This window comes from Cyrtonyx montezumae, unplaced genomic scaffold (assembly GCF_038088225.1).
Source record: "Cyrtonyx montezumae isolate F1298 unplaced genomic scaffold, pur_monq_1.0 scaffold_70, whole genome shotgun sequence".
NCBI classification, from domain to species: Eukaryota; Metazoa; Chordata; class Aves; order Galliformes; family Odontophoridae; genus Cyrtonyx; species Cyrtonyx montezumae.
In genome coordinates, this window is record NW_027072079.1 from 1 (window position 1) to 103,173 (window position 103,173).

Consider the following 103,173-nt stretch of genomic DNA (forward strand, 5'->3'; position numbering starts at 1 on the left):
CTAATTTACGCCTTCGTTACTCCGAGCAATCTCACTCCATCACTTCGTTATGATTATTATTATCCTGATGCAGTTTCCTGAGTGCTTTGCTGCAACGCGCGGCGTTAAATAACGTTCGGATTTCTCCGGCTTGATCTGTGATGTAATAAGCAGTCCCACTCCCGCATTTCACTTCCTAATTGGTGCAGAACGGAGCGCTCCCCGGGAATTAACACCAGCTATGCCTTATTTGCTGGGAGGAAGCAGATATCTCTTCCTCATAGCCCTTTGCTCACGGTCACAGAGCCTTCCTGCTGCTTTGGGCTCACTTTCCTTTGGGAAGGAGGATCCCAAAGGCGATTGGCGCTCCTTCACTGCTGCTCGGGGAGCGTGACGGGTCTTGCTCAGCATTTCCATATCCAGTTTGCTTCTCCTGATTCTTCCTGAAATGTGATGCCCAGATTGGTGTCTCCGTAGGCATGCAAACGTGTGGATCCCAAGCCAGCCACGGCTTCTTATCACCCGCCAGGAAACAATGCCTCTTGCCTCCCTTCCCAGGTGAAATAACCCGGATCCCCAGCGAGCACTGTCACGGATGGATGAGAGCGGGGACATTTCACTTGGAAAAAGCAAATGAAATTACAGAAAGACGTGGCTTCCACGAGGGCTGCGGGCCGTGGGGACGATCTGACAAGAAGGGTTGTGGGCTCATTAGCCCCGTAACATGTGTCACAGACCCCAAATCGCTCAGATATTGGGGTGGATTGGGGAGGAGTGAGTCCCCAGCACCAGGCTCTGCCACGGGCTTTGTGGGAGGAGAAAGGGAAAACAATGGTTTTCCCAACGGGCTGCTTTAAGGAAGCCTCAGGAACCCCTCCCTCCACCAGGAAGGGCCGGGACCTCCTCATTCCCTTCACTTTTCCTTCTTCCGTGTTTGTGCTTCGGTGTCTTCAATATTCATGGGGTTGAAGTCATTTTTTCCTCGTTATCCACGCCGCTGAAGCTTTTACGTACCTCGACGAAGGTTAAAAATAAAAACAAACCCTCAAGGACAACTTCTCAAGAGATGAGTGGGACAGCATCCAGCTCTCTGCAGGCCAGCAGGGCTGCCCGCATCCTGATGGATTTTCCTCCCTTTGCTCCTGGGTTCAACCCCCATGCAGCTTTCCCTGCCTGGCATATGTGGAGGAGGAGGAAGGCAACGCTGCCAAGCTCCAGCTGTTGCAGTGACTTCAGCCCTGCTCCCTGCAACCTGGTGGAGGGAAAAGGGCCAAGGTCCAAAGCTCAGCAAAAAGCAGAGCTCCGTGCTCAGATGGGTGGAAAAATAATCCCTAACAGGCTAACAGTTCCTATGGGGATTACCAGTGAGTGGGGGAACCCATTTTGGGGCAACAGGTAGAAAAACATCATTGTTTTGGGTTGCATTGAGAAGTTGGAATCGTTGGGATGAGAGCTGGGGTTTTGGGGGGGTAAGTTGGGGTTTTGGGGTTGAGAAGTTGGGTACACTGTGCTGAGAAGCTGGGTTTGTTGGATTGAGAAGTTTGAGTTCGTTGGGTTGAGGAGTTGGGTTGGTTGGGTTCGTTGGGTTGGTTGGGTTGAGGAGTTGGGTTCGTTGGGTTGAGGAGTTGGGTTGGTTGGGTTGGTTGGGTTCGTTGGGTTGAGGAGTTGGGTTCGTTGGGTTCGTTGGGTTGAGGAGTTGGGTTGGTTGGGTTCGTTGGGTTGGTTGGGTTGAGGAGTTGGGTTGGTTGGGTTGAGGAGTTGGGTTGGTTGGGTTGAGTACACCCAATGCCAAACACGAGGAATATCTGTGTTGGCATCACAGGTTGCTCTCTTCGCTCAAATGAAAAGTCCTGCCCTAAATTGGATGCTAAAGCACTGGCTGCTCCCATCCGTTGTCTGTATGATGATCCCACAGGACTCAGCTCCTATCACACCCCGTGAGAGCAGAGATCTCTTATGTGTGGGATGTTTCATGCCCTGAAACATGACCCAAGGCGGCCACGGGGAAATGCTGAGCACGGGGCGGCTGCTCAGGCTCGGTCTCGTTGTGTCTGCTCAGTGAATCTTTAATTAAGCTATGCAAATCCCAGCAGCTTCTAATTGTCCTAATCCCGAGGTTACTCTCGCTTCCAGTGTTTTGGTGGCTGCTTTCTCCTCTGCTGAGCTGAGGATGCTCCAAACTCACCTCACATCCTGAGGTGGAAAAGGTCATTCCTTCCCACACACCTCTCTCCTCCATTTTCTGGGTTGGTGTCCCAAAAGGGCCCAGAAAAGCCAAGCTCACCTGCAAACCACACGGTCCTCTTGTCCGAGGAAGGACAGATCTGCGGATCTAAGTGATGCTGAATGGGAATATCAGGAACCTCATCTCTCACTCAACATCCCAATGGATCACTCGTACAGTGATTGCATCGATCTCGATACATTTGGGCAAGAAAGGGGGACCGCGGGGTGCACACTCAGCTTCTATTAACTGGAGATTTGGGGTTCGTTACTCTGCAGATGGTCCTTGGATGCTCAGAGGTGCAATTTGCAGCAACGCTGCCTTTCCATGAGGATCAGCTCATTTCTGCTCTCTCACCCCGACCTGCTCACAGAGCTGACCCAAAGCAGACTCCTCCAGCATCCAGGTGCACCCCCGTGCCAGCACCCAGCCCCACCTTCGTGGTTCTGCCAGGGAATCAGGCTGAGATCTCTCCTTGGGTGCAGTTCCCCTGAGCTGGTGGAGATCTTTGCCTGGGGATGAGGTGACTCACGGCCCCGCAGTGCCCGCTGCATCCTTGCTGCTGCCCAGACACGCACGGCCGCACGCAGCAGTGATGTCAGCCCCCACGGGATGAGGATTGCAGACAGCATCATCTCATCCCCATCAGAGGAACGCACAGTAGTCCCTCCTTCCCTGGGCATAGAGCTATTTCTGTGCAGTGGTTCTGCTCCCCTGCATCAGACGTCAGACCCACACCTTTGAGCCGTGCACCCATCCCGGTGGATGCCTTTGAAGCCTTCAGCTTTGGCAGCGAGCTCCTTGCTTTCCCCAGCTCGTGCTGGAGGCAGCTGGATGAACACCCGGCCCAGCTCCCGTCATCATGCAAAGCTTCCTTATCTTTGTTTTGGATCTGCTCCTGTCTCAGGCACCAAACCACATTTTCCTGCCACGCTGCTGAGCTTTCCCATATCAGGAGCCCCATGAAACCCCACTGCTCAGAAGCCAACCCTCTCCCTTTGAGCTCTCCTTCACTTGTAGGGTGAAGGCCGACACCCTGCATGCGCACTTCTGCCTCCTGATGCCCTTCTGGGGGGGGGGGTGGGTTAACACAGGGCAATCCTTTCCTTCCCAGCAGCAAAATGGATTTCTGCAGAAACCAATGCGCGCTACATCCTCAAGGCCACGTTACCCACGTGTCCCCTTTCGAGGCATTTATGTGAGTCCTCATCCTACTGATCTCTAGGCAAACAACCCAAGGTCTCCCAGCCCCATAGACACGACGACCCACTTCAGCCTCGCTCATCCACCGAGAGCAAACTCTCTTTGGTCCCTGCCCCCCAGCGCAGTGGAAGTTGTCTGTGAATTTCTGCTGGTTCATCTGCACGCCGTGCGTGTGAGGACAGCCACAGAGGACGGCGGCGGAGCTGATTTGATCTGTTTTGACACGGGAGGGCTGCCTGGCATTTGCTGACACCACTTATTGCACTTTCAGGTGCGTGCACGCAGCACCTGAATTCCTGTGACTGCTGGAGAAGGTGCCAGAAAAGGTGGTTGGGTTTTTTTTTTTGACCCTTTCGGGGCTCCCTCAGTAAAAACGACCCCCCCCCCCCAAAGCCATCGGGGCACCCCAGGGTCAGGCAGAGCTCTGCAGCTCATTCCCAAGGGTGTGCAGAGTTTTATTGACATATCCTCCCAGGGCTGCACCTCTTCAGCTCAGAATTCATTAAGGCTTCACGTGTCGGCCACACTTTGTTGGTGTCTTTGCTCCCTGGTGCCCCAATGGAGCCAAAACCTCAGCCACCTCTATAGGTGGACCTCTATAGGGTGGACATGGAGGTCTGGGTGGAGAAGAGGGACAGTGGTGTCCCTCAGGGGTCTGTACGGGGACTGATGCCCTTTAATGTCTTCATCAGTGGCACAGGCTGCGAAACAGTCCCCCACAGCACTTCATCCTTATCTCTAAATTGGAAAGATACGGATCTGAGGGTTGGGACGTTCGATGGTTGTGATGTCATACCCAGAGAGTGGTGGTCCACGGGTCAGCAGATGGAGATCGGTGACAAAGAGAGGGGATGGGACGAGGAGAAGCTGAGGAAATGGGATTTGTTCAACCCCAAGAGAAGAACAGCTTCGGAGACACCTCTGGGGACACCTTTGGGGACAGTTCTGGGGACACTTTGGGGCCACCTTGCAGCAGCCACGCGGGGAGGACAGAGGCAGGAGGATGAGAGGGTCTGGAGGGGATTCCCATTGCATCTCCACGGAGAAACCTCACCCCGGGTAGTGCTCCTCGGAGGGATGCAGGGAAGGGGAAATGGAGTTCGGGCGTCTCAGCACAGAAGGGAAAGGGGCTGCTGCCACCTAGAGCAGGGACTGCTCTACACCCTCCGTCTCCCCACGCTCCCTAAGTCCCCCGTGACCCCCACGTCCCCTTCGTGTCCCTCTACTTCCCCACATCCTCTTCGTCTCCCTGTACACCCCCACGTCCCCTTCGTGTCCCCTTACATCCCCACATCCCCTTCGTGTCCCCCTACATCCCCACATCCCCTTCGTGTCCCCCTACTTCCTCACATTCCCTTCGAGTCCCCTTACATCCCCACGCCCCCTCCGTGTCCCCCTACACCCCACATCCCCTTCGTGTCCCCCTACATCCCCACATCTCCTTCATGTCCCCCTACATCCCCACGTCTCTTTCGTGTCCCCCTACATCTCCACACCCCCTTCGTATTCCCCTACACCCCTACGTCCCCTTCGAGTCCCCCTACTTCCCCACATCCCCTTCGTGTCCCCCTACACCCCACGTCCCCCTACACCCCCACATTCCCAACCCGCTCCCTTAGTCCTCCGCGCCGCAAGGGGGCGCTCAGCAGAGGGGCGGTACCGCAATGGGCGGGTCGGTGGGCGGGGCGTCGGGTCGGTGGGCGGGTCGGTGGGCGGGGCGTCGGGCGGTGGCGGCGTTCCGATGGCGGTGAGCCGGGCGCTGGCGGTGCGCTTGGCCTACGCGGCCGCCGGAGCCCTCATGGGTTTCTCGGCCTTCTTCGCCTGGAGCCTGGCGCCGGCGTTCCGCCAGCCCGCCACGGCCGCAGCCGGGGGACTCTCGGGTACGATGGGGAGGCGGCCGGGTGGGGGCGGCCGGGGTGGAGTGTGTGAGGTGAACTCCCTTTGGGGTGACCCCCCCCCCCCCCCTCCCCAACCCTCCTCACTCCCCCTCCCGCTCCTGAAATGATCCCCCCCATGAGGTGATCCCCCCCCGCCCCCCACTTGAGGTGACCCCCCCCATCCTGAGATGAACCCCCCCCCCCCTTCTCCGAGGTGATCAGCCCTTGAGATGATCCCCCCTCCCACCCCGAGTTGACCCCTCCCCCCCGAGGTCGTGTCACCCACCCCAGGTGACCCCCCGCCCCCCCCACCCACCGAGGTGACTCCCACCCCAGGTGAAGCCCCCCCCACCCAGAGGTGATCTCCCCCCTAGGTGACCCTTCCCCCTGCGATGACCCCTCCCGAAGTGACCCCTCCCCCTGAGATGACCCCTCCCCCCCCCCCGAGGTCACCCCAGGCCTGGCTTTGTGCCCCAGCCCTACAGAGTCCCCAAAACACTTCGGGTGTGCTCCTGCCCTACACACCTCTGCTTCCCTCAGTGTCAAGGGACACATGCTGGGGGGGGGGGGAGAAGGTTGGGGGGGGGTTGCCTTAAATCTGAATGGGAATGGGGGGCACTGCTGGGGCTGGTGGCACAGGGCAGGGCAGGGCTGCAGGGGAGAGCTTCAGGAGGGGATGGAGGTGGTTTTTCGGGCACACTGTGGAGTTTTTGGGGGGGCAGCGCACTGCTTCTTGAGTTCTGGAGGCTGGGAAGCTGTCGGGGCTGCGTCGGCGTTCACACGTGCTCTGTATGTTCAGGAAAACAAAAAAGGAAAGGGCCATCCTCCCCAGGTTTGTACCCATGGGGGATGTGTGGGCAGGTGCTCCGTGCCATACAGGGCACAGGCTGTGAAGTCAGGGACATGTGGCTCTTCTTCAGTGGTTGGGTTGGAGCGGATCAGAGTCCTCTCAGCTTCTTCCCCCTCTTCTTCCTCCAAGAAAACAACAACAAAAAAAAAAAGCTTTGATTTCTGGAGTCTGCTTTCTGGAAGGGAAGGAAGCAAAGAGAGAGACAAAGCATCCCGTGCTGGCAGTGCTGGAGTCACTGGGGTTATTATCTGCTGGGAGGGGGTTTGTGTGCTGACTGGTTAGTGGGTAATTTAAGCTCGTTGGGGGGGGGGGGGTCAAGGTAAGCAAAAAATGAGGTCAGAAGGAAGTGGTTGTTGGCTGATTTGCACCGGGTGCACTCTGATGTCTGTGAGACATCCACAGGGAGAGCCTCGGTGGGATCTCAGGGCCTGAGAAACACAGTAAGGAGAGTGAGGAAAGCTTTCAGCTGCGTCAGAGCTGTTTGAAGAGGTCCCTCTTACATTCTCATCTGCTTCTCCCTGCCCTTCCTGATGCTGTGAGCTGCTGTTTCAGGAGGTGGACTTCCCCCCAGGTGCTCACGGTGAGATTTCCACTTCACACTCCTGCTCCTGAGCTCTTCCTGCGTCTCAGCAGCAAGGCAGGGGTCAGGAATGGGTCGGAGCATCCACTCGTGTCACACAAAGGACCTTGGAAACCTGTTCTGTGCCCTGTGCTCACCATCACAGCACTTCCTGGGCTGCACACACTTGAACAAGAGGAGCACCTTTATTTATTAACGAGGGTTATTTTCTCGTTGGAAGCTGAAGTGGAAATGGTTCTGAGGGAGAAACAGCAGCGTGGAGTTGTGGTTAGGGCGGGCACTGCAGTTTTCAGGTGAGCAGGGAGTTCACTCGGGTCGTTTCTGGCCTACTTTGTTAATTAATCTTTTTCCTCCTTGGGCAGGCTGATAGGGCAGCAGGGATGGCTGCTTCCCCCCCATGTGTGGGGCGCAGCTCACCCACACATCCCCCTGTGCACGTGGGGGGGAGGTGGTGGTGTAGGCTGCTGTGTTCAGCAGCCCTGCACAGGGTCCTAATTGCTGCACAGGGTCCTAATTGCTGCACAGGGTCCTAATTGCTGCACAGGGTCCTAATTGCTGTACTGCTGATGAAGCTGAGGCTCTGCCTGCCAACCTTTCCCATCTCTCTGCTTCTCTGGCCTTCCCCACTCTCCCCTCGTCTCCTGTGTGTGTTTGCTCTCTCCCCCTGCGTGTCTGCAGGCTGCAGTCCATCCTGCTGAATCCTGATGTGCAGTTGGGCTGTGCTTTTTTTTATTTGGGGGGGGGGGGGGGCTGTCTGTGTGCTTCCCTTCTTCCTCCCTGTCCTCTCTGCTTTCATCTTTCCTTCTGCAACCGATGCATTTCTGTCTCTGTGATCTCTTGGAGAGCTTTTCCTGACCTGTTTTGCGTTGCAGTCCGCCTTCCAGCGCTGGTGCTGCTTGCTTCCACTCCCTTGGATACACTCTTTGTCGTTTGAAGTCATCTCTTTCCCATTTATTTCGGTTCTAATGTTGAAGTGCTACAGAGGGGCAGCACGCGGACCGGGCCGTGAGCACAGCCTTCAATTACCTCTGATTATGAAACCAGCAGTGCCCAATTTAAGGTGCTGAGCAGCTGCCTTTCCAGTCTTTCCACTTGCCTTTCCTAATAACAACAACCCAACCCCCTCCACACGCAGCAGGGGAAGGCATCAGCCCCACAGCGTGATCGCAGGGCAGGGAAAGTCTTTCCTCTCTGCCTCAGTGCTCTGCTGTTTTGTTCTGAGTTGGTCACAGTGGCTTTTCTCATTTACAGCTCTGATGTTTTCCATCAGCCAGAGGCAGCTTGAAAGGGAGGAAAGCAGCTAAGTGTTTTCAGGATGTATCCTGCCCTTTCCTGAGTGGCTTTAGATGTTCTTGTGCGTCTTCCCTCTCGATTTAATTGGAAAAGGGGGGGGTGATTTTCCACTCTGAGGAGATGTCACTGGCAGTTTCCAAGCTGCTCTCTTATTTCTGGCCAGATAGAGAGCTTGTGCTCAGAAAACTCTTCCCTTCCTTTGTCTTAAAGCCAAGGAGTGAAGGATGGTGCCGAGGGGAGAGCCGAATCCCTCCTATGTGCTGCAGGTGGACTGCAAAACGTGATGCTGCTTTCATCTGCGCAGTGAGTGGTGGAGGCACGGGGGGCTGAGAGGTGTGCACTGCCTTTCCCAGTCCTCTCAGCCCACAGCTCGGAGCCAAAAAAGTGCCACGAGGCCCTTTTTTTTCCACCCATGCAGTGTGGGCTGCCTTCCTCCAAATGGGAACGCCCTGTGTGGGGTCATAAAGCACGTGCCCACGGGGAGGTTTTGCCCAGGGAAAGCCAGCTGTCACCCCAATGCTCCACAGACTCTGCTCCTTGGAGAGCTGCTTTCCTAAAATATTTCACTGTTGATCCTCAGCTATTTTGGCAGAAGAGCCAGGCAGGGAAAACCCATTTTTAACCTCTTCCAAAAACAGCTGAGGCTGCTCTCGCTTGGCTGGGACCCCGGGAAGGAACGTTTTACCCTTTCTGGGAACCAACTGGAGAAAGCAAAGCTTTCACAACACAGAAAGGACAGAAGGAAAGTGTGTGGTGGTGAAGCACGGGCTCCTTTAGGGTGGGAACTATGGTGCAGGTAAGTGACCAAGGGCTCAGTGAGGGCTGCAGGAGTTCCCGTCGGTCACCGTAGGGTTCATGTGAGGGGAATGGGGTGAGGATCAACGTGGCCAAGGCCTGGGTCCTGCACTGCCACCACAAGCACAGAAGAGCCCTCAGAATCCCATAGAGAACAACAGGAGGACAGGTCAACCCATAGGGACCAGAGAGAGCCCCATAGAGGCACGTAGTGACCCCAGTGAGCCCCTTAGGGACCCCTCTGGGCTCCATAGGGACCCACAGGGGAGCAGGCCAACCTTTGGACCCCATAACCTCCACAGAAGAGCTCAGAGAGCCCCATAGAACGTGATGGGAAAACAGGTCAACCCGTAGGGACCAGAGAGCCCTCGAGAGCCCCATAGAGATGCGTAGTGACCCCAGTGAACCCCTTAGTGACCCAAATGAACCCCTTAGTGATCCCATTGGGCTCCATAGGGACCCACAGGGGAGCAGGCCAACCTTTGGACCCCATAACCTCCACAGAAGAGCTCAGAGAGCCCCATAGGGTGCGATGGGAGGACAGGTCAACCCACAGGGACCAGAGAGCCCTATAGAGACCCACAGAAAGAGCAGATCAACCTTTGGATCCCGTAACATCCACAGAAGGGACAGGGCAACCTATAGGGGCCAGAGAGAGCCCCATAGTGACCCCGTAGTGACCCGTAGACCCCACAGAGGACCCATTGAGACCAGGTGGAGTCCCTGGCAATATTCAGGAGGCATCTGGATGAGGAGCTGGGGTACGGTTCAGCAGCTGGGGGTAGCAGTGGGAGCGGGCATGCAGTCGGGCTGGGTGATCTTGTAGCTCCTTTCCAACCTCCTGATTCCACAATTCACTGTTTCCCAGGACGGTTTCGGGCGCTCCTGAACATGTGCTCTGTTGGTTTTGCTTGCTTTGGTTTGTTGTTTCTCTCCTCCTTTTTGCTGTCAGCTGCCACCATGTTTCCAGCCCCAGGAAGAGGAAGAGAGAGCAGCTCTCTCCAGGCCCAGAGCAGCTCCCCTGTGCGTGCACGTGCTTCTCCTTGGCCTCTCTCTGGTTGTTGTTTTGTCCCTGGGATCCACACCACCCATTCGTGCTGTACACGGTGTCCTGGCAGGCTGCAGGAGTGCTCTGAGCTCTGCAGTGCTGCCAGGAGCACGGCTTGCTGTGCAGGGAGTGGTGAGGATAGCTCTTGTTTGCAGTGAGACGGAGTGGGGATGGGTTTTTTTTTTGTTGCTGCAGGTGCTGCTTTTCCCTCTGCGTGAATTCAGAGTGTGATTACAGCCGAGAATGGAGGTGCAGATCCAGAGGGGGAGGAGATTTCAGGGAGTCTGAGCTGAGAGGTTTGGGTTAAACCCACAGACTTTTTGCTCCAGGGTTTTTCCAAAGGAGAGCCCTGCTCAGGTTGGAAAAGACCTCCGACATCATTGAGTCCAAAGGGACTTTGAGCACATCCAGGGGTGGTGACTCAGACATCTCCTTTCTGCTGCTCACAACCCTTTCTGTACAGAAGTTTCTCCTGATATCCGTCCTAAACTTCCCCCTGGTGCTGCTTGAGGCCACGTCCCCTCGTGCTGTCACTGTCAGCCGTGAGCAGAGCCCGACCCCTTTCTCACTGCCATCACCTTTCAGGTATTTGAAGAGAGCAGTGAGGTTTTGTCATGGGGTTGGTTTTTTTTTTGTCATGAACAGCCACAGCTCCTTCAGTCTCTCTTTGTAGGGCACGCTCTCCAGGCCCTTCTCCATCATTGCTGCCCTCCTTTGGACCTGCTCCATCACCACTGAGCACAGCACTCGAGGTGAGGCCTCGCCAGTGCTCAGCACAGGGGCAGGATGACTTCCCACCCCATTCCTGACCCAGGTCAGGATGCCATCGGCCTTCTTGGCCACCTGGGCTCATATTCAGCCCTCTGTCCCTCAGCACACCGAGCTCCCTTCCCATCAGGCAGCTTTCCAGCCTCTCTCGGGGTTGTTGTGCCCCAAAATGCAGGACCTGATGCTCGTCCCTAATGAAAACCCACACGTTTTGCCTCATCTTACAGATGCAGTCCATCCAGGTCCCCGTGTAGTGCCTTTCTGCCCTCCGTCCCAGTTTGGTTTCCCTTTCCTCCTGCCCTCGTGATGCTGGCTCTGTGCTCTCCTTTAACTCCTTGCAGTGCATTTCTGCCACTTGAGAGAAGAAGAAAAAAAAACAGGGAAAAGAAAGACACCTCGTGCTCTGCCGGATTCAGATCATCCCTGAAGGATCTGAGCATCCCCAGAGCACAGGGGACATCTGGATGAGCATCCTTCCCCTCTGCTTCACGAGCTGTGGGTGGAAGGATTCCCTGCGCTCACAGGGACCCAGCTCTGTGTGCCATGGTGCTGTCTGCAGGCTTTTCTTCTTTAGGAGCTGCGTGGTCTGGAGCTTGGGGTTGGCTGCACTCCCATCCTGGCTGGGTCAGACCTGGGCTTGGGCTCAGGGCTGCTGACAGCTCACGTGCTGCCCCAGTTCCTGCTGCTGTGCTTTCGGAGCACTGACTCAGCACTTCAGCTCGATCCTGCTGACTCATGTGGGGAAGCAGCTCTGCAGAGCTCTCCTCCCTCCCTATCTCAAGGCATTACGAGGCCGAGGAGCTGAAGCCCTTCACACGTGGAGTCTCAGTGTACCCTGAGTGCTTTTGCTCTCGCCAGGGATGGCTTTTATCTTCTGCAGGTTGGCTCTTATCTCCCCGAGCCACCACCTGCTTTCACTTCTGGCTTTTTTTTATGTCTGCACAGGGTGTTTTAACCCTCTCCACCCCATCCAAGACCCCGAGAAGACAAAACCTGCCACGTTTCCCAGCTCAGAGCTGCCTCTGTGTGCATTCAGCTTCCCTTGCCCAATGCTGAGATCAGAGCCAGTCCAGCAAGTGCTGCTGGCAGCAGTGCTCAGCTGTCATCTTCCCCACTGTTGTTTTGCTCTGTGCTACAATGCACTCTTTTAAGCCTTGGAGATGCTCTCGTGGGTCACAACTGTACCCAGAGTCAGCTGAGCTCTGTGCTCCCTCTTACCATGTTTATCTTGGTGGGCAGTGCTGCTTTCCCCTTCCTTTCGAAGTGGCTGCAGTGGGAGCTGTGTTCCTGCAGGGTGGGACAGTGGCGGAGCTGTTGTCCTTTTGCTTTGGCTGTCATTTTTCCCCCTGCTGCTCCTTAAAGCAGGACGTGGTTCCCAGAGCTCCGCATGTCCCCAGTGCCCCAGCAGAGCTCTGTGTTGGTGCTGAGGCAGTGATGGAGCAGCAGCAGCAGCCCGGCCCTGAGAGCTGCAGGGGCTCCAAGTTGTTTTCTTCCTCTTTTTCTTTCACACTGGGTGAAAAGATGGCAGCTTTTAAAATCAGGGGAGGGGAAGAGTGCGTTGTTTCCATCAGAAGCTGCTGGCAGCTGTGACACGGATGTTTGAGTCCCTATTTTTGTCCCATTTCCTCCCTTCTGACAAGGGAAATGTGGCAAGGAAAGGGCACCCGGGCCTGGGCAGTGCCTTTTGCTGCCCCCATAAAGCCACGCAGGGTTTGGCTGATCTCCTCACCCGTGCATGAATCAGAACTGACTCTGCGTGCTCGGATCTTCGTCCAGTTGTGTGATCCGGACCCAGAAGTGCTGAGCTGCACTGGGTCCACTTGAAACCCGCACGCACTGGGAGCTGCACTTCTGCACCCCTTCGCTCCCAGAAACACCATCACCATGTCATCATCTGCAAACAGGACCAGGACCAGCTGTGGGTTTGGGTTTATTTTTCCAGATGCTCCTTTGCTCCTACGTTCAGGATTTGGGTCGTGCCTTTAAAGCAGGGCTGGAGCACTTCAGGATCACTGGAAAAAGCAGAGATTTCTGCTCAGAAAGCACCGAGGGGAATGGTGACAGCAGCGAGGCTTGGGGGGGCTGGGGTGCCCCCCGGGCTCAGGATGCTTTCCTGCACATCTGTGCAGTTGTGATCCTCACCTCGTGGGGCATCACTTTGCCTTCAAACAGAGGGCTGTGCAGCAAATGGGGCGAGCTGGCATCAGCTCAGTGAGCAGACTGGTGGCTCTGGGGTTAACTGGGGCCAGGAGGAGGGCTGGCAGCTGGGGCTGGGGGGCAGAAAAAAGCCACGTGGGGGCAGCCCCCACCTGAAAAGTCCCCTTCCCGTGTTGCAGAGCGCGGTAAAGATGGGAGCTGTTGTCTGTGGGTCACTGGAGGTGAGGGTGAGGTCGACGTGGTGCTGCTGTCTTGGTTCATCACCTTGGTGCTGTACTGACTGCCCTTGCTGTCTGATCAAGCAGGTGTTCTGGCGCTCTGGGCCCTAATCACGCATGTGATGTATGTGCAGGATTACTGGAGGACCTGGTTAAAAGGGCTGAGGTTCTTCCTCTTCATCGGGATCCTCTTCTCAGCTCTCTCCGTGGTGGGATTCTGCACCTTCCTCGTCCTGGCCATCACCAAGCACCAGGGTGAGTCCTCGGCTGCCAGCAGAGTTTGGGTCTGGAGGAGCAGAGCTGGGGCAGGAGCCTGGGAGGGGCTGGGGGCTTCTGGGGAGGGGCTGCCACTGCGTTTCAGTTGCCTGTCGTGCTCTGCTGATGTCAGGAGTTGTGCTCCACCACGGGTCCCACTCCCCCGGGGCAGTGCCCATCGTTCTGTGTTCAGTATCTGCCTGGCAGAGCTCAGTGCCACGGGCACTCCACATCTTCCCGTTTTGCCTCCTCTGTCAAATCAGGGGCAGTGCTCTCTCACACTGCACTCGCAGAGCAGGAGGGTGAGGAGACCTCAGCAGGGCGAAAATGCCTCCTGAGCTCAGCCAGCTTCCTGCTGTGAGCGTGATGCTGTCGAAAGAGAGCTGGTGGAATTACTGCTGGGTGGACGATCCAAGTGTGGCTGGGGTTTTTTGGGGGGATGGGGTGGGGGGGCTGTGTTTTTGGGTGTATTTTTCTATGGGGTTGGGGGTGGATTCTCCCTATCCGGACTGTGCGATGGATAAATAGGATTTCCAAATAGATTCACCCCCCCCCCCTTTTCTTTCTTAGCCCTGACTGATCCCAGGAGCTATTACCTGTCGTCTGTGTGGAGCTTCATCTCCTTGAAGTGGGCCTTCCTGCTCAGCTTGTACTCCTACCGGTACAGGAACGAGTTTGCAGACATCAGTATCCTCAGTGACTTCTGACACTCGGACTTTCTGCTCCTGTCTGAAGGTGCTGGATGTCCAAACTGCCCCCCACCCCCCCCAGAGGCGTGGTACATGCAAGAGGTGTACAGGAGGCAGAGGAGGAAGCCACCCAGTGCTGCTTGGCTTGTCTGTCTGCAGTAGGGGTTGTTTTGTTTTGGGTTTTTTTTTTTCCTAATTGCTTTTACTCAACCATGTCAAGTTTGGCTAATGCTCGTGTAGAGCACGTGTGTGGGACACACTTTAGGGGCTCAGCGTGGGGTTTTTAACTCCCCAACTCCCCCTTCCTGCTGGCGTGGGGCTGCCAGGATCTGGCAGGATCTGGCCCCTCCGTGGCAGGAGGAGGGGCAGCAGCAATCCCTTCCCAGGGCCGTGCTGCCCGCTGTGGATCTCCACGTGCTTTCAGCCTACGTTGTCCCACTTCACTCTCATTTTTCCCCACCACAACACTGCCCACCCACCCCTCCCCCATCCCCGAGCGCAGTGGGGGCCACGTGTCCAAAAATCCCATCAAGGTTTTTCCCCCCCCCGGGGCAAGCTCACTGCACCTAACTAACCCTGGCATCTTTTAGCTCTGGACTTCGTACTCTCATCTCAGCTTTTTACAAAGGTGGTGGATGTAAATATATATAATATATTTTTACATTGTGCTTCGTTTGCACGCTTGGTGTTGAGAGCTGGATGCTGTGAGTGGCAGCAGAGCTCCTTTATGCATACCCCAGCATCTCTTTGTACTAAAGCACGCCCTAACCTGTATGTGACACCACCACAAGGGTGCAAATACACTCTCTTTCTCACCAAACCAACGTCTGTAGTGACTGTTCTGTGAAGTTCTTCCTAAATCCTGCCTCCCTCCCCCAGTGCCAGGCTGGAAGGAGCATCGCTGCGGGGGTAAGGAGAGGGGTCAGTGCTTTTGGGGTCATGTGGGGCCACAGTGGGTGCCTCTGGGGGAGGGGGGGCCTGCTGGGAGAGCTCCATGCCCGTTTGGGGTGGGGGGTGGGGGGGCAGGAGGGCTGGGTAGGCTTTGAACCCCCTCCCCCCAACATCCAGATCAGTGAGGAGTGGGAATTCCTGCACCCGCAGAGCTGATCCCCAAACCTCTGTCTGTCTCTGGGTGCACCACACGTGGTGTGAGTTTGGTGGGCTCAGCTGTGTCCCTGTCCATCCCCAGAGGGATCCGGGGTGGATTTGCTGGGGGGGTCTGGGGTGAGGGGTCTGCATGGGGGAAGGAAGGGAAAAGGGGGAAAGGGGAAGAGGAAGGGGGAGGGGAAAGAGGAAGGGGAAGGGAAAAGGGGGAGGGGGAAGGGAAAAGGGGGAGGGGGAAGGGAAAAGGGGGAGGGGGAAGGGAAAAGGGGGAGGGGGAAGGGAAAAGGGGGAGGGGGAAGAGGAAAGGGGAAAGGAAAAGAGGGAGGGGGAAGGGAAAAGAGGGAGGGGGAAGGGAAAAGGGGGAGGGGGAAGGGAAAAGAGGGAGGAGGAAGAGGAAAGGGAAGGGGTAAGGGTAAGGGAAGGGGAAGGGAAGGGGAGGGGAGGGGAGGGGAAGGGCTGGAAGGGGAAAAGGGAAAGGGAAGTAGAAGGGGAAAAGGGAAAGGGAAGTAGAAGGGGAAAAAAGAGAAGGGGAGGGGAAAGGGAAAAGGAGAGAGGTTGCATTCTCCCAACCTGATGGAGCAGGGGGCCGGCACCCATGGGTGCAGGGTGAGCAGCAGCCGGCGGAGGGCAGCAGCGAGCTGCTATGGGGTGCAGCGTTGGCCCTGCAGGGAGGGGGCGAGCTGGGTGCCCCCAGCAGCACCAGCACATCCCACCCAAGCCCACCCTGGGGGCTGCAGTGAGCCATCCCATTACGAGATGAGGGCTGCAGAAGCCCTCGTTTTGCAGCCAGGGGTTTGAGGGAGCAGTGGGATGCACCGGGTGGGGGGGGGAGATAGAGGGGGGGAGGGGGGGATCTTTTAGGGCCGGTTTTGCCTTGCTGGGGTGCTGTGAGTGGATCTGGGAGCTGCTGTGCTCTGGGAGGTCCCTCCTGGCACCGCTCCCAGCTCGCTCACACCGAAATCCCAGCTGGTTTTGTTCTGCTGCGGAGCCACCCAGTCTCCCCAGCGACGATGGGGATGACAGATGGTGACAGTGCTTGAAGACCCCCACTGGGGGGGTGGGGGGGGGGTCTCCCATCCAGCAGGAGGGATGCTCGGGGACAGCGGTGCCCATTGGGGTCGTTGTACCCCCCAGGCAGTGCCAGTGCTGCTCCAGCCATGGGCACAGCATCGTCCTGTCTGGCCCCAGTGGCTGCACTCTGTGGGTATGGGGCTAAGTTTGGGGGGGGGGGGGGTGACGTCCCCCTCCTCCATTTGGTTTGAAGAGGAGATCGGGGTTCCCTGGGCCGTGCTCCCCCTGGGGCTGTAGGATTTGCAGCTCGGTGGATCCAAACGTCACCCAAACGAGGGCAGAGCAGCCCTTGGTTGACCCCTCTCACGATGGGAAAAAGCCCCCTCGGTGGGGCAGGGACCCACCCCCCCCCCCCCCCCCCCCCCTCCCTTAAACCAAACAGAGCAGCACCTGAAGGCTGAACTCAGCCCTCGGGGGCTGGGATTTGTGGGGTGCTTGGTGTTGAGAGCCCGTCCCCCCGCCCTGAGCGGCGTTTGAAGAAATTCAAAGCAACGTTTGCGAAAACAACAGATTTTTTGCATTTTAGCAATCTGCTTTCAAGATGTGGGGAGGCCTGGAAGCGGCGTTTCAAAGGCTCTGAGCACCCCCCCCCATCCAAGCTGGAGCTGCAGGATCCGGCCCTCAGAGGGGTGCTCCAGGAGGAGGAGGAGGAGGAAGAGGATGCTCGGCTCTTCCTACCTGGGGCTGATGCCACCCATTGTGTGCTGTGCCCATCCGTCCTTGGGGTTGTCCGTGCTCCAGGCCGTGGGGTGCAGTGCAGTTGGGTTGGGGGGGCCGTGCAGGGGTGTTGTGTTGTGCCAATTGCTCCCCAATTTCACGTCAGGGCTTCCCCCCCCCGCCCCCCGAGAGCAGGGAGCCAGCTCAGCACGTGTTTGCTCTCGGTTTACAGGCTGCTGCTTGTGAAAAGTAACGAGAACATCGTCATCATCGTTATTATTATTAAAAGAAAATCCCTCAAATAGGGTTTTAAGAATGGCACACCTCGCACGCAGCATCGCTGTGGGGTCAGGGGGGGCTGGACGCCATCGTGGGCTGCAATGGGGCAGAGATGGGGCAGTGCTGGTGCTGGGATAGGGCAGGATGAGGCCATTGCAGCCCCTGTGCTGGGGCTGTGGTTTGGGGGGGGCGGATGGGGGTGATGGTGGATGGGATAATGGGGTTGGATGGGGATGGGGTGATGGTGGATGGGGTTGGATGGGGATGGGGTGATGGTGGATGGGGATAATGGGGTTGGATGGGGATGGGGTGATGGTGGATGGGGTTGGATGGGGATGGGGTGATGGTGGATGGGGTTGGATGGGGTTGGATGGGGGTGGGGTGATGGTGGATGGGGATAATGGGGTTGGATGGGGATGGGGTGATGGTGGATGGGGTTGGATGGGGATGGGGTGATGGTGGATGGGGTTGGATGGGGATGGGGTGATGGTGGATGGGGTTGGATGGGGGTGGGGTGATGGTGGATGGGGATAATGGGGTTGGATGGGGTTGGATGGGGTTGGATGGGGATGGGGTGATGGTGGATGGGGTTGGATGGGGGTGGGGTGATGGTGGATGGGGTTGGATGGGGATGGGGTGATGGTGGATGGGGTTGGATGGGGATGGGGTGATGGTGGATGGGGTTGGATGGGGGTGGGGTGATGGTGGATGGGGATAATGGGGTTGGATGGGGGTGGGGTGATGGTGGATGGGGTTGGATGGGGGTGGGGTGATGGTGGATGGGGATAATGGGGTTGGATGGGGTTGGATGGGGGTGGGGTGATGGTGGATGGGGTTGGATGGGGGTGGGGTGATGGTGGATGGGGTTGGATGGGGTTGGATGGGGGTGGGGTGATGGTGGATGGGGTTGGATGGGGGTGGGGTGATGGTGGATGGGGATAATGGGGTTGGATGGGGGTGGGGTGGGGTGATGGTGGATGGGGTTGGATGGGGGTGGGGTGATGGTGGATGGGGTTGGATGGGGGTGGGGTGATGGTGGATGGGGTTGGATGGGGTTGGATGGGGGTGGGGTGATGGTGGATGGGGTTGGATGGGGATGGGGTGATGGTGGATGGGGTTGGATGGGGGTGGGGTGATGGTGGATAGGGATAATGGGGTTGGATGGGGTTGGATGGGGATGGGGTGATGGTGGATGGGGTTGGATGGGGGTGGGGTGATGGTGGATGGGGTTGGATGGGGGTGGGGTGATGGTGGATGGGGATAATGGGGTTGGATGGGGGTGGGGTGATGGTGGATGGGGTTGGATGGGGGTGGGGTGACGGTGGATGGGGATAATGGGGTTGGATGGGGTTGGATGGGGATGGGGTGGGGTGATGGTGGATGGGGTTGGATGGGGTTGGATGGGGGTGGGGTGATGGTGGATGGGGTTTCAGGGCTGGTTGAAGGTGTGGACGCTGTTTGTTGGGGTGGATGGGGATTGGGATTTGGTTTCATGGGGTGGATGGTGATGGGGATGCTGTTGGATGGGGTTGGATGGGGATTGGGATGTGTTTGGATGGGGACTGAGGTTCTGGACCCCAGGACTCGGACCCTGGCCACGTTCTTCAGCTCATCACCTCCATCGCTCACCGGTGATGAATCTCCATGGGCTGTTCTTCCCCTCTGTGCACTGGGCCACACCATCTACCCTCTCCCTTGGCCTTGTACTGAGGAAAGGATTCAGATGAGGTCTGAGCTGAGCTGTGGCACTGTGAGTTCACTGCCAAAAGGGATCCGTGCAGCCAAAAGGCAGAGGTGGGTGGTGGTGCAAATCAGCAGCAGCATTTCAAGTCCCCAACGGAGCACGTTTATAGTGCTGGGATAAGAAAAGTGCAGACGGAGCTGGGAGGCAGCCACGGTCCTCAGGGGGAGGGGGACTGAGCATCACACGCAGAACTGGGAATGGTTATTTTTAGGACATCTTTCAGTTTGGAGAGGAACCAAGTGAGTAAAACGGTTCAATGTGGTTCCAATATTAAAGAAAAAAAAAAAAATAAGGAGAGAAGGGGCTGAAAATTGCCATTGTGTTGAAGTGTGGTATCTGGGAAAGGCCTTTGAGAGGAGAGGAGATTGATGGGGAGTGGGGATGTGAGAGCAGAGCTTTGTGGAGGGGTTTCGGACCGATTCTGGCACTGCTGGAGTTGGGGGGGGGGGGGGTCCCCGCTGTTGGCATTGGGGTTTTTGGGTCTTCTGCCACAGCTCAGTGCTTTGAAGGCTGTGTGGGGAGGGCTTCTTCTGGGAATCATTAGAGCAAAAATGACACGGGTTGGGAGCTGGGTCCCGAAGCTGAAAACCAGCCCTCAAAAAAAGATCTATTTGTCCCCAGGCTGGAAGATGGAGCCGGGCTGGGGGGGGTGGGAGGGGGGTGGGGGGTGTGGGGGGTTGTGGGCTCTGGGTCCGAATCCCATGGGGTTGCTGCACGCTCTTCCTCCTTTCCAAATCTCCAAAATCTGTTTGGTTGTCATGGTTGCTTTGTCAGTACTTTTGAATGCTTTTCCACCCTGGGGAGGGTTTGCACAACGGGATGGGATCCTCTTGGGTGGGGGTAGGGGTCAGGAAAGGCGGGGGGGGGGGGGGGGGGAAGATTTGTCCAGGGAGGAGGGGGCTGGGGAAATACAAGTGGAGGGGACACTCGGTCCGGATCCGGATCCATTTTTACATGGCCAGGTCCTACAGTCAGGGGATGCAGATCCTCCTCTTTCCCAGCCCTGAATTTTGGGCAGCACAAGGGCAGTCCCCACCCCACGGTGGCAGTCCTTGTCCCCCTTCCCCCATCCCACCCCCCCCCACCCCACAGCCCCTCATCCCTCCACCCCCCACCCGGACGCCCTTTCCCCCCCCCTCTCTTTAACGACTCCTTTCCCTCGGAGCCATTTATCAGTCGTGTTAATCAGGTCCAGGCAGAGGAGATGTGGCCTCCGTTTGGAAAATGCTTTTTGATCAAAGACAATTATCGAGTGCGCCCAAGGTGCGCCGTTTTTATCCAATTATCCCCCCTCCCCCCCCCCCCATCTTTGATAGCTTTTCCCTTCCAGATTTCCTCCCGGCCCTGAGGTCGCTCTCGTTGCCTTCCTCACCCTCCTGGCAATAAAAGCTCTGCATTTACTGCCAATCCTCCATTGGTTGTGTTTCCCACCCACTCCTGGGATTTACTGCCAATGGGGGATGTTGGGATGGGATCCGGTGCTTCACCTTCAGCCCCATGAGCTCCTCCTCCTCCTCCTCACCCAATGAAGTCCTTTGGGGCGATGTCCAAATTCTCCCTCAGCTCACGGAGGTGATTTTTGCCCTTTTCCCCCCCCCTCTTTTTATATCCTGGACATCCTCTGCTCCCGCGTGGGGCAGTTCTGCCTTCATCCCTACACCTCTCCAAAAAAACCCCATAGGATTTCTGCAATTCTTCCCCTTTCTACCCATACACTGAATGCTCCCTTTCGTTTAAAACAAAAAATAGGAGTTGTTTCCCAGCAAAACCTTCACCCTTCAGCCACCCATCCATCGTACCCCATATGGGGGAGCAAACCGCCACTTCAGGCCACACTTTATGGCACTCTCCTTTGGGAGAAGGTCCATGGACCTCAGTTCCCAAACCCTCAGGAAGTGTAGGAACCCCCCCCGGGAGGCCCGAAACCCCAACGTGCTGTGGGACACCTTCCCCTCTGCACAAAGGTGATGGAGGAGAAGGGAAGGATGGAGGACAGCTCCTCTCTGGAGGACTCATCCCTTGGGAAGAGCATCTTTGGGACTTTGGGGTTGGTCTGGAGAAAGCATTCGGAGGAGACCACCGTTTTTAGGGTCAGATTGAAGGGGGAGGGGAGAAATCTACTGTTCCTCTCTGGGACAGATGGGAGAAAGAAGGGTTTCAATCGCAGCAAAGATGTTGGTCAGGGCTGGGGGGGGGTGGGGGGGGCTGGGTGAGGCTGAGCATCCCTGGGATCTGCTCGGCTCAGGTTTGCTGTAGGGTGATCCCTTCTCCCCCCTCTACGCATTTCAGTCTGGCTTGGAAGCTTTTAGCTGATGCTTTAGCCAATAAAACCCAACTACTGGGAAGAAACCCTACCCCCCACCCCACCCCCCCCCCCCCCCAGCCGCCCCCCCCCCCCTCCTTCGAGATCAAACGGGGGTTTCAATCGGAATAGAATTTCCTCTGACAAAATGAGGAAAGTCTGTCTCTCACATCGACCCCACCGTCCACCCCCCAGCACTGGGGGGGGGACCCGACATCTCCCCTCTGTGTCCTGGGGGTGGCTTTGCCATCTGCCCCAAGGGTTGGAGTCACCCTAGAGAGAGGGGGGTGGGGGGGGGGGGGGGAGGGATGACAAAGGGTTTTGTCACTCCCAGCCTGGGCGTATTGGGGGGTACGGGGAGGGTGTGAGCATCCTTACATCTGCGTCCCTGTGTTTGGGGACGGGGACACGCTGACATCTGCTCCCGTGTCAGCAAAGTCCCCCGTGCAAAACGAGAGCTCCTCGCCACGGAGCTCAGGAAATGGGCCTCAGCCCCAGCTCCAAAGCACCAGAACTCATTCCAGGCGTCGAGGGGAACGTTTCCTTTCATCTCGGGCCAGGAGTGGAAACGGACCCACACCCCACACCCCCCCCCCCCCCACACCCCCCCAGACGGAGCTTTGAAGGCTCACGGGGCCCTCCCATATGTGCTGCTGGGGCTGAGAGCGGTGTCTGCTGCGGGATGGGAGGGAGCAGAGGGTGGGGAGCAGCCCCGTGGAGTTCTGCCCTCGGAGGTGCCCAAATGGGGCCGTGATCCCAAAGCCCACCCCCTCCCCCCGGGGCCATCCCAGGAGTGGGGACGTCCGTGGGTTGGAGCAGTGTGGGATCACTGCAGGCATCTCCTGTCTGCTTGGAGCTTCTGTGGTCTCTTCTTCCCCATGAGGAAGGTGGTTTGGGGTGGAGGTGGAGCAGCCGCCCTTCACCGTGTGATGCCTTCAGGGTTTGGGGGTTTGGAGGAGTTTTTCAGCCTTTCTACTACTGTCTGTGGGGAGAGCAAAGGTGTTACAGGGATGGAGTTACGCTCTCAAGGGCAGAGATGTGTCATAAATCCACCCCCCAAGCTGGAAGGGACCCATAAGGATCATCGAGTCCAACTCCTGTCTCCTGGTGTTCATGGGGCAGGGAGGGATCCTCACCCTGCAGCCCTCTGCCCCACTGCTCACCCCAAATTCTTCCTCTTCTTTCCATCCCATTTATTGGTGACAAAGCAATGGAGGGCTGTGCCCACGGGGCAGTGGGGTGAAGTCCATCCCATCCCAACCCAAGCTCTGATACTGCCCCAAATGGGCCACCAAGACCACTCGGGACCCTCTCTCCATCTCTGAGACCCTTTCTCCATCTCTGGGACCCTTTCTCCATCTCTGGGACCCTTTCTCCACCTCTGGGGCTGGCGCAGCTCCAGTTTGGCCCAGAGCTCAAAGGGAGGAGGGTGACGAGCACTGAGTCAGCTGTGAGTGCCTGCAAAGTTGCTCATATAAAAATAACTCGACGTTCTTTGTGCCGTGCATCATCGGCATCACCCGACTGTCTGTCTGCTCTGAGCTTTGAGGCCTTATCCCTCTGCCACGCTTCGAGATAGCAGCCTGAGGAAAGCTGTAGCACACCGTGCTGGTGCTTCCCTGGATGGGTCCTATCCAGCTCTGCTTTCTCTTGGGATGGGGGAAACCAAATTTCCCTTCATTTTTCTCACTCCCAGTTCCAACCCCCAAAGGGAACATCCCCAGGGCATTCTCCCTCCTTGCCCTTCCAGTGCCTTATTTATTGCTCAGCTCTTTCCAGAAGCAGATGAAGCAAATCCTCCCATAAATGCCTGCCTGGTTGCAAACTGCTTTGCTTTCCCACAGAGCGGATGAAGGAGGACCTGGTGGATTCCTGCGTGGGGATGGGAGGAGGTCGGGGTGGTTTGGAGCTGCAGGCAGAGGTAACTGCACACACACGCACACAGGGACACATCTGCACCTCCACTCTATTCCTTTGGAAGTAGGAGACCTGGGGGTGTGCCCTTATTGGCTTTGTTGGGATTTTAGGACCGTGGGGGGGGGGGATAACATAGTGACAAAGGGCTTGGGACAATAGGGAAAAGGTGCAGAAGGACGGGGGAGCAGAGAGCTGTGGGGTGGGGAGAGGGGTGCAGGGAGTGGATGCTGTGAGAGCGTGGAGATGTGCTGCTGTGGTGGCTGGAAGGAAATGGAGAGGAGGAAATGGAAGAAGGAAGAAAAAGGGGAAGAGAAAATGGAAAAGAAGGGGAAATATGTGAAGAAAAGAAGAGGTAAAAGAGGAAAGAAAAATGGAAGGGAATGAAAGAAAGAAGAGAAAGAAGAAAGGAGGAAAAATAGGAAAAAATTAAGAAAAAAAATAAGGAGAAAAAGGAAGAAGGGGAAAAGGGAGGAAAAAAGGGGGAAAGAGGGAGGAAAAAAGGGGGAAAGAAGGAGGAAAAAAGGGGGAAAGAAGGAGGAAAAAAGGGGGAAAGAGGGAGGAAAAAAGGGGGAAAGAGGGAGGAAAAAGGGGGGGAAAGAGGGAGGACAAAAGGGGGGAAAAGAGGGAGGACAAAAGAGGGGGGGAAAGAGGGAGGAAAAAGGGGGAAAGAGGGAGGAAAAAGGGGGGAAAGAGGGAGGAAAAAAGGGGGAAAGAGGGAGGAAAAAGGGGGGAAAAGAGGGAGGAAAAAGGGGGGAAAAGAGGGGGGAAAAAGAGGGGGGGAAAGAGGGAGGAAAAAGAGGGAGGACAAACAGGAAAAGGAGGGAGGAAAAAAGGGGGAAAAGAGGAAAAGAGGGAGAAAAAAGGAGGGAAAAGAGGGAGGAAAAAAGGGGGGAAAAGAGGGAGGAAAAAAGGGGGAAAGAGGGAGGAAAAAAGGGGGAAAGAGGGAGGAAAAAAGGGGGAAAGAGGGAGGAAAAAAAGGGGGAAAGAGGGAGGAAAAAAGGGGGAAAGAGGGAGGAAAAAGGGGGGGGAGAAAGAGGGGGGAAAAAGAGGGAGGACAAACAGGAAAAGGAGGGAGGAAAAAAAGGGGGGAAAAGAGGGAGGAAAAAAGGGGGGAAAAGAGGAGGAAAAAGAGGGAGACAAACGGAAAAGGAGGGAGGAAAAAAAGGGAAGAAGGTAAAAAGAGGAAAAAAAGGAAAGAAAGAAGAGAAGACGGCAGTGCCGTCATCCACACGTGAGGTTCCTGCAGTGCGGTGCCCCCCCCCGGGCTGAGTGCTGCCCTCCCACTGCCCCCCACCCGGGGTCCCCCATCCTTTCATCACTCCTCCACCCCCTTCCTCCCCCCCCCACCGAGGGGCGGGGCCGCGTTTAGCTGCGGGGGCGGTAAGAAGGAAAGGGGGGTTGGTAAGAAGTCGGGGGGGGTGGGGGGGGGGGACACGACATCTTTTAGTTCTTAAAAAGCTCGCGGGCTGCAGGGACGCGATGTCACCGCGAGAAGGAAATGAGCGCGCGGACGTCCATCAGCGCTGCGGGGCGCGGATCAAAGCATCCCGCAGCCCCGCACCGTCCATCCATCCATCCTCAGCCCCGCACCGCACCCCACTCCCCCCCCCCCCCCGTGTCCCCCCACCCCCCACGGCCCCTCCGTCACCCGCGGTAACATCACGCGGCGGCGGATGCTTCGCATTTCTATTCGCCCACACATGTTCCACTCTCGGGAAGCGATAACGAGAAAAAGCTGCGAAACCGAAGCTGCTCTGCCGCCCTCCGGGGGCAGCGGCTGTTCCCGACCCCCTTTCATGTCGCCGATTTATTAGCCCCATCCTCCCCCCCCCCCCCTCTTTATTTCGTTATTATTATTATTATTATTATTATTTAATGTTATCTCTTAATTTGTTTCGCGCTGGGGTGAAAACGGAGGTTGGTGTCAGGTTCTCTGATGAGGGAAAAGGAGCCAGCAAAATAAAAAATACGACTTAATAATGATAATAAATAATATTAAAACTCAACACCAAAAGAACCTCGGCATCGGGTTCAGCCCCTGGTTTTGTGCCCGGAATTGTTTGCAGGCATCATCAAAGAGGAGCTGTTGGTTCACACATGGACTGTGTTATCCCGGCAGCGCGTGAGCCACACGGAGAGGGGAGGGGGACACTTTTGAACCCCAAATGGATTTGCACACGGTCGCACGTGGCCTGTCCCGACCCCACTCTGTGGGGTGTTTGGGTTGAGCCATCTCCACTCTGTGCCGTGGGGTCAGGCTGCTGCTCTGGGTTAGGAGGGAGGAATTGGGGGATCAGGTGAGACTCCAGGAGGTGGAACCGGAGGTCTGGTGGTGTCACTCTGTTAGGACAGTGCCATCCCTTCCAACCCAACCCAACCATCCCATGGTTCTATGATCTTCAAGGACCTTTCCAACCCAACCATCCCATGGTTCAATCATCTTTAGGTCCTTTCCAACCCAACCATCCCATGGTTCTACGATCTTCAAGGACCTGTCCAACCCCAACATCCCACGGTTACATGATCTTCAAGGACCTTTACAACCCACCATCCCATGGTTCAATCATCTTTAAGGTCCTTTCCAACCCAACCATCCCATGGTTCTATGATCTTCAAGGACCTGTCCAACCCAACCATCCCACGGTAACATGATCTTCAAGGACCTTTCCAACCCAACCATCCCATGGTTCTATGATCTTCAAGGACCTTTCCAACCCAACCATCCCATGGTTCAATCATCTTTAAGGTCCCTTCCAACCCAACCATCCCATGGTTCTATGATCTTGAAGGACCCTTCCAACCCAACCATCCTATCATTCAGTGATCTTCAAGGACCTTTCAACCCCAACCATCCTATCATTCAATGGTCTTTAAGGTCCCTTCCAACCCAACCTATTCTGTCATTCTATGTCTCTATGATATTCAGGCACCCAGAGGCAGGAATGCTCAGGCTGATGAAGATGTTGCCTCGTTTGGTGGCATTTCTGTGTCCTCTTTTAATTTCTCTCTTCCCAAAGTCACGAGCAGTTCCCACAACCCCAGCAATCCAACTCTAAGACATCCACATCCCCAAAGCCCCTGAGTGGGATGGATGGGAGCAGGGGGAGGTGGGCAGGGGCAGAGTGTTGGGACACGGTGAGGAACCCAACCCCTTTCCCATCTGGTGGCATCTCGCTGAACCAAATGAGCCAGGCTTCTTTTTCTTTCCTTCTTTTTTTCCCCTTTCTCTCTGCGTTTTTAAGGCCTGAATTTTTTTACTGATCCATCAAAACGAGCTCTACAAAACCCCCAGCGAGCTGGAAAGAAAACCAAAGTTCTCGAAACCCATTTGGCAACGCGTGGGCCTTCCCATGAGCAATTTCTACCAATGCTCTTCCAGCTTTGCTCGAAGGAACAAATCAAAACCTTTCAGGGGAAAAACACTGTCGCCACAAAACATCCAATTGTGGGCCCCCAAAAAAACCCCACTGAGCAGTTCAGGGCGCAACACCGGTCGTCCCCACCCCATCAAAGCACCTCGACATCCACTTGCCCAAGGATATCAGCAACGACCCCGAGCTCAAAACGGAATTAGACTTCTTTTCAGAAAGAATACAACAACAACCGATCATTAATTGAAAAATAAATTAATGAACAAAAGGCACAGGCACAAACCCGTGCCCCAGCTGGTGTCAATTGGCTGCCATCCCATTCCTGCGGAGCTCAGCCAACCCCATCAAGGGTGGGATCAGAGGAGCCGGGATCTGCCTAAATTCTCCCCTCCCCGGGGGATTTTTCTCTCGCCCTTTTGTTTTCTCTCTGCTTTCCCAGGCCCCTGTGATCTATTGTCTTCCCACATTAGGAACAGCTGATATTGGCTGCTGTCCTCGACGACGACGCTCGCGTGTGAGCAGCGCGTTGAGCCGTGGCTCTGCCGAGCAAAGCTGTCGGGATCCATCCCATCGGTTCCTCCTCACGGGCCACTCCTCTCCCAGCATCTTCCCCTTTTATTTTTATTAAATCTATGATCTGCTGGCTCCCATCCAAAGGTTTATTTTTTGTTGTCTTTTTTTTTTTTGGGGGGGGGTGGGATGTGAAAATACGGCATCGAGGGTGAGAAAGCAGAATTCTAATGGGGGTCATTGGGAAGCTGAGGGGTTTTGCTGCTGGGTTCGGGCACGTCTTCGTGGGCAGACTGAACTGAGGTTTCCCTGAGCAAACACGTTGGGGGTGTTCAAGAAGTGGGGAGATGTGGCACTCGGGGACGTGGTTAGTGGGCGCGGTGGGGGTGGGTTGAGGTTGGATTGTTGGTCTTGGAGGTCTTTGCCAACCTGAATGACTCCATGACTCTATGAACAGGCATGGTGGGGATGCCCACTCCTGCTCCCAAGAGAATGTGATTTCCCCTGGAAATCAGGAGCTGAAGTGGATGTGGATCCAGCCAGGAGCAGGGTCTGAACCTATCGCGCTGTGGGGCTGTTTCCTAAGAGCAGCATCACGTCCAACACTGGGTGAAGAGCGCATCCATCATCGCTCATTGGGGCGTCCACTGCTCCACGCTTCCACTTGAACATCTCATGGGCGAAAGTCTTCTCTTCCACGCTGGACAGACGAAAATTGCTGGCTGGTTTTTGTGGGGTCTTAAAACGAAGACCAAAACCAAATCCCTCGACGTCCACGGCCGGTGTTCATGTCGACATGGGCAAAAAACCCTTGACATCCAGGCAGCAGGCGGAGGGAGCATCTGTGCTGGAGGGCTTGGGGGTGTCGGTGAAGGGAGGAAGGGAGGAAATCTGGAACCCATAAGCTCCACTGCTGTTTGCGTTACCTTGCACTGCTGCATTGGTCTGCGCCTGGTCCGCCCCCACTCCTCCTCGCCCTATCAGCAAAAGCCTTTCCCCAAAGTTATCCGAACTCCCTCCTCTCCTTCACCCAAAGGAAAAACCAACGGAGCTCCTTGGAGGGCTCCGTGGGGCTCTGGAGAAATTCGGTGCGGCCAAAGGACGGATGCTCAGCGCTGCCTCCGCCGTGAGAGCGCGTCGGGAGGGGCTCCTGGCTCACGACAGCGGGCGGCTGCCGAGAAGATGAAGGAGGAAAACATGTGCCCGGACTCTCCCGAAGGCAGCCTGGCCACCAGCGAGGAGGAAGGCGATCGGCTGCACAAGAAATGCCTCCGCAAGCGAGGCCAAGCGGGCAAAGCGTCGGAGGACGGCGGAGCCGCTTCGCCGCAGGGCAAGCGCAGCAAACGCAGCCCCGTGCCGCAGTCCTTCGAGGACGTGCACACTCAGAGGGTGATCGCCAACGTCCGGGAGCGTCAGAGGACCCAATCCCTCAACGACGCCTTCGCGGAGCTGAGGAAGATCATCCCCACGCTGCCCTCGGACAAGCTGAGCAAGATCCAGACCCTCAAGCTGGCGGCGCGCTACATTGACTTCTTGTACCAGGTGCTGCAGAGCGATGAGCTGGACCACAAGATCACCAGCTGCAACTACCTGGCCCACGAGAGGCTCAGCTACGCCTTCTCCGTGTGGAGGATGGAAGGGGCTTGGGCCATGTCCACATCCCACTGAGTCGGGGTACGTATGGTGAGGGTGCGGCGTGCACGTCCTCTGCTCCCACATCCCACATCTCAAAACCCGCATCCCTCACCTCGGAACCCGCGTCCCACATCTGCGTCTCCCAGCTCACCCCTCCTCGTGCTCTGCGTGCTGCAGCAAAACCAGCTGGTCCCGCTGGGGCTCAGCATACAGATGTCTGGTTTCCCTAAAGCAGGATTGGATCCCAGCTCTGGTTTTGGGGTCAGAGCCCGCCCGGTGCTTTGGGGAAGCCAACTGCGAGAGGAGCAGGGACTCCATCATCTTCCACCCCAATGAGGGCTGCCCATTGGGAAAAGAATTTCTTCTCTTGGTCACCCCCGTGTTCCCTCCTTGGGTGCCACTTCTCCTCCTGGGTGGTCTCATTGGAGCCACAGTCCAAATTGGCAGAGCTGTACCCGAAACTACGGCCATAAAGGGCCAGAAAAGGGGATAGAAATGATGCACAGCTCCATCCCCATTCCCGCAGTGCGGTGTCCATGGGGTCCTCATCTGTGGGCGGTGGGATGGGATGTGCTCAGCCCCTCCTGAGTGCCATCAGTTCCCATTGCCTTTGTCTTTAGGGCGCGTCTGTGGGAAGCTGGAGGGCAAAGTTCTCCTCTTCGCCCCATCCTGAAAGAGCCGAGGGAGAAGGAAAGGGGGAGAACTGTCCCCCCTGAGACATTGCCAGGCTGGGAAGCAGCCCTGGTGCCACCCATGCAGGGACCCTGGGTGAGTCCCACTGAGGAACGGTCCCAAATCCAGAGCAGCTCCGGGGACGGAGGTGCACACGGCGGCTGAAGATGGAGAGCGCTCCCATTGGGATTTCATTTCACGATTAAACTCTTACTTCCCATCCTGGGGGGATCTCCAGCACGTGGTCCCGAAGGTGGGGCTCCGTGATGCCACCCCCAAGGACCGGAGGATGCAGCTGAACCGTGGCCGGAGCGTGGAGAGCTGCGGGAGGAGCCCATGCAGAGGAGCACTTTGCTAACACCCCCAGCCCTTCCCTTGAGGGCTTTGGGGCTTTTTGGTGAGGGTCCCCTCCCGTTGCTCGCACCGCTGGGCAGCGCAGGGTACGGCTGCCGACTTCCAGACCTCTTTATTTGAGCTGAGAGCTCAGCAGGAGCTCTGCTCCCGTGAGGAACGAAGGACCTTTAGCGATCCTAAAGACCTTTCTAAAGCAAAAAGAAAAAGCCCCTCCCCGTGAAATCTTGGTGCTCGAGGTGTGCTCATCTCTGAACGTTCGCATCCGTCCCCGGCGGCTCCGCCTGCAGGCAGAGCATCCTCGTGCTGCGTGGATAACAACCTGCTTTGTGCCAATCTGGGCTGGGCGATGGGAGGAGGCTCTGCTGAGCAAACAGCAAAAAGAGGGGAGCGGTGCTGGAGATGGGGGGGGCTTCGTTCGCCCTCCCCTGTAGGGGAATTAAGCCGGCAAATGGAAGTCGGCCTATTAAATATCAAAGGGCTCTGGAGGAGCTGGATGGGGATGTGCCCTCGTTAAGCGGGAGCCATCACCCCGGGAAAGAGGGATGGAGCCCTCGGGCGAGAAAAACCACGTTTGAAGTCCCCTAAGCTCGCGGCTCTCCGCGCATTAAAATGGTTTCTTTTCTGCTGGAGGAGAAAACGAGGCTGGAAGCAGGGGGGTGGGGGAGGGGGAAGGCTGATGCTCTGTGCCCTTCGTTTGTCTCCCCGGATTTATCGCCTTTCTGGCGTCGCCCTCGCTTAATTGCCGATCTTGAAGGACCTTGGATAAATCTTCCCTTTGGGGAACGTTGCTCCCGCTCGGAGTCTGCTCTGCCGGGAGGATGTTTCATTTCCTTTTATTTATAAATACGTCTCATTGAGCGGTGTTAAGGCGTCGGGGCATGAAAGGAGCTTGGGGAGAGCTCCGTTCCCCGTTCAGCACTGCTCAGAAAATGAATTGAAAGCGGTGTCTGCCCCAGGAAGGCACCGCGGGGATCATCTGTGCCCTTCTCGTTGGGCTGCAGCATCCACCCCGGTCTGCTTCTGCTCTAGGGATGAGGAATTGCTGTGAGATTTGTGCCTGGGGGGGGGGGGGGGTCGTATTTCCCATTGGGTCCCATTGCTGGGGTGGGTAAGCACTGTGATCCCAGTGAAGGATCACGGGGTCGTGCTGCAAACACATCACTGTGGGGTGAGCTGGTTGTGATGGGGAAGGAAAAATCTGCTCCCCAAAGCCCCGAAGCTCCGACGTGGGTCAGTCCACGGACGCCACCGGCTCAGGATGGGTTCATTTTGAGCCCCAAACTGTGCAGCTCTGTGGCCAAAGCCGTGGCTGTGGGAACTGCAGTGGGGCAGCAGCCCATGCCACAGCTGCGTCCCATAGCACACAGCATCTGCCTGGTGCTAACCAAAGCAAATCTGAGGGGTGGGATGGGATGTGTGCAGCCAGGAGCTGAGCTGGAGGGCCCGTGGCTGTGCTTTGGGATGTGCCTTTGCTCCAGAAGGGTTTGGTTTGAGCTGGAATGTGCTCCTTGCTCCATCAGGCAGCGCCCGGTGGGCTCAGAGGATGATTTCTCCCTCCAAGAGCTGTAGTTCTCTCCTCCAAAGGCTCGAGGAGCCGGGGGGACCACAGCCAGGAGCATCCCATCAACTGAGCCCTGCCCACGTCCCAAGCTAATGATAACCTACAGCTCAGAGCAATGGGACTGCTCACTGCTCATGCTTTGGGGCTCTTGCTCCCTCTGCATCCTCTCTGGCAGCCTGGAATGCAGCCCTGAGCCCAGTGCCACACTGCAGCCATCCCATTGCCATCCCACTGCCATCCCATTGCGATCCCACTGCCATCCCATTGCCATTTCTTCAGCCATCCCTCTCCCAGCCCTGCAGCATCAGCTCAGCCAGCACCAGGGCGCATCACACTGCAATGTGGGGTTGGAGAGGGGAAGGGCAGCTCTGCCTTCCCCATGGGGACGCCTGTAGCTGCTTTCCTTCTCGCTGCTGTCCCACAGAGGCGTTTTGGGGTTGAAGCTGCGATTTGCAGCCCCGCTCTCCCATCCGCGGGGTCAGGATGCGAGAAATGGGGAGAGACAGCAACAGGAGCCGGCTCCCACGTGGGGCTGACCCCATATCTCCCCGCAGGTCCCCGGGAGCCGACGACCTCCCCCATCAGCAGCTCCCGGGCAGCCCCCTCCCCATCCCAGCGCGTGGGGCTGGGACCGGAGCCCGGAGCCGGGCGGGTTTGCTCGGAACCAAAGCGTCCGAGGGGGTAAACCATCGTGCGATGATGAGATGGGAGCAGAAAGCAGAGGGGGTGGGAACGCTTCGGGACCGCGCAGCCCCCGGGCTCCATCCCCCGGAGCGAGCAGCCGTCCCCGCAAAGCGATTCCCCGACGTGAGACGCTTCTCCGGGCTTTGAGCTTTTTGTTTCCTAAGGAAATGCTGCAGCCGTGGGCGCAGCCGCGCTCCCGACCCACTCCCACCCGCACCCGCGTGGGGGCTCGGCCGCCTCTGTCACCTGGAGCAGTGAGGATGAGTGGGGTGCAACCCCGACGGGTGGGAGAGGAGGAGGACCCACTGGTGGCTGACTTGGGGGGTGGGCTCACGTCCCCCCCCTGTTATTTTTTCCCAATGTATAACGCGAGTGGGTCCCCCGACCCGGGGAGCTGAGCACAGCTGATGATCTTCGTGAAAAATCGTTGCATGAAAAGTGAACTTTGGCGTTGTCCTGGGATGGAGGAACAGCATCCACCCCAACGGGTCCCAGAGAATTCGAGGGGAGCATTGGGGGGGGGGGGGAGGGAGGGGGGGGGCTTTGCCACCCGGTGCCATTCCTCTGTCCCCCTCCTGTGCCCACAGAGGACACCCATCGTGTGTAAGATCACAGCAGCACAGTGACACCTCCTCCCCCACCCCATCACTGACCCAGAACCATCTCACACCCTCCCCCCAAATCTCAGGGCAATTTGAGACACATAAATGTTTATTCTTCCAAGATCTGTTTGGTTTTTCTTCTGTTTTTTTTTTTTTCCTTTTTTTTTCTTTTTTTTTTTTATACAAAATTTCCTCCCTGGGCCTGCAGATGGAGCCTGGCCCCCCCTCTCCCCCCCCATCCATCCCCTCTTCCCCAGTCTGTCTCCAAGCCCCACTGTGACACCCAGAGCCCAAGGTGGGGGGAGGGGGCACCGGGAAGGATGAGGCTCTCGGGGTGAGGATGCTGTTGCTGTAGGAGAGGGGAAGAAGGCAAATCCAGATGGACGCAGCACTTGGGGAGGGCTGAGCCCCCCTCTTGTCATCCCAGTACAACCCAGATGGGGACAGGAACTTTGGGGGTCCCTGGGGAGCTGAGCTCCAAGGGTGAGCAGGACTCGATGTGATCTGAGCTGGAGAAGAGGGGGTGCAGCCAGCGGAGGGGGGGGGCACCGGGTGCCACTGACTCCGAGGGGACACTGGAAGACATCCAGGGTCTGCAGGGACACTGGAAAGGGCTCGAGGCACCACGGCAACGTCCACACACACGCACACAGAGGTGTTTGTTCCCAAAATTCCCATGGAAAGAAGAGTACGTAAAGGTTCACATTAGCACATCTCATTATGTATATAGTGCAAATCAGAGCCCCAGCACCAGAGGGTGGTTCACTCTCTGGTTAGTGGTTAGGATGTCCCACGGGTGCAATCCTGGGCACTGCAGGCACTCTGGCCCTTGCTCTTCCCCAGCTGAAAGGCAATGGGTGCATCATCCAAAGCTTTCCAAACCCTTCTCGTGCAGAATGAGGTCACAGCCCACGGCACTGTCACGCTTGCTCCCTCCTCGTGCCCTATCAGAGAGGAAGAGGAGCACTGGGGAGGCCTTTGGGAGCCTGTCCCTCTCGAGCAAGGCAGAGAGAGCTGCTTCTCCATGGGACAACTGCAGAGGAGCTCCGGGTGCAGTTCTGACGGTGTGGCCACAACATCCATCCCAACACCCACCCCCCCCTGCCCCGAGGAAGACTCCCCGAGGAGAAGGGCAGGTCTGCACCAGACGGGTGGTGGTGGCCCCTTGTGCATCCCCAAAGAAGGATTTTGGGTTCTGAAGGTTGAGGACTGACTGCAGGCACAGTCTAAGGGTGGTGGCACCGCGCCGTGCAGAGGGAGGTGGTTTTCCATCTGTCCCGAGCAGGAGGCCGAATCCTGGGTGCATCCTTTTCTTGGATGCCCCACAGAGGTGGCAGCCAAAGGTCCAGCCCCTTTCAGGACCTTGACTCGGGGAGTGAGTGGCAAATGGGAAGCCAGGAGTGAAGAGCGAGCACTGGGCTCGGGAAGAGTCCAACCACGTCCTGGAAGCAGGGGAGCAGTGAACATCACTGCTCATCATTGGTTCATGGGCTCCTCCTCCTCCATAGGCTCATCCTGAGGCCTGGAGAAACACAACACGTGAGGTGAGACCTGCTCTTCCCAACACAAGGCATTTTTTGCAGCACTGAGGGATCACTTGGCACACCCAGTTTCTAGTCCCACTGCCTGGGATGAGAGGGTTACAGGACCAGAGCTCCCCAGCAAAAAGAATGGTCACAACATCCACCTCCCAGCACTGTGAGACCAGTTTAAAACCAGCCCTGCCCAGCAGCTCACTGGGCTGTGGGACACTGACCCCCTGTGATGCCAAGCAGCCCCAAAGCTCAGAGCTCGGCACGTGGAACGAGGGCCACCCTCACGTGTCCCAGGAGTGACAGAGAGCATCACCTCTTCTCCACCATCACAGCCACCGAGAGGGAGGCCAAGGCTGTGACTGTCTCCACCTCTTCTGCCTCGTGGTGCTGAGCCTCCAGGAAGGAGCAGCCCAGCTTGGAAGCAAAGCGCTGCACGGCCACCCAATATTTACCTGCAGGGGAAGCAAAGGTCAGGATAGGTGCTGGGGAAGGTGCAAAGATAAGTGGTTTCTCATGTGAGTGCATGCACGGGGCATCACCATCCTCCAAGAGAGGAGGAGGATGGTGGAGGGCTCCACTAGGATGCTTCACATGGCACTCCCTGGGTGGTTTTCCCTGGACAGAGGAGGGAACAGCAACACTTGTGCCATCCTCCCAGCTCTGGGACACTCACTCTGCACCTGGATCACCGCTTCCAAGGAGCGCACGGCGTTGGCATTGGGCTTCTGCCTCATGCTTTCCTCTGGCAGAGGGTCCAGCTGCCAAGGGGAGAGAGATGGGGAGGTCAAAGAGAGCTGTGCCCAGAGCTGGGCTCCCAACCCACGCTTCCACCCTGCTCCCAGTGCTCCCAGTGCACCCAACGGGTCCCAGCATCCAGATGGGGAGCACATAATTCTCCACAGGGGTCCCAGCTCTCACCTCATTGCCCAGCAAGGCTGACACGCAGGCTTCAGATGCATCACAGATGGCTGTGAGGTCGTGGCCGCCTTCCAGCGCGAGGACGATGGCTCCCCCAGCCAGGCTCATCAGCTGCTTCGTCATGTAGCCAAAACCTGCCAGAAAAAAACCCAAGGGGTCAGCTTCCCTGCCCAGTGAAAAACCAACCCCCCACCCCGTGCTGTGCCACTCAGAGCTGTGTCTGTGCTCCGTGGGGAGCTGGCAGCTGCAGAGCTCAGCTGGGCGATGGGAAGAGCTCAGGGTGCTGCTGGAACTTCCTTACATTTAGCAGAGACTTTATAGCCACCCAGGGGTGCTGGGTGGCCCTCGGCTGCATCGAAGCCAGCTGACACCAGCACCACGTCGGGGGAGAACTCGTGTGCAATTGGCATCACCACCGTCCTGTCGGGGTGGAAAAAAAAGCAAGCAGGAAGAGGTGCTGAGGGCTGGCTTGGCCTGAAGCTGGGGGGAAAGGCAGAGGAATGCAGAGAGCAGTACCTGAAAGCTGCCAGGTACTCAGGGTCGCCCATGGGGGGGTCGAGCCCTCCAGTCCAGGCTACGTTGACATTAAATCCCTCACCGGGGCCAGCACCAACCTGTGGGAGAGCAAAGATGATGATGGTAAAGGGCTTGAGGTGGTCAGATCCCCTTTTCTCCATCCCCCTAACCATCAGCAGGGGGGAGGCAGCCCCACGCTTCACCACAACCTACGCTCTGTGAACAGGAGACCCCCCAACCCTGCATTAAATCAAAGCAATGGAGACCAGCTCCCACGGAGACCCCTCTCTGCTCGGTGCTGGACACCTCAGGGTCTCTCACTTGCAGGACCACTGAAGCAAGGAGCTGTCCCAGAGCAGAGCTGCACGGATCTTGGGGTCTGTCTGTGTTTTTCACCTCGTCAGCAGCCCCGCTGCCAGGGAAGAAGTTTCCATCATCGTGACGGTGCAAAGAGATGTAGAGAACATCGGGGTCCCTGTAGAAGATCTGCTGGGTCCCATTGCCGTGGTGAACATCCTACAGGGCCAGAGAGACACGGTGTGAGTGCTCCTGTTTATAGCCTCAAAGATGCCCAGAGGCCTAATGGAGCTAAAAGCACCTGGATCCCTGCCCTGCTTCAGGCTCCTCTGTCCCCAGATCTGATCCCATTCCCCCACCCTGACATGCCAGGGGGGTCCCAGCCACGTTCCTGCAGCCAGACCCCAAGGAGGATTCTCTGCTCTCAGGTCTAGCCCCAAATCGGAGCTGGAATGTCCTGGAGAGGCACAGGAACCTGCTGGGGGACAGCAGTGACTTACCCAGTCCACAATGAGGATCTTGCTGAGTTTCCCTTTCTGCTGCAGCTGCCTGGCAGCAATGGCCACCGAGTTGAAGAAGCAGAACCCCCTGCAAAGAGAGAAGTGGAGCTGCTCGGCACCCCAACCCCCTGAGCACCCTTCCCACACCAGAGGATGGGCTTTGCCTCCCCTCGCCCCCTTGGTCTGGGTACAGAAGGGTCCTGGGGGGTGCTGATATGGAACGATCAGTGTTATCACAGCATGGGGGGCCCTGGACCCTGGGGCTTCCCCTACACCACCCCTTTGGGAAGGGGTCCTTACATGGCAGTGGATGGATCCGCGTGATGTCCGGGCGGTCGCACCACAGCAAAACCATTCTGGGGACAAAACAAGAAAAAATCCACGAGGAGATCATCGCCACTGCCCCAAAAATCACAGCTCAGCAAGCCACTCCTGTTGCAGGGCCCCCCCCAAAGGCTCCTCACCCTACCTTCAGCTCCCTGCTGGCCACCTTGAAGGCCAGCTCAGTGACACTGCCTGCAGCCCAGCGAGCTGCATTGGAGGAGTGCAGCTCATTCCAGATGGTATCACTGTCCACCTGCAAGCAAGGGAACAGTCAGACAGGGATGGGGACAGGGCACCTCAGCTGGGGGACCCACGCTCTCTGCCAGTCACCCTGCTCAGAGGATGAAGTCTGGGCCACCTTGCACACCGTGGGGCAAAGCTCCTCAGCTCCACGGTGGCTGCGTGGGGATAGCAGTCAGGGTAACAGCTCCTCACACCCCATTCCCCAGGAAAGCTCTGCACATGGAGCATCTCACCCTGCACCCAGGGGCTAGAAGGAGTGACTGAGAAAACGCTCGTTACCTTCTTGATCTTATTTTATTGTTTAACCAAACATCTTGGTTTGATCAGGATCACGTCAAGGGCCGAGCCAGAGCCGGAAAACTCAAGTCTCTTCTGATCAACTCCATGTGTGCAACTCAAATGCTCCCCTCTGCCCCTGGAGGGGGCAGCTCCAGGCCCCTGCTTTTGGGCAGGGCAGAGGAGGGCAGGGGGGGAGGCAGAGCAGGGAAAGTGGATGTAAACGAGGCTGAGAAGAGCTGGTGCCCAGCAGTGGGGGCAAGGAGAGGAGAAGAACCAGAAGAGGCAGCAGGAAGGCATGGAGTGAGACCCTTCCTGAAAGAGAGAGAGAAAAGGACAGAGACAGGGAGAGAGGAAGAGAGGAGAATGCAATGAATGGAGAGAAACCAGGGCAGCAAAGCTCTGAGAGGAGAGGCCACAGAAGTGTCTGGAGAGAAGTGGAAAGCTGCTGTCCCCACACCACTGTCCGTGCCCCTGCACAATGGCCATCCCACCTGTCCCACAAATCTGCTCCCTCCTGAAGCCCTTGGCTCTCAGATGTGGCTGTAGGGGTTTGTGGTAGCTGGCTTCCCTGGGGGGAGGGTTTGCAAAGGGTCTGATTCATGGGTAGGATGCTCCCAAGGGTAGTGGGAAGCTCTGATACAGTGACATGCTGCTCCCATTTGAGGGAGGCTGGGGCACTTTCCTGTGTCCACACGCAAGCTGCTGCTGCTTGGGCTGAGTCCATTCTCCCCTCAGGGAGGCCAGAGACCTCTGCCCTGGTCATCTCAAGGCTCCAAGCTCCCTTGGGACGCCCCACGGACATACAGGGGGGGAGCTTTGGGAGTTCCCTCCCCACTCAAGCCCTCAGTAATGAAGAACCCCATCCAAAAACACCCTGAGCGAGGAACACTTACCCCCACCCCTCCACACGGCAGCATCACAAACATCCGCTGCGACAGAATCCCTGCAAGGAGGGGACGAGGACGATTCAGAGCCAGGGAACAGTGCAGGACAAAGGTGCACAGCACAGGGACAGCAGTGGGGGCTCACCTGCCAGCTTCCCATTGTCCAGTTTCAGACGGTTGAGGGGATTGGTACCGTAGAGGAAGACGTGGCGTTCGCTGTGGACACACTGCAGCTCCTCCAGGGTGGCCTTGCGTCCCCGCAGACACTGCAGGGCACAGGGGCTGTGACTGAGCCACTCCAGGATGGGACACATGTTCCCTTCCCAGGCACGCAGGAAATACCAGCACTGTTTTCCTACAGTTTAGGACCCCTCCGTGGCCCAAAGTCAGTCCTGCTAGATCAGGGTAATTCTTCTAGCAGATGAGAGCTGATGCTGGTGTCCCCCAAGCTGGCAAAACACCTCATTCCTATCTCAGCAGAGATTGCACCCATCTTCCAGCACAGCAAGCTCACGGGCACGGTCACACCAGCACCAACAGCTAAATGCAAGCCCCCTCCCAAGACCTTTAGTTGTTTGGACAGTGGTGGTCAACAGGCTGTGAAGATTTGGGAACGAAAGGAATGGAAGTGGGAGCAGGACGCCCTATCGCCCTTTTGTAGGGCAAGATCTGCTCGTAGCAGCACCCCCTCCCCTGCTCCTCACCTCACACTGGCTGCGCAGACCCCTCTCCTGCAGCCGGGACCAGATGCTCTGGATCCTCCCTGCGTGCTCTGGGTGGTTGCTGTTGTCACCACAGGAGCACTGGTGCTTGAGCATCACCGAGTCATAAACCAGCCCTGCAACAACATCAGAGCAGAGCTGCTGTCCTGAGCCTGGACTGGATGCCCAGCTCTCAGTGCTGCCAACCCTAATGCTGCCCCTTTCCAGGCCTGGGACCCAAAATACCCTTAATTATTTAGTTTTGCCGAGAACACCTTTATCAAAACCACATGAGCCTCTGCCCCGTGATTTTTTGATGCACAAGCTGTCTTGGATGCCTAAGGAAGCGAAACCAACCCCTTGTAATGAGCAGGATGGCAGCTGTGGGGTCAGGAAGGCAAATTCTGCTTGGAAAAAGCACCTTCAATAAGGAGAGGGGAGCTCTCATGCCTTCCTCTGCTCCCTCTGCAGTCATTCAGGTCGCTCCCAGGAATTTAGGAGTCCAGGAGAGATCGGGAGTGACGCTCAACTGAGCACTCCCACCAGGGGCTGTGTCCTACCTGTTGTGAAGTGGGGCTTGGTGGTCTGCTCCTGCACCGGCAGGGAGAGTGCCTTGGAGGTCGTGTCCTGGGTAGGGAGGGAGATGGTGGCAGTGGCAGGAGATGACTGGGCCCTGGAGAGAGGTCTGTGCCCCGTGAGGATGGTTGGGACCACGGGGGAGTCAGCCAGGGGCTGCCGTTTGAGGAGCTGGTGCTGTACACGCTGGTAGGGGTCCCAGAGATAGGCCTGATGGAGAGAGCTTGCAGTAAGCACATCACCCAGCATCGGGTGACAGGCACCCCACTAGGAAGGAGATTGTCTCTAGAGTGTCTGGATGTGGCAGCTCCCTCCACGCTGGAGGACTTGGAGCCGCTCTGCAGGAGCTGGTATGTGTCAGGCAGCATCTGCTGCTCTCTGCTGGTTCAGTATTGCAGTGCTGGGCAGCCCCGATGTAAGGTGCAACAGTATGGGGATGATGCCCAGCCTTGCTGGCACCAGAAGTGGCTGCTGATCACGTCCCTGTCCTGGCAAACTCCCCCTGGATTGAGGAAAGGAAAGATGTGGTGCCTGCATCCCTACCCGCCCAGCAGCCCTTTAGAGAGCAATGTGGGTCTGAGCTGAACTTTCCCATGACCAGGACACTGCTGGGTTTGTGCAAAGCCTCACGTGGCACCAAGAATCATAGAATCACAGGGGTTGGAAGGGACCTCAAGAGATCACTGAGTCCAACCCCCCTGCCAAAGCAGGTTCCCTACACCAGGTAAGAAACGTAGTGGCTCTGAAACGCACTGATGGGGGCTGGGAATTCCACTTCTTACAGCCCCGTCCCAGCCAGTCCTCTCCTACCTGCTGGAGCACGAGCTCCTCCTGAGGCTGCAGCATCTTCTGAGGCCTCTCGGGCTCCTTCCCACTGCTCCCTGGCCGCGTGGGCTCCACACGTGCCCTCGCCTGCTCGCTGCTCTCAGCCCCAGCCTCTGTCCCCTCTGCCTCCATGTCCTCTGAGGAGGGGATCTGCCGCAGCCGGGGCTTCTCGCTGGTTTTAGCCATGCGCTGCAAGCACGGGGGTGACAAGTGAGCACAGAAAAGGGACAGGGCAGGCTGAGGAGGAACCCCAGAAGCCAAGAATGGGAGCCAACGAAGCTAAGCACAGCTCCTCAGCTCACTGCAGGGCCCTGGCTATCAGGTGCTCGCTGCCCTGCAGAAAGGGCTGTGTGATCCTGCATCCTGCCAGCACCCTCCTCCCAGTGCCTCCTGCAGCCCGTGCTGCAGCTCCGTGCTCACCTTGCCCAGGTGTGTCTGCTGCTTGAGCCTCTCTAGGAACTGGGCGTGATGCTGCTGGTACACCAGCTGCTGCTGGATGGCCTTGGGGTTCTGGGGCAGGGGCTCCGAGCGGGTCCTGCCCAGTGGTTTGTGGTGGCCTGGGAGCGACAGGCGCTCTGCAGAGATGAGTGATGGGGCAAAGGAGAAGGGGACTGTCCCCAGACCTGGCACTGCAGGGGAGAGGAAGGAGAGGTGAGGCGTTGCTTTGTCCGTTGGGCAGATGCTAAGCTCGACACCTCCCATCTCCTCAGCTGCAGCTCGAGGATGAGAAATGGGAAAGCAAAAGACTGCCTGCCCCAAGGGAAGCTCGGTGCTACGCCTTGAGTGCTGCTGGCCCCAGGGCCTTCCCCAGGTTCAATGCTTACCTGCCACAAGTGGAGTATGGGTGACGGAGGGCTCGAGGATGATGACGGGCTGGAGCCGAGGGGACAAGGGGCTCCCAGCCTCGTGCTGCTCCAATCCAGCTGGGATGAACATGGGTGAGTGTGTGCCTGTGAGGACAGGCCCGTTCAGCACAGGCACCCGGTGTGCCAGGCCAGAGAGAGGGCGACGATCTGCATCTCCCTGCAGAGAAGAGGACAGGATTACCAATGGGACACAGTACAGAGAAGGAATAGCATGCCCTCCCCATGGGCAGCCTCAGACTACTCAGAGCCAGCATATGGCAGGCAACCACCCAACGACCTCAAGACCCCCCCCCCCAAAAAAAAAGGGGCTTCTTCTGCCCTGCAGGAACCCTCTGCCCAGGTCTGGGGGATTCCTACAACCTGGTCACCTACCCTGGCACTAGTGGTGGCCGGCAATCCCAGCGTGATGGCCGGAAGGGAGGCTGCACTCTGCAGGGCAAACTGGGCCAGGGAGCTCTCCTGCATCATCAGGCGCTGGGCCAGGGGTGCCTGCACCAAACACGATCCATCAGTCTCCTGCTCTGGGGATTGCAGAGCTCGGCGTGGGACAAGCAGCTTGGGACAGGCAGCAGAAGTGGGCAGCTCAGTCCCAGCTGCCTGTGAGAGCACCCAGGGCCTGGGGCACCAGGGACCCATATGGGGACAGCACACGCACTAGGAGGGCACGCTGCGTGGAAGGGCAGCACGTCACCACACTGGGCAGAGGGTCTCACCATGCAGGGACAGCTGGGCTAAGGGCAGCTCAGTGCAGAACTGGGGTCCCCAGGGAGGGTGCTGGCTTCTCTGGAGTATGGGATGGCAGTGAGAGAGCAAAGCTGAGGAGCTCACCTCGTGGGCCATGCTGGAGGCAGCAGGGAGAGCTCCGTGCTCGGCAGGGAGGCTGTCATTGGGAGAGCTGCAGCCGGACACAGGGGTGCTGCTGCTGCTTGGGGAGGAATCTGTGCGTGAAGAGAAACAGGGAAAATGGGCACCTGGATCCGGAGAGGGCTACGCAGCCCTGTCCCAACCCTGCAAAGCTCTCCTTCCTTCCAACAATTCCCCAGTTTGCCTCCTAGAGACAAAAATCCCCTTGGCCACGTGGCAAGCTGGAGATGCAGTCAGCCATGGAGGAAGCCTAGCCAGCTGTGCTTACTCAGGACCTCGCATGCTTCCAGCCTTGGACGCCCATCAAAGGCCCAAAAATCAGCACAATACAGCTGCAACAACAACCCTCCCTGCTTCGTCCACCCCTGTACCGTCACAGCACAGAGCTTGCTCCCACAGAGGGCACCAATAACATGCCAAGCCTCTGAGGCATTACTTTCTCCCTTGGAGCCCCCACAGCAGGCACTATACACGACCCCAGGCTGCTCCAGCCCCTCTGGGCTCCCAAGCTCTCCCCATCCAGGCAAAGCCTCACCAATGGTCTCAGGTGGTCTCCTCTTCAGAGAGGGGGGAGCGCTCTCCTTCCGTGTCAGGGGGTTCTTGCGGCGGTCCAGGCACTTCCTGGGCTTGCAACGCACCTTCAGGTTGGGCTCGGACGCTGTGAGTGGACAGGACAGTCAGTCCCAGCCCCACCATGGGTAGGGGCAAAGCTGGACTGACTTGGTGGGGTTAATTCTCAGCTCCAGGCATCCCCTGGGAGCAAGCTCGATAGCACTGAGGCAGGAGTGAGGTGATGTTGGGCCCCAGCCTTACCTGTCTTCCGCAGTGGAAAATGCTCTGGGGGATCAAGAGAAGTGCTGGGGACCGGGGACAGGAAGGTGCTGAGTACAGGAGGGGAAGGGCCCTCAGGATCCAGAGGCTCCAGAGACCTATGGGGAGAAACCTCATCACACATTCTTCCCTCTTTGCTGAGATGATTAGCAACGCCCTGACTCATCCAAACCCACCACCAAAAATGTTTGCAGGGTCCTGAGCAGCTGCCCTGTGCTGGGTGAGTCAGACTCCTCGAGGTGCTCTTGTTTTACCTGTATGGCATGGCTGGAGGGTTGGGGTTGCTGGTTCTTTCCAAAGCTGCTGCCTGCTGCTTCTTCAGGATGACCTCAGCCAGTTTCTGCTTCACCACTGTGCTGGCCACGGCACCTGCAGGCGTTGCATGTCGGTGACTGCCAGCTGATGGCACGTGGCTCTGCCTATCCTGCACCTCAGCAGGAAAAATATCACTGGAAATCTATCAGCATCCCGAGAGAGCTCAGACTCAAAGGGCAAGCGGGCAGCAGGCTCATGGAAACGGGGACCAGTTGCACTCAAGTCTCAGAAGAGCTCTGCACCTCCAAAAGCTCGGCAAGCTCCTGCAAGCTCGTGATGCTGCAGGCACTAGATGGCGCAGGGAGATTGCAGCAGCAGCAGGTTTGCCCTCCTGCATGGTGCAAACCTTCCTGCCCAGCACTCAGCACCCCCCGACCTCTCCTTGTGCTCCAGGCTGGGGTCTGCCAGCTCTGGAGGGCAATTTGTGCCTTGCCCTGTGCATGGGGTACCACAAGCACCTCTGGTTTGGGCTGCAGCACTGCAGTGGCTGTTGGGCACAGTGTAACATCAAAGCAGGGATCTATTGCCACCACTTGGCTGGCATTAATAGGAAGAATACAAAGGACAGATCCTGGCCAGGGTGCAGCTGCTGGGTGCAGCTTGCTGCTCACAAGGGGCCAGCCTTCCCCACGCTCTTTTCCTGAAGCATGGCTCTTTGATGCTCAGGATAGAAATGCTCAAACCAAGAGCATCCAGAGCGTGGCCTGGCTAAGGGCAGCATTTTCTGCTGGGCTCCTGCTGTAAGTTGCTCTGCCCTCGCTCCCTGTGAGTTTGGTCCCCCTGGTTTTGGGGAACTGCCTCCATGGGTAGAGATGTCACGTGGCAGAAAACAGCGAGGCTCTTACTCCGTTTGCTTTTGTCCTTATTGAGGATCTGCCGCAGCTCCTGCTCCTGCTGCCCAGGCTCTGCCTCACGGTGTGGGGTCTCCATGGTCACCTGGGAGAGGAGAGGGCACTGTCAGCACCAGGAGACCTGGGGCTCCGTGCCACGAGGATGGAGCATCTCTGCAATGGACCGCTACATCACTTTTGGAAACCCAGTGGGCTGACAAGGATGTGTTGTTTCACTGGAGCAAACTGGATGTGTCTTAGTCTCAGTTCAGAGGAGGTCATGAGGATGCTCAGAGGTTAGAGCAAAGCTGAGGGGATAGGGGAGGTTCAGCCTGAAGAAGGCTCTGGGGAAAACTCAGTGCAGCCTTCCAGTGCTTAAAAGGAGCTTACAAATAAAAGGGAGAGCAGCTTTTCACGCGAGCTTTTCACATCCCTGGAGCTGCTCATGGCCACAGATGGGGCCCTGGGGGGGCTGACTGAAGGGTGGGAGCAGCCCAGGGCAGCGGGTGGGCTACGGGGACTCTGAGGTCCTTCCCACCCAACCATTCAATGTTTCTGTGATGGTGAAAGGACCCTTCCAACCCAAGCCACCCTACGGCTCTACGATCCTACGCTGGCAGACATACACAGCACCACGAGCTGCACGCTCGATGGGGGAAAAAGTGAATTATTTTACAAGTATCCATACCCTGACGTGCTGGTGGGCGAGCTGCTCCACTTGCTGCTGGTGCAGGCTGGCGAGGAAGAGTTGGTGCTGCAGCTGCTGTGTGTGCTTCAGGGCCAGCAAGGCCGTGTCGGAGCCGGGCTTGACAACGCGCTGCCCGATGCGCAGGTCCATGGGGACGGCCTGGGGCACCCGCGGCGAGGTGCACGGGGTCACAGCAGCTGTTGGGACACAAAGCAGGGTGCAGCTGGGTGAGGAGCAGCACGCAGAGGGGTCCTCCTGTGCCTCCCACCCTTGGGAAAGCAGTGGGATGGGGATATCCCAACAGGGCAGAAGGGCACTGCGAGGAATGCGTCCTGCTGTGGGGAAAAGGGATTGCCACATCCCGTGTGCTGCCTGTGAGAGCCTCATCCAGGCAGAAATCCTGCACGTTATACACCCCTGGAGTGCCTTGCAGACCTCTCTGATGGGAGCAGGGCTGGAAGGAGCAGTCTTGCAGCCCAGATGGAGCCACAGAGGCATTGGGACATCACTTGCCACCCGACAACCATCCCATTGCCACCTCCAGAGCAGCCACATCCAGCACAAGTTGCAGAGGATGCTCCACACTGCGCAGCACGAGCAGGTGGGAGGGGGATGAGCGAGCACAACAGCAACTGAAGGATGCACAGACACCCCCAACGGACCTGTGGCATCCCCCCCCCAAAAAAAAACCACACAGCCAAGACAGCTCCACGCTGGCACTGCAGCACAGGAATGAAAGAAGCTGGAAGCAAGCAGGTGGGAAGGAAACCCAGATGCATTTGCAGGGACCAAGCTGCTGCGGGCTGAGAACTGATTGTTTTCATAAAGTAGTGAAGCAGGTCAAATTAAAAGAAAGAAACAAACAAAAAAGAAAACCCAACAAAAGAAATGCAAATGTTATTTTTATAGGCAGAGAACCACACCCTGTGCTGTGCAAATCTCAGCCTCAACAGCATCAGGGAGCTTCTGCTGACGACTGCAGTACTGCAAGGAGAAAATCCCTGCAGGCTTCAGCCCCGTAGTGCAATGGGGAAACCCAGCAAAGCCCCAGCACTGCTGGGATGTCCTGCAGTGCCTGGCAGGCAGAGCTGCCCCATATCCATAGGGCAAACGTTTCCCTATGCTGCAAAAACCCCTGGACGCTCATTCCCAGCCTATAGGAGCTGATACAGCCCCATGGGGGGGGGTTGACCTGGTTCTCTTCATCTCTTCGATAACCGCCTGGGATTTCATTTGTCTCTGGCTAATTAGTTCTAATTGCTACAGCCCGGGTGAGGGAAATAACAGCTGGAGGCTGAAAGCTGCCGAGCTCCCACGCCCCGGGCTGGAGGGGGTGCACTGCGACCCCCAGCCCATGGGGTAAGATTCAGACACATCAGATGAACCAACACAAGTTACTCTGAGCAAGAAGAACCCCCCCCCACACACACACACTCTGCTCTCAGCCCTAAGCTTTGCTCTTCCAGCTCCAAAAACGCTGACATCCTTCACGGTGCTGACAGCTCATCCTCTGCTGCCTGAGCGGCTGCGGTGCTCGCTGCCATCTCTGCAGAGCTCCAGCCATCTCCCAGCTCCAGCCATGCCTGTAACATCAGCGATTTGGAAGGATGTGAGTGATAAAGATGCCTCCTCCTCGCTCCCCACAGCTCCCATGCCCCGGTGAGGAGGAGGAGGAGAAGGATGCTCGGTGGGAGGAAGGCTGCAGCGCTCTCCCAATGCACGAGGATGGGCTGCAACGAGCAAAGCTCAGGGTGGGAGATGGGGATTTGCACCCACCCGCATCCCTACAGTGGGATGCTCCCTATCTGCAGCCCCATCCACCCACCCTGCTGCGTGCCTCCGAGGGACAGGAGCTGCCAGCAGCACTGACACAACTCCACGTACAGCCTGACTGCTGCTAACAGCAGCCAGCTACTGCTGAGAGATGCCTGCATTGCCCACCTTCAAAACAACTTGGTTCAGGGAGACAGGGCCCCAGTTCCCCTCGAGAATCCGTGTGAAGCAGCAGTGAAGTCAGAGAGTGAAAGACCACTCATTGAAGCTCTCCACTTTGTCGTGCAAGTCCCGCTGCCCTGCTTTTATGCTGCCCATACAGAAAGCCACGTTAACAGATGGCAAGTCAGCACGCTGACAAAGGGTTCGGTAAAGCTCCCTTCATTTCTCCCTGCTGGAGATTTCATTTTTACTGTTTGTAACAACGCATTTCAGGCACCAGCAAAATAACAAGACATATCATTGCTTGGCTCTGAGAGCTGTGTGTGTGCAGGAACACCCTGAGGAAGGGGATGGGGAGCAGCCCAGCAAACTGCAGCCTCCATCCCCACAGCTGATGGCATCCAGAGGAGCTCTCAGAGCAGTTCCTCCACATATGATGCTCCAAACACCCGGAGGGATCTCCCCACACAGCCCCAATCTCAGCTGGACGGTTTTATTCTCACCCCTCCATCCCTCTGCTGCTGAACCAGGGCAGAAAAGGGGCATTTCTTCTATTATTTTTTTTTGTTTGAGCCATTTAGAAAACAAACTCCAAGGCAGCACAAAGGAAGGAGAGGGAGGAGGGAAGGCGTGCGCTGGGGGAGAGGGAGGCCGGGCAGGCCAGCAGCCAGAAAAACAACTCCTCACTGCCTGCCCCAAGCCAGGAAAAAGGCAGTCGAGCATCCCCACAGCCAAGAGGCACCAGTGCTCTGCACACCCAGTGCCAGTGCACAGCTGTTTCCCAGCCTCCCCCCCCCCCCCCCCCCCAGGGCAGCCACCCACCCCTCCTGCAGCTCTGGGTGCCCCCCCTCCCCCCCCTTTCCTTCCCCGTGGGCTGCTGGGTTCAGCCATCCGCTCCCTCCGTGGCTCGAATTCACGTGGGGTGCACTGCTGGGATGTGAGCCAAGAGCTACAGCTCTCCAGAGCTCCGCATGACGGGGGCAGGCGGCCAGCAGCACGCTCCTCCTCTTCCCTTCACCCCAAGGAAGGGCCCTACAGCCAAACCCCATCCCACGAGGGCTCCCAGGGGGCTGCCCCCATCCCCAAATCCTCCTGGAGATCCATGCGAGCCCCCCCCCCTCCCCCTCTAGTGCATGAGGAGGCAGAAATCCCCATAGGGGGGATGACACCAGGATGCCCCAAATCCACAGCAGAGCCACCGGGGTAGGGCAACACAAGCATGCTGCTCCCAGAGAGGAGGATTCGGAGCCAGGCTCCTCTCCCAGCTGCCAACATTTTTTCCACATATTATTTTTAGTTTGCAAGAACATTCGCATGGGAAGGCCGGCGCTGAGCACGTCACCCTGCCACCCAAACACAGCCACAGCACGGGGACCCAACGCTTCCTCCCCCAAAAAACACAGCCCAGGAGGACTTTGGGGTGCAACGTGAGCACGGCACTGCTCGTGTGCAATGGATGGATGGGGGGGGAAGGTGCTGCTGAAGTTGGCACTGTCACGACCGTCCCCGTGCCAGCCAGGGTTGTTTTTCTGGGTCACTGGGTGCAGGCAGGTGGCACAGAGGGAAATGCAGCTCTGCCAGCGTGCCTGGAGGAAGCTGAGGAGGAGAAAGCAGCGTGGAGGCGATGGCCCAGGGCGAGCGAGCCCGTTGCACAAACCTTCCCCACCTGCGCAGGTCACACCGTGACTCCACCTTTCCTCCACGGGAAGGGGAGATTGCAACAGGCCCTGGGAAAGCTGCAGGGTGAGCGTGGATCCGTGAGGGTTACAAGGACTTTCTGAGCTGCTTTTTCCTGCAGTAAAGCCTCTGCTTTCTCTGCTCCCTCCTCCGTGGGGTGATGCCTGCTGTGAGCACCCACTGAGCATTGCATTTGGGGCACAGAGTGGCAGTGATTTTGTGTGCATCACGTTCTCTGCTGGGGAAATGGGTAACCATGCTGCTGCAGGTAGGTGGACAGACAGCCACCCCCTGGGGGAAAGCAAAAAGCATCACCATGAAATCTTTGCTTCGGTATTCCCCGGAGCTGCAGTGCTTACAGAAAGGGGAAATAAAGGCAGAGGCAACCAGCACAAATGCACAGAGCAAAGCAAGCAGGGGTGAAAGCAGTCCTTCACCTCCGGGTCCTGCAGCACTGCTTTGTCTGTGCCTGAGCTGCAGCTAAAAGCACTTTTTAAAACCCCTTTCCCATCTTCTGTTGATGAGCTGTGAAAGGTTCAGAGTTCAGCCGGGTTGAAAAATGCGTGTGATGAAAAACATTCCTCCGAAAATAAAAGGAAAAGGTCTTCTCCAGAGCCACGCACAAGCAGCAGAAATTAGCTGGAGGGGATTTGTTCAAATTAAAAACACTTAAATAAGAAACCACACACACACCAAAAAAAAAAAAAAAAAAGATTATGTTGAAATAATAACATTAAGATCACAAAGCTGAGACTCGAGCAATAGGAAATCCTGGAGCTGGGGTACCTCACATAACCTCTGCAGCCCCTGGGGCACACGCACTGAGATAGTGGCTTTGATTACAATGCTGCTCTCCCCACAAAGATGGGAAAAGCATCACCACCCCGTTATCTTCACCCCACTACAGAGGGGACGGACGTGGCTGTGGGTGCTGCAGCCCCGTGGGGGTGCTCCATGTGCCCCTCTGCCTGCATAGACCCCATGAAATTGGAGCATTTGGGGCAATTTTCTCCTCCCCAGCCCTGCAGGAGCAGCATGGAGAGCTGATGCTGGCTCCAGCTCAAGGGTTTGATGTGGGTGGGTCCCACTCCTCCCTACCAGACATCACATTCCTGCTCCAAAACACGACGGGGATGATGCATGTCCATGATGAGCCCTAAAGACTTTTTCCATAAGGGCATCACTGTGTATTCCCTTCACTCTGACTCTTGCAAACTCCATCTTTTCTCTTTCCCCCCCTCTCCCCAGCAGAAAAAATCCGAGACACCTGACGATTCAAGCCTGGCAGCCATACCCACCTTACAGAACCTCGCAACCAAAGCATGAGCCACGATGCGAAAGCAACACGCCTTGAACCAGCAACCCCATCACACACACACACCTGTGAGCAAAGCACATCATCGAGGTATTTCCAGCACCTAAAATCAGAACCTGAGCTGCAAACGAGAACCTACGTAAGGCAGCAAACGGCCCAGGGCTGGCTAGGATGACTCTCACCGGTTATTTGCAGCTCGTGACCTTTGAGTCAGACATTTAATAGCCCTCCCTGGAATTTTCTCCCCACAAATACGTGCAGTTACGTTTTGAAACTTATGACTCCAGGACCCAAAATCTCACAGCTCGCTGCTCCGCTGGGGTCGGGTTGTATTGCACCGGAGCAAAACGCTTTGCACCTGGAGCTGCTGCTTCAATTGATGCTGGCAGTGAGCTGGGAGATGCAGAAAGCCTAGCTTTATTTCACTAGGCTATCCTTCCCCTCCTAGAACACAAAAGGGGAAAGAAAACCACATCCACCCCAGCAGGAGCACGCTGTGCCTGCAGCATCCTTACAGAGCAGAGGACACAAAGTGCTGGAGGACTCGTGAACCCTCCGGCACTCAGCAATGCATTCCTGCTCCCTCCTGCTGCACGTGGGGTGCAGCAGCCCCTGCAGCAGGGATGTGGGTGCCCACAACACAGTCAGCAGCTCGGGCAGGAGCTGCGCAGGTGTGTTTTGGTGTGCCTCTTCCAAGGCAGCTTTTCAAAGTGCTCCCAAATCCACACTGTGGGATCGGCCTCCCAAGGGGCAAAGAGGATTGCAGGTAACCCCCCGCATCACAGGATTACCCCCAAAGCCCCAGAATGTATTCCCAGCACTGAATTTTGCTGCAGGCGATGCTTAAAACCAGGCAGCTTCCCTCACACTCCATGCAGCTCCTGCAGCATCCCCCATGCTGCCCCTGTTCCACGCTGGGGTGGGGGGGGAAGGCTTTGAAAACCTTCAAAGCACCAACCACATCCCTGCAGAGGCAGATGGGCTTGGAAACCTGCAGGGCCAAAGCTGGTGGTGGTGGGTTCGGGTTTAAATTTGAGGGTGCTGAGGTGCAGGGGCAAAGCTGAGGTCACAGAACTGAACCAAGACACGGGGCAGGCAGCACAGCACGATGCAGCATACACTGTTCACTTTTAACTGATTTCTCTGCCAGAAGGACCACGTCCTCGTGAGCAGCACCCTGGCACAAGGTGGGGCTGACAGCTCGCAGGGCAGGCGTAAGATCTATCCCTGCCACAGACAGACAGACTCTGGCTGCAGTTTCCACCCACACCAACCCCATCCCAAAGAGCAGCACCCAAACCACCCCTGGGAAACCTCTACCCCCACTGTTTCCCCTGAAATCCAGGATCAAAATAGCTTTGCTGAAGGGGAAGCAGAGGCTGCCAGAGTCACGTGGGCAATTTCTGCTGCTGGAAAGTGCCAGGAATCAAGGAAAGTCCTCAGCCAGAGCACAGGAAAGGAACCAGCCCTCCCCGAACCCCCTCACCTGGTATCACAGCTTGGACAGGATCTGCTGTGCAACCCACAGCATCGTGCAGCTCCTCACCTTGCAGGCACGGATCCCAAGGCAGCAGAAGAAAGGGTGAGGGTTCACAGCCTGCTCCCAAAGCCTTAAACCCCACCAAGCCTCGCAGGAGGAGACGAAAGCAGACGACGTGCAGCAGCTCCAAGCAAGCAAGTCCTTCTGCCGTGCCCAAACTCCAGCACCCCGGCGTCCTCCAACAGCACCATCTCCTCCCGCAGTGCAGGCTCCAGAAGGAGACACGGTCCAGCCTCAGCACCACCGCCCTCCAGCAGTGCTCCCAGAGCTTTGCTGAAGCTCTGGCAGCAATCCCTGCACCCGGAGCAGGTGGGTGCAGAGCCCCGAGCAGCACGCAGGACGCCTCGCCTTCCCTCCTTACATCAGCACGAGAGGATGTTGCCTCCGTGCCAAAGGAAGCAGAGGAGAGATCAAACGATTACATAAACCTCTCCCTCAATTACCAACCGTTTGCACAAGCTGAGGAGAGCGTTCCCAACCGGTTTGGATGGTGGCAGCTTCGCTCTGGTGCCCACAGCATCACTGGGGTCCCCCAGTGACACTGTCCCTGGGTGCACGAGGCAGCTGGGTGCAGCATCCCACCCAGCTGCCAGCACTGCATCCCCTTTGCTTAAGTCCCTCCAGGTTGCAGCAGCCTTGCTTAGCACTGGGTCGCTGCTGTGCTGTCACCAATGTTTCAGCTCAGCCCTTTTTATTTTTTTTAATTCCCTCCTCATTTTAATTGCTGCGTGCAACACAGCGAGAGCCCAGCTTGACTCATAACCCCCCAGGGAGGAGCTCGGGGCTCACAAGCGGTGCCTTTGCTTGATGTGGAATTGCTGAGACAAAAGCCTCGGCTCCCACAATACCCAGTGACTCCTCAAGGGGATCTGCCCTTTAATCAAGGCCTTTCTGCAGGCTGCAGAGAAGGAAACCCCTTTGGCAAGCACTGGCCGAGGTCCAAAGCTGGGGATGGAAGCCAGATTTGGTCATGAAAAAAAAAAAAAAAGGGTAAAAATAACTCAAGCCCGATGCAATACAGAAAACAGGAGAGCAAGGAGGAGCAGCACAGGCATGGCACCTCAGGAACTGGATGCACAGGGAAGCAGGGCTCACAGTGCCTCAGCATCACCTCCAACCAGCAGTGGAGTTGAGATGTGGGTTTTAGGGCAAGAGCTATTTATGTCAGAGGAAGGAAGCCACAACACTTTCAATTTCCTGCACAGGTATACTCTCTTCTGCTATGCTTTACCCTGGGTCCTCACCAAGCTGAGAAATATATCCTTGAACTCTAAGCTGGTGCAGCAGGGCAAGGCACAGGCATCAAACCCTCAGCACAGAGGACACTGAAATGTGCCTGGATCCAAGAAAACCTCCCACTGTGTCACAGGGACACCAGTGGCAGCCACTCTGGGTCAGCACAGGTACATGTGAGCAGCTCCTTGAGCTGCTGGGCTATGCAGCAAGGGTTGGAAAAGCCACACGAGGCAGCAGGGTCGGGTCTGAGCAGGGTTCATCCCAGATCTGGTCAGGAAAGAACAGGAACAGCATGCACAGAGTGGCTGCAGGACACGGGTGTCCCCAGCAGCCAAAGCAGGGCTGGGAGGGTGCAGCAGGGCACGCTGGGTGCTCACGTAGGGGATGCTGCTTCAAATGCTGGACTAATTCCTGCTGCTGAGCTGCTGGAGGAGGAAAAATAGAAAGCAGAGCTCTAGCGAGCCCAATGCAGCAGCATTAACCTTGCACCAAGGAAGGGATGCTTTCAGTGATTCCTTGGTGGATTTGATACCACCACTCAGGGTCGGAGCTGGTGGCAAAACCACATCCCCACCCAGGACCCCAAACATCACCAAGCACCTCGCTGGGTGCACACCGCAGTGCTGCACTCAGCCCCGAGGATGCTCGAGGCTCCAGCAGCTGCAAGAGATCCTCCCAACCCCTTTGGCACAGTCACTCCCAGGAATCATCACACATCCCCGTGGCCAGCGTGCCCCATGCAGCCACCCTGCATAGCAGGACCAGCATGGCAGAGGTTGGAGGGAGCCCTGGGATCTCTCCCAGCAGCTGCAGAATGAGGTGCAGCTACCACACCCCTGTGGTTCTCACGGGCAAGCAGGAACCTTGGCACAGCCCCATCTCCCTGGCAGCCAGCCCCATCAGGCTCATTAAAAGCAATTAAGCCAGAGTGGGTATTCCCCAACTCCCCCAAATCTTCTTCTCCTCCTCCTCCTTTTGGTGATATTGCTATTAGACAAAATAAACAGGGCAGCTTTGCGTGGGCTCGGGCAGGTGGCTGGCACCCGGACCCAACACAGCAGCAGGTGGAAACAGCAAAGGAAAAGGGGAATGTGCAACACCATGGGTCATAACGAAGCTCGTACCCCAGCTCATTCGTTTTATCGCTGGAGGAAGGATTCCTGCTTCAGCCTGAAGTGATGGTCTGTTGCATCAGCATCCTGCGCTGCTTTTAAGCTGCTTCACAGAAGGACTGATGCTCTCCCCCCAAAAACAGGGAGGAAAGAAAGCAATGGCCAAACCTGAGCATCGCCTCCTCTCCTGTGCTGCATCCTGAAGTCAAGCAGTGCTTCCACGAGCCCAGAGACCTTTGTGTTTTGTGCTAGTGCAAGGAGTGCTAGTGCCAGGCACTACTGCACACCTCCTGTCACCAGGAAAAGCTGGGACCTCTGCAGGTTGCTGGCTCTGGGCTTCATCAGGTGCTTGGCAGGGCCACGGGGTGCCCAGGATGGATATCACACACAGGGAACACAGCTTAAAGAAGACAACAGTCACACTGCGTCCTGATTCACCATGAGACAAGCGAAGCAGAGAGCCCAGAGGGATCCTCAAAGCTTCCTGCTGTATGAAACACGAGCAAAGCTTTTCCCAGTTTGAGGTTTATTGGTGTTAGGAGGACTGAGCTGGAACAAATAAAGATTGTTTGCCACCTTGGTGAATTCTGCTTCCAATTCTTGGCACATGGGAGCCTGTCCCCCTCTGGCAAAGCGAGGAGCTGGGATTTCACGTGGCCACAACCACTGCACTGGTTTTGCAGCACGTTCATAACCAGAGCCACGTGCTAAAAGTCCCCTCTGCCCAAAAAACCCAGACCCCCTTTCCAAAGCCCTATTTCTTTATCACAGGGAGGTGATCCTTCCCCGTCCCCCTCACACCTCAATGCACTTTCACACCTTCCCAACCCTGCAGCCCTGCCTGAGGACGAGGCCAGTAGCAACCAACCCATCCAGGCTGCGATTCTATGGCTCCATGATCCTTAACACCACTTCCAACCCAACCATCCTATGGTTTTATGATCTTCAAGGACCCTTCCAATGCAAGCTGTCCTATGGCTCGAATATTACACAGCAGCCCCTCATCCTGGGCATAGCAGGACAGCACTTCAGGGCCTCGTGCGCAACGGGCAGCCAGCAAAATCCCCTCCCCCACCTCCCCCCCACATCCCTTTGAGGCAGAAAGGAAGAAGGCTGGAAACATCCTTCCTCTCCTCCGCACAATACGATGGAAATAGCACGGGAGGAGCGGCGGAGGCGGCTCCACGCAGCCCCAGTGCCTGGCCAGCAGCAAGGACTGCATGGCCAGCAGCTTCCTGCCATTGTCCCGGCCCCGTGCAGCTGCACCCAGCCCCGGACAGCAAAACCAGAGCCAAACTCAGCTCCAAGGGGATTTAGGAGCAGAAAGAAAGCAAGATGTGATGCACAGCCCAAGCTGCCTCTTTGCCAAGTGCAAACCCTGCCCGTGCTCAGACTGTGGCCGGTCTCCCTGTGCCCAGCATGGGATGAACCTCTCTCCCAAAGCTGCTGGGCTTTTCCACTGCACAGTGAGGAAAAAGAGCATGAAAAACAAAACCAACAAGAGAGTAGAAGATCCTTCCCTTGCATCCAGCCTGGGAGGTGAAACTAAGCCCTCCCGGGGAACAGGTTCAACACTAAATCCTCTCTTCCTGCTCCATAGGAGTGGTGCACGTGCCCACCCCGCACATCAGCAGCCAGAAAACCCTGCAAGCAACCCAGACCAACATAAACCCACTGCTTGTGAGTGGGTGAGGCTGGCAGAAAAACCCGCAGACTCAAGAAGGGGAGAAACAGGAGCAGGAAGAAGAGGGACAGCACCAACCAGCCCCGTGCTCCTCCACCAAGCTCAGGGCAGCAAGGGCTCTGCATCCCCCTGGCCCTGCCCAGCCCGAGCTGTCTGTACCTGTTGCAAAGTGGGACCAGGCACTCTCACAGCAGTTGCTGCTCACTGCACTGCTGGCATCCCATCTGCAGCCCGGCAGCTCTGCTCCCCAAAGGTTCCCAAGTGCATTTTTGTCCCTCTTGACGTGTTAAAAATAGAAAGCAGCAGCCTTATTGTCCTGCAGGCAAATATAGAAAGTTTACATCCTCGCTTGCTCAAGGATCTACGCAGCACGGGCTATTCTAATACATCAGAAAGCTCTATTCACAGAGCAAAACTTGGGAAATCGGCACGTCCCTAAGAGAATTGGATCCATTCTAGCACTGAACAGCAGCAGTAAACCCTCCCCCCCTTCTCCCTCTTCTCACTTCCCTGGCTTTTTTCAGGCTTTTATGCATCTGCTCATGCTGGCCTCCGAGGAGGGTGCGCAGGCTCGCACGGCACTCAGCAGAAGAACGCACTGCCCCAGTGCTGCCCTCGCAGATGGGAAAGCAAACATGATCCAATCTGGGAGTGGACTTGTCACTGTCCTCCCTTAACACTTTCCAGCTCCAGACGAAGCGTTGCTGCAGGGAAACCCACGGCACGGTGAGAAGGGAGCTGGGGGATGCTGCATCCCTCCTGCTCCAGGCTCCAAAGGGTAAAAAGGGATCTGCACGCTCCTTATGGACCCCTGAAGGGAAAAGGCAGTGCTGACCCCAGCAGCAGGAGAGCGCTGAGCTTCCCCATCCATCACCCTTGCTGACTCAGGAGGGAGGGGGCCTCAGCTTCATTCTTGGAAAGGGAAGATTTCTACGCAAGCTCGGCTTTTCCATGAGCGTTTGGGCGAACGCAGCGCACCACTCCCCTCCCAGCTGGGACAGGGCTCCAGATCCCATTTCATTTCACAAAATAATAATAATAATAATAATCACATGGGAGATGAGGAATGCTTCAGGTCACTTCCAGCTCCAGACACGCTCCCTGCCTTCTGCAATGGCAGCTCTGAGCAGGGGGCTCTCCATCCTTCCTGCAGTGCTGCCTGACGTGGAGATGCAGCAGCAGGATGGAGAACTGAAAGGGTCAGATGCAGTGCTCCACGAGAGCTGCCTCGGGCCCCCAGCAGCACAGCAAAGCCCGAGCAGGGATGGCAGCAGGTCCTGTGCTGCATCCCACGGTGCTGCCCCTCGCACCTGCTGACTCCAGGGATGTGCCAGCTCCAATTCAGAGCAGCATTTAAAAGCTCGTTTCTGCACTTGTGCTTTGCCACACGGCAGCTTGCTGGACTCGGGTAGCAGCAGTCAAAGCCAGGAGCACTGCAGGCACCAACCTGCTCCAAACAAGGCACCCTCAGGCCCTGAGCCCATCCTCCTGGGGGTAGGAGCACCCCAACAGGAGGCTGATATATCACCAACACCCCAGCAAGCACACTGCTGCAGCAGTAAAGCTGCAAATATCCTCATGCAGACACAGCAAGCACACTGAGCATAACTCACCTCACCTCCCCCCCTCCCTTCGCCCCAAAAGAAAACACACACCCAAAAACAGAAGGAAACCAGGCAGGAAAAACCCAATGGTCATTCGACAACTATTCCAAGCCTCTCTGATCCCAGGAGGGGGCTGCTCTGTGTTCTACCACATCCCCACAGCCATGCCACAGCTGCCCCATGTCCTCCCCCATGATCCCATGCCAGCTGCCAGGGTCTGGTGCACCAGGGCTGCTTTCTCCTTGTTTCATACCGTGCACATCTCAGCTGGCATTTCAGAGCCAGCCCAGTGCCAGATTTCTCTCTGCTGAGCCAAGGCACTTGGAAATGCATGACGACTTCAGCAGATTAATTGGAAACACAGCCTGGGTGTTGCAATCCCAGGAATGACTCCAATTTCAGGAACAAATGTTTTCATCTCAAAGTGGGAGCAGTCACCCAAGTGGAAGGGTGCATTTTTGTTGCTGTAGCTCACACCCCTCCGCTGGTGTTGGGGTGGGATGGGAGCAGCACTGTGTCCTGATGGGGCGGCCTCACGTCACTGGGAGCTGCCGCAGGGATTCTTGATGCTCCAGTTGGCCCCCAAAGAGTTTGCCGATGTTTTTTCTCCTTTTACAGCAGCACATCTTCTCTGCAATGATCCACAGCAAGAAGTGGGAGAACAGGAGGTGGAGGGGTCCCTAGTGCAGGTCACCAGGTCCCCGAGGGTGGCTGCAGGGTGAGAAGAGTCCTCCTGTGGTTCAATCTACATCCTAAGGGTACGTTCCCAGTTCTTGCATAGGTGACTTTCCAAAAAGCCACTTACCTCACCTAGAGCCCAGCAGGACCTGCTCCACCACTTCATTCTGGCTGGAAAAGATGTCCCTTGGCTCTTCTAACTTCCATCCTCACACATAGAGCCTCTCATCTAAGCACCAGAAGGTCTCTGCTGAAGGCTACAGGAGCTCAGAGATTCATTTTCTGGTCCCACCACCCTTGAAGGAGACTCTTCTGCTCCACATTGAATGGGTGGTGACAGCCCAGGCCACCACTCTGGAGGAGATGCTGGCTGCCAGGACAACTCCCCAGAACCAAGCCCAGCAACAGGCCAAGCAAGAAGGGACCTACTCCCACAAGGAACAGGGCTGAAGCTGGAGATAAATCCCCACAGGACCATTCACTCCATCTAGTGGCAAGCCATCCCTGTGCTCCCATGTTATTTCTCCTTCTCTATAGCAATAACTCTTCCCCCCTTCCAGGAGTTTCAACATCAATTTGCCATTCCTTTGCTCAATGCTGTTTCCTGCCAACCTCCCATGCTCTCTAAGGTGGTCCCTCCACAGCCATCACAACTCTTGAACTCTCACTCTCCCTTGGCTGCCAAAAACGAAGATCTGCCACGGCTCAGCAGCTGTGCAGCAGCTTCCCTGCTTCTGAAGCTGAAGGTGATAAGCAAAGAAGAAAAGCTGGTCTGGCCAGAGTCCTGGCAGGGACGTCAGCTCTGATAGCCTGATGCCAGAGCTCCAGCAACCCAAGAAAAACAGTGTGGGCTGTGGAAAGGGCATGTGGCTGCTGCTGGAGAAGAAACCAATATGAAAATCCAGGGATGGACACGGGGAGGAGCCTGCTTGCTCAGCTCCTGCAAGCTGCAAACACAGCTAGCAGGCACTCAGGTGGGAAGGAGGGATGGAGGTGCTGCAGCTGCTTTGCTGAGCCTGTGCCTGCTGCAGACACGGAGCAGTGGGTCCATTTCTGATTTGGCAGAGGTGCAGCAGGCCTGTCCCACGCTGAGCTGAGGATATGGAGCAAGCGTCAAGCAAGAGCGGCCTGCCTCACGCAGACGAGATGTGGGCTGGGATTTCAGCTGGATAAAAAGCATGCTCACCTTCCCAGCTAACTCGCTCCTTGCAGGTCCCATTTCTGCTAGCTGCACCTCCTCCTCCAGCTACTTGGCCTCCTTCAGCAAAGCCTTGCCAGAGCTGGAGCTGGACCCAGAGCACTGCACACAACCCCGTTTCTCAGCATCCCACTGGGCAGTGAAAAGCTGTGGCAGAGACACCCAGGGCTGTGCAAATTCCTCCTGCAGCCCCTTATCCCAGTCCAGGCCTAGATCCACCTCCCCCAGCCCCAAATCCAATTTCCTTCTCAATCCTTGCCTCTCAGAGCAATCTTTTTCTCTACGAAAAAGTCCCCAGCCAGAGTCATGGCCAGGGTCTTGATTTTTCACTTGCTGCCACGAAAATGCTAACTCCTCTCTTTGCTGGTGCCAATGGAGCTGCAAACACCACCAAGATGCTCTCACCTCTGCACTGCACCATCCTCACATAAACCACACGCATCAGACACCTTTCTGGCAAAGCATCTTCAGCACACTCACCCATTAAGACACATCCCAGTGCCATCCTCATCCACAAACCTATTGGAAACTATTGTGACCAAACCCTTGCATCAAATCCATGCACACCGTGGCTTTTCTGCAATTCATTTTGATATTCTGACAAAACAAAACCACCAGATGTTGTAATGAGATGCCACTTATGGAGCTTGGCTCATTCCAGAGCCTCGTGAGCTCTGCATTTGGGGCAGCCCTCTTTTTCCCCAGCCAAGACATCTCTATGCTAAAAGCACATAGGAAAAGCACACGGACGGTCTCCCCTCTTCTAACCTGGGCTTTCCACATCAGCTTGGCGAGCTCTGACCAGATTTCACGCCTCACTCCCATGGTCTGCAACACCCAAGTTGTGAGCAGAGAGGAAAAAGCTGCACAGATGGAGGAGAAAGCTGTTGGGTTACGCAAGGATGCCCTCCAGCCAGCAGCAGTGCTGGGAGGCCTCCTGCCCCAAGCCAGGAGATAAGGCAGCAGAAGGGAGGACACGCAGATCCAGCACACGCCCAAGCTCACGCCAACCCCAGCCCACAAATCCTTCTGCAAGTTTCTCAGTCCCACCTCCAGATGTGCCAGCACCCCGTCCTACACCCTGTGCCCCTCCCAGGCTTCTCCTCTGCCACACCCTCCACCTTCTTTGCTCACTTGGCAAATCGTCCCCGACGCGTCTGCGTGGTGTGAAATGACCTCGGTGTGCTAGCCAAGCACTATCACTTGTTCCCATCGTTGTCACAGGCCATCATCCAGTCTGAGCTCCTGCAGAAAGGAGAAAACCTCCACCCAACAGCACAGTTACTCACGGGTAAGCCAGACCCAACAGGACATCCAGCCCCGACAGCACGGTCTCACCAAGAAGGAAAAATTCCTTCCAGCTCCCTGAGCTTGACAGATCTTTCAAAGGTTCATCACTGTCGCTGTTATGAACCCACACCTCAAACCACAGACAAAAAAAAGGCAGCCAACAAGACAGACAGGAGCTGCAAACAAAACTGCAAGCTCTTGGGAAGGAGCAAGGCCCCAGACCGTTCTCCAGGGACTCCTTTTTGCTGTCATTTGATGTGAAATCAGACCAGACGTGGCACTGCTGGGGGTGGCATTTCACAAATCACAAACTATCTTCTGCCCCCACCGTGTCACTGCTTTGCTCCATTTCTTTGGATCCCTTGGGTCTCCTCTGCTGATGAAACCAACCCGAGCTTCACCACCACGTCCTCCTTCAAGGCACATCCTGCACTGTGCAGCTGTGAGTCTCCCAATAAGCCACAGCCCTTTCTGATGGGGAACTGCTCGAGATCTCTGAGCTGCAGAGACAGAAAGCAAAGCATGCCCAAAGAGGTAAAGCTGCAGGCATATTTCTTCTGCTCAGTGGCATCCACATCACCGCTCCAAGCTTCCTTTGAGCTCCCAGGGAAGGTCAGTGTCCAGTTGCAGCATTTCCAAAGCCAGTAAGAAGCACAGAGCTGGCATCTGCTGCCCTGCAAGGCTCCTACCTGTCCATGCAGGGCTGCTCAGGTTGCTGCTCGCCCCCAAGCTGAGGTTGCATTGCAGCAAAGCCTCTTTGGTGACAGATGAGACACAGAACCACCACCCTCTGGTTGGTTACAACCCACTATTGGTATTTATTTTGTATCAGAGCAATCAAGTGTAGTGCAAGTCAAATATCAAAGCACACCTCTACAATCCACATAGCAGGCTGGGGAGCCAAGCTCTCCTTCTGGAGAGCCTTCACCTTGTCCCACTGCTTCCAAAACAGCATAACACGCAGCACCCCACGGCTCCTTGCGGCTTCAGTGCTTATTTTATGACTTAATTTCCACTGAGACACTCAGAAATAATGCAGGAACAGGCCCTGAGATGCACTACGAGGGAGAGCATGTGCAGAGCTGAGCATCACCAGACTCTTTAGCCTCTTCTCTGACCTGGAATATACAAAACAGCCCCTGCACTATTTCCCAGTCAGTCCTGAGAAATAAACCTCTGGAGCCTGACAGCAAGGCAAGATCCAAATCCAGTGGCTGCAGCTACGATGCATCAGCCAGAGTCCACATTGCAGTGCAGACCTCAGAGCTGGCTGCAGCTGCAACCCCACCACGGGCACTAAAACACAGCTCAGCAAGGATGGGTGCAGGCTGAGATGCCATCACTGCAGACACCTTAAAACTCAGGGAGCACAGCCCACACCACACGCTGCTTCCAAGCTCTGCTGGTGTTGCAGATGAACTCACCTTCAAAACCAGTAACAGTTCCTCTCCCTGAGCCCACTCACATAGGCAAGGTCCCCACAACGTGTTGAAATCCCCCACGCAGTACTCCCACTACAGCAAGGCCATGTCAGCGACGGTTTAATGGGTGTCTATTTCACAACTCTGAGAAATGAGGAGCTCAACAAAGCCCTTCCTGCAATTTAAAGGAGCTTTAGGACTCTGAGCTGTGCACTGAAGCTGCCCAGAAGCTACTGGGTAACTTCCAGCCATGCAAAACCTCCCTTCTGGAGACCAAATCCTCAATATGGGGCAGGAAGAACCAAAGCAACCCCCCACTCCAACAGATGCTTCAGCCCTGGGGAGTAACAGCACTTTGGGGTCTGCACTGCTCTGAGCATCTTCGAAAGCTGCAGCCAACCGAACCCAGAGAGAGCACAAAGCTCAGCCACGTCTCCCCCTGAGCATCTCCAGACCCCAGGGCAGAGCACAGCCTTTGTGTGTGCTCTCCTGGCACATGCACAGGCTCAGTACCAACCCAACAAGCACTGAAGCTGCACTGCACAGCTGCAGAGGGTATTTGCAGGTGCTCTGTGCTCCTACAGGTGTACAACTTGGATGTTTGCCTTCCTGGGTGTTTATCTTCGGGCTTTGTCTGCACACAAGCTTATCTCCCAGGGGAGGGGTGTGTTTCTCCTGCACACACATTGTTATCTCAAGGGATGTGGGCTCCATCCGAGGCAAACACTGCACGTGCATCCCAGCAGCAGCACAGGCAGCAGGGCTGGGGCTCCTGCTCCCCTCCATCCTCTCTTTTTACCAGGGGGAGGGAAAGAAAAACACAGCAGCTGTAACAAGGAGGGAGACATGGGAAGGATGGAACGGGGAAGAAGGATGGCAGGGTCCTAATGGAAGAACACTGATCCCATCTAGATGCATCCAGAGACTCCTCACAGCAACTCAGAGAACCCCCATTTCTCTATAAATGCATCATCCCCCATTATCTTCCCACAGGGGACAATTAACACGGCCATTCCTAATGCTCATTTCATATGGTAATCCTGCTGGAAATGGGCACTCCACACCGCCCAGCGACATCCCCACCACTGGACCCCATCCTGGCTCTGCATGCTGCCATCCTAGATCACCACATAGGAAGGGACTCATTAGCAATCTCATCACCACAGCATTACTTGAAGGCTTCCACCCCACTGCAAGCAGCACCACCTGGCTCTGCAGCACCCAGCTTCAGGCTGCACCCTGTGAGCCCCCACCAATGCTTTTTCTCCATCACTCCATCCCTCCCCAAAGCACCAACACGTTCCACTCTGAAGCCTCAAAACCTGCTGGTCGTGCCCTGGGACCTTGGCTTTCTTCACAACATCAGGACCTTGAGCCAATCTCAGCCCAGGCATCCAGCAACATCTCACCTGAGCAGCTCCATCCCCTGCATCCACGTGGGACCCTCGGTGCTGAACCTGCCGCAGCCGGCATGCAGGAGCTTCTCCCCCAGCAGAGCTCCCAGACAACAGTCCGTGCAGCCCCTGCCTCACATCTGCCTGCCCTCCTGTCCATTGCCCAAGAGCCCTCAGCCTCTCATGCCCAACAGTTCAGCTGTCATGGGCTGTGGGAAACCTCAGCTTTGGAAACGCTGCGTTTACACTGATGCAACCCAGCAGACATTCGTTTTCCGGAGTTGCTGCTGTGAAGGGGGAGTGGAGGAATATCCAGCCTGGGTTATGGGCTGACCCACATCAGGGCTGTGGCCAAGTGCAACCTCTCTGGGCTGTAACTCTACCTCTCCTCTTTCCTCTCCCCCACCTCGCTCCCATCCTGCTGCTCGCTCCCTGCAATTCCTCCGCCGGTTCCACGCGCCATGCAGCTTCCTCCACCATCTGGGCTCCATTTAGGGGAGCTGATGTTTTTCACAGGGCTGTAATCTAAACTTTGGTATTGAGTTTACATCTCACATACCAGCGTCTCACCACCGTGCCTGGCCACGCTGGGGGGGGGTGTCTGGGCTGCCAGGCTCCATCCTGACACAGGAGGATGCAGCATCTCAGCAGCTCCACGTACCTGCAAACCATCAGATGGACCAAGAACTGCAGATGATGCACAAATCCCACCGTGGATCCAGCCAGGCGCTGGGCATGAGGCTGGAAAGCAGAGCAGCTTCCCCTGGGAGGCTGCAGATGGGAGCTGGAACTCTTAATCAGTGTTATCCAGCCTCCATCACCAGCAGCAGGAAATTCTCTTGATTTTTTTGCCTTAAGCCCTACCCTTATCTCCACCCGTACGCTGCAGTCAGATCCTGTAAGAGGCATTTCTCAGATCAGGGACAAAGGTTGTCCTTTGGGGAGCAGGGGACAGACAATGAGAGGCAGCAGGCCCTGCAGCATCGTGCCTCTTGCTGCTGCTCTGCTTGATCCAGAGCAACCAGATGCAGCCACCAAAGCCAAGCTCTTCTACTTCCACCAACAGCAAACCCAGACTGCCAAGGAGCTGGAGATGGGAGCACAGGAAGCAGAGCAGGTCAGGGGCTTCCAGCAATGAAGAACTGCTGAGTTTGTAGGCACCTGTGTTTGCAGCTGCCTGTGCTGCAGAGGTGGGACAGGAAGATCTGTGCTCCCAGGACACCTCGCTGGACTGGGCTTCAAGCAGACTGCTCTCCCTTCCCCTTCCTGCTCCAGTCAGCGTTGTGTTCAACAGATATTGAAAAGCACAAAGCCTTCACTCTGAGCTGCTCGGGGCTCTCCCTTCCCAGAGCAGCACCCTGGACACTTTGCATCCACCAGCTTCTTATAAACCTGGAGAGGAACCAGACACAGCCAGGTGACGAGGACAGACCCACCACCCCCCAAAGCACCGAGCAAATTCAGGCAGCACACCAACCCCCACTGTGCAAGCAGCGAGAAGGAGCTTCACTGCCCAAACACAGTTAAGGTGCTGCATTTGCAAAGAGGCTGGCACGACAGCTCCTCTACCAGACACAGGCCCAGCTCTCCAGCCCCCACAGTTATTTATGAACTGCGAGGGCTTGCATGCTGCCAGCACACTCCTTCAGCGGGCACAGCAGCGTCAGTGAGCACTGTGAGCTGGTTGCATGCTGCAGATCTGCTCCAAGCCCTGCAGCAGCCCCCACCCCCATCTCCTCGCCCCCAGCCCAAGGGTCTGCTCTGCTCTTTGGCCAAGCAACCAGGATGGCTGGATCCCAGCAATCGGCACGGCCAAGCCGAAAACTGAGAAGTAATGTTTTTGTACTTGGACTTTTCAGGCAGGATTTAGTCATTTGTGGACACTAAGGCTTGGCAGGATGTGCTGCCTCCACTCACCTACTGCACCGAGCAGCTGTTTGTGACAACACAGCCCTGGAGATGGAAGAAGAGAGACTGCCTGTGATTTATTCCAGGTGAACTCTGATTTAATCCAGGAGCATCCAGCTCCTGACGAGGAAGGAGTCACATCCAGCACGCAGCTGGGCACAGACTCTTACAACGCAAACATCCAACAGCTTCACGACGACAAATCCAGTGGGGACTTTTACCCTGCTCTACCTAATGGCTAAAAAATTAGTTACAGGCAGAAAAGCCAAACCCTCTCTCTGAGTGCACACTTTAAGGAAGCAGAACAACGGAGACCTGGTCTGTCATACTAGAAAAGCAGGTTTCAGCCCAGCTCTGTGAGGGTTGTACAAACCCTGCTCGCTTTCCCTGCACACCATGGAGAAAAGCTTCCTCCCATGAGCCCCAGCCATCACTGCTCAGCTCCAGGAGGCCCAAGAGTCCCTGACACTGCAGGAGAAGCCCATGGCCCCAAACACACTCTGCTGGGGCTCCAAGCAAAGCTCTGGGCAGCCTGCAGGCTTCCTATGGAGAGTCAGCACGCTAACAGGCCTTGCTGCACTTGTGCCCTGATTGCAACTCCTTAATTCATCCTGCCACATTGACAGCAAGGTTTGCCACGGGTGCCACAAACCAGAGGGCAGCTCAAGCTCCAAACACTGCCACGGAGAAATGCTTTATCCCATTGCAGAGCAAAACCCTGCAGCATGTGTTCAGGGAAGATTTGCTCGGAGGAGTTTGCACCGTGTGGTCACATATCTGAGCCTGCTGGCTCATCCCACCCGCTCCTCAACAGCCCTGGTGCTGTAAGCAAGCTCTGTGTAACAGTTAAGGCAGGGCAGAGGGTGAACCAAGCCTAATCTGGGCTGCCAGAAGAGAGGGACAGCAGGAGGAGGGGAAGGGGAGAGGGCACTGTCCCCTCCATCTCAGCAAAACACCAACTCCACTCTAAGTCCCCACCTTAGGGCCAAACATTTCCAGGCACGAGCCCAGGGCTTATCTGCTGCTCCCTCCCTTCTCCCACATTTCTGTTATTGAACCAACACCACTTTATCTACAAATCCTGCCTCTTAAACCAGCAAAACCACGCTGGTTCCTGCAGTGCTGATGCTTGGCTTCAGCACAGAGCCCCAAAAACACCAGCAGTCCCCATGCCACCCTGTGGCTGAGGCAGCATCTGCCTGTCCAACTGCATCCCCTCTGTGGGTCCCCCCCACTCACATTCTGCACCCTTTTCCCACAGGTTAAATCACTTCAAGCACCCTACAGGCTGAATTTATGTAGGAGCCCATAACAAAACCTTGAAGGAAAGGGTGTTAATCCGGAGCTGCACCTCATAACCAAGCGTGGGAGAAAGCTCAGAGGAACACAGGCACAGCTCAGCAGTACAAAACCCATTAAGCATTGACCACTGGAGGAGAAGTGCCTCAATGAGGAGCCTCTGTGCCCTGCAGGCAGGCTCCTGCAGCAGTCACAGCTGTCCGGGCTTTGAGACAGATAAGGCTCAAATGATTCATTCACTCTAAACCTTTATTTGTTCTTGCTTACCCAGAAAGAGCCAGCAGCTGCTAATGCTAAACTGGGACAGCTCCCAAGCACAGACAAAGGCCTGCAAAAACAGGTTTAAGGAGGAACTGATTGCTCAAAAAAGCTATCCTAGAAGAGGGAGTTAGAAAAAGGGAGTGCAGCGCAGCGCAGGAGGAAGAGGAAGCCAGAAAGCACCTAAAAATACATCTTTAAAGAAGCAACCAAGTGCAGGACAAAGGCCTTGCCTGCACGTGACCATCACCCACAGCGTAGGCAGGATGCAAGCCTGGTACACAACACTCACTCCCCAGCAACCCCACATACAGAGCGTGCAGCAAAAGCCACAGCCTGCAGCTTTTGCCCCAAGAAAGCTCAGTTCTGCCATGCCATCAACACCCTGGGTGTGGAGTGCTGTGATAAGCGAGCTCCCTGTGAAACAGCCAGAAATGGCAGGTGAGCTGAGCCTGTCCTGCTGCTGCCTGCTCCTCTCCTGCAGCTACAAGGCTGCAGAAAGCTCTCACGGGGGCAAAGGTCTGGAAATGGAGCACGGGTAAGCAAAGCAGCAAAGAACTTGACCTGCCCCTGCAGGGATCCAGCGGGGCCAGAGCTTCAGCTCCTCCCCATGCGAGCACCACTCCGTGCAACCTCCAGAAGGATGCTCCCGCACACTCCCAGCCAGCCCACCCTGCAAGGAAGGAGACCAACCCCCCCCAAGCCCCACACAGGGATGTGAGAGGCACTTACAGGACGGGCTGAACATCACCAGCACCGCAGACAGAGCTGTGCCCTGAGGCTGAGAACATCCAGCTAGTTCCGCTCCCGGGAAGCCACCGCTCCGCATCCCACATTCACTTCTGCTTCGCTCCTGCAGCTCACGTATCTGGTCATCGGGGCAGCGCGGAGATGCAGCAAGATTAGCCCGCCTGCAGCCAGGCCAGATGCAAAAGGGCACTTAATGGGCTCTCGTGCATTGAGTCATCCCATCTGCAGGGCTGCCTGCAGCACACACCAACGCCGGCAGCTCTTATTTCAGGCTCACGAAGGTGTGGAGCTCTTTGAGCACAGCAGGCTGAGGCTGCTGGGTAGGGCTGTGCCTGAGCAGTCCCTTCAAAGCTGCCATGAAACGCAAACAAAACTTCTGCGTGGCACCAGAGATCGCTATTCTTTACCCTTCGGTCCTTGAACTCATGACTACAGAGTAAGGCAGCTTGCTCAGCTAACCAGCAGGCTAAGAATAGAGACCTTGAAGTGAAACCTACAGGGATTGGCAGCTATTTTGAGAGCACTCAGCCGGCGGGGCGGCGTGACATAAGAGGATATAAAGAGGAAACTCTGCACAACAACTCTCACCTCACCAAGAAAGATTTGGTTACGCGAAGGTAGAGCCTCCATGAGTGCTTTTGAGGCAAAACAAACACACAGAAGAGCCCCCGAGGCCACTTCCACACCACCATGGGATTTCAAACCAGGGCTTGCAGCAATGTGATGCACCCCAAGGAGCAGCTCAGCCCTTCCTCTGTGCTCCCAAAGCCTCTGCAGAGCCTCACAGCTCTCCAGCAGAGCACACACATAGAAGGGAAGGCCACGATGGTGCTCGGTCACCAGATGTGTTTGAGAAAGATCTGCTCTCAGTTAGCAGCCAGCATTCGGATTAACATAAGGAAATTTAATTGGCAATATTCAGAGCGTATTTGATTTCAAGCCTTAGATACTTGGAAAACAAACTGTGGTCTCTGGAAATCAAGCCTGCCACCTGAAACCAGTCCCTGCAGCAGAGCACTGCAAGCTCCCAGTGCTCCCACCTCTCAGCACATGCAAGCAGAGGCTCCGAGCATCAGCACATCCTCCTCACAACTGAGAACGGTGCTTTTCTGCTGGTACTGGGGCAGGAAGAAGTTGCAAGCAGGGACTGAATTCTCCAAACTCACCAGCTTCATCTGTTCTAAAGACATCCAAGTAAAACCTGCACTGGGAGGACAGCACGTCTCCAGCAGCTGCTCACTCCCAGCCTTACCACCAGCCTCTCTGCAGCAGATATCCTCACTCTGCAGCCACCAGCAGACAGCACTGGAAATCTTGTGGCCTCTTAAGCGTTGCTTGAGGCAGCTAGAGCTAGAAAACAGCGATGCAGGAAAGAGGAGACTCTTCTCAGTAGTTGTACCCCCAGGCTACACGTGGAAACATCCTCTGAAGCCTCAGTGCATCAAACCACGAGTGAACCTGCAGGATTTACATAAGCCTTGAAGCTTTGGATGCACGTCGAGGAAGAAATTCAGAAAGCAGTCTCGTATCAAGCCTGCTGGGAAGTGACGTCCTCCACATTTTCTGTGCCGCCCAAGGCTTTGCTCTTACACAACAGCTTTTGAAAAAGCAGCATCAGCATCAACTCTGCCTTCCCCTCCCTTGCATAAGAGATTCCCTTTCCGTGAAGGATTGGTTTTGAGGCATTACTTTAGGATGGCAGTCAGTAGGGTTTTGGGTTTTTTTTGATCCTAAGTGATCCAGTAAATGCACTGAGCACCCAGGAGAGCAATCAGCAAGCAGTGCCATAAGCTGGCAGGCCAAGCTGTGCACCAGCCAGGAATACATCAGGCTCCCAAGCTGGCACTGGAGGATGCTCCAGGCAGAGGCACACCCTGCACAGCTGAAGCATTTCTCCTGGAGTCCCTCCTGGAAGCCAGTCCAGGCTGCTCCCACCTCTCACACCTCCCTTTTTCTCTTGTCCCCCACAGCCCCAGCCCACACTGTCCCCCACTGCAGCACAGAGAGGTGGCAGGGAGAGCACAGCCACGTGCTGGAGCAGCAGCACTCTGTTTTTACATTGGTGGGAGCAGCAGTTTAATCCACAGCCCTGGGAAGAGCTAAGCCTCCCTCCGGTGTGTGCTGCTGTAAATAGGTCCAGCTCCATCCTGTGAGCTACCTGCCTGAGTGAGAGAGTTTGTAGTTGTGATAAGGTCCAAGAAGCCAGGGAGGCACTGGGAAGATGTACTCACCCGAGCCCCAAGAGACAGAGCACCATCCATGAGCATTTGGTGGACTGAACTGCTAAGAGGAGGGCAAGCAGGTACATGTGATGGATGAGTTAATGCATCCAAGTGTCACACAGAGCTGCTGTCCCACTCCAGCCCACCCTTGGGACCAGGAGCTCGACAGACACCCTCACTCTGAAGCTCCCTGTCCAGGAGCAGCGTGGCTGACAGCCTGGCACTGACTCGTGGCTCTTTCCTCAGCATCCTCCCACATTGCCCAACAGGGACATACACACTGACTGCCACCTCATGGCTCCTGTGTGTCACCACCTCCAACTCCTCTCCTACCCAGGGCTGATGTGCCCCAGCACAGATCCCTCCTCCAAGGTGAGCCCAGGGAACTTCCAAAGTCAACCCAGCAAGTGCTTGGGCTGCATTTACTATTTATAGTTTGACAACTGGGATAAAGCCACCCAAGCATGCCAGCTTCCCTTGCTCTGGCTAAACTCAAGCACTGCTGACTGAATCCTGCACAGCACACAGAGGCTTGGAGCTGCTGAAACACAGCACAGGCCCATGCAGTGTTAGCAGCAGCTGCTATATCTGGAAGACAGTTTCAAGGGAAGCTGGAGCTCTCCGAGGCAGAGAAAGAAAACAAATCCCTCACATACATTCTGCAGGACGGCGCTGCCCTCCTAAACATCCTTGGCTCAGTTTAATAAGCCCCACATTTAAAAAGTCTAAAAGCAACAAGCTGCACCTCACCAGCTCTGAACTCCATCCATCTGTAGGATGTGATGTGAGGTTTTCCAACAGCAAATCCACAACTCGAGCTCTCTGAAAGCAAGAAAACTGTCCCTTAAAGCACTGCACCCTGGCTCACCAGGGGAAGGCAGCTTGGCAGCACGGGAGTGGAGTGGTCAGACCCAAACCACACTCGCAGCAGGCACCAACAAAGGAAGAAAAACATCACAGCAGCTCTCAGCACAGCTTTGTGCAGTGTTTTTACTGCGAGCTGCAGGGCTTTCTGTAGTATTTTTAGGGCAGCTTGGCAGAGAGCAGGGCTCTCAGAGCCTCGCTCACAGAGGGCTGCTCAAGCCTGACATGAGCCCACCCAGCTGCAGCCAGACTCAGCAGGGCCAGGACACGGTCCCTTGGCCATCAGTCATCAGCCCCATTTTACTAACGACACAAAAGTCAGCAAAAGAAGCTGCTAAGAGGAAGCCAGCAAAGCCTGAATCGGGGAAGGATGCATTCTTGCCTTCAGGGAGCATAGCAAGATAATGAGACACAGACCTCGGGAAGGACTTGATGCAACAGCTCACAGCACTGACTCACCTCCCCGTCCTGCGCAGCCGTCCCTGTCCCCACGCTCTGGCTGGAGGGAACAAGCAGGACACTGCTACAGCTGGAAGAAGACAAGAGGTAACCAATCACATCAGAAAAAATAAGGTCTCGATGCTTGAACCTTTGACAAACATGGTTCAGATCCCAATCAAAGCAAAGGGATTTGCACAGAGCCTTGCTGGAGCTAATGGGAACGATGCAGGAGCTGCCCTGGTTCAGAGCACTGCCAGCACTCATTCGATTTTTCCCTCCTCAAAAGTCCCAGCTGTTAAATACAGGACTGCAGGATCTTTTGCTCTCTCTCTCTCTCAAAAAAAAAAGGCACATTTACCATTTCATCCGCTACTTGAACAGGAAAAAGCCCCAAAGCCTGATCCACAAACGAGCACACAAAGCCTCCTCGCTACTGATATTTTCAAGCCTTAATAAATTGTCTTTGAACAGTTCCTAAATGGTTTGGGTTTGACAGAACCGACTTTCAACTTCCCAAGAGCCATTCCTAAGTGCCCTGAAGTGAGAGAGCTCTGCTTGGCTTCAGCCAAACACGACAAAGACATCAGTGCTGCCACTCACATCCCTAGAGCCACCTGCCCCAAAACAAATCAAGCTGCCTTTCCCAATCAAAGCTGAGCTCCCAGCACCAGACAGAGCCTGGCTTTTCATTATAACCCTCAGCCCAATGAAGTGTGAACATAAAAATGAAGGCCAGAGCCGTGACACTCGTGCTCCAGCCGCTGCAGATCTGAGTTCACCACCTTTGCCAGAGACACACCACAAATCCAGACCCACAGCCCCAGGAGGATGCTGGAGTTCATTGCTCTGAACATCCACCAACGATGCTGCAGAGCTCCAAAACAATTCTGTCAGGTCAGAGCTGCACCAGAAAGGACAGAAGACCAAGCACAGACCCAAAAGTGGACACCATCCCCATCCCAGAGAGCTTCTTGCCCATACAGGACGCAGCCAAGCAGTGCAATGAGCTGCTAGAAAAGGCACCACGTGTGCACCTGCACTACACCTCCATGCTCCTGCCACATTGCCCAGGACAAAATTACACACCTGCATGGATTGGCCCTAACATTTTCACATGTCCTTACCCAAGCCACACATCAGAAAGGTTTAGGACCCAGTCATGCCAGCTCTAACCCCATCACCTTCTCACATTCCCATGCTTTCAGCCTTGCTGCAAAAACTTTTGCTGCCATTTTCACTCTCCCACTTCCTGCTCGCATCAGGCAGCCAAGCAGGAAGGACTGAAATCCTCAGCACACACCAGGAAGAGCCAGAGACCCGCTGAGATGTGCTGGATGAAGTGCTCTGCAGACACCTGGGCAGAAGTTTCCCAAAGCAAACAGCTGAGGAGCTAAAACCATCCTCTAGGCAACAAGATGAAAACTGCAGCACAGCCTGAGGCTGTTTGCTCCCAGAAGCGACAGTGCTTTCTGCACACAGCCAAGCTAACCAATACCACCTCTGCAGGAGCCTCCAAGTATGCCCAAATGCTGAATAACACCTCTACCATGGGATAAGGTGTGGGAAGCTCTGCTTTTTATTGGAGCATGGGAACCACCAGCAAAGAGCAAGCACTGGATAACCTGCAGATCTGCAGGCTGCACTGGGAAGCAGTGTCCAGAGCTGGGACAAGCTCCATGCGTCAACACCTCCTTTTTTAGAGCAGCTGTTCCCATCCTTTCTGAACAATTCACTCAGAGAGAAGAGAGACACGACTCCAACAAGCACATCACAAAGTGCCAGAGCTGCTCCCATCCCTACTCCCAGGGAGCGGGGCAAGACACTGAGACCCAAACAAAACCCCTGCAGCAGAGCCCACCCAAACACAGAACCACAGGGGTTGGAAGGGACCTCTAGAGATCACCGAGTCCAACCCCTCTGCCAAAGCAGTTCCCTACACCAGGTCGCACAGGTAGGCGTCCAGGTGGGTCTTGAAGAGAAGGAGACCCCATAAGCCCCCTGGGCAGCCTGTGCCAGTGCTCCGTCACCCCTCACCGTAAAGAAGCACTTGAGCACATTCGTACAGAACTTCCTATGCTGCGGTTTCTGGCCCCAAACACACCTCTGTGGCCCTACAAAGCAGGGCAGCGGGGTACACACAGAGCACCCCCAGCTCATAGCACACCAAGCAGCGACCTCAACCCTCCCCACTCCCAGCTCCGGCCACGATTGTCCTCAGCGGGGCAGAACCATTGAGCCCCCACCGCAGCCCGGGGAGGGGCTCAGACCCCAAACCCAACCCCAAACCCAACCCCAACCCTTCCCACTCCGTGCTCCGGCCGCGAGCATCCTCAGCGGGGCAGAACCAGACAGCAAGAGTCCCCCCCAGGATCTGCCCCCACCGCCCCCCGCTTCGCCGCTCACCTCGGGCGGGGCCGCGCAGGGACAAAGGCCCGGCCGAGCCGTCCTCGGGGCGAAGCGGCCTTCGCGGGGCGGCTGGCGGGGATCCATAGCTCGGAGCTCCGCCGGGCTCCACCTGCAGCGCCGCAACGGAACGGGGGAGGAGCGGGCAGAGCGGGCCCGGCCCGGCCCGGCCCACCGCGCTTTGTCTGCGGGCGGCACCGCCCCGAGGCCGCGCTGCAGCCAATGGCGCCGGGCCGAGGCCTCACCCCGCGCTTGGGCCGCGAGGCCTCGGAGGGCTCCGGGAAGTGGGGAGAGAGCGGGGCTGGGGAGGGGTGGGGATGGGGTTCGGCGCTTTTGGGGGGGTTTGGGATTGAAATGGGGTTTGTTGGTGGGGTGAGTCCTCCGGGTAGTGCCTTACAGTGTCTGCTGCTCCTCCTGCAGCGCCTGGTGCTTCTCCTGCCGCACCTGTTGCTCTGCCTGCAGCACCTACTGCATCTCCTGCGGCACCTACTGCATCTCCTGCAGCACCTACTGCATCTCCTGTAGCACCTACTGCATCTCCTGCGGCACCTACTGCATCTGCTGTAGCACATTGCATCTCCTGTGGCACCTATTGCTCTCCCTGCAGCACCTACTGCATCTCCTGCGGCACCTACTGCATCTCCCGCAGCACCTACTGCATCTCCTGTAGCACCTACTGCATCTCCCGCAGCACCTACTGCATCTCCCGCAGCACCTACTGCATCTCCTGCGGCACCTACTGCATCTGCTGTAGCACCTACTGCATCTGCTGTAGCACATTGCATCTCCTGCTGCACCTATTGCTCTCCCTGCAGCACCTACTGCATCTCCTATAGCACCTACTGCTCCTCCTGCAGCACCTATTGCTTTCCCTGCAGCACCTACTGCATCTCTTGTAGCATGTTGCATCTCCTGCTGCACCCATTGCTCTCCCTGCAGCACCTACTGCTCCTCCTGCAGCACGTTGCATCTCCTGAAGCACCTGCATGTGCACGGACCTGGTGCTGAGCAGTCACAAAAGCACTGTCCTACCCATGAGCATCAATGCAGGGCTGCAGCATAGCCCAGCAGGGAATGCAAATCCCTAAAAGCGTGCAGAGCGTGGCCAGCAGGGCAGGGAGGTTTGCATCCCCTCTGCTTTGCCCTTGAGTGGCCACAACCGAAGCAGCGGGCAGAGGGCAGGGAAGCATCCCCACGTCTCAAAGAAAGAAGGGGAAAAAAACAAAAAAAAAAAAAGGGAAAAAGAGAAAAAAGCCACACTTGGACTCAAGGGGATGGATCTCAGGGGCTTCAGGTCACCCCAAAAGTTATCCCTCAGGTTTCCCTGCTGACAGCTGGGACCATCCCACAGGAGGGGGTGACTTGGTGCAGCTCCCTTTGCCAGAGGACAGCTGCATTTCCAGGAAATCCTGAGCCAGGGGGGTGGGGGGGGGATTCTCTGACCTCCGAATCACACTTCTCTTTTCCAAAGAAGAAATCACTTCAGATGCAGAGCAGAGCACTGCTTCATCCTGGAGCGAGGAGACCTGAGCTGGGCTGTGGGGCTCCACACCTCCGGAGGTCAAACAGTGCAAGATGCAGTGAGATAAACACTGAAACACGAGTGGGCAGCGGCCGGGCTTTTGCTGAGCTATTTTGTACACTTTTACAGTACCAGAACAGAATATGGGAAGTTACACATCGAGCATGCATGCGTGCATGCAGGCTGGCACACGATGTGAGTTATTTTTGGTGCTCCATGAAGCTGGCTCAAGCTGCAGCTGCTCGCTGTGATTGTCACCTTTGGGGCTTTCCCTTTCCCTCTCATCAGTGCTGTTTTTCTCCTGGAATGGCTTTTCCTTCCCATTCCTTCTCAAACCTCATTTGTCTCCAGGTTCACTTGGGATGTTTGGCCTAAGCCCCTCTGAGACGACGCTCGAGCAGCAGCTGATGGTGCTCTGAGCTCTGAGCCCACCCTGACCTCACCCTACGTGGAGCAGAGCACACCAATGTGCCCCCTGAGCCCCAAACGATGCCAAAATTGCCACTGTGATGTTTTGATGACACACAGCTCGTTCTGAGAACGCCCAGTAACTTGACAGTAGAAGTCCCAGCAGTGCCCACTCTGCACAAATTTGCACCAAGGTGCAATTTGTTGGGATCTCTCTACGCTCTGAGTCTGGCGGTGGCAGGAAAAAGGGATTTATTCTTCCCTTTTAGCCCTTTTTTCCTGCTCAGTGCCCTAAATTCTCCTCAGTCCATCCTTCCCAAAGGAGCAGTGGGGGAAGGCAGGCAGGGCTTGAGCTTCCCGATCTGGATCTGTCCCTTCAGTCTCACTCCTGGCTCCACATGGAATCCAAGGACACATCCTGGAGCAAGCTGCTGTTTTTCTCTTCCAAAACATGAACCCAATCAGTTTGAGGCTGGCTGCCAAACGAAGAATCGTAGTGGTCTCTGAAATCTGTGTTTTTCCTTGCAGAACCTGCCTCCAACAGCAAAAACGTCCCACCAAGACCTCTCCCCCCATCCAGGTGTGGGATGAGGCCCAAGCTCAGATGGAGATATCGGAGCGCTGAACCAGCTGGCAGCCCCACACCGCAGGGTTAACGCCAATCATTCACCCGAGATTATTTTGGAAGCACGGGCAGTATTTTTAGCCAGGAAAGCAGGCACCACTTCCCTTTCTGCCATCTCTCCTCCCTCTCCCAATGAGCCAGGGCTCTTTGCTGCAGCCAGGCGGGGGTAAGCACGCAGAACCCGCTGCTGGTTGTGAAAGCACCGTGCTGCTATTTTGATCAGAGGAGCTGAACACGCTTCACCCCAATGCGTTTTGCAATCCTCGTGCCGACAAAGGAGGAGCAGCCACCGCAGGCTGCCCGGGCTCACCCCAATCCCTGCCTGCTGCCCACACCATCCTGCAGCCAGGAGAGGGTCCAAGGGGAGGGCGGGCAGTGGTGGTGGCTCCTTAAGTCCTAATAAAACAGGAGTTGCACCACGATTGCTATAGGAGCTGAGCCTGCTGATAAAGTGACGTCGATTTCAGTGCTTCACCTCCAGAACCTTCGCGTACGTGTGAGTTTGCAGCAGTGTGGGCTAACTAGCAAGTGCAGCTGTATTTGGCTGGAATGGTTTAGCAGGAGGAAAATGATATATCACAACTGGGTCACTGTGTGAGTTCAGCATCTGGAGGACGCAAGGAGAAAGCTGGGGACATCCTCAGGGCTGGGGGTGCAGCATGAGGAGGGGCACACAGTGGGGAACAGTGCTGGGGATCAGCACTGGGGGGGAAAAGTAGCCCATCTCTCAGCTGGGTGTATCTTTGGGGCCATCAAAACCAGCCCAGAGCCAGAGCTGAGGGACGCAACGTTCCTCTTCCCACGCCTGCAGCAAGCAGGGATGTTCCCAAAAGCAAGAGCTGGAGGCTGCAGCAGGATTGGATGAAATGAGCCAAGAGAACCTTGCAGAACCTGCTGCTATTTGGGGCACCCAGCCACTATTCCCCTCCTAGGGATCGATTGCATCCCCGCAGCTCTGTAATTCCCAAAGCAGAACACACATAGAGCTGCTGCAGGCAGCATGGCAGCCCCAGGGTGCCACAAAACTTGGTTCTGTGATGCTCTACATCCCCCTCCCTCTGCTTCCCATCCCTCCCTTCTTCCCCCCACCCCATCTCCTTCCTCTGCCTGTCCTCCAACCCCAAAGTTCTGCCCTCACCAGGCCTGTTCCACGTCTGCACCCCTCAGCTCATCTCTGGACCTCACAAAATACGAGTAACTGAAAGTTTCTCCTGCTTCCCAGGAGAAAATAGAGCTGTGCTTGGTTTTCCACCCCACACCTCCTTTTATTTTTCTCCCCATCAATCCTCTCCTTAGGGTTGAGTTTGGGATGTTGGAGGCTGACCTGCTGAGCCTGCCAGCCACGGGCTGACCCAGCAAGCAGGCAGGAGGTGGGCGAGTTGCTGACTCGGGCACAAGAGTGCTTGATGCTTTTTATTTGCTGATGTATGACACGGGAGCAGCAACTCACACCCTGAATTGGGCAACGCTGTGCTGGGCAGGGGAGGAGGCTGCGAGTGGAGCTTTGGGAAACTGCAGCAGTGGGGTGGTCAGGATGCATCCTGGGTGCATTCTGGGCTCTCCGTTTGTCAATGTGAAGGCAGCAGAGGCTGAGGAGAAGGTCACCCAGCCCAGCATCCGCCCGCTGCTGGTGCAGCTCTGTCCCCAGTTGCATCCTGAACTGATGCAGCTCTGCAGAGCTCAGCTGATGGTCACCGCGCTGCGACTTCTCCACTTCCATTCAGCAAATGGAAAACGATTTACATTTCAAAGCCAAACACCCGAGAGCATGCACACTCTGCACACAGCAGCTGGCTGACTGCTTAATAGCTTCCCTCCTCCACAAACATCAGCTCGCATCACCGCTGCAGGATCTGACCCTCCTATAGGAGGACCCTCGGAGGTCCCCCAGCACTCAGAGACCCCCATCCAAGCAGCCTCCATCCCACCCCCCCAATCCTCTGCCGTTCTTACAACCAAACAACCACTCTCACGCTCCGGCAACCCGGAGCTTTGTTTTAAATAGACACTCCTTGAATAAGACCTACAAAAATACCTTTGGTCGTCCTTCTGCTGAGCACGAAACCACAGCGTGGCAAAGAGGAACCAGCGACTCAAAGCAGGGCACGCTGCTGCCCGACCGTCCCACCCTCCTGCTTGCGCAAAGCGAAGGGCAATTATTGGAGATGGAAGATGAGTGCTTCGCCCGCCCGCCTCCCCCCACCGCTCGTGTGGGTCTTTCGGACGGCCCCAGGGGAGAGAAAAACATTTGTTTTAAAAACAGGAAAATGTGATTGTAAAACCACAACAATGGGCTGGGGAAGGAGCCGGAGCAGCTCTCAATTTAGCTTTCGAAACAGCCTTCCAGTTGACTAAATGTTTCTGTTAGCAAACAGCCGCCGCTCCGTGCGCCCTCTCCTGACTCCGGCAAAGCAGTGCTTTGCTGTCTGCAGTGCCACACCACCCACTGCAAACCCCTTCCCATTGCAAACCTCTTTCCCATTGCAAACCCCTTCCCATTGCAAACCTCTTTCCCATTGCAAACCTCTTTCCCATTGCAAACCCCTTCCTCGTGCAACACCAGGACCGCCCACTGCGCTCCTCTCTGCGCATCCCCTGCCCTGCCCGATTTTTCTACCCCTCTGGCTTTTCCTTTCTAAAAGCAGCTCCCGTGTGGCGATCACACGAGAACCGATTGCATGTATACGCCGAGCTCTCATCCTCATCTTTGCCTTTTTCATCGGGGAGAAGCCAAATGCTTGCACAAGAAGGGGCTGTGTGAGGTTGAGCCGCTGTTCGCTCATGTCACCGCCACCTGAGTGCTGGAAATTGTTTATTTCCCTTCCAAATTCCCAGAGGGAAAGAAAGAATAGCCGACAAAACTCTGTTTTCCAAAACACCAAGGGATTGAACAAAGGCACTGCATGCGGGGCTGCCAGGACATCACCACTGTGGGCTGCAGTGTGGTGTCCCCGCTTTGGGGTTGGAGCTTCCAGAGAAAGAAATCAGATGTTGGACCACAATGATGCAGCAGTGATGGATCCTCGTTGTCCCAGAGCTCTGTGGGGCACTGATGCCCACCCCAACAGCTCCACAACTCACCCAACCCAGGCAGATGGGATTTTCTCATGGAGCCCATGTAGGGAAAGGAAATATCCAACACATCCTCCAAGATCTGGGACTGGTGCAGCTATGAGAGCACTCAGAGCGCACTGCAGGCAAACCAGGCTTGGGGTTGCTCCTGGGGTTGAGAAGCCAAGCGCCAAAGGATCCATTTGCAGGTTTTCCCCCTTATTTTCACCTTCCTGGCTCTGTGCTGTGTTCAGTTGTTGCTTCACAGCAGGGTCCAAACAGCAGAGCAAGATCCAAAGTGAATGAATCCCACTTCAATGAGAAATAAGGAGCATGGGAGGGGTGCTGTGGCCCAGACATGGACGTGGTACTTTCCACATTGCTGCAATCACTTGAACCCACTCCTGTCCTCCTATTAATTAACAGTGCAGACCTTGCTCTAGCACTCTGGTTTTGATACAAAGAGCACTGCGAGGCCCTTTGGGTTGGGCTAGATAGGAAGGACCTCTGATTTTTGCAGCTTTGTGATGGCACACAGTCTACCTGGATGGCCAGAGCCAGCTGCAGACAGAGCAAAGCGGCCACACCACCAGACAAGGCGGGTCTGCAGGGGAAGGTGGATACTTTCCTTCCAAAAAGGCTCAGAAAATACATCAGGAATGGCAGTGCTAGTAAATCTTTCCACCCAGCAAGCCATGACCTCAGCTCCCAGCTCTCCTGCGAGAGGCTGGAGGCAATGCTCAGCTCCTCAGTACCAGTGCACAATGAAGGGGCAACGGGAATGCATCCCAAGTGCATCCATTTCTTTCACCCAGGGACGTATTTTGGTGCCTAGCTCCTTGCTTTCTTAGCGAGGGGATGAAGAGGGTGGAGAGGAGGATTCCCATCGTACAGAACACAGCCCAGCCTCCTGCTTGAAACAGTCACACATCACAGGAACCCAGAGCATCACCACCACGGCTAAGAGCTACAACCAAATACAAAGAGAAGTGGGGATGGAGCTGCCTGAAACCCCCAGGCAGTGATACACCCCAAGGCTGCTCAGCAGCCACATCCTACCCACAACCAGGCCACCCTCAGGAAGGGGCCAGTGCTGTGTCTGCTGCTCTGAACTCACCCAGCTGCCCCTGTGACAGAGCAGTGCGGGCTGGCAGAGCATCTCCTGCACCCATATGAGGACCCACCTCGTGCCTGCACCCCAGGCTCAAATCCAGCCTCGGGTCTGCAGGGCCTGATGCTCTGTGCTGAGCTCTGGTTCTGGACCATGCCGGCCTCTGCTCTGCGTTTTGGAGGAGGTGGGAAGGAAATACCAGCTGCTCCCCCCAAACTCAGCTCCTGCTGAGTGCTTCTGGTGGCCCTTCTGCGTGGCACTGCCCTCTCTTCCCCTCCATTTCTGGGGGTATCTACTGACTTCTCATGGATTTCTGTATGAACTCACACTGAGCACTGTGGAGGCACTGATGGAGCCCCTTGGAGCCATGGGATAGGATGAAGCCATCCAGATGAGCCATCTTCCCACTCCAGGTCACAGAAATCCCAACAGAGGAGGGCACAGCCCATGGTGTGCGTGTCCCCAATCCGGGCTGGCAGGGACCCAGGGCAGCTCCATTCCTCCAAATCCCTCCCACCTCCTCTCACTGAGGTCTGAAGCAAAGAATAAGGCTCACACGACAAGGCTGAGCCACACTGAGCCACTGTGGCCCCCGTTACATGGGTGCTACTCTCGCCTGAGCTTTGAACATGACACCCATAACAACGAATGCTTCAGGCTTCACAATGGCGACCTCTCCGTCCCCATGACTGCACCGTTACTCACACTTCAGATTCAAAGAGATCTGTCGGAAACCATCCTCTCTGGGTGGAAAAAGCCCCCCAAAAGTGCTAACGTTGGGGCACTGCTCACCCTCCGCCACCGCTGCAGCAGTTCGGCTCTGCGGGGCGAGGGCTGGATTTGCAAGCAAAGCTGCTCCTGCGAGCAGAGCAGCTCAGACTTTGGTAGCAATTCATTTTTATCTTGAAGCTTTCCTTCAAGCCCACAGCCGTCCTGAGCTGGGACAGCACCCACTCGTGGATGAGGTCGGCCATCCGGAGCTGCCACGTTGGGTGCACGCATTTTGCTGTCAGCATCCTGCTGCTTTACAGGAGGTGGCTCTTCCAATCTGCAGCTTGGCTTTGGAAACACCCTGAGCACGTGCTCAGCGTTCTCTACAGCCCAGAGAAATGAAGTGAGTTGGAAATTCCCATGCTGGGCCGTGGGAGCGTTATGCCAATCTCAGCACTTTCGAAGCGGGGCGAAACTCAAGAATCCTCCCATCTTATCTTCCCTCCTCCCAACCGTGGGCTCCCAACGCTCTAACTCAATGCCATTTCCCAAGCTCTTCACCGAGACAAAATAAAAGAGCAGGGAAATAGTGGGGATTGACCAGAGAAGAGCTGCACTGTTTTGTGATGAAGGAAACAGGGAGATGCTGCCCCCGTCCCTTGGTCCAGGCAGGGTGAGAAGCTTTTGCAGTGTGAGCAGATGGCAGCTGTGTATCCGTATGGTTTAGCAGCACAAAGGCAGTGCCAGGTGAGCACGCATCAGATAAAGCAGCCCGTGCCATGGGGGGGTGCAGCAACGCTGTGCTGTGCACAGGGAGGGGGTTTGTGGGGTGGCAATGAGAACGCCGTGCTTTGAAGGTGAAAAGCTGAAGCTGAGCATCTGGGCTGCAAGCAGGAGAGCACGGGTGACCCACGGGAGCCTCTTAGTGCTAAGTGAAAAGGGGAAAACTCAAACCCAGAGCGCTGCAGCCTGGAGGAGGGGAGTGGTGCCCACCTGTGGGGAGGATTTCTTGCTCTGCATGGCCCACATGCACCGAACGTGAGCGAGAGATGCTGCCCTGGGTGCCCTTCCCCTCGAAGCTGGAGGCTGCCAGGAAATGAGCTTGGTGTGATGGCTCAGCCCAGAGCAGCCCTGCAGCAACAGAAAGGACCTGGGGATATGGGAGCACGGCACGCACTGCACCAGCACGGATCAACCGGGGCAGAAATCCCAGGCAGGATGCACAGGGCAAGGCCAGAGCAGAAATCCTGTGCACTCCTGGGAAGCAATGCTCGGGGCAGAGTGCAGATATGCAGTACCAGAGCTGCAGTGCACACCAACAGTGTTTGCCACCATGGCTCCCCACGCTCCTGCACACGCGGGCAGCTCCAAGAGCCGCCTGCAGCCTCCTCTATTTATCACCCTCTGCCTCCACAGGGCAGGGACAGCCAAAACCCGATCACATCAGAGGAACCCAAGGGAGGCATTCAGCAAAGAGCACAGCGTTAAGAAAGCCCAGAGGGAGACACGTTAAGCCCAGAAAACGGTTCGGAGGAGTACCTTTGTTGTCAGTGCTCATCTGCCCGGCCCTCGCGTGGAGCTGCCTGCTGCCCTTTAGCTTTGTCTCTCTCTCCCCCCAGTGCATTGTGACAGCCCCCAGGGCACAGCAGCTCTTTAGTGTGGTCTGCACCGTGTGTGGCGAGGAGCCCTGCTCTCTAGCTTTTTTCTCGGTGCAGTTTCCATGCTCGGTTTCAGAATGACGACCTCTGATGTCGCGCTGCCGCGGGCAGCAGCTCTCTCTCTCTCGCACACAAGTGGGTTTATCTCGCATCCTTTCATTTTACTCTCACACCCAGCTGGGGGGGGGGGGGGGATGATGGGTTTCAAAATAAAATATAAAGCTGCTGGGAGGCTCCTGGGGCTCTACCAACCTTCTGCAAACGCTTTGCTGAAAACGGCCCTTTTCCATCAGAGCTCCCATTGGCATAATTGGTCACCTGGGGATTCCCGGACAATGGGTATCCCGGGAGCAGATGCACGATGCCCGGTTTTGTATCTGCTGGGTGGTGTGGAAAGGCTAAAATTGGAGCTGCTTTGAAGCCACCCACGCTCACCCAGGAAGGGAAAAGTCTCTCCCTTGGAGCGTGGACAACCCAAAGCTCAGCTTTCCAAATGGCACCCACGCGAGCAAAGGGCCGATCCCAATTAACAGCACCAAAAGACGAAGGAGCCGACCCCCTCCTCATGCCACAAGTGATTCCCAAGCACCAGGGGCACTCAGGGAGCCTGTAACAACAGCAAAAACTACCCCAGCTCTGTGTGAGCATCCCAGAGCACCGAAATTGCCCTCTCCGTGCTTGGCAGCCCGTCCCTCCGCACTCACTGCTCCCAGCACCGTCCCTGCAGCAGATGGAGGAGCTCTGAGCAAACGGAGCTTTTTACATCTCAATGGGAAGGCCAGGAGGTTTTGCTGCTGACTCTGAGGGGGCTGAGAACAAGAGAGCTCACAGAGGAGCATCATCCGAAATCGCCAGGGGCAGAAAACCTGGGCCGGTTGTTCTGTTGGAAGGACACCGCAGCTCAGACAATGCAGTACTGTCTTTCCCCCCCTCCCCCCCCCCCACTACGCTGGGGGAAATTAGTTTTTCCTCCTTTTAATTGTCCTTCTGTTTGCAAATTGCTCATGTGTGCTTTCAGCCTAAGTCGCTTCTATTTTAGGAGAGAGGCAAATGGCAAACGACGAGAGAGAGCAAGTGAAGTTTCCGTGAGACTTCTGCCTCCGCTGCTGCGATGTGGGACAATCCCTCAGGGCCAACGTGAAGCGACACAGCCCCAAATCACCCCCAGCAAGCCCACACCCCACGCACAGAGCGTGCCCTGCTCGGATTGATTGCTTCAGAGCAAAAGCCAACAGTTGGAGCTTGGTGCACGGTGGGAACACGTGCAGCATCCACAGCTCCCATCACAGCAGGGAAATGCCAACAGGGACTGCGCCCTGCAGAGCCAGGGAGGAAAAGCCCAGGGCTCTGAGCAGCCCCACCGTGGGGAATCCCTCCAGCCACAGCAGATGGCAGCTGAGTGACCCATCCTGAGCCATGAGATCTGCTGGGGGAGTTTGCTAGCAGCTGGCACACACCCCACTGCACGGCTGAGGTGCTTGAAAGGCACAGGATGCAGTGTGCTGTGTGTTAAGGGGGAAAAAAAGCTCTTTTTTTCTCTGCAGGAACACAGAAATGCCCCCTGCACACCACCCCCCATGGGATAAACAGCAATGTCCCTCCTCGCTGTGTTATTAGGGGGACACAACTGATAGGGCAGTGGTACCCAAAGGTGCATGGGATCCTCTGAGCTGTACCATGCTCCTCTTCACCCCACCGAAATAATGGGTATGTGAGCACCGGAGAAAAGATGTTCCCCACAACAGGAGGAAAAAAAACCACCAAAACAACCCCCCCCCCCAAAAAAAAAGCTCTTAAGAAATAGAAGGTCAAATTTTCTTCTTATGCAACTCCCTCGCAACTTGTAAAACCTAAAGCTGCAGGACATAAATCAACCACTAACTGCCTGGGGTTACAGAGACACTTCCTCTAATAGCACCCGATTGCGTAAGTGCCTTTTAACGGGAGTTTGTCTGTGCTGAAATCTCTGTTAGGGAGAGGCTGACCAGCCCCCGCCGGGCTGAGGCTTTGTGCTCCTTTCCTGCCCCGATCCCCTTCTTGGGGACACACGGGGAACCCCTCTCTCAGCCCCTTCTGAGCCTGGAAAAAGGTTGGAAGGACCTCTCGGCTCAAACTCCGTTTCTCCCCGCGGATGCAAACGGGAGAGAGCAGCGGGATCCCACCCTCCGCCCCATAGCAACGCCGTCCGCGGGGTCCTCAGCCCCACGGCACATCGCTTCTGGCTGGAAACGGCCTTGTCTACATTTTATCCCCACCTTTGCGTGTTCCCCCCCACCCCCAATCCACAAACAAACACAGAAACCGAGAGAAATCACTGCGCGCCACTGCCGCTCCGGAGCATCACATTGTTATGCCGAAAAAACACAGCGGGGGAAGGGAAGGGATGAAAAGGAAAGGCCGTCGTGCCCCCCCCTCCCCCCCAACCCTTCCCCCATGCCATGGGGTTGAGCCCCGCACCCGATGCGGCCGCTCTGTTTGTTTGATGACTGTTCTGCTACGGTTATTTTTAGCCGGTGACGCCCGGGGTATTTCGCTTCAGGATGTCCGGTCTGAGCTTCTTTCTGGGAATCCCATGTTCTCTAATTGTAAACAGCCCCATTCAGTTGCTGCAAAAGCCGTGAGGCCCCGACTCGTGCAACGGGGCCGTCAGGTGTGAGTCAAACAGGAAGCCACTGCCACTTCCACGAGCGAGGCGGCGGGCGTGAAAACGTGCTCCATTCACACAGCCCCACAGCCCAGCCCAGATCCCACAGCATGGGGTGCCCCTGGCATCGGGTCCGGCTCCATCCCTCCTCCAAAACGTTGTTCCCTGGGTGAAAAAGGGTTTCCAAGGGTCTGGCGTGTGGATGTTGGTGCAGTGGTGCAAAGGGAGAGGGGATGGGTGAGATGGAGGTGGGACGAGGATGCTGAAGGAATGGGATGCTGAGGAGGATGGGGTGGGATGAGGATGCTGAAGGAATGGGATGCTGAGGAGGATGGGGTGGGATGAGGATGCTGAAGGGATGGGATGCTGAGGAGGATGGGGTGGGATGAGGATGCTGAAGGGATGGGATGCTGAGGAGGATGGGGTGGTGATGCCAGTGCAGGAAGTGTGGAGGCAAAAAAGGGAACAGGATGGAAACAGGGAGAGATTTCAGCCCCGTCTCCCACCCCGTAGGGCTGAGCTGAAGCTGCTGCCAACCTGACCTCAGAAACACTGCCAGGGAGCAGTTTGCTCCTCTGCTAACAGCAGTACGCTGCTGCCCCTGTGCACTAACCCAAATGCTCATGCCCTGAGCCTTAGGACACAGGCAGCCACATCTGCATCACCCCAGCATCCCATCTCTGCACAAAGGGACGGGGTGTAAGGGTATGGGATGCTAAGGCAGCACTGTCAGGAGAGGACCTGCCAAAATGACCACAATTACTGAGGAGGGGTGGTTTAACAGCAGAAGACAATGCTTACCAAAGGGTAAGGATGGGTAGGATGCTGTGAAGCATCCTGCAGGAACATCCCACATCCCCAGAGACCTCAGCACAGAGGGACCCGTGCGTGGAGCACGGTTGTACCCATCCCTCATCTGACTCATTTCAGCCTCTCAGGGGAAACCCTGGCATGGATAAACAGCGCTCTGCTCTCTGCCTCCACATCCACCAACCGAAATCTGGAGTCTATTTTTAACCCTCTGACACCCACTGTCGGGTGGGATCCGGCAGCTCCCCACGCTCGTGCTGTTGTTTACCGGCTGAGTGAAGCACCGGCGAGGTATCGAGCAAAGCGAGACCAAAACAAGAGTGCTGATGTGTCATGCTGCCACTTTCCATGCTCAGCTTCTGCACCGTGCCCCCGGATGGGGTATGCAAAAGCAGAAAGCTCCCTTGTTTTATTTTCCAGTGCATCCCCAGATGAGCGTGCTGCTTAACCTGCTTGTGGGCCGGGCTGCATGCGCGGCCGTGAACGAAGGGGGAAAAGAGCCTAAGGAGGGGATGGGCTCATCCTGCAGTGTGGACACGGAGCCCAGCAGGGCTGGCAGAGCTGCTGGCTGCTTGGAGCCTTCACGGGGCTTTTTGCACACTGCTCGTGCACGGGGGAGCGGATGCAGCCTTTGTGGTCAGGACATTGCTTCCTCTGGTTCTGGAGGATCTGAGAGTAAAGCTTCCAGCTTTCCCTTGGGGAAACACCTCCACTCCGACCTAGAGAGGTCTGGTTGTAATTCCTGCCCGAACAAAGGCTGCCTTGAACAGCAGCATCCCAACCCCACAGCAGCACAACACCTGATGCTTCCTTCCCAAAGCCCCCACGCTCCCTGCAAAGCTTTTGGTGACCGTTGAAACCAGGATGGCTGTTGATGGCTTTAGGAAAGTTGCTGGCTGACTGCTTGCACTGGGCCTGGCAGCTCTGCTCGCTGCCCATCCCCATTCAGCTGGGAGGCATTGCATTACCCTGGGCTCCTCATCCAGCCAGGAGCCAAGGGCAACACAATGTCACCCAGGAGACGTTTTCTCTTTGGGTTTAGTGATGGAAACCATCTGCCACTGCGTTGCTCAGAGCTTCACGCACACTTTTTGCCTTCTCTCTAGGCACCGACTTAAAAGCCCCACGTTCCCTCCCCAGCAGCCCAAAGCAGAAAGCTCAGCAGCCCAGAAATAACTCAGAAGACACAAATCCATCTGGTAGCCCCAATTGGTCTCTGTTTCCCCATGGGAGAGCGGAGGCCAAGCGATGGGGCAGAGCCATGTGCCTGTCCCCGAGCTGCCTGTCCCACTCCAGCTCTTCCTGCTCCACTGCAGCAGCGTTGTGCTTTAAAACCTTCATTTCCTGACACACGTGGGATGAGGCCAAGGGGTCGTGTTTTGGACAACCTGGCTTTTCCATGGCAACTGGCAATGATGTCACCGACGTGCAACGATTGGAAGGGGCCAGGGGAATGGTAAGCTCTCCACAGAGGGGAGGGGTGGCTGAGGTGGTGCCCTGGGCTGGGGGACCCCTGAAGGCATCTGCTCTCCTCTCTGCCCTCCTCTCTGCCCCATCCCTCCATCCACCCCCCCTATGCTCCATTCACCACCATTGCACAACACAGAACATCCAACGCTCACTGCTGCGTGGGTGCAAGACGTCTCTGCCCCATTGCCCTGGGGTCCTGAGCTCCCCCCATTCCCTCTGTTCTTCAGGCCACTCTCCCCCCCATCACAAATCCTCTCCCTGTAGGGGAGCCCCTTTACAACAGCAAAGGCCAGCATCAGTTTGTCTGGGACAAATGCAAAGAGCAAAACCACACTCCTGTGCACAGAGCTGCCAAAGGACCCCATCCCAGCTGCCTCTGGTACAACAGGAAACCCTATGGACCTCTTTCCCACCTCTCCAGGTGGAAAGCATCATCAATCCTGTCCCCATTCCTTATGCTTTACAGACTGACCTGGGCACGGCGTTGCAGCCAGAAGGGAACTAAGCCAGCAGAGCACTGCAGAGACGAGAAGCAAGCTGCTGGCACTTGCAAAGCATAAACCATGCACCCACAGCAGAGTTCTCCCACAGATTTAATGCTAATCAGCAATTAAATGCACCTGCTGCATCCCCAAAGAGCATCCTCTGCCTAAAGGTCCCAGCAAGGAAAGGAGCAAACAGAGCAGGCTTGGTTCAGCTCCCTGCTTTAACTCTGCACACGACAGCAAGTCGTTCAGCTGATCTGGTACAAATGGGTCCTCCTCAGCAGCACATTGCACCCAGAACAACTCACAGACATCAACAAAACAGCAGGGAGAGATGAACTGGGTGTTTTAGGCATGGGTCTGCACCGAGCAGACCCATGGAAGCAGAGGGATGCTCTCGTGCTGTTGGTGGTAGCACAAAACTGAAGGCAAACCCCATCCAAACACCATCACAACGGTGACAAACACCTTCATGGTGGTGACAAACAAAGCACAAGAGTGCTGTGGATGGTTGGACCCCACTGGGAGATTTCAGCCAAACGTGGGGAAATGGCATCACCACGACACAGGGCAGCCCCAGTGGGAACCCAGCAGCATCGGGGTGGGGAAAGAGAAAACAAAACAACCCCGTGAGAGGGCATCCAAAAACGCTGCACGAAAAGTGAACACTCAGCAGAGCAAGGTTTCCTGCGCAGTGAGAGTTGGCCGACGAGCGAACAGGAAATCACTGCTTCCTGCCTGCAGAGGAAGTGCCTATCTAATGCCTGTGATCAAAAACAAACATCGCCTCGATTAAACAAACAAAGGGTCTAAAAAACTTCAACAGCTCGCAGCCCCGGGTCAGCTCCGGCGGTTGGGGGAAAGCGGCCAAAAATAAGAAGCTGGTCACCTTGAGAAGAGCCCTCGTCCTCTTCCCTACGCATCGACGTGGCTGCAGTGTGTGCAGGAGGCAGTGGGGGTCGGGGGGCCCCAGCCGTGTCCCCACCACTGCTGCCACGTGGAGGGGGTGAGGGGGGCTGCCAGCAACGACCCCAGCGCTTGGGTTTGGTAAAGCATTGATCAGATGTCCTCTGAACCTTCTCTCCTCCAACAGAACGGTGCTGGGGCTCTCATTTGCCCATCAGGAGATGTCCAGGCCCCCACCAGCTCTGCATCCTCTGCGATGCTCTCTCCAGCAGTTCCCAGTCTGCCTGGAACTGGGGAGCCCAGTACTGGGCCTGGTGTTCCACTCAACCTTTGGTCAACCTTGGTCAACAGTTGGCCAACCAGGATGCTGTTGGCCTCCGGGCTATGGGGCACACTGCTGGCTCATGGTGAACCTTTGGTCAGCCAGCTCCCTGTGCTTGGTCTCTGAGCCTGGCCTTGGGTCTGTTTTGAGATTTAATTTCATCTCTAGAAATATTTCCCTCCCAAACCGCTGCGGAGATTCCTTTTGTTCGACTGCAGAATCTCTTATCTTCAATACAATGAACTCAGGCTATGGGAATAGGAATCCTTTCTTATTCCAGAGCAGGACTTACACACCCCCGGGGCTATAAATCATTCCCGGGAGCAGCACGATCGTGAGCCTCTGCTCATCTCAGGGCTGGAGGACTCTGCAGACCGTGCAGTGCCCAGAGACCTCGCGCTGCTTTTCCATCTTGCTGCAACCTTTGGTTTTTGGACAAATCCCAGCTGAGAGATTGATGAGAGGAGGCAGTGGGATCCAGGTGCTGCCCGGCCCCACACACAGCACCGGCCGTGCTGGGGAGTGGATCTGCTGCAGCGTTCATCCCCTGAGTTATGGGCTCTGGGTGTCACCGAAAGCTGCACGCGTGCTGTTTCCCAGCTTTAAAGCACAGCCACAGAGAGGTGGAGGAGGTTTTGCTTCAAGCCCAAAGCAAAAAGTGGGATTTTTCCAGCCATGGCTGAGCCTGAAGCTCCAGCATCACTCATTCTGCACACGTCCGATGCTCCGAACCGTCCTGGCAGGAAAAACCCTGCTCTCCCAGCACGAAGCTGAGCACACTAAAAAGAAACAATGAGGTCGGGGCTGACGCAGGACGGCGTGTTTGAAAGGCAGCACTCCTCCACATCGCTCACAGCGAGACGAGATGAGAAATACGGCTCAGGAACAATGGAGGGCAAGCAGCAAACAGGGCAAGCAGCTGACCCATGGGGACAGGGAAGGGACACGGGGACAGGGAAGGGACACGGGGACAGGGAAGGGACACGGGGATACCACTGTGCATCCCCCACCGCTTTGCACCCCCCACCACTTTGCATCCCCTCCCCTTGCTTGCATCCTGACACACTCTTCTTGCTGTGGGCTTGCCCTGCAAAGCTCGTGATGGGTTTTGCAGACCTGCATGCGTCCTCCAGGCCACGGCTCAGGGCAGGATGCAGCAGCTTTCTCCTCGGTGCATTTTGCACTCGGAAGATGCCAAGGTAGAGAGCACCAGATCTGACCACAGGTTGATGGATAAATGATTCCAGCATCAGCCACAGCCCCGCAACGGATGGAGAATATTAAGGGTTGGGGAAGGTGCACAGGGGCCTTCCTGTGTGGCCACCACACAAAATCTATTGCTGAGCAGTTTGTCCAGTGATATTAAAACCATCAGGTGCAGCGAGTTGCAGAGTTGAGGCTTTTTCCCTCATGCACCTGGTTTGTTCAAAAAAAATTAATAGAAGTTTCCCCATTTCCTGCTCTAGAAAGAAAACTCCCTGACGAATCGTGCCCTGTTAACCTGCATTTAAAGTGCACTCTCAATGCAACAACATAACATGGGGCTGTGCCCGTGCAGGAGGCTCAGCCCGTGGGTGCTCCTTTAAATGCTGTCTGCTCCTTCCTCATGCAGAGCTGCAGTCCCAGGCAGAGGGGTTGCTGAGGCTGTTCCATCCCTGGCTGGAAAATCCATGCAACATCCCTGGAAAGTTGATGGCTGCTAGGGAAGTGCTGGCCAATTTCCTCATTGTGCAAGTGCCAAGAACAGAGATGAACTCCTGGAGGCTGTGATGGAGGGGGCTGCAAGCGCTGGGCTGGGGAAGCCCATCAGTGGCAGAAGGAGCAGTGAAGGCTCCTCCCAAAAATCGAGGAGACGTAATGATGCCTCAGATCCAAAGGTTTCATCTCCAATTGTATGAACAGATCAGCTCCTGCAGGGAACACGCCTGTCCCAGGCAGCACAGCAGCTCTGGGGGTGCCCTCCTGGGGCAGTATCAAGGCTGACGTTGCTCATTCCATCTCCCCCTTTATTTTACTTTTGACTTTTGAAGGCCAATATTATCCCTCAGTGGGATTTAGGTTAGGGTGGCAGTTTCTTTTTTAGCTGAAGGACTCTGATCCTGCCTGGAACGGAGCAGCCCAGCACCCATCCCCAAACCCCTCCACCTGCAGCTCCCAGCCCACATTCAGACACCCCATAGCATCACCCAGAGCTGCTGCACTGAACAGAGCTCCCTCTGAGCAAACACCACAAACACCGATGGGATGGGGTGGGATGGGATGGGATGGGATGGGATGGGATGGGATGGGATGGGGTGGGATGGGATGGGATGGGATGGGATGGGATGGGATGGGATGGGATGGGATGGGATGGGATGGGATGGGATGGGAGGATTGCACTGGAGCAAGAAATGTGATTTTAAGGAGGAAAAAAACCTCAGCACGCATCCAGGCTGCTCTGAATTTCTGCAGGACACACAGCACAGCACTCTGAGTGATTTTTTAGCACAACAGGTCCTGCAGGTCTCCTAAAGGACTCCATATTCACATTGCAGGACACAGGATGACTTCTGCATGCAGAATCCCAGGCAGCAATGCTTTAATAAGAAATCAGTGTCCTTTCACACCTTGTGTGATAACCCCCTGGCTGCAGCACTCAGAATCATGCTTGGTATCAGGAGGCACATCCTCCTGCTCACCCACACCAGTGGCCAAAGCCTGTCCAGAGCTGCTTTCCAACAGCAGAGACACCACTCAGTGTCTGACCTACTTTTGCTGGTCTCAGCTGCAATCCTCCAGTGTTTTTTAACATGAAATCACGTTGCTTGCACATGCCCAGGTTTACCCTGTTAACCTACACTTCCCCTCGTCAGTGACTGTTCCCTGTTTTCCATGTGTAAGTCATCAGTTGCTTCCAGAACCCCCACCAGGAGGATTCCACTCATCCAGATTAGATCCAGCACGATCAAATATCCCTCGTGGTGGGGGTGAGTGGTTGCCAGAAGAGCCTCCTTCTCCTCCTCCTCTTCCTTCTCCCCTTCCTCCTCCTCTTTCTCCTCTTCTTCCTCCTTCTTCTCCTCTTTCTCCTCCTCCTACTCTTCTTCCTCCATCTCCTCCTTCTCCTGGATGGATCCTGCTGACATTGGGCTGCAGGAAGAGCCTGGAATCCACCCTCACTGTGGTTATCCCACACCTCCCCTGTTCCAGGCAGGAGGCAGCAACGTGGGAAGCTCACCTGTAATAAAGCTTTGAGGCTTTCTTATCTCATTTTGGCACAGAGGATTATGACAGGCTTTAGGGACTGCTCTTTTCCATGCCGGGTCCCAGAGACCTCAGACACCCTGTGGCATTTCCCAGACTGAGATACTATTTCCTACGAATCAGATTTCAGCACAGACAGCAGATCCTGGAGACAGATGGAGACGAAGAGGAAAATCCCCACGTGAGAGCTCAGACATCAGCGTCTGGGCTGGATTGAGCTGCCCCTTTACGGGGTCTGTAACACACCCCAAGGTGCTGGATCACATCTGGCACTGCTGTCCTTGGCCCCTTTGTACCGCACGGTTGCACAGCCCACGTGCATCACCTGTACTTATTCTGCACGTTGCACTTCTCCCCGTTCCCCAAAGTAATGTGAAGGTAAGGAATGCATTGTGAGCTACTCAGGGAGCAGCTACAAGCAGGACAGGGGCTGCTCCGACCTCAGACATCCTTTGGAGTTACAGCCCCTGCTCCTTTGTTCCCATTGTCACCTACAGGCACTGACAGCAGAACAACAGATGAAAAGTGTACAAGAGCATAGAGGGGACTGCCAGGTCAGCAAAAGTGCACACCAGAACCTGGAGAAAGCAAGCACCTTAAAGGAGACTGCTGTGAGATGAGAGGGTTAGCTGATTGCCAGGGGGAGCAGAGGGCAAGCACCAGGAACAGGGAACAGAGCCCTTTTGGTGCACATCAAACATGTCCTGGGCAGCCCAGGCTGGGAGCTAGCAGGTCTGCACTGTGCTCTCCTGCAGTGTGCAATCCCTTGCACGGTCTTAAGGTTTGATCAGGAATAGGCCTGGCTGTCACGGTGAATCAGTTGGGTTTTCCTGGGAGGTGAAACTGGGCAGCCCCAGTGCTTGCCCTGAACTCCCTTAACGAACAAAACCTGCATCCCTTCAGAGATGCCATTGGTTTTGTCTCCTGTTTCCAGTGCAGAAAAACAGTGCTGCAGTCCCAGCCCGTGCTGATCCCGGCACAGAGGAGCTCCCTGCTGCTCCAGCCCTGCTTAAATCCAGCTGCTTAAATCAGGCAAAAGGCAGCGAGCAGAGCAACGCAGGCAGCAGAGGAGGGGTGCAGCCCCCACCTCCAAAACCACACACCTGGCACCACGGGACAGCCCTCCCGCAGCTCCCGGGCACACGGTTGCATCACGTTTGGTTTTTTCTCCTTGCTTTGCTTTGGAGATTCCTCCCACAGTGCTGAGCAGCCGATGTCACACGGCTGGACCGGGTGACCAAGGTGATGAGGCCACCCACAGATGGGACAGCACAATGGGGCCATGGGGACGGCGCAGTGGGGTCAGCAATGGCACCAACTTGGGTTGGGTTGGAGCAGTTGGGGCACTTTGCAGCATCATGCAGTGGGAAACCCCTGGTACTCACCGTGGCTTTGTCCTTGCATCCAGAGGAGTTAAAGACGTTGGAGATGAGGTCGCATTGTCCGAGATGTGCTTGGGGGAGGCAGCTGCTTTCTTTATATCTCAAGATTCACTGAAGTTCAGGAAGAGAGAGAGAGAGAGAGAGAGAGAGAAAAGAGAGGGGAAGGCGAAAGGGGAGGGACTGAGCAAAGGGCCCAGAGGCCGTATAGAATGACAATGGAAGGAAATGCTTTATCAAACCTAGAAAGCCAACCCTGTCCTGGGAACACAGAGAGAGAAAAAAAGAAAAACTTGCCGAAGAAAAGCGAGTTCAGCTGCCTCGGTTCCTCCCTTGGCAGCAGCCCTCCTCCCCCAGCCCCTCTCTGCAAACACAATGCGAGCCGAAAGCGTCCGGCTCCAACACTTTTTTTTTTTCATTAAACAGAGAGAAGTTTCAGTTCTTTAAAAAAAAAAAAAATCCAACAACCAAACCCTGCCCGGGAATGGGAATGTGACGCTCTTCCCCCTCCCCCGGCTCCAGCCTTCCAAGTTTCTATGAGTCAAACGTTTGCAATGTGTTACCGAAATGTTACCAAGCTGGAATGCAGCATCTGAGAGGGTTTAGCTAATAAAACTTTTGTTTGTTGGCTGGGAGAAAGTGTCACCGGTGGAGAACACCGTCCTTTCCTTTTGGTTTTCCCATCCGAGTGCTGTACCCATCGAGGGAGCGACCCAGCGATCCCGATGAGAAATGGCTCTGCTGAGGGAGAAGAAGAGGGGATGGGTAAATCTGATGAGGAAGGTGGGAAATGGAGGGGGACGTGAGATGGTGGGGCTGCCCTGCAGCATAGGGAGGATGGGCCCAGAGCTGAGCACCCGAAGTCCTTTGGGCAGATTTTGGATCACCCCACAGCTCCCGGGTTCATCATAGTGTCATGGGATGGGTTGGGTTGGAAGGGTCCTCCATCCCGAAATGTGGACTTCCAACAAAGACAACTGGGCCCAATGTCTACAAGAAGCATCTGCTGTGGTTTTGCACGCATGAAACTTCTCAATTTCCTTCCCTCCCTTCCAACCCAACCATTCTATGACCCTATGATCTTTGAGCTGCCTTCCATCCCATCCTATAGTGCTACGGTCTTTAAGGTTCATCCCAACCCTATCATCCCTTCCTATCTTATCCTTCTATGATAATGGGATGAGATCCCTTTGGGTTTTCATGTGCAGAACAGATGTGGTTCCTTCAACAGCCCACAGATTGATCTCTGCCCTGTCCGAAGCCATCCCTTCTCACAAGGATCTGAGTCCCCAAAGTCATACAGATTCCCAATCTGAAAGCAACTGAAATTAGAAAAAAGAAGTCCAATCTGAGGATGAGAGATTGAATTGGTTGGGGATGTGCGATGCTGGAGGGGAAGCCAAGGGACGATGGATGCCCTGAGCACACAGGGAACAAAGTTTGCTCAGGATGGAGCTGGGGCTCCCTGCTCTGCTCCTGAGTTGGAGAAGCACCACTATTTCCAGCCCGTGAATGTTTTATCCTTTGATGCCATTGGAACAACACCAGTGGAAAACAGGGAGCATGACGGACCTCCTCCCACCCCTAAAAACCAACTCCTGGTCGGTGTGAGACCAGGAATAGCCCAGGTCTACAAAAGCAGAAGTTCAGTTTGGCTGTTCCATGCAAAAATTGCTCATTCATCCTCAAACTGGCAGCAGCAACATTCACATTCAACAGCATGAGAAGGGGCTGGGGGGGATCTATCAGACTTCTGTGTCTTTCTCCCCAAACGTAGAGGTGTCCTGGGCAGCTCTGTCCTGAAGGAGCCCTACAGTTCCCAGATCCAATCCCTCTGCGCAGAGAATTGTTCTAGAACCGTATTTTTGGCACACAGAGAGTTTTACCACACCTGCAACAGCTGCAAAACATATTCAGACGGAATAAAAAAAAGAAAGAAAGAAAGAAAGAAAATCGGGATAGAACTATTGTTGGGATTTTTCTGACTGGCTCTGTTCTCGGGTGAACGAATCTGATGTGGTGAAAGAGGAAAAGAAAGGGAAAAAAAATAAAGATGTTGGGGAAAGAGGAGATGGGTATGGGGAGGATGCGCTCAGAGGGTGGGAAGGAGCCATGGGATCTTGTCCCCATTGGAGGTCACTCCTGCTCTGCTCTGAGTCAATCACGAGTTGAAATCTTTTACCTAGTTGGATATTGGCTCTGCGTGCACGTTGAGGTGTGTGGACTCCTTTCACACAGCGAGCTGCCAAAAGCAGAGCTGTCCAAATCCAGAGATAAGGGACGGGGGCCTTATTTAACAAAGAGACATTACCGTATCTAAGGAAGTGAGGCAATTCTGCCTCGTTAAGGAGGCTGACAAAAGTCTCCCAGGAGGAAGAAAGACAGCAAAAGATTAAAATCTGTGTATTTCAGAGGAGAGCAGCCAGGAATGCTCACGTCCCATCAACTGCAGAGTAGGACAGGGGCTGCATGGCACCTCCCGGTGCTGGAGTGCTGGTGGTAGTGGAGCTCAGGCAGTTTTTGGAGGGAATGGAGAGACCCAGGGATGGAGCAGGGAGCAAACAGGGCTCTCAGAACCGCACTGAGTCCCATCCAGGGAGGGGAAAGCAAATGCTTCACTGCTTTGGACTGCAAACGCTGAGCCCCAGTGCTCTAATCCGTGCTGGCATGTTCCAAGAGCACTTCTTCGAGGCTTTATCATGAGAAAAAGCAAACCTCTACACATTCCAGAGGGCTCCTGGCATCCCTGGCTATGCACACAGTGCTCTCCAAGGGAACTCTTCACGTGGTCGGCGCGTGCTGTTTGCCATTCGCACGGCCGCTCCGTGCGTACACCGTGCTGCACGGCAGGGTGCACATGAAGAGGGAAAGATTCCCAAGTGTCTGTTAATGAGAGCAAAGAGGAATGCAAAGCCATCCACGGAGAGCACTCGCACCATGCGGGGCCAATGCACACACACGGGCAGACTGCAAGCACTCTGCAAACCACGCCGTGCACACTGCTCTGCATCCAGCAATGAAACAGCTCCGGGTGGACCACGTTGGCCTCGTTGTAGCTCTCTCTTTTGAAGGCGATGCCTCTCTGAGGTGCACCCCTGATGCTGACAGCCTCTAACCAAGCCTAGCCCACCAGACGTGGTGATCCAGCATGGACCAACCCACGCAGTTCATCTTCAAGGCAATATTTCCCTTCCACCACCATCAGAGATGTTCCAATATCCCCAAAAGTGGGAGATTCGGGGGCACAGCCACAGCAGAAGACCCAAGCAGCTCCAGGGGTGGTTTGGCAGCAGATGCAACGAGCTTTGCCAGCACAGCAGCGGGTAGGTATCCTCACAAGCACTGCACATCAGCATCAGTAATTCATTTGGGGCCAGGAGAGCTGAGGCAGTGTGGGAGGAGGGGAAGAGCTTTGACACTGCAGGTGTGTTGGCCAGAGAGCTCTCAGAGGATGAATAACATTCCCTTCACATGCTGAAAAATGACAGGCTGCTATATCTGTAATGGCACGGCCTGTAATGGTCAGAGATGGTGCTTTGGAGCATAAAGGTGCAGGTGGATTTTGAAAAGCCTTCCTGCAACAAACTCCAGAAGCTCTGCTGGAAATCCTGCTGGGTGCCCACATCCATTTCTATACACCGAGCAAAACCTCAGGATCCATCCTGGCCCAGCACAGAGCTCCCAGCCCTGCTGCTGCCCCCAGGGGCTCCAGCTGGGCAGGGTGAAGCCCACCTGCCATGGCACACACAGAGCTCTGCTTCTGACTCCAGGCAGCTCTCACTGCCTGGAAGGTGAGCAGAGCAGGGCACAGCCCTGGGGCACTGAGCATTGCCTTCAGAGCTGCAGGAGCAGCAGCGTGGGCGCAGGGGGAGGAGGAGGAGAGCTGCCTGCAGCTGCCATAGAAGGCAGAAGAGAAGCAGGTTTGTTTCTGCAGGGGGAGAAGAGTTATGTCTGCAATTCACAGCAGCTAAAAATACTCCCTGCGTGGAGGACCGGTGGGTACAAGAGATGCTCAGCATTCCCAATGGGCAGGAGTGGGGTGCCCAAGACCCAAAAACTTAAATGCTTCCATGTACTTTGGCTCACTTTAGAGTGCAAAGCAGATGCAGCAGCCTGGGCTGGCCTGTTTCTTTACTAATTAGTGCACAAAGAAGTTGAAGTCCCAGTTCTGCTCCGCCAGCTCTTCATGTCAACAGTGTGACTGTGCAAGGAGCAGAGAGTGGAGCCCAGCAAGCAGATCCCCTGGGGAATCAGTGCCTCTGCAGTGCACGGAGCAGCACAACTGCATTCTGCATGGGCTACGGCCAGCAGTGACTGCTTGTGCACTGCAAACCCAGCACAGATCAGGGAGCAGGACCAGCCCACCCCTCATCCAAGCCCCTGTGGGTGCAAGGTTACACATGCAGCGCCCTTCTGCATCCCACTGGGACCTCCCCAGGGACCTCATCCAACAGCAGACCTGCCTGAATCATTTCGCATCTCCAATTTCAGCTGGCAAAAAGGCATCTCCAATAGTTTTTCCCCTTTTGAAGAGGCTGGTCCCCTGCGGACGGCTCACAGCAAGGGAGTGAGGAGGAACTTGCCTGGCCCCAGTCCCAGTAAATCACAGCTCAGAGACAGACGAACTCCATTTTGTGATTATTAACCCCAGCCCTGCTCCATTTGTTTGGCCTGTCTGAGGCTAAATATAGTGAGGGGAGCAGGCACGGCTGGGGAGAATTGTGTGCAGCTGTTAAGTACATCCCTCCCACCCCCCTACGCACACACCTCTCCCTAATAACAATTAAAAAACAAGAATAATAAAGAGTTCCAGCAAAACAGAAAGACGACGGCTGGGAAATGAGAAGCAGCTGTGAAGGGGAGGGATGAGCTGTCCTACCGGGAGGCCTGACTTCAAAACTTGCAGGAAATGTAAGAGAAATTCCACAGGCACTTTTCCAATCCATCATCCCACCCGTGTCCGGGGTGGCCGAGCAAAGAGCATCTCCCGGGGAGCTCAGACAGCCTCACAAACAGCTGCTGGCTCTCCTGCCCCATCACCAATCCTTTGCTGTGCCTTTGGGACACATCCTGGTCACCAAAAATGGAGGGGACATCAGGAGCAAGCTGGGGAAATGAAAGAGACCCCCTGTACCATTTTCTGTGCACCAGGCAAGACGTTGCTGCACCAGCACTGTGCACACAAAAGCTTCCCTTTGGCTGAAAAGCACACAAGAATTGAAGACAACAGCTTCGAGTAGCAGACAGGGCTCTGAACTCCTGTGTCAGGAAAGCTGATCCTGAGTGTGTGTGTGTGTGCAGCAGAAGCCTGCTGGAGCTGCGGGTGCTTTCAGTCTGGGTGCATCCTGCTCCTAAATCACTGCTGGCACTTGTAGCCAAGCACAGCCTAGCTGGGTGCATGCTTCCTCGGGCATGTGCCCTATTTAATCCCGATGTCAACTGATTGCTTTCCCTTCTTGTCTTTCCCTGAGCAGACAGTTCCGGAGCCAAGCTGATCTCACTGCAAAACAGCATTTATCTGACTCAGATTTCCCTGGGCACGTACTCCTGCCCTCTTTCTCTCCAAGCAGAGCCAGACCTTGCCTGCTGTGCTGGCAAATTGCAGTGGGGAAACCTTGACCTGAGCCCGAGCCCCCTTCGCTGGGGCAGTGTTGGGGTTGACCTTCCCTCCCAGCTGTGCTCCTGAAGGTGAAAGAAGCACTGCCTTACACCAGAGACCTCAGTATTCTCCAGGACAGTGCGAGCATAGGGAAGCTCAGTGCTGACCCCTAACCACCAGCTTTTCTCCCCGGCTCCATCCTTCAGCAGCTCTGGCAACAGCTGCTCACACCTGAATTGTTGCTCAGGAAGATGCTGCAGCATTTCTTATTTTCTCCTCCAGATAAAATTCAGAAAGGGGAATGGGAATGCTCAGGTAAAGCCAGGTGCACGTGTTCCCTTGGGTCCTTATTCAGAGAGTCAGAGAATGGCTTTGGTTGGACAGATCCGACACAGAGAGGCAGGATGACAGTTGGGTTGGAGAACCACAGAATGGTTTTGGTCAGAATGGACCTTAAGATCATAGACTGATAGATTGAGAGAAAGGGTTGGGTTGGAGAACCACAGGATGGTTGGGTTGGAAGTGCCCCCAGCCCCCCCCACCCCCAGCTCTGGGCTGCTCCCACCCCTCCATCAGCCACCCAGGGCCCCATCCACAGCCATGAGCACCTCCAGGGATGGGGCACCCACACTTCTCCGAGCAGCAGTGCTGGGGCCTCACCGCTGGAACAAGCCACTCTCCCTCCTGATTACGAGCTCTCCCACCCCTGCTCGAAGCTTCCTGTTTGCCAGGGCAGCTCGGGGTGAGCAGAGCCTTGTTTTTGTGCAGCTCAGCCTTCCTGCAGGCTGTGGTTTCAGCAGCTGACAGCACCGGGCACCCCGCAGCCAGGTGTGACCGCACGGGGTCGGTTCGGAGTGAAGGAGAAGAGAGGGGAGCTGAGATCAAGGTGTGCATCTGCAAGGGAAGGAGTTTCCCAGCCAAGTGCTGTGGCTGCAAAGAGCTCAGCCCTTGCCCTACAACTGCAGGGCTGCTCATCTGGTGCTGGGGGCTCTTTTCCTCAGTGAAAGCCATGCAGAGTTCTGGGATGCACGCAGGAGGTTGGTGTTTTCCTTTGGGACGTGTCCCAGGTTTGTTCTTTCTTTTCTTTTTTACTCCTCCAGAATGAGGGGAACAGTTCCCTGGGGAAGGTGCTGTGGTCCGTGTGGCTCCTGGCTGCACTCAGCCCAAGGTCCTGAAGCATCTCCATGTGCCTCTCCTACAGGGGAAGGGGTGAGCAGAGCATGGACAGCATTGCTCCACACTCTTCCTTCTGTTCCCTCCATCATCTGAACACAGCGTAGAGTGGTTCATTCAAAACCAACCCAGGTAGAAAACAATTCAGGCCTGAAAGCTACCAGAAATTCCCCCAGATCACTCCCTGCATACTCACTTTTGCCCCTGGCTTTGCTGTGCCAATTTAAGACAAGTGCTGGGTCCCATCAGAGCTGCTCAGAACGATGCTCCCCCAGCTTCCTTTTACCCAGCTCCCTCCAAACAACCGTGTCAACCCCACCGTAAACTGCTTCAAAACCAATAAATTCCTCCCATGAAACCAGGACGACAGGGATTCCTCTGAGCAACTCCATCCTGTGAGCAGGGAGGGGAGGGTGAACACAGAGAGAGCATCCAATGGTGCAGATCCCTCACCAGGAGCAGAAGTTTGATTTATTTACTGGGGCCAGAGGTACTAAAAAGCTTGGACAGGAATTCGCACTAAACCTTTGACACACAAGACATTTCCCTTTCTGGCCAAGACAAACAAAGGAAGGAAGTGTCTGGGACATTTAAAGCGACCCAGTGGAGACAGGTAAGGGCAGATAAGGGCTGAAGGAAGAGCGGGCTGGGCAAGGGAAGTATCTTGTTCTAAAGATTTGCTGGGGGAGGCAGAACTGCCTGGGGGGGACTGCTTGCCATGGGAGAAATGCTCAGCACTGGGTTTCTCCTTGCCCACTGCTTTTTCTGCACGCCCAGTGCTTATCCTATAGCCCATGGGACTTTGATGCTCATCAGATCACAGTAGATTTCAATGGCAGCCTCCAGAGCTGGAGGCCAAAGTGACAATGTCTCCAGCTCCAAAGCTTGCTAGAAGGGTTAATCTTGTCTGCATGGGTTGATTTTCCTCTCTGGGTTTGTTTCTCCTTGGAGCCAACCCCACACTTCCCACACACATCCCTCCCTTACCACCTCGCTCTTCGACCTCAACTCTTCCCATTCTCCACAAAATTCTCTCCTGTTTCTTTTAAACATTTTCCTCACCCATAATGTGACACGGCAACAGCACGGAGCTCACAGGGAGGCTGCTGAGAGCACGTCCACTTGGAGATCATGAAAACAAGGCTGCTGCCTTCTGGGTTATTTATAAAGCAAGCTGGACAAATAAACATTTCCTACTCAGAATGGTCAAGGTTAAGAACCCATAGTTCTCCTTCCCTACGGGGATGTTGCTGGTGATTCATTCCCAGCAGTGCTTGGGGGCTTCCAGTATGGGGTAGGCAGAGGCAGCCAAGGGCTCCCTGCAAGGGCTGAGCCTGGTCCACGCTCCTTTGTTGCTATTTAGCACTAAAAAGCTGTCTGCAATGAGTGCAAATTCCTTATAAAATAAAAATAAAAAATTGGCCGGAGCACCATCTTGAGGCAGTTTCTGGAAGTGGTGGAAGAGCATCTTGTAGTGTCCTCCAAGGGGTGAATCACCCTTGGATACTCATCATAGAATCATCGTCATGGTGTAAGGGTCCCTAAGGGGTCCTTAAAGATCATAGGACCATGGGATGGTTGGGTTGGAAGGGTCCTTAAAGATCAGAGAACAATGGGATGGTTGGGTTGGAAGGGTCCTTAAAGATCATAGGACCATGGGATGGTTGGGTTGGAAGGGTCCTTAAAGATCATAGGACCATGGGATGGTTGGGTTGGAAGGGTCCTTAAAGATCAGAGAACAATGGGATGGTTGGGTTGGAAGGGTCCTTAAAAATAATAGAACCATGGGATGGTTGGGTTGGAAGGGTCCTTAAAGATCAGAGAACCATGGGATGGTTGGGTTGGAAGGGTCCTTAAAGATCATAGGACCATGGGATGGTTGGGTTGGAAGGGTCCTTAAAGGTCCCTTTGCATGGCATCCCTTCCTTCCACCTTATCAACTGCACGATCCAGACTGCAAACTTACTGAATACACAATCCCACCATCTGTGTCACCGATAAAGATGCTGAAGAGCAACAGGGGGATTCACCTGACAGCCACAACTCCCCAAATATGATGGAAAACGGGCTGGAAGCCACATCAGTCAGCTCCTTCAGGACGCTGGGGTGCACGTCACCCAAACCCATACACCCGTGCACATTCAGCCTCACTAGGAGGTCTCAGACTTGTTTTTCTCTTACAGTAGGATGGATTTTGCTCCTACAACCCCCGCCTAGAGGTTCAGGAACATGAGAGACAAGGGAAACCCAACTGCCAGCAAACCCCCAAGTCCTTTCCCCCATTCTGTACCCAAAATTCTCCCATCTGGAGGTGCAGGCTCTGGGTGAGTGCTTTGACTGCTGGGCCCCACCAGCACCAAACCAACCCTCAGTTCTCCCAGCCTTGTTGTACAGATAACCCTCCAGGCTTATCACAACATCAGAGCAGTTGGGAGACAGTTGAGTGTCTCTTGAGGGGCCGATAGGAGGGAAGGCTTTGCTCCTGCAGATAAGAAGTCCTCCCTGAGGAGCCAGGGGAGTCCGTTGGTATCTGAGTGTCTTCCAGAGCCTGGCAGATGAACCCCTTCGAGCACACGAGATGGTCCTGTAAGCTGCAGGCACTGTATTTTTGAGGTCAGTTAACCGAATCCCTCGCTATCATCTGTTTTCTTTTCCCTCCAATTATTTTTCTCTTGGTGATCAAGCCTTTGCGGTGGGCTCATCGAGCTGTAAACAGACCCTTGCATTTTTGGAGATTAACAGAGGGAAGATGGGCAATTTGGGACAGCATTTCAGCCTAAGATTTTGAAATACTTAACAGCTCCTGTAACCTGAATGCTGGGGAAGCTGCCCAGCCCTTGCTACAGGTTATAGAAAACTCAAAGAGATTTCTCAAAGAGATTTGGGTTAGGAGGAAATGCTTTACTCAGACGAGGAAAGGCTGCCCAGGGGGCTGTGGGTGCTCCATCCCTGGAGGTGCCCAAGGCCACGGAGGGGTGTGAGCAGCCCAGGGCAGGGACTGGGAGGACTTTAATATCCCTTCCAACCCAACCACCCTATGGCTTTACAATCTTTAAGATCCCATCCAACCCCAGCCACGCTGCGATTCAACAGCTCTACGAAGATGCAGGTGTGTAAGCATCTCTTGCCTGGTAAAGGTGGATCAAGATGGAGCAAAACCATCCATTCCCACCTCCCTTGCTCCCAGCATGAGCCTACAGCATCAAATCCAGCTTCTGCCACTCGTGTGCCATCTGCTGCTCGTGCAGGAGGAGAGCAGAAAACCTAGGACTCCCATAGCCAGAAGAATTCAATGGACCCACATCTCCAGTTATCAGGAGAAACTGGAGGAATGAGGGCACACACAGGGAAGTCAGTCTGCTGTGAAGCCAAAGCACTTGAAAAAGGATATTTCTGCATGCAGACGCTGTGTTTATACATTACTCACGTGAATTTATAT

General features: G+C 55.8%; 3 protein-coding genes across 11 annotated transcripts; 2 read left to right on the forward strand and 1 right to left on the reverse strand.

The window, feature by feature from the left end:
* The first annotated feature begins 5,139 nt into the window (after positions 1-5,139).
* On the forward strand, positions 5,140-14,131 carry SLC48A1 (solute carrier family 48 member 1). Its single transcript, XM_065751439.1, has 3 exons — positions 5,140-5,286; positions 13,080-13,247; positions 13,818-14,131. Exons 1-3 carry the CDS (start codon positions 5,148-5,150, stop codon positions 13,952-13,954), a joined length of 444 nt encoding a protein of 147 aa, XP_065607511.1. The 5' UTR covers positions 5,140-5,147; the 3' UTR covers positions 13,955-14,131.
* A 13,942-nt stretch (positions 14,132-28,073) lies between these two features.
* Positions 28,074-29,197, forward strand: LOC136058186 (twist-related protein 2-like). Its single transcript, XM_065751475.1, has 2 exons — positions 28,074-28,565; positions 29,147-29,197. Exon 1 carries the CDS (start codon positions 28,074-28,076, stop codon positions 28,557-28,559), a length of 486 nt encoding a protein of 161 aa, XP_065607547.1. The 3' UTR covers positions 28,560-28,565; positions 29,147-29,197.
* Positions 29,198-33,524: 4,327 nt separating this feature from the next.
* Positions 33,525-93,145, reverse strand: HDAC7 (histone deacetylase 7). 9 transcript variants are annotated; one of them, XM_065751449.1, is made up of 25 exons: positions 92,969-93,145; positions 44,392-44,588; positions 43,719-43,809; positions 42,813-42,927; positions 42,541-42,656; positions 42,263-42,385; positions 41,692-41,801; positions 41,236-41,352; positions 40,822-41,020; positions 40,418-40,626; positions 39,983-40,186; positions 39,157-39,382; positions 38,600-38,733; positions 38,041-38,161; positions 37,905-37,954; positions 36,635-36,742; positions 36,466-36,521; positions 36,166-36,253; positions 35,765-35,884; positions 35,369-35,466; positions 35,154-35,272; positions 34,853-34,986; positions 34,608-34,692; positions 34,248-34,386; positions 33,525-33,921 (listed from the first exon to the last, which is right to left on the reverse strand). In XM_065751449.1, the coding sequence occupies exons 1-25, from the start codon at positions 92,985-92,987 to the stop codon at positions 33,876-33,878; spliced, it is 3,024 nt and encodes a 1,007-aa protein (XP_065607521.1). In that variant the 5' UTR covers positions 92,988-93,145; the 3' UTR covers positions 33,525-33,875. The 9 variants fall into 9 exon arrangements, with proteins under 9 accessions (XP_065607521.1, XP_065607518.1, XP_065607524.1 ...); XM_065751446.1 differs by lacking the exon at positions 92,969-93,145 and adding an exon at positions 81,588-81,865; XM_065751452.1 differs by lacking the exon at positions 92,969-93,145 and adding an exon at positions 77,211-77,319.
* Between the last annotated feature and the right edge of the window lie 10,028 nt (positions 93,146-103,173).

Excerpts from the sequence above, each read along its gene's own strand:
- SLC48A1 (XM_065751439.1), top strand. The coding sequence starts at position 5,148 with ATGGCGGTGAGCCGGGCGCTGGCGGTGCGCTTGGCCTACGCGGCCGCC. Across the intron at positions 5,287-13,079 it reads CGCAGCCGGGGGACTCTCGG|GTGTTCTGGCGCTCTGGGCC; the intron begins GTACGATGGGGA and ends CTGATCAAGCAG. Across the intron at positions 13,248-13,817 it reads GGCCATCACCAAGCACCAGG|CCCTGACTGATCCCAGGAGC; the intron begins GTGAGTCCTCGG and ends TTTCTTTCTTAG.
- LOC136058186 (XM_065751475.1), top strand. The coding sequence starts at position 28,074 with ATGAAGGAGGAAAACATGTGCCCGGACTCTCCCGAAGGCAGCCTGGCC.
- HDAC7 (XM_065751446.1), bottom strand. The coding sequence starts at position 81,858 with ATGCGAGATAAACCCACTTGTGTGCGAGAGAGAGAGAGCTGCTGCCCG. Across the intron at positions 40,627-40,821 it reads CCATACTCCACTTGTGGCAG|TGCCAGGTCTGGGGACAGTC; the intron begins GTAAGCATTGAA and ends TCTCCCCTGCAG. Across the intron at positions 34,693-34,852 it reads CAGCCTTGCTGGGCAATGAG|CTGGACCCTCTGCCAGAGGA; the intron begins GTGAGAGCTGGG and ends TCCCCTTGGCAG.